General features: G+C 43.9%; 1 protein-coding gene across 1 annotated transcript; it reads left to right on the top strand.

The window, feature by feature from the left end:
* Window positions 1-47,950: 47,950 nt before the first annotated feature.
* On the top strand, window positions 47,951-122,258 carry LOC117346147 (vomeronasal type-2 receptor 26-like). The gene is made up of 4 exons (XM_033915550.1): window positions 47,951-48,784; window positions 54,214-54,441; window positions 81,136-81,262; window positions 121,345-122,258. The coding sequence occupies exons 1-4, from the start codon at window positions 47,951-47,953 to the stop codon at window positions 122,256-122,258; spliced, it is 2,103 nt and encodes a 700-aa protein (XP_033771441.1).
* The last annotated feature ends 21,921 nt before the right edge of the window (window positions 122,259-144,179 follow it).

The raw sequence follows: 144,179 nt of genomic DNA, 5'->3' as shown, positions 1-144,179 counted from the left end.
AACATCATCTCACTGTCTGACTCTATAGATCATCCCTTATTAGCCATGGGATTAGATGCCGAAAGGCATTCAGTAGGGTAGAGTGGCCTTACCTATTTCAAATTCTGAGGTGGTTTGGATTCTCTTCCCCTTCTATTGCAATGATCAAGGTTCTCTTCTCCTCTCCAACTAATAGAATCTATGTGAATGACATGTTTTTGGCTTCTTTCTCTCTCAGCAGAGGAACTAGTCAGGAACTTTGCACTAGAACCACTGTTGATTGCTATCCACTCTTCCTCGGATATCAAGGGTTTTTGTCATGCAGGAATAGAAATTAAACTCTCTGCCTATGCAGACAACATCACTAATAATAAAACCCTAAGCGCACATGCGCACTCCTACCTGCGTGATCTGTGATCCGTAGCTCTGTGGCCCAGCATGTGCAGTAGGAGTCAGCAGTGGTTTCTTCTGCGCATGCGGAGTCACTTTAAGCAAGGACGCATTGAGGCGACTCCCCCTTCCCGCCCTCACTCCGTCTAAAAGAACGGCTCCACACTTGCATCCCCTCAGGTACTTTTATGTGGCCCGCGGTCTGGCTGGCTCCCTTACAGTCCCTGACTGAAGTTATTTTTAAGTCCAAAACCTCCATGGCGATTCCTCTCACAGCCGCACCTGCGTCGGAAGCCTCTCTGATGTCACGTCAGAGAGAAGGCTTCCGACGCAGGCGGGGATTGTGAGAGAAGCTGCTGCCGCAGCTTTAAACTTAAAAATAACTCCGGCAAGGGACTAAGGGAGCCGGCCATAAACAGCCAGCTGCTGGGAAGGGAAGGGGCAGGGGAATGCCGCTGCAGTTGCACAGGGAAGTGGAGGGGGAGGAAAATACCACTGCTGCTGCTGTACAGGGAAGTGGAGGGGGAGTGAAATACCATTGCTGCTTCTACACAGGGAAGTGGAGGGGGAGGTAATGCTGCTGTTGCACAGGGAAGTGGGATGGGGAGGGAAATGCTGCTGCACAGGGAAATGGAGGGGGAGGAAATGCTGGTATGGCTGTTGCATAGGGATGTGGGGGAGAGAAATACTGCTGCTGCATAAGGAAGTGGAGGGGGAGGGGATGATGCTGCACAGGGAAGTGAGGTGGAGAGATGGAAATGCTGCTGCACAGGGAAATGGAGGGGGAGAGATGCTGCTGCGGCTGCTGTACAGGGAAGTGGGGGGAGGGAAATGCTGCTGCTGCTGCTGCTGCACAGGGGGCAGGGAGAGAGACATAAAGAAAGACAGACAGAGGGAGGGAAAGAGAAAGAAATAAAGATAGACAGCAGGAGGGAGAGAGACAGACAGAAAGAAAGACAGACAGACAGCAGGAGGGAGAGAGAGAGAAAGAAAGGGACAGGGGCAGGGAGAGAGACAGAAAGAAAGACAGACAGACAGACATATATTCTAGCACCCGTTAATGTAACAGGCTTAAACACTAGTTCTTTTATATATTATACCAGAATCCATACCTCCCCTATTGAAGCTGATTGACACTTATTTTCTTTGCTCTGGATACAAATTGAATGCTTCTAAGACAGAAGTCATGCCATTGAACTGTCCTGGTCTGGGTCCAGATATTCAACAACAACTGGGTCTACAGTGGTCATTGAACAACTTGAAATATTTGGGCCTTTATTTTGTGCCCTCCATTGCAGACACTCTAGATTACAACACCACTTATCTTCTTGATATTGCTCGATCCCTAACTAACAAATGGTCCCCTATGAAGCTCATATAGTGGGGACGTCTGAAAACCATCAAAATGATCTCTCCTGTGGTGACCTAAATTTTGAGCATGCTCCCTATCTACTTGAAACCTCAGACAAATAATCGAATTGATTAAATACTAACTGACTTTCTATGGAACAACAAACCACCTCAAATTAGTCTGAAAAAGCTGAAGAAAGATAAAGCAAATGGGGGAATCAATTTCCCAAACTTCAAAAATTATCACATTGCTTTCCTCTTGAGACAAGGTTCTAAGTGGCTTGGAAGAAAACAAGTCTCTTCAGTGCCTCATTGGCTTAGCCTGGAAAACTTGATCATGGAGACTTTTCCTCTAGACACCTTCCCATTTTTGGGCACCCTGGATAAGGTAAAAACAAATGAGATCATCATATCTACCAGCCTTACTGTGCAGGAACTAGATAACTTGCTCTGTCCGAGATGGAACAACACAACTTACATGCCAATCTGGGGTAACACCAGGATATGGATCCAGGATATGGCCTGATTTTAAGGCCAAATGGGATCGGCACATGGGATCTATTCACAGGGCAAAGGTAGGGGAGGGACATTAAGGTGGGCAGACTAGATGGGCCGTGGGCCCTTATCTGCCGTCTATTTCTATGTTTCTATGTTTAAACAAACCTGTCCTCAGACCGTCTTGGAGCATGACTGGTCTGTGGAGAATAAATCAACTATATTCAGAGGCTTCTTGGATTAGCTTCCAGCATCTAGTTGCCACCTATAACATACTCATAACCCACTTCTTTAAGTGGATACAAATCAAAGCGGCCATAGATGCCTATATGAAAAAACATAAGCTCTGTGATGAAACTCTGGCCTTAATTCAACTATGCAACAAACTGTCCTACTCAAAACACGAGTCATCTCATTGGTATAAAATACTACGGAAAAACAACACTTTTTTGTTGGGAGGTCTTCATTCGGTATGGGAACGAGACACTGGCATGCACATTGATAACCACATCTGGTCTCGGATCTGGTTGGAATTGTATCGAGCTCTATGTTCATCGGCCATGACACAATTGCTTTACTTCCTTCTGCATAAAACTTTCTGGACTCCGATGAAATTAGCTAAACTCTCGAACCAAGCGCATAAGGATGATGATAAATGCTGGTCTTGCCACACCTCAACAGGAACTTTGGACCACATGTTGTTCTCCTGTCCTACAGTTAATCATTTGTGATCACAATATGGAAAATGATCAGTGATATTCTACACATCTCTGAGCCTCTTACTCTAGCCACAGTGATTTATGGTAGCCATGGTCTAAATACCACCTTGAAGGAAACTTTGGCTCATCTGCTTAAAGCATTGATCTCCATTGCCATCAAATTAATACTAACCCATTGGAAAAGCTCATCTGCTCTGTCACACACAGCTTGGTGGAATATGGTCTGTCTGACAACTAAATACAAACTCTATGCAGCTGATATGAAAAGTATACTATCGAAAACCCAGTCCATCTGGCAACCCTTAACTGATTTCTGTGCTGTTTTATAACTTATGATGTATCTGTATTGTTGCCCTATTTCTGAAACACTGTGATAAGAATATAGATTATCCCAGGACAAGCAAGCAGCCTATTCTCACATATGGGTGATGTCATCGACGAAGCCCCGATGCGGAAGCCTTGCAAGCAGACTTGCTTGTAGAAACTAGAAGTTTCGAGTCAGCCGTACCACGCATGCGTGAGTGCCTTCCCGTCCTGCACAGGGCGCGTCTCCTCAGTTCTCAGTTTTCCGCGAAGCCAAGAAGTCCGTCTTTGACTTTCTGCGTTTAACTTTGTTACTTAGTGCCTTCTCTCACCGCGGTTTGTGTTCTTTTTCTTTACGAATCGCTGTATTTTTCTTTTATTCTTTTCTTTATTTTTTATTTTTTTAAAAATTTTCTTTCTTCCGTTCAGCTGCCAGGGCAGGCTGATCGGCCGCAGCCCAGAGGCTTCGACTTTGCGGCGGCTGTTTTTCCTCCTATGTCCCGGCCAACAACAGGCTTCAAGAAGTGTAACCAGTGTCAGTGTGCGATTTCTCTCACGAACCCACACAGTAGGTGCCTCAAGTGCCTTGGGCAAGACCATCATCCAAAGTCATGCGAGCGCTATGTTACTCTTCAACCCGAGCTCTTAAATGTCGTCTACTTTCAGTAGCGAAGCTCTTTGGGATGGATTCAACCTCGGACTCGCCTTTGACCTTGGGTCCTCCTGCCTCCACTGCTTTGACCTTGAGCCTCATCAGACCTTCTTCATTTGCAGCGGCTCTTTCCTTGACGATATCTGCTGTATCTTCCCCTGTATCCTCAGGTCAGATAGCTCAACAGAAAGTTCCAGCGGTGGTGCTTAAGATGCCTAAGACTTCCAAGTCGAAGCACATTTCCACTGCCTCTCTGGATCATCCTGCCAAAGCAGGTGGTCCGGTTTCAGACGCGGATCCATCCTTGCCAGCTTCTTTCCAGACCATGTTAAAGAAACAGTTCATTCAGTTCCTTACTAACATGGGACCGAAGCTTGTTACTCTAATCCAGCCTGGGCATTCTGCAGACTCCCGCGAGGTCAAGCCTCTTCCTATGTCTCAGTCTGAGCCTACATACTCTATGCAGGGAGCAGAATCTCTGCGAGTGTCTGATCTGGCATCTATGCACATAAAGCAAGGAGCAGATTCTTTGCAAGTGCCTTGACAGGAATCCTCACACTCTATACAAGGAGCAGTCTTTAGGAGTGCATCGAGGTTCCTCCATCAAGCCTCTGGAGCTTTGATCCACAGCTTCCAGCCCTATCCATTCCTTGGTGGCTTCGACTCCTTCTATCTCCAGGGCAAAGTCTCCTCGATCCTCGAGATCTGCTTCCAAGCATCATTCTCACAGATGATCGAGGCCTTCCTTGAGGCATACTTCCAGGCATACTTCTTCTTCCAAAGAGCGCCCTTCTTCGACTACGCCTCGATCTACACCTTCCAGTTCTACTAAACCAGTACTCCTCGATCGAGGTCCCCACTTCTACACCTTGAGGACTCAGCGGTTTCGATTGCTTCGTCCAAGTCTCCATGTTCTTTTGATGCCTTTTTTCATGCCGAAGCATCATCTTCGGTTGCCTCGACGACTTCGAGTCCTTCTCGAGGCAAGGCATTGGAGGATCAGCTATCTTTCTCATCTTTTCTTCGTCAGATGGCTGTTGACTTGGACCTTCAATTGGATGCTTGTTCCAAATACTCTAAGGAGTATCTCAAAGTCATGCATCTTCCTCAACCTCTGGCAGAGTCACTTAAGCTTCCTCTTCACAAGCTTTTGTCTCAGACTTTTACCAGATGCCTGGAAACTCCTTATGCAATTCCAGCTGTTTCAGGCAAATTGGACTCCAGATATAAAACTCTCTATTGAAAAGGATTTGATAATTCACAGTTATCTCACCAATCCCTATTTGTGGAGTCCTCCTTAAAAAGGTCCCATCTTTCCAAGGTTTATGCTACTGTTCCTCCTGGAAGGGAAGGGAAAACTATGGACAAGTTCGGACATCGCATCTATCAAAATGCCATGAAGTCCTCTAAAGTCCTTAATTACAATTTCCATTTTATTACTTATTTTGAGTTTCTCATTGCTCTTTTGCCTAAATTTCTCAGTTATTTAGACACTCAAAAGCACTGAATAGAAGTCATAGCTTCTCTATCACAGCTCAGATTACATCTATTTCAGTCTTCTTACGATGCCTTTGAGTTATCTGCCAGGGCGGCTGCTTGTTCTGTAGCAATGCGCCGCCTTGCCTGGCTTCGTACCATTGATATGGATCCTAATCTTCAGGACCGCTTAGCTAATGTTCTTTGTGCAGGCAATGACCTCTTTGATGAATCTATTGAGGCAGCCACCAAGAAATTGTCTGACCATGAAAAATCTTTTGCTTCTATTGTTAGACCTAAGCCAAAGCCAGCTCCTGCCAAGCCTGCACACCCTCCTCCTATTTACCAGAGGCGTTTTGCTCTGGGAGCAGCTCCTTATACTTGCCCTCCTCCCAAGAAACAGCAGAATCAGAACCTTCTGCTGCACCTAAGGCTACATAGCCTTTTTGACTGTTTTTTTTTTTTTAATAATCTTTTTATTAGGCAAAAACAGGAACAACAGTCTGCAATATCGACAACTGCAAGAACAAGTGAACACCAAAAAGTACAGAAAATGCAAATATGAGTGAAACAGGACAGTACAGAAAAATGCAGAGGAACACAAAGCACTCAATGCCTAATATATACAAACATTTTCTCTATAAAAAAAAAACCAAAAGCAGAAAGAAACAGAATACCCAGATCTGCACTCCAGGCTCCAGCCAGCACAGTAGCCTGACAGTCCGGAGTAAAGATCTGTAGAGCAGTAGTATAGTACCGTAAATGAGGAGCAGAGTCCTCCGACAGTGCCAGACACCTACCCAAACTAGTCGCCGTAGAGGCTAGCAAGCGGGTCTGATCCAGACTAAGAATATAGTTCTTAAGCTGTAAGTAACTGTACATATCCAAGGGGTCAATCACATAAAGCATAAGCATCCCCAATTCTACGGATCCCCCGGGCATGCCATAACTGAAAGGTCCGATTCTCCCTCCCTGGGCTGAAGTGGAGATTACCTATATGGGTAACAGAGGAATAACATTGTAAGAAATAAGTAAAGACTTACAAAGCATTTTCCATATGACTCTCATATAGGACCAGGCAACATGAAATTTCTGAGATGCGGACAGAAAAACAGAGGGCGCGTGGAGAAGAAAGAGCCCTGAAACCGGTGACAAGAAGTCCCATTCCACAGAAAAAGTCAAGAAAGAAGAGCTCTCCAAACACCAATCCCGGATATAACGCATACCACAAGCTAAATTGTAAGCTCTCAAATCCAAGAGTCCAAAACCACCTGCATCCTCAGGCAGCATCAAAACCCTAAAAGGAAGCCGAGGGCGCTTCCCATTCCACAGAAATATCCAAAGTTCCCGATACAACAGATCCAGATCTGACCGCCAAAGCCAAATGGGCAAAGTCTGCAAAAGATAGAGCCAGCGCGGCACCATCATATTGTACAGAAAAATATGCCCAGCTAAGGACACTGGGAGTGAGCCCCATAATCTCAAACAGGCAACATACTTTTTAAGCAAGGAGCCCACATTGTTATCATACAGGCGGAATAACTTAGAGGGAATACTTCACCTGTGCAGAAGCCTCTTTCAACGGGAAATCAGACCAAGTAAACAGTATACTAAGGTGCAATGGTAAAGCTTCAGCCTTAGATATATTCAATTTGAGACCAGAGAGATGACCGAAAGCCTGAAAGAGCTCCAACAGCAAGGAAAGAGTCCATTTTGGATTTGTGAGAACCACCATAATATTATCAGCAAATGCCATACAACGCAAGGAGGACCCCTCCACAGCGACCCCCATCAGCAGAGGGTGCCGCCTAATTTGTAGCAACAACGGTTCCAGAAATAAAACATAGAGAAGAGGAGAGAGGGAGCACCAATGACAGGTCCCATGCTGCAAAGAAAAAACTGGCAAGGGGAAGCCATTCACAGACACTGCAGCTGCAGGGTGAGCATAGAGAGTACGTATCGCCGGAAATAAAACCCAAAGAGCCCATAACATTGTAACAAGAGGAACAAATAAGCCCATTCGACCATATCAAAGGCTTTTTTGGAACCGAAGCTAATTACCAAGGCCGGCACCCTATGATAATCACAATGGGCAATTGTCAATAACAACTTGCGCATATTATGACCTGCCTGCCGTTCTTTAACAAAGATGGAACGAGAGGAGCAAGACGGTCTGCCAAGACCTTTGCCAAGATCTTGAGGTCATAGAAACATAGAAATATAGAAACATAGAAATAGACGGCAGATAAGGGCCAAGGCCCATCAAGTCTGCCCACCCCAGTGATCCTCACTATCTATCTTTGCGGATAGATCCCACATGTCTATCCCATCTGGCCTTAAAATCCGCCACACTAGTGGCCTCAATAACCCGAAGTGGAAGACTATTCCAGCGATCAACCACCCTTTCAGTGAAGAAGAACTTCCTAGTGTCACTGTGCAGTTTCCCGCCCCTGATTTTCCACGAATGCCCCCTTGTTGCCGCGGGACCCTTGAAGAAGAAGATGTCTTCTTCCACCTTGATGCGGCCCGTGAGATATTTGAATGTCTCGATCATGTCTCCCCTCTCTCGACGCTCCTCGAGTGAGTAGAGCTGCAAATTCCCCAACCGCTCCTCGTACGGGAGCTCCCTGAGTCCCGAGACCATCCTGGTGGCCATTCTCTGGACCGACTCCAGTCTCAGCACATCCTTGCGACATTAAGCAAGGAAATGGGCCGATATGATTCCACGAGCAAAGGATCCTTGCCTAGTTTAGGCAAAACAGTAATTAACGCTTGATTAGAGAGGGTCGGAAACTATCCGTCGGCTATAGCCTGCTGATAATAATGCAACAAAGGATCTGCCACCTGGCCCTGCAACAGCCGAGAAAACTCACCACTAAACCCATCAGGACCCGGGGATTTACATAAAGGTAATCGTTTAATAACCGCCACTACTTCCTCGCAAGTAATGGGAGAGTTAAAGCTCTGACAATCCGACTCTGGGAGAGTAGGCAAAGACAGGGAATCAAGAAAATCGCGTATCAAATGATCCCAGTTCACTACTTCCGCAGAATACAAGGACCAATAGTAATCAACAAAGACCTTTTCCAACTGAGATTGAGCAGTAACAACCTCACCCCCTTGGTCCTGCAAGGAGGTGATCATAGAAGGAGCCCAGATAAGAGCTTCCCCGGACGATTGCCAAAACGGTGGAGTCTATATTTGTGGTAAAAAATATATTTTGGAGCCCTCTCATGCAGCAATGAATTGAGTGCCAGGAGCGCAGTGTGCCAATCATTTTTATGTTGCTAGGTAGGACAGCAGGAAAATAAAAGGCTGCGCTCTTTCGCTCTCCATTCTAAAGCTAAGATCTTAGCTGCCAAAAGTTTCTTTTTACGAGCACTATAGGCAATAATAGCCCCACGAAGCACCACTTTCGCAGTTTCCCAGAACAAAATGCCATCAGTAGCATGAGCTCCATTAAATTCCATGTAATCCCTCCACTGCTGCAAGAGAAAAGGCCCAAATTCAGGGTCAGAGTAGAGAGCCACAGGAAAACGCCATCTCCTCCCACCCCCATGGGAGCAACCCCCAACATCCACATCCAACCATATCGGAGTATGGTCAGAAATAGCCAAGACCCCAATCTCTGCAGAAAGAACGACAGGGAAGGAGCATCTGGAAAGAAATACATAGTCAATCCGGGAGGAGGTGTTATGGACCCGGGACGTATGGGTGAAATCCCGCTCCCCCGGGTGAAGCGTCTGCCAAATATCCATAAGATTTAACGTACGGATCCAAGCATTCAACCCATGATCGGAGCGCCGGGGGAGTGAAGACCCACGAGAGCTGTCCAACTCAGAGTTCAAAATAGAGTTAAAGTCACCCAAAAAGATTTTATGAGCCACAGGGGCATCAGGTAAGGAAAGGACTACACCCAATAATTGTTGAAAGAAAACTGCCTGAGCACTATTAGAGGCATACACTGAGGTCAGGAGAACAGGGTGCTGATGTAACATAGCCAGAGCAATGACATATCTGCCCTCGGGGTCTGCAATGAGTTTAGTCAAGTGGAAAGGGACAGATTTATGAATGAGCAGGGCCATACCTGCTTTAGCAGTAGAAGAGGAAGCTGAAAAACACTGACCCACCCAAGACCACCCTAGCTTACCATGCTCCTGTTCATTCAATTTAGTCTCTTGGAGGCCACTATGTCGGCCTTATGCTGCGCTAAGCACTGTAGAACCTTCGTCCTCTTAGAGAGCCTATACCAGACACGTTCCAAGACACACAACATACACCTCGTTTAGGTGTCAGTCACAGATGGTAACACAGAATACCAGCAGCTCTCAGTACCAAACAGAAACTGCCAGGGGTCCCAGCCTACCCCCTGACAGCCAGACATCCAAAGATCCTGCACACATGCCCCATACACAACCACACAATACCAGGCACTCCCTCAAATCCCTCCTCCCAATCCACCTCCCCTCCACCCCCTCCCCAAAACCACCAACCACCATAACAAATGGAGAGAGTACTAACAGGCAAGTAGCCCTCCCTTCCCCTACCCTCAGAGAATGCAACCAAGTCACTGATAACAAAAACAGAATAAGCAAGAAAAAAAGCCCCAGCCTGAAAACACAGTAATCCAGATGCACACATAGACCATACTCAACCCCCTAGATGCAACAGCAACCAAAAGGGGGTGCACAATAGGGCTGAACATGAAACAGACCCAAAATAGCATAGAAACATAGCAGAATCTAAGTAATAAAAATGTAATCCAACAAGAAGAGTCCAGTTCAAAAATAGAGGAAAAAAAAGTTCAAACCGCTCCAGTCAGAAACAACCGCAGTCCCACAAAACCACCGAAATGGCCATCCAGGCAAACCCTGAGCCTCGGGCACAGAAGCAGGAAAAGTCAAGTGTTAGACGCCAGATCAGGGAACCATTGCAGCACTTGCTCCCGAGCACTAGAGCTGGTGTCAAATACAAAAGGCTGGCCGTTGTAGAGGACTCGAAGCTTAGCAGGAAACAACAATGTAAAGCGCAATTTTTTCTCATTAAGTTGTTTGCAAATGGCGGAGTAACTGCGACGGAGAGAAGCCACGTGGGCCGAGTAATCCTGGAACAGGAGGATGCGATGATTTTGGTAAGCAAGGTCCTTCTGCCGATAGGCTTTCAAGATCGAGTCTTTGATGGCAAAGTTGAGGATCCGAATAATGACCACCCGAAGTCTAGACATTCCCTCTTACTTCCGACCTAGATGGTGGGCGCGCTCAATATGCAACGAGACCAAGGCAGGAGTAATCAACAATTCACCCGCCAACCACTTTTACAGAGTAAGGAGCAGCTCCCCGAGTCTAACAAAGTCTCAGGGATTCCTACCAGATGAATATTGTTCTGGCGTGAGCGATTTTCCACATCTTCCAGTTTGTCCTCATAGCTAGCCAATTTACTTTGTAGGGTCTTAAGCTCCGCGTGCACCATCACAAGAGAATCTTCAGTAGAGCTAACACGCTGCTCCATCTCAGTAACCCAGGTATTAAAATCAGACACAATAGTAGATAGCGTAGTCAAAGAATCATTAACTTTGTCCAATTTAGTTCCCAGGACCCGAACCACTGCCTCCGTGAGACAAGTAACCAACTCCTTCCTCACCAACTCAGGCGTCTCCACAGGGCCCGCCATTTTTTCCATCACTCCAGCTGCTGATTTGATATGCCCTTGCTTCCCAGATTTAGAGCTCATATCATATCTTGTGCACAAACTTGTCCATGCAATCCGGAAAGGCTAAAGCAGTCTCTTGGGTTTGAAATTTGAAGCAGAAAATAGTTCAAAAAGGTAGGCGAAAGGGAGAACCATGGAGCTCAGGAAAAGCATGTCTTCCCTGTTCACTGCATGACCATGCCTCCTCCTTTTTGACTGTTTAAAACTGTTCTGTCTCTGAATTATCTTCCCCCTTATTGGAGGTCATCTCCATCTTTTTTTACCACCGATGGGAGACAATAACATCCAACCTCTGGGTGCTGTCAATCATCAGGGAAGGATACTCTCTTCATTTCAATCAGGTTCCACCAGAGCTTCCTCCAAGAGAGTATCCTTCCAAACCATCCCAGACCACCCTTCTTCTTCAGGAAACTCAAGCTCTGTTTCATCTCCATGCCATCGAGCCATTTCCTTTGGAACAGTAGAACAGGGAGTTTTACTCCCGTTACTTCCTTGTTCCGAAGAAGACGGGCGATCTGCGGCCCATTCTGGATCTGAGGGCTCTCAATAAATTTTTAGTCAAAGAATAATTTTGCATGTTATCCCTGGCATCCCTTTATCCCCGGCATCCCTTTATCCCCTCCTAGATCAGAATGACTCTCTGAATCTCAAGGAGGCTTATACTCATATTCTCATTTATCTGGCCTCCCGTCAATATCTCAGATTTCGGATGTGGAATCTGCATTATCAATACAGAGTGCTGCCCTTTGGCCTGGCTTCATCTCCCAGAGTGTTTACCAAGTGCCTGGTAGTGGTAGCCGCAACTCTCAGAAACCATGGTCTTCAGGTATTCCCCTACCTGGACGACTGGCTCATCAAAGATTCAACATCTCAAGGGGTTATTGTAGCGACCCGACGGACTACGTGGTTCCTACAGAGTTTGTGATTTGAAATTAACTTTCCCAAATCCCAACTTCAACCCTCTCAGAATCTACAATTCATCGGAGCTGTTCTGGATACTATCCAACTCAGAGTGTTCCTTCCACAACAACGTCTGGAAGCTCTCCTTCAACTCTGTCATACAGTGTCTTCCCGCTCCTCCATATCAGTGAAACACATGATGGTACTTCTGGGTCACATGGCCTCCACAGTACACATGACTCCTTTTGCCAGACTTTACCTCAAAATTCCTCAGTGGACTCTGGCATCTCAGTGGAAGCAGGTTTGCGACCCACTTTCTCGACACATTGCAGTCACTCCTTCATTGAGACAGTCTCTTCACTGGTGGATGCTCTCTTCCAATCTCTCCAGAGGCTTGCAGTTTCAAACACCCCCTCATCAGAAGGTCCTCACAACAGATTCCTTGACCTATGCTTGGGGCGCTCATCTCGATGGTTTCTGTACTCAAGGCCACTGGACCAGTACAGATCATCAGTGTCACATCAATCTGTTGGAATTCAGAGTGATTTTCAAGGCTCTCAAAGCTTTTCAACATCTTCTTCAAGACCAAGTAGTCCTCATTCGGATGGACAACAAAGTCGCCATGTACTATGTCAACAACCAGGGAGAGACGGGATCTTTCTCCCTTTGTCAAGAAGCTCTGAAGGTTTGGGTCTGGGCAATCCATCCACAACACCTTCCTCAAAGCTGTCTACATCCAAGGGGCGAAAAATTGCTTGGCAGACAACTTGAGTCATCTTCTGCAACCTCACAAATGGACACTCCATTCCTCGCCTCTTCATCACATTTTTTCACACTGGGGAACACCTCAGATAGATCTCTTTGCAGCTCCCCACAACCACAAACTGCCTCAGTTCTGCTCCAGGATCTATTCTCCTCATCACCTCGAGGCAGATGCTTTTCTTCTGGAATGGACAAATCTTTTGCTGTATGCATTCCCTCAATTCCCTCTCATTCTCAAGACTCTTGTCAAGTTGAAGAATGACCATGCCACCATGATTCTGATTGCTCCTCGGTGGTCGAGGCAACCTTGGTTCTCCCTTCTACTTCAACTCAGCAGCAGGGAGCCATACCTTCTACCAATTTTTCCATCTCTGCTCACACAAAGTCAGGGATCTCTGCTTCATCCCAACCTGCAGTCTCTGCACCTGACAGCTTGGTACCTCTCAACATAACTCCTCTTCAGTTTTCTCAATCTGTAAGAGACATTTTAGAGGCTTCTAGGAAGCCTACCACTAGACAATGCTATCACCAAAAATGGACTAGATTTTCTATGTGGTATTTTTCTCACGATAAGGAGCTTCAACATTCCTCCTTATCTTCTGTTTTAGACTACCTTTTGCATTTATTCACCTCTGGCCTCAAGTCTTCATTGATCCAAATTCATCTCAGTGCAATTGCTGCTTTCCATCAGCCTATTGAAGGGAAACCCATCTCTGCTCATCTGGTGGTTTCCAGATTCATGAAAGGATTTTTCAATGTCAAACCTCCTCTCAAACCGCCTCCAGTGGTTTGGGACCTCAAAGTTGTTCTTACTCAATTGATGAAGCCTCCATTTGAACCAATGTCTAAGGCTCATCTGAAGTATCTCACTTGGAAAGTGGTGTTTCTCATTGCCCTCACTTCTGCTTGAAGAATCAGTGAGCTTCAAGCTTTAGTTGCTGATCCACCTTTCACTCTGTTCTATCATGACAAGGTGGTTCTCCGTACTCATCCTAAATTCCTACCTAAAGTGGTTTCAGAATTTTATCTCAACTAATTCATTATTCTTCCAGTGTTCTTTCCAAAGCCTCATTCTCATCCTGGAGAATCAGCTCTTCATACTCTGGACTATAAACGTGCTTTGGCCTTCTATTTGGAACGCACCAAACCACACAGAACTGCTCCTCAACTTTTTGTCTCCTTCGATCCAAATAAATTGGGACATCCTAGATCTAAGCATACCATTTCCAACTGGATGGCTGCTTGTAACTCTTCCTGCTATGCCCAGGCTGGATTACCCCTACAATGTAGATTTCCTATTTTTAGTTTTACATATTTCCTTGATTTTCAGTAATGCACTTTCTGTAACTCGGCTATCCTGTTAGATGATAATCTGTTATTGCATTACTATTGCTCTTCTTGAACTTACCTTGTTGGTTGTGTTCCTTGCTTGCCGTACTACTTAAATGCCAATAAACAGTTTGAACTTTAGAAAAAGAAATTGGTTGATAAGGACTTTAGTAATCAAAAAAATCTTTTCAGTGAATTTTTTCCTAACGTCTATAGATACTGCACAGGGTGATGTCCAGTCAATCCCATTAGCACAGATACCAGCCAATTATTTTAAGGCTTAAATAAATAGGTTAAAATAAGTGATAGAACTTCATAAACCACAAAGGCAGGTTTTAGGACTGATTCAACAAACAAGTTATTTTACTCCTGTTCACAGATATTTGTTAGATTTTAAATCAATTTGTGGTGAGAACTTCCAATCTCTGTTTAAGTAACATAGGACCTCTTTTATAAAGCCATTTAATTTGGGCTGCTTTGGTAATAGCCCCAAAGCCCACAGCAATTTAAAGGGTTTTGGGGCCAATACCGCACAACAGCCATTAGTGTGGTTTCACAAAAGAGGGTTAGTTCTTCCTATTGTATGTTAGGTACTGTTAGGAAAGCTAGATAGTTTTGGTATTGAGCAAAAAAGTACTTTCTTGGTTTGTGGATTTTTAACATACTAATGTCTTCCCTTGGTTTAGTGTTGGATCCTGTAGGCTACAAAGTTCTAAGTTATGCAGATGATATTAAAATGTAAGAATAGCTTTACTGGGTCAGATCAATGTTCCATCAAACCCAGTAGCCCATTCCCATGATGGCCAATCCAGGTCACCGTAATCTGGCCAAAACCCAAGAGTAGCAACATTCCATGCTACCGATCCAGGGCAAGCAGTGGTCCCCCCCATGTCTTGCTCAATAACAGCTATGGACTTTTTCTCCAGGAAATTGTCCAACCTTTCTTAAAACCAGCTACGCTATCCACTCATACCACAACCTCTGGCAATGCATTCCAGAGTTTAACTATTTTCTGAGTGAAAAAAAATTTCTTCCTATTGGTTTTAAAAGTATTTCCCTGTAACCTCATCAAATGTCCCCTGGTCTTTGCAATTTTTGACAGAGTGAAAAATTGTTCCACTTGTACCCATTCTACTCCACTCAGGATTTTGTCAACTTCAGTCATATCTGCCCTCAGCAGTCTCTTTTCCAAGCTGAAGAACCCTAACCTTTTTAGTCTTTCCTCATATGAGAGGAGTTCCATCCCCTTTACCATCTTGGTCGCTCTTCTTTGAACCTTTTCTAGCACCACTATATCTTTCTTGTGAAAAGGAGACCAGAATTGAACACAATTTTCCAGATAAGGTTGTACAGGGGCATTATAACAGTACTGTTATGATATGGGTTTGCATTCAACTCCTTGTGAAATGGAATCCAACTTTCCAATTAAAATTAATAACTATGTTTTTATTATTAGGTACAGAAAACAAATTATTATAATGATGATATTCTATTATTATGAGGGGGAACTAATAAGTTTTCAACCCATCAAAGAAGAGAATAGTAACTTCATGATGGCTCAGAGTTCCAAACTTGAAAATTCTATATATTTTTCAATCATTAGTTCAATCTAAAGAAGATTAGAAAAAAAGCACAGTTACTTACCGTAACAGGTGTTATCCAGGGACAGCAGGCAGATATTCTCACATGTGGGTGACGTCATCCATGGAGTCCCGATGCAGACAGCTGCAAAAGCATTTTTGCTTGAAGAACTTTAGAAAGTTTGTGAATGACTGTACCGTGCATGCGTGAGTGCCTTCCTGCCCAATGTAGGGTGCGCGTCTCCTCAGTTTAGATAGCCAGCTAAGATGACAACCGGGGGGAGGTGGGTGGGTTGTGAGAATATCTGCCTGCTATCCCTGGATAATACCTGGGTAAGTAAATGTGCTTTATCCCAGGACAAGCAGGCAACATATTCTCACATGTGGGTGACCTCTAAGCTAACCAGAATTGGATGGTGGGAGTGTTGGTCTTGTAGAAAATCAAATTTGAAATACTGAGAGGCCGAAGGGCCCATCCCATCTGGACAAAAGTTCCAGACAATAATGAAATGTGAAAGATATGAACCGAGGAGAAAAATAGCAGCTTCATCTATTCTGTCAATCAAAATAGATTGAGAAAAATACAGAAGCTACCAAACTCGAACTTTTGAAAGCCTGTGACTCAACTCTCTAATTGCAGCCCAGCTTGAATATAACAAAACAAGATGCATGCAGCCAACTTGTTGGATATTAATCCCCTGGAAACAGGATGTCCCAACTTGTTAATGTCGAAAGAGACAAAAAGTTGTAAAGATGATCTATATGATTTAGTCTTCTGCAAATAAGCAGCTAATGCTCGTTTGCAGTTTATAGTCTTATTCTCCTATAGGAGAATTATTATCCTTATTATCCGTCTTATTCTCCTATAGGAGAATAAGACGGAATAAATACTGGTAGCACAACCGATTGATTTGAATAAAAATCAGTGATAATCTATGAGAAGAAGTTTGGATTCAGTGACACCCATTGATAAGAACTTTTAATGAGTGTGAAGCACAATGTTGGGTCCGCTACTTATGGTTCAAGTCCATTCACTCATCTGGAAGAAGTGCAAGAGAGATGAGAAAGGGAACTTTTCAAGGAAGAAAATGGAAGGCATTTATTCAAATGTAAACTTCCATACCACTTAGAACAGTGGTCTCAAACTCAAACCCTTAGTGGGGCCACATTTTGGATCTGTAGGTACTTGGAGGGCCGCAGAAAAAAATAGTTAATGTCTTATTAAAGAAATGACAACTTTGCATGAGGTAAAATTCTTTATAGTTTATAAATTTTTTCTTTAACAGTTAAAGGAAAGATTTATAAACTATAAAGAGTTTTACCTTAAGCAAAATTATCATTAACTATTTTTTTTGCGGCCCTCCAAGTACCCTATTTTATCTGCAGCCCTCACATTTAAAGTTTAATATCTTTCCTTTCTCAAAACTGACACATTTCAATCACTATATTTAAAATAAAATCATTTTCCCTACCTTTGTTGGCTGGTGACTTTATTTTTCTTTGCTTTTAACTATGTTTCCAGGGCCTTCTTGTCCTTTGACTGTTTTTCTTTCCATCTTCACTTTCTGCCTTGCATCCATCTTTTCCTTATGAAAAAGTCAGGGTTGAGATTGTCAAAACACCAAAAGAAGCCAGGCAAGGGCTATGGTTCTGGCTAGAAGACTGGCTTCAATAAAGACAATAACCCAAATGACTGTATGAAAGTAAGCTCAGAGAAACTCTGAAGAGAAGGCTGTTAAACCTCCCTATAAAGAGTTCGCCTTCCAGTCATTGCAGCTTCACAAGTCCAAGTTACACTTCAAGATTCAAATGTAGTAAGAAAATAAAGTTCTTATTTACTTGCAAAAAATATATAATTTTGTCTTCTCTGATTTAGCAAACACCTATATTCACTTATCTTTTCAATGTGGTTTAGCCACTTTAGTGCAGCTCATAGCTCACCTAAAGCAGGAGTCCCCAACATGCTTCCCTTCTCACTGCCCTCCCCCAAGTCACCGCCTTTGGGGAACAGGCCGCCACCACAGCCGGTGAATAGGCTACCCCCGCCACCATCGGGGAATAGGCTAACACCGCCACAATCAGGGAACAGGCTGGCACCGAGTTCTTAGCTCTCCCTGCTTATCTTCCCCAGCACGGGGTTGACCAATTCTCGCCACCTGGCGTCAATTCTAAATCAGAGAGGAAGTTCCGGGCCAGCCAGGCAGTGATTGGCTGTCCCAGAACTTCCTTTCCGACGTTAGAATTGACATCGGGTGGTGAGAACTGGTTGGCTTCGCGCTGGGGAAGATAAGTAGGGAGAGCTAAGAACTCGGTGCCAGCCTGTTCCCTGATTGTGGCGGTGTTAGCCTATTCCCCGATGGTGGCGGTTGTAGCCTATTCACCGGCTGTGGTGGCAGCCTGTTCCCCAATGGCGGTGACTTGGGGGAGGGCAGTGAGAAGGAAGCATGTTAGGGACTCCTGCTTTAGGTGAGCCGCGAGCCGCACTCAAGTGGCTAAATAGCCGCAGTTTGCCGACCACTGACATAGGCCAATGTGAAGAAACACCACCATAGGAGAAATCATAGGGGGGATCAAAATAATTTCTGTGTGACAGACAATTGTAATAAATCAAAGCCTATGTGAAGAAACACTACCACAGGAGAAATCATAGGGGGTTTAAAAAAAAAATTTCTGTGGGACAGATAATTGCAATTTCCAAACACATTTTTCACATACTTGCCAAAGGCCTACAGCCACCACAGCCTGGGATGCCTCGTTGCTTGGTTCCGGTGCTTGTGGGTGAGCTGCAGGGCAGAGTGAGCTGTGCTGCAGGGCAGAGTAAGCCGTGCACTCTGGATCCGGACTGAGAGGGAGCGGAGGGAGGCTGAGATCGCGAGATGCACAGCGCAACCCGGAAGCCGCTAATGCCGCCTAGAGACGCAAGCCAAAGCGGGCGGAGGGAGGCTGAGACTGGGAGAAGCACAGCGCCACCAGGAGGCCGTTTGCTGACATTCCCTCTGACGCAAGTCATTTACAGCACTTGCGGTCTGTACGCGATTGTCCTCTCCACAACCGGAAAACTTATGAAGTGGAGAGGACAGATTGCGAGCCACAAAATAGTCCCTGGGGGGCCGCATGCGGCCCATGGGCCACGTGTTTGAGACCGCTGACTTAGAGGTAGTTGTACATTGAAAAGACCTTTCATAAATCTAGGAATGAGAGGATGAGCAGAAATAGATGTACCATCCACTGGCCGATGAAAGGAAGTAATATTACTAAGACAGACTCTAATAGAAGTGATTTTGAGATCAGAATCTGACAAATGGAGGAGAGAAGTCAAAATCAGAGAAAAAACACAGAGATGACTTCAGATCCTAATGAGGAATAAGACACCTAGCAGAAAAAAGGTGTCCATTGTTATTGGGAACACTGCAAAATGGCTGGTGTTCTGGAAGCTGATAATTTCAATGCAATAAAGTCTGAGAGAAATGAGGAACAGCTGAATTCAGCCCAAATACCAAAATTATTAGGAGTAAAGCTGAAGATTGGAATGTAGACTTAACTGATCTGAACAGGTACGTTAGATAGATTGTGAGCCCACCGGGACAGAGAGGGAAAAATACTCGAGTACCTGATTGTAAAACCGCTTAGACAACCTTGATAGGCGGTATATAAAAACTTGAAACACTTGACTCTGCATAAGAATAGATGGAAAAATTAGCATCAACTAAGTTGAAAAAGAAGGAAAATTAAGGTCGTCTAAGCCAGTGTTCTTTAACCTTTTGATACCAGCAGAAATAAAATAATTATTTTGTGGACCGGCACCAGTCGGTGGACTAAGTCGTGGGCCAGACCCCACCCAATCTTTGTGATGTCAGAGAGAAGGCTTCTGGTTCAGGCGCAGGATGCGCATAGGAGCTTCAGCCCATGGCTTTGTGCACTGCAGCACTGAGGAAGAGGGAGCCGGCCCAAAGACAATGCCGCATCGATCACACCATGGATCGGTGACTGAAGAATACTGTCTCGGGCCCGATGCACATGCTGGCCTTGTGGACTGGCAGGAAATTTCTGTAGACCGGCACCGGTCCACGGACTGGTGGTTGAAGAACACTGGTCTAAGCCATTGAGGAGATACTCGAATCATGGTGGCAATCTCCCGCTTGAGCTGGACAAGTGTCTGAAGAGAAGAGGAAGACTGGATACATCTGAAACTTGTTCATCCAATTTAGCTGATCATCGAGGAGAGACACCAGGAAATCTACTTATGGAGTCTCCCATATAGAGGAGATGGAATGGAGAGTTGCTTAAACTAAAGTCCATTCATGAGGATGAAAAGTTGTTTCTGAGCATATTTATCAGAACAAAATTACACTCCCTTTGAATGTAAACAGCCTGAGAAAAGTGTTCTGAGGAAGTGCCTAATTCTGAATTTCTCAAGGCTTTTGTCTGGAATATGTTGCAAAAGAATGTGAATCACCTACTAACACAGATCTGCCTCATTGACTTTGGGGTAAAATTGCATTATTTGCCGATGACGCTAAATTATGCAATATAGTGGGCGGAGGTACCGTGCCCGACACTAAGACACAGGACATACTTTTACTGGAGCACTGGTCTACCATTTGGCAGCTGAATTTTAATGCCAAGAAGTGTAAAGTTATGCACCTTGGTAGCGGAAACCCAAGCAGAACCTACACTCTGAATGGTGAGACCTTAACTAGAACTGTTGCAGAACGGGACCTGGGAGTAATCATTTGTGAAGATATGAAGACAGCCAATCAAGTGAAAAAAGCCTCATCCAAGGCTAGACAAATGCTGGGTTGCATCCGGAGAAGTTTTGTCAGCCGAAAGCCCAAAGTGGTAATGCCGCTATACAGGTCCATGGTGAGACCACATCTGGAATACTGTGTACAATTTTGGAGGCCACATTATCAGAAGGATGTGCTGAGAATAGAATCAGTTCAACGGTTGGACATCAGGATGGTCTCAGGACTCAAGGATATCCCATATGAAGAACGTCTAGGTAAGTTGCAGCTATACTCTCTCGAGGAGCACAGAGAGAGGGGTGACATGATAGAGACGTTCAAATACGTTACTGGCCGTATTCAGGTGGAAGAAGATATCTTTTTCCTTACAGGACCTACGGCGACAAGAGGGCATCCACTAAAAATCAGGGGCGGGAGATTTCATGGTGACACTAGGAAGTTGGAATGGTGGTTGACCGTTGGAATGATCTTCCACTTCAGGTAGTTGAAGCCAATAATGTGACTGACTTTAAGAACAAATGGGATCAACATGTGGGTTCACTTCAAAGAAGAAGTTAGGGGGAGGGTTATTTGAGTGGGCAGACTTGTTGGGCCAAAGGCCCTTTTTTGTCATCATATTCTATGTTTCTATGTAACATTGTAAGGGCAGGGCCCATTAAGGTATTCATAGATGAATCCATACAAAGGAAGTCATGTGGACTATGGAAGATATGTGCTCTATGCTGAAAGTAGAAAAATAGGGCCAGAAAATGGCCAAATGGAAATAGGGTGTTCTGATATTTTTGAGCAAGGAACACTTTGAGTTAAATAGAGTCTGGAAGAGCTCCGATGAACTGGAGCTTCTGAGATGGATGAATTTGAAATTTTGAAAAAAAACCCTACTTTCAAGTGCGAAAATTAAAGGAATAGTGAAAGTCTGTTGTGTCCGTAAGAGCACATCCTGATACATAAGATTCTGAATGAGTCATTTGATCAGAGAAACCTGAAAAGGCCCTGCGATTTCCAGGTCACTGCCACCAAACCAGGTACTTGGTTAATGTTCTGAAATATGATAACAAGCTGGTAGAGAAAATAGGAATATGTAAAGCGGTACCTGAACCCCTGGGCCGTAGAAGATGGAAATAGTGGCTGTAACCATCAAACCACCGGAACTTCCCATGAGAGACTATCAGGAATCTAGATAAAAAGTAGAAGATAGGCAATCAGTGCAATCCAAGAAGGATAGATAATTGCCAGGGATAAGATGCAAAATCTCTCCTTGAGAAGAAAATTGTTAAGAACCTGTAAAGTACGAGTGGACAAGCCATCTCTTTAGTGAAGACAATAAGGCTGTTGGTACCCTGAAGAGGGAAGGCAAAACTGAGTCATAAGGGCAAAGGTAAATATATTTTGCAAAAGAATGTTCTATATGCAGGGTTCATGAGGAAAAAATAATTTCCTGAGTGAGAGTATAAACAGTAGATCAAAAAGGGAAGCAGAAGTTACACAGTGGAAATGTGTGTTATTTGTGAATGAAGAAAAAAGAAATAAGCCCTTGTCATCCAACTGTCAAAATTAGGGGAAAAAACATCCTGAAAAAGATGTAGTGGCCTCCACCTCCCCTATACCTACTGGGATATGAGAACCAGGATAAAGGATATAGGAGAAAAAAGTTGAGGTAATGGAACATCTGTTAGAAACACAGGTTAACATTGGTGATACAGTGGGAGGCATGAGTAAAGAATAAAACCCAGTTGATCCTGCTTGTAGCAATTTTCATTGCAATATCTAAAGTGGTAGAAAACTAATTTACAGGCTGTACACCCTTGTTAATTTCTGCCATAGTATGCTTGGAGTGTTTAAGAATCAACCCAACTGAAAGAGCTTATAAACATCTAGAAACACCTTACTGAAAATACACAGGCCATGAGTAGATTGGAAATGAAGAGCTGAAACCTCAGGCACGACGAACGTGCAGGAGAGATGCTTGGATTTAGTAGCATGTTTCCCAGATTTTGAGGATGGAGGATGTGGAGACGAATGTCTGGAATGACTAGACCTGTGCCAAGAACAACATTGATAATTTAATGGAAAGCATGATGAAGCAGCTTAACATTGGTAGTACAGTGGAAACATGATTTTGAAGTGATGGAAGACTAACTGATAGGTTCAACACCGATGTTAGTTCCCATTATATCATGTCTGAAAACACTTGCACCGATACCTGAGGTGTGGAAACTGGTCTCACTGATGTGAACAATTAGAAGCACCTGTACTGTAGAGGGGAAAAAAACCACAGACTAACATTGATGGTGCAGTGGCAGCCTGATCCTGAAGTGGCAATTTGAAATAGGCGAAATAATAGTTATAATTTAAGACTCTAGTGGTCAACATAGAGTTTCAGTATAACCGCCTTCCAAACAGGCTGTTGCCCTATGGCACTGGTGGTAAAGTGGCAGTATGATTCTGAAGTAGTCGAACCCATCTGACAGGCTGTACACCAATATTAGACTCTGCCATATCATGCCCAAAGACCATAACATGTCTTGAGTGTTCATGAAGTAATCATAACCGAAAGGAAACATGAACATACAGAAAGGCATGCTAGTCTCTTTATGGTCATAGACACATAAGAAGCTCTGGAAGTCACTACCCACACTATATCAGACCAATGTAAGTAATGAGACCAGCAATGTCCAGATAAGTATGGAGACAGTTCAGTGTTGAAGAAATTCTGAAACAAGACCAAGTTGGAAAGAGTCCATTCCAAAAAAGAAAACTTTAATGGAACAAAAAATAAAGGTCCATCTGGGATCACCAGTCAACACAATAACAAAGTGAAAAATTTTGGATGGATGTTGCACCAGGATTGAAAAAGAACTCAATATCATCGATGAACCTCGACGAACATCAGTGGTACTGGATAGATGAGTAGATGTGGTCGGTACCGATATTCCACCATCAGGGAAATAAAGTTATTCTCGAAGAGAAAAAATCCCACCGTACCATTGGTCATGCAGCTAGTACCCAGTATTGTTGACGGTACCTACTGCATTTCTTTGAGGGGATAAGTAAGCAATTGGACCAAGGTGATCCAGTAGACATTATATATCTAGATTTCCAAAAAGCCTTCGACAAGGTGCCCCATGAACGCTTACTGAAGAAACTGTGGAGTCACGGGGTGGAAGGGAACGTGTACAGATGGATCAAAAATTGGCTGGCGGACAGGAAACAGAGGGTAGGAGTAAAGGGGCACTACTCTGACTGGATAGGGGTCACAAGTGGTGTTCCGCAAGGGTCAGTGCTGGGACCATTGCTGTTCAATATATTTATTAATGATCTAGAAACGGGGACAAAGTGCGAAGTTATCAAGTTCGCGGATGACACAAAACTCTCCAGCAGGGCCAGAACTGTTGAGGAATGCAAAGAACTGCAGAGCGACCTGAACAAACTGAGTGAGTGGGCAAAAAAAATGGCAGATGAGCTTCAATGTGGAGAAATGTAAGGTATTGCACATAGGGAAGGGGAACTCCATGTACAGCTATACGATGGGAGGGAGGGTACTCGGGGGAAGCAGCCAAGAAAAAGATCTGGGGGTATTGGTGGATAACACAATGAAGCAGGCGGCACAATGTGCAGCGGCCTCAAAAAAAGCGAACAGAATGTTGGGCATTATCAAAAAAGGTATCACTACCAGAACAAAAGAAGTTATCCTGCCACTGTATCGAGCAATGGTGCGCCCACATCTGGAATACTGCGCCATACCTCAAGAAGGACATGGCAATACTCGAGAGGGTCCAGAGGAGGGCAACGAGGATGATAAAGGGTATGGAGAACCTTTCATATGCCGAACGGTTGGACAGGCTGGGGCTCTTTACCCTGGAGAAGCGGAGACTGAGAGGAGACATGATAGAAACTTATAAAATCATGAAAGGCATAGAGAAGGTGGAGAGGGACAGATTCTTTAGACTAGCAGGGACAACTAAAACAAGAGGTCATTCAGAAAAACTGAGAGGAGACAGATTCATAACGAATGCAAGGAGGTTCTTCTTCACTCAGAGGGTGGTGGACACCTGGAACGCGCTTCCCGGAGAGGTGATAGGACAGAGTACAATTCTGGGGTTCAAAAAGGGACTGGATGATTTCCTGGAAGCAAAGGGAATAACAGGGTACAGATAGAGGTTTACCTTACAGGACATTGAGCGAATAGGGTATGGATATTTTAGGTTAGGTAGGGAACACTTTCAGGTCATGGACCTGGGGGGCCGCCGCAGGAGCGGACTGCCGGGCACGATGGACCCCTGGTCTGACCCGGCAGAGGCAATGCTTATGTTCTTATGTTCTTATCATCAGTACCACACAACTTTTGATACCCTCTGTACCCTCGGTACCACATCAGATTATTAGTATTGTTGGAACATGTCCTATTCCGCCATATAGAGTTGATCTCAAAGAGAAAAAAATCTCACGGTACCATTGGTCATGCACCCAGTACCCAGTATTGTTGACCCAGTACCTTTGGCATCATCGGTACTACATAACTTCCAATACCCTTAGTACCCTCAGTACCACATCGGTTTACCAGTACCATTGGAACATGTCCCCAAGTCCAAGTTAAGAGATCTTCTCTTGGAAATCCTGCCCCATGACCTAGGGCATGGATGCCGGTATCACTGGTGCTGCAGTTAGTGCCTTCCATTTTACCAGTGTGTGAAAAAGCACTGGTACCATCGACACTCTGGGTATCCTCGGTGCTGGTGGCAGATGCAAGACACGGGTACCCTTGAGGCCTGTCCGCCAGTACCTTAAGTGTCATGACTCGCCCAAAGAGGGAGCTAAGATGCAACCCTCATTGAAGATAGGCAAGTCACAAGGTGGTCGCTGGAAAGTAGGCACAAATGAACTCAATGCCCTAATGACTTTCGACATAGTTGAGTGAAAATTCCCCAAAACAGGCAAAAAAACATCAGTGAGGAAACCGCCACAGCTAAGGTGATGTGAAGAGGCCCCATTGAGAAGAAGCCCAAGAGGGGAAAAAAAACTTGGGATTTTTTTTGAGACCTTTAATTAAAGGGTAAACTAAAATAAATAAATAGAATTAAAAAGAAAACTACATGTGAGTGGGAAGGCAAGGCACAAAAAATGAAGAGTATTTGAAAAGACGACTTAGCTCCATGGAAAACAGAAAACTGAGGAGACGCATGCCCTACGTCAGGAGGAAAGGCGCATGCATGGTGCAGTCAGTCACAAACTTTCTAAATTTCTTCAAGCAAAAATACTTTTGCAGCTGTCCGCATTGGGGCTCCATGGAAGATGTCACCCACATGTGAGAATATGCTGCCTGCTTGTCCTGGGATAATCCAGAATACTGTACTGAAGCCAAATTTAATGTTTTTAAGCTGGCAAGGCTTATATTAAGTTTAGAGTGTGTATAACAGTTTTCAAAATCCTGCATGAGTCAGTCCCTGTGTTTTTGTTAAATTGGATACAGACTGCATCTAAACAAATTCAACTTCATGATCAATGTATATTATATTTTCCCAACCCTATGAGATTAAAATGCAAGACTTTCTTATAATTAAGACAATGTTATAAACAACAATTAATTCAACTTTCATATTCATCATGCAGCATTCACACTGGATGCAGGAAACACTTTTCCAAGTAAATTTCAAACATGCCCCCCCCCTCCTTTTTACAAAACTGCAGAAGCAGTTTTTAGTGCTAAATGCTCTGTGCTATTCTGACACTCTTAGGAACTCTATGACCATTGGAACACTGCAGAACATTCAGTGCGCTAGATAGTGCTAAAAAAATGCTTGTGCGATTTTGTGAAAGGGGGAGATAGATATGTTATTGTGGCTCTCTACATATTTACCCCCTCCCCCTTTTATCAAGCTGTGCAAGAAGATTTTAGTGCGGGTGGTTAGATAAGTGCTCCAACACTTAGGAATTCTATGAGCACTGGAGCATTTACTGCACTGGCCCACACTAAAAATCTCTAATACAGTTTGATAAAAGGGAACTTTATTTAATGGATAGAGTTTTCTCAATAATCTCTATATAAGAAATGTTCAATTCATATGTTTTTGTCATGAGAGATCATTGTTACAAATATATATTATTCAGCATTGTTTTATATTGAATATTTTATATTCACAGTTCCATATGCAAACTTTCAGATCATCATTATCATCCAAGAATTGTTCATTGTAAACTTCTATACCACTACTAATGACTGGGAATCAATTCAGAGTGATTTACATGAGCTTTTGTAATGGTGTTACAATACATGAGCTTCTTTATAGGTGTTACAATGCAAAATTAGCATCATGCTTTTTTAAATATGTGTTTCATGCCACGTGAATAGCGTATTTCTTTCTGATATTTCCTAGATTTAATACTGCATATTAGTTGGCATATCATTTTCATCATTTCACACTCAGTAGCATTTATTCATGTTCACTCAACTCTGGCTTCCTTAGCCATGACAACAATTTTGGTGCAAAATCATCTTTCATTTCATGTAGTCTGTCTGTGTGAACCTCAATATATCTCATTGAATCCAAACTTGCATCTTTGAATGCTCTGCATTTTGGATTAGTTCTCATTTAAGTTTTATGTAATTAACACAATATTTTTCCAAGTTTGCATTACATATTTATGGATAACACTTGTGCAATGCTATAAATATTCTTTAAGCCCAACCATGGTAGAATTATTTGGACCTCAGAAATAACCCTTCCCACACAATTTGATTTTGTGGGCATATAACAATAGCTGAGGCTATGCAAGTGTGAAATGTGGAGGGGGTAGATCGGGTGGGGTTTGGTAGTAAATAAGAAGAGTGAGAGGGCAATGGGAATTGGAGGTCAGGGGCAGCAGGTAAGAAAGGATTGGTTGGGAGAGGTAGTGGATGATTGGTGCAGATTTTGTGAAAATTTTTGTTGGGTTGGAGGCAGTCGTGAGAGGGAGGGGGCATGGGAGGGTGAAGGTATTGTGAGAGGAAAAACGCGTTTTTCCTACTTCTCCCCTCATTTTGGAATGGGTGGGATAGTTTTCTGTCTGGATGATGGGGTTTCTTGGGCTGGTCACAAATTTTGTTGTGGAAAGTATAAGGGTTGGGGCAAATTTATTTGGCTCAGTGGCTTAGAAGGGATGTGTTAACCTGGCTGTTATAGGGGAAAAATCCCCCAGGGATTCAAGACAAAGTTAGACAAGCTCCTTCTGAACCGGAACGTATGCAGGTAGGGCTGGTCTCAGTTAGGGCACTGGTCTTTGACCTATGGGCCGCCGCGGGAGTGGTGGAAAATTGGAACGCTTTTCCGGAGGCTGTTATAGGGGAAAACACCCTTCAGGGATTCAAGACAAAGTTAGACAAGTTCCTGATGAACCAGAATGTACGCAGGTAGGGCTGGTCTCAGTTAGGGCACTGGTCTTTGACCTAGGGGCCGCCGCAGGAGCAGACTGCTGGGCACCATGGACCACTGGTCTGACCCAGCAGTGGCAATTCTTATGTTCTTATGTACTACTGATCTGTTCAGAATGTTGCATTTCAATTATTGTGCTTAATTGAGGTTAAATAAAGCTGTCGCCCATGTTTTGCCACTCAATAAATGTGTGATTTTATTGGTGAACATGAGTTTACAAATGCTAGTGTTATTCAATGCATGGCTCATATGAATTTAGTCCCACACCTTTAATGTATCATTAATTAGATTTGTACACAACAGGGTAAATATCGCTATTCTGTCATTTCTGTCTAAAATATCAGGTCTTTTTCCATTTTTTAGCACAAAGTAACTCAATCTCAAAATATCACAGCACAAAACAGTGCTTTTACAACTTTGAGGAAGGTTTTTTGCCAATGAGGTGACCGCTCAACCATAAGCCACTCTTGTGGAGGTGGGATGGCTCTTTTCTGAGGCTTTTTCCTTCCATTTAATGTGTTGCGGAACCTGTGATGTTCTGGCATTACACAATTTGACATCTTGCATTAATTTATGTAAAAGTGTTACCATTTATCATCATTGATTTTTTTTGTTTTTTACTGTATCTGAGTCATTTTGGTCACATTTAAAAGAAGACAGGACCTGAAATGGTCAGTGTTTTGAAAAACACTCCTTCTTTAGGGGTTTTCTGTCATCACAGATGGGTTACCGCTGATCAGCTGCCAATCATAAACATCAATCCCTTGATCATCCCAACTCTTGAAGCCACTCAGAGTCATAGACTTCAGGGGCTGCACTTGTATATCTGTACCAGCTCTGGGTATGAGAAGTTGAACACCTGCCTGAGTAAGAGATGAAAGAAGCAGGGAAATGGCTGGAAAAATTATTCTCTTGTTGCAGTGGCGTACCTAGCATATGTGACACCTGGAGCCCATCATTTTTTGGCACCCCCCCATCTGTACGAAAAACATGATTTTTAGTAACAAGCTACATGTCACACATGAGTACCTAGGAAAAGGCAGCATCTTACATATGCAGTGAGCAGTACAACATCAATACACCCATTGTAAAACTAAACAAGCCAGACTAGTACAGATCAATCCTACACCATCAATCCTAACAGAAAATCATGTCTTTCGAACACACAAAACACAGAAAACACCTTCGCCTAATATGGAATATGTCATCACAAACTAACCCCTCCTTCTTTTACAAAACAGTAGTGTGGATTTTAGCCAAGGTGGTAACAGCTCTGACGCTCATAGAATTCTGAGCATCAGAGCTGCTACCACACCGGCTGGTGCTAAAAACACTCCACAGTTTTGTAAAAGGGGGGATAAAATAGAAATACATAGACAAAGGTTAAATCGAACCAGCAAGAAGCTGGACTCTGCATACAATGCAACACCACAGAAACAGTGACACATGTCTCCTAAAGCAATAAATAAATAGAAAATGTTTTCTACCTTTGTCTTCTCTGGTTTCTGCTTTCATCTTCTTGTTACTCTCTTCCTTCCATCCACTGTCTGCCATCTCGCTGCCCCTATATGGCATCTTCTCTCCTTCAATGCCCCTTCCAGAAACTGTATGCCTCCCCCTTCCATCTCTCCTTTCACCCCCATTGGTCTGGCATCTCTCTCTCCTCCTTCCCTCTTCCACACCTCTCTTCTGCAATCCCTTTCTTTCCTCATTTTCCTTTTTCAATTTATTTTCTGCATCCATCTAGATTATGTTCTTACTACCCTCTCATCAATTTCCTTTTTTATTGTCTACCTACAGCTCCCCACCTCTTTCCCTCACCTCCTCCAGTATTTCCCTAACTCATTCCTTTTCCCCCATCATATGCCCTCCTTTTATTTATCCCCTCCTTCCATCATCTGCCCTCTTCTCTCTCCCCACTTCCATCATCTGCCCTCTTCTCTCTCCCCACTTCCATCATCTGCCTCTTCTCTTTCCCCTACTTCCATCATCTGCCCTCTTCTCTCTCCCCCTTCTCTCCACTTCCATCATCTGCTCCTTCTCTCTTCCCCCCTCCTTCCATCATCTGCCCTCTTCTCTCTCCCCACTTCCATCATCTGCCCCTTCTCTCTCTTTCCAACCACTTCCATCAGCATCTGCCCCCCTTTCTCTCCCTACAATCCAATTCCATGCAGTATCATTCCCCCTTATGTTTCTTTCCCTGCAATTCCATCAGCATCTGCCCCTTTCTCTCCCTCCACCATGCTTCCATACCACCCTGACCCCCTTTCTCACCCTTCACCATGATTTCATACCACCCTGACCCCCTTTCTCACCCTTCACCATGATTTCATACCACCCTGACCCCCTTTGTCACCCTTCACCATGATTCCATACCACCCTGACCCCCTTTATCATCCTTCATCATGATTCCCTACCACCCTGACCCCCCTTTGTCACCCTTCAGCATGATTCCATAGCACCCTGACCTCCCTTTGTTACCCTTCAGCATGATTCCATAGCACCCTGACCCCCCTTTGTCACCCTTCAGCATGATTCCCTACCACCTTGACCCCCTTTTATCACCCTTCAGCATGATTCCATAGCACCCTGACCTCCCTTTGTCACCCTTCAGCATGATTCCCTACCACCTTGACCCCCCTTTGTCACCCTTCAGCATGATTCCATAGCACCTTGACCCCCCTTTGTCACCCTTCAGCATGATTCCATAGCACCCTTACCCCCCTTTGACACCCTTCAGCATGATTCCATAGCACCCTGACCCCTCTTTGTCACCCTTCAGCATGATTCCATAGCACCCTGACCCCCCTTTGTCACCCTTCAGCATGACTCCATAGCACCCTGACCCTCCTTTGTCACCCTTCAGCATGATTCCCTACCACCTTGACCCTCCTCTGTCACCCTTCAGCATGATTCCATAGCACCCTGACCCCCTTTGTCACCCTTCAGCATGATTCCATAGCACCCTGACCCCCCTTTGACACCCTTCAGCATGATTCCATAGCACCCTGACCCCCCTTTGTCAACCTCCACACCCTTTCATGCCACCCTGACCTCCTTTCTGCCTCCATCCCAAAGATACTGCTATGACTGCTTCTGCTTCAATGGAAGAGGTAAGTGACATCGGAGGGGTCTGGGCCAGCAGACGCAGTTAGTTGCGGCAAGATCCCACAATGAATTCTGCTGCCAGTCCACATCCCCACCGACGTCACTTACCTCTTCAAAACAGAGGAGGGAAATGGCGCAATCATCGCGGGACTTTCTTCACTTCAGCGCGGCTGCCGACTGCTCTAAGTATGGCAGCCGCGCTGAAGTGCCGGTTGAAGTAGCGCGGGAGGTTCGGGATCCGGCCAGCTGTGCACCCCCTTGGAGCGTGCACCCGGGGCGGAGCACCCCCCCCCTTAGTACGCCACTGTCTTGTTGCAAAACCTGCAACAGGACAAAGGTCCCACCAAGTCCAATTAAAAGATAACTGAGCCACACACTAACCCTCTATTTTACTAAGGTATGCTAACCAATTAGCGTGTGCTAATCAAATTAGCATGCAGTAAACGCTAACATGTCCATAGACTAACCACGCGTTAGCGTTTAGCGCATGCTAATCGGTTAGTGCACCTTAGTAAAAGAGGGCCTAGATTTGACAGCAGTGGATGTTCTGTAGAAGAAATGGATGCTGGGCCATCTGTTGGGAAAGTCTGCTAGTATTTCAAATATTTTCATGTTTTAATGCAAGTATAAATGTTAGTTCCTAATTTATATTAATGCAAGATATGTGCATTTTAAATAAAGAACTCCTGTATGTCATGATATATAGGGTTACTGATTTTCCCAAAGGAAAATCCAGACCTATGGCCATGCCCCCAAGCATGCCCCATTCTGCCTGTGTGATGTACCTTTCTGCCCCCAGCCCCGCCCCCAGATGGCATCCATGCATGTGCAGACGTGATGCAATGATGCCATGCACACATGGACATGACATCACCGGATTGCATCCACACATGCACGAATGCCCCTTCTTGTCACGATTTTGACTGGAAGCTTTTCAAAACCTGGACAATGTGCTGGGTTTTGAAAAGCCATCCGGACCCCTGGACATATCCAGATGTCTGATAATCTTAATTATATATATTTTGCAAAAGCTCCTTGTTCAACAGAAACTTTAGTAAATACAGGGGGATCTGAATATGTCTTGAGCTGGATGTCTCAAAACTGAGGTCTACAGTCTATCTAAAATGACTACTTCAATATCATTTCAGTTTTATCACAGCAAACTACTATGACTTTCTGGCCTTTGTGTCTACAGTGGAGGAAATTAACAATAGCTCGGAGCTCTTACCCAACCTCACTCTGGGCTTTCAAATTTTTGACTCTTACAACAATCATCGCTTTATAATTCAAGCTGCCATGAATATTTTTTCAGGAATACATACCTTGATCCATAATTATAGATGTGAAACATTTGGTTTGCTTTCTGCTATAATTGAAGGCCTTCCAGCTCAGGAATCAAGTCATCTAGCCAATGTGTTCAAGATATACCACTACCCACAGGTAAGGTGTTTCTCTAGTATACTTACTCCATTATAAGATAATAACTTCTTATAGTATATAATCCTTAACCTGGAACCAAATTATCCAGAGACACTAAAGGCCTGTTTTACAAAGCTGCACTAGCGGCTACTGCGCGGTAATGGCCCCAAAGCTCATAGAGATTTAAAGGGCTTTGGGGCTGTTGCTGCGCGGCTTTGTAAAAAAGGCTGTAAAAATTAACAAATTGTGAAACTAAATAATCCTATATAATAAAAGGCTAACTCGCGCATGCGCAGTCCTATTTTCGTGTTCCGTGCGCTGTAGGTCTGTGGCCGAAGGAGTACGCATGCGCGCGAATACGTCACAACCAGATCGCCTCCACAAGCCGGACCGCAGCCAGACGACGTTCTCCGTTTCTCCTGTCGCCGCCGCCGATCTCCGTTTCTCCTTTGCCGCGCCGCTGTTCCCTCTAAGCTGAGCAGGTGTCCTCCAGCTGCATTGCTACCACTAGGGGGTGGAATATTTTCAGTCGCTAAGGACAGGTATGTTCCCTGGAGTCCTGCAGAACTTGCCTGTCCCTCACAATTGAAAAATGTGACAGTAAAACAGCACCCTCTATTGGTGAGACTGTGGGTGGAGGACTCCTGCTCAGCTTAGAGGGAACAGTGCCGCCCACCCCCTTCTCTTCCCGCGGGTCCGAATGGCGATTCAAGCAGCGCTTTTATCAGTCTCCACCAGTGTTCCCTCTAAGCGGGCGGGTGTTGTGAGCAAACTTTTTTCACCGTGAGCCAAAAATATCGGGCGCCAGCAAGTTATGAGCCAACTCGCCCGATTCTCCTCTCGCCGCCCTGCCATCTGCCGTACACCTCTTCCGATTGTGCGCTGTGACGAGAAACGTGTGCGCTGCGATGTAATATTTTGTGCGCCAGCGCAGCTTAGCGGGAACACTGGTTCAAATGGTTTTATTTATTTCCCCAAATTTATTTTTGTTATACGCATTGAAAATATTTGATATTGCGTTTAAATCAAAATCTCAATAAACTTGAAACGAGTGCCCGTGAGATTGTGGGAGGGTTAAATACTCAAAACTTAGAAGTTTTTGCTACGCCAGCTTTCTGGTATCTTTACATACAGTGGCGTACCTAGCATATGTAACATCCGGGGCCCATCATTTTTTGGCACCCCCCCCATCTGTAAGAAAAACATGATTTTTAGTAACAAACCACACGTCACACATGAGTACCTAGGAAAAGGCAGCATCTTACATATTGCAGTGAGCAGTACATCAATACACCCATTGTAAAACTAAACAAGCCAGACCAGCACAGATCAATCCTACACCGTCAATCCTAACAGAAAACACACAGAACACAGAAAACACCTTCGCCTAGTAAGGAATATGTAATCACAAACTAACCCCTCCCTCTTTTACAAAACTGTAGTGTGGATTTTAGCTACGGAGGTAACAGCTCTGATGCTCATAAAATTCTGAGCATCAGAGCTGCTACCACCAAGGCTGGTGCTAAAAACGCTTCACAGTTTTGTAAAAGGGGGGATAAAATAAAAATACATAGACAAAGGTTAAATTGAACCAGCAAGAAGCTGGACTCTGCATACAATGCTTCACAGAAACAGTGACACATGTCTCCTAAAGCAATAAATAAATAGAAATTTTTTTCTACCTTTGTCTTCTGTGGTTTCTCCTTTCCTCATCTTCTTGTAACTCTCTTCCTTCCATCCACTGTCTGCCGTCTCTCTTCCCCTATATGGCATCTTCTCTCCTTCTATGCCCCTTCCAGAAACTGTATGCCTCCCCCTTCCATCTCTCCTTTCACCCCATTGGTCTGGCATCTCTCTCCTCGCCTTCCCTCTCCCACACCTCTCCTCATAGTCTGGTATCTCCCCTTCCCTGATTCTCTGGCATCTCTCTCCTTTCCTTTTCTTCCATCTTTCGCTCCCCCTCCATGCTCTCACATCTCCCCCTTCCTTTTCCCTTAGACTGCCATACCTTCCTCCTACGCTCCAAGCCCTGGCATCTCCTTTAATTCCCTCCCTCATCTTCCTTCTCCCTCCAGCTGGGTACCGCAACACTCTTCCCTGCAGCTCTGCACTTCCCCACAATTGCCATGCTTCGGTTCCTCTTCTTCCTTCCTTCCTCCCCCCCCCCCCCGCGGGACCCTGCGGCACCATCAACTCTTACTCCCTCTAATGTCGACCCTGCAGCTCCAGACTTCCTCGCACCTTCTCCCCTCCCCCTTTGGATCGCTATTATTTTAAATGTTATAGCCGCGGAGCTGTATCCATCAGTGGAGATGTCTAACCTCGGCCTGCCCCGGAACTCTTACTGCAACAGTGACTTCCTGTTCCTGCCTAGACGGGCGGCTGCTGCAGTAAGAGTTCCGGGGCAGGCCGAGGTTAGACATCTCCACTGATGGATACAGCTCCGCGGCTATAACATTTAAAATAATAGCGATCCAAAGGGGGAGGGGAGAAGGTGCGAGGAAGTCTGGAGCTGCAGGGCCGACATTAGAGGGAGTAAGAGTTGATGGTGCCGCAGGGTCCCGCGGGGGGGGAGGAAGGAAGGAAGAAGAGGAACCGAAGCATGGCAATTGTGGGGAAGTGCAATCCCCCCAATGCGTCCCCTTACCTTACCTCCCCTTACCTTTGCGACGCGTGTGTGCGCTGTGAAGAGAAACTTGTGCGCTGCGATGTAATATTTTGTGCGTGAGCGCAGGCCAACGCAGCTTAGCGGGAACACTGGTCTCCACACGCTGCTTCGGGCCCTTCTACTGCCCTGATTTGCTCTGCCGCGTCTCTGATGATGTCATCAGGGACGTGCCAGAGTAAATCAGGGCAGAAGGGCCCGAAGCAGCGTGTGGAGACTGATAAAAGCGCTGCTGGAATCACCACCTTTGTAGTCCGGCCCGCGGGAAGGGGAAGGGGAAGGGACAGGGGCGGGTAGAGGAAACGCTAATGCTGCTGCACAGGGAACTGGTGGGGGGGGGGAGGGAAATGGAGGGGAAGGGAATGCTGCTTTGGACGGACAGACAGACAGAGAGAGGAAGGGAAACACAAATAAAATAAGAAATACACAGGGGCAGGTGCTCAGGGAACTGGTGTGGGGGGAGGGAAATGGAGGGGGATGGAATGCTGCTTTGGACAGACAGAGAGAGGAAGGGAAACACAAAGAAAATAAGAAAGACACAGGGGCAGGTGCACAGGGAACTGGTGTGGGGGGAGGGGGATGGAATGCTGCTTTGGACAGACAGACAGAGAGAGGAAGGGAGACAGAAAGGAAAGAAGAAAGACACAGGGTCAGGGAGATACACAGAAAGACAGACAGGCAAAGGGGGCCAGGGACAGAGACAGACAGAAAGGACAGTGGGAGCCGCGTCAGGAGGGGTGCGGGATGCGGCAGTGGGAACTTTTCCAATGGGTGCAACTGGGCAGCTGTCGGGAACCTCTGATCAGGGGCAGAGCAAGGTAAGAGTATCATAGGGATAAGAAGGAGGAGGGAGGATAAAAAAGGAAGGGATGCCTACTGCTGGACAGGGGGAGAAGGAAAGAGATGCTGATGGACAGGGGAGGTGAAGAAAAAAGAACGGAGGACTAATGTTGGACAGGGGGAGAAGGAAAGAGGTGCTGCTGGACAGGGGGGAGGTAAAACAAAGGGAGAAGGGCTGCTGCTGCATAAGGAGAGCAGTGAAGGGGTGGTGGTGGACACAGTGGAGGTAAAAGGAAGGGAAAATGGACAGGGGGAGCAGGCAAGGGGTGGTGATGGACAGCCAAGGAAAAAGAAAGGCAGAAAGAAAGAAAGCGGCTAAGGAGAGAGAGAGAAAAAAAGACAGACACATACACATATGTTCTAGCACCCGTTAATCTAACGGGCTTAAAGACTAGTGTTACATAAGAGACAAATAACGTTTAGGAATAAAATAAAATACTACTAGAGATTAATTAATACTAGAGATTAATTATGAAGAGAATGAGTATAAACCTTTAACATTTGGGTTTTAATATTAGCATTCCCATCCTGTCACCACCTTTCAATAACTTAAACTTAAACTCAATAAAACAACTTACAAAGTTTCTGTGGAATAAAACGTTTGGCCACAGCTTTATTCAATCAACAATCAATTCATACAATAACATCAATCTGTAAACATGTCCATCATATAAATGCAGCTAACCCCCATGACCCCCTTTTTCCCCCGCTCCCATGAACTATCTGGTAACAAAAGTAGCTCTTCTTTCTTCTCAACCCCATGCCCCTTCAACCCTCGTATGGCCCATGGTATTGTCAGGTCATACCCCACTCGTATAACTCATGGCAGTAACGCCCATGAGTGATCCAAATTGAATTTTCCCACCTCATGGCGGTATCACCCATGAGTGATTCATTTCCATTCTCCCATTACCATGTACATTAACTCTCCCCAGCTGTATTTTACAATAATTTCCCCCAACTTTGGCCTTTATACACCTCCAATAAAAACTGGGCCCGCCCCAACCCAACCCCCTCTGCACTTTTCCCATTACCCTTCATCTCCCCCACCCACAAAATTATCTTTTACCAACTTCCCTCCATCGGGAGGGTGGGAGGGAAACACTTTCACACTCTACCTCCCCAACTTTCACCTGCTTCAATCACCACCTGAAAATAAAGAATTGCCTGCCAAATTCCACACACCTTCTCAATCAATCACCATGCATGACATTCCACCAATCACTTATATACAACCGTTTTCAGCCTTTCCTCACCTAACAACCAAAACTTTACTCTATAACATCTCTCCTTTAATTTAAATCCTATCTTTTCCATTCCCCTCCCCCCCCAAAAAAATAACCCCAACACCTATCTAATGGTGACTGGCTCAGCTAATATTATGATCCCACCAGTCAAAACTGCTGGGTTCCTCTAATATTAGCAATCGTATCCTGTCACCACCTTTTACTAACTTAAACTTAAACTCAATAAAACAACTTACAAAATTTATATGGAATAAAACACAGCAGCTTTATTCTTTCAACAATCAAATCATACAATAACATCAATCTGTAGACAAGTCCATCATATAAATGCAGCTATTCCCCAAGACCCCCTTTTTCCCTCACTCCCATGAGCTATTTGGTAATGAGTGTAGCTCTTCCTTCTTCTCAACCCCATGCCCCTTCAACCCTCGCATGACCCACGGTATCTTCAGGTCATACCCCCCTCCTACAACTCATGGTAGTAATACTCATGAGTGATCCAAACTGAATTCCCCCACCTCATGGCGGTATCGCCCATGAGTGATTCATTTCCATTCCCTCTTTACCATGTACATTAACTCTCCCCAGCTGCATTTTACAATAATTTTCACCAACTTCGGCCACAAGCGGTGAAAGCCCACCTGCTTATCACCGCTCCCCTCCAGTCCTCAAGCTGCAGCCAAACCATCCTTTCAACACTCTTCCAATAACTCCTGCATATATAAGCCCATACAATCAGCAGTCAACAACTCTTGCACTAATACCAATCCACCAATCACTGACATAAATTTGGACACCTCTGCATTCACTCTGCATCTTAACTTTTCAATCGCCAACACATTCCGAACACCTTTCCACACTCTCCAAGGAATAATCTTAGACCATACTATATGAGCATTCGGGAAAAAACAACTCGCAGCACACAAATCTCTCTTTATACACTTGATCAACTCTGCACCTTTAACAGAACATAAATTGTTACTCCCCAAATGAATAACAATCAATACAGGGGAAGAGAGTCAGTAACAGCTGATCCCATAACATACCTCGAATGCCCAGCCATCAAATTTGAATCCCTTTTTCAACTAGTCCCAGATTAGATCCCCAAAGAGACTCTAATGCATGTTTCTGTGCCCAGAATATGTGAGTGTCCACAAAGCCACACACAAATGTCAGGAGGTTTCGGAGTCTGAATCCACTCATGAAGCACCACTGTAAGAAAAAGAATTAAAAATAAGAAGTTCCCCCATTGTCAGAACTAGGCACATAACTTCTGAAATGAGAAGATCTCCACCTCCCTATTTTACAAATCAATGCCTCTGACCCCCTTTACAAGCAGCAAAAGTGGCAGCCCCGATGCGAAATGAATGGGTACCGTACTCCATAAGGTTAAACTCTGCCTCAGGCAAAACTTTTTTAAACACAGCTATAAATTGATATCTGGTCAAGGGTGCCATATTAGTGTGTACCAAACAAAAAACCACCTCTTGGTTGAACTGATGCATACTCATGTGCCCAGCGTACAGGGCAAGCCTCAACTTTTAAACCCTTTTGCAACTGGACCCACACTCCTTTTCCTGCCTGATCCATTTTGGATCAACGTATACATTTCATTACATTAGAGATTTCTATTCCGCCATTACCTTGCGGTTCAAAGCGGATTACAAAAGATTAGTGTAACCCTTCCCTCTTTGATTTTCAATTCTCACTCTCTTCACCTTCTGTAGTCAGGTTACCTTATAAGTCAAAGTGAGAATGTTTCTAAAAAGAGGGAAAAGTTACCATAAAATATAAAATCTACCCTAAATAAAAGATACTGGGTGAACAATAAACGAAGCTGTGCTTGGGGACAATAGGACAGGCGATCATTTCCTGTCCCTACCTGTCACGCAAAAAAAAAAGCCTCCCTCCTTCCTTTCTCCAGGACGGCTGCTATCTTACCGCCCTGCTGCTGCTATTGCTAAAGCAGACAGGAAGTCTTCTTTCCGATGTCAATTCTGACGTTGGAAAGGACGTTTTGGGCCAGCCAATCACTGCCTGGCTGGCCTAGAATGTCCTCTCCAACGTCAGAATTGACGTAGGAAAGAAGACTTCCTGTCTGCTTTAGCAGTAGCAGCAGCAGGGCGGTAAGATAGCAGCCGACCTGGAGAAAGGAAGGAGGGAGGCTTTTTTTTTGCGCAGCAGGGAGGGAAGGAGGTAGGCAGGCAAGCAGGCTGGCTTTGGCCAGGGACGGAGGGAGAGAGGTAGAAAGGCAGGCAGGCTAGATTCGGGGGTGGGGGTGGGACAAAGTGTGGAAGGCAGTGAGAGGGACATAGGAAGGAGGCACTGGGGGCACTAATGACATGGGAAGGAAGCACTGGGGCACTAAAGACATGGGAAGGAGGCAGTGGGGGCCCTAAAGACAGGAAGGGGCACTAAGGATATGGGAAGGAAGCACTGGGGGCATTAAAAACATGGGAATGAGGCACTGGGGGCACTAACAACATGGGAAAGAGGCACTGGGGACACTAAAGACATAGGAAGGGGCACTAAGGACTTGGGAAGGAGGCACTAGGGCACTAAAGACATGGGAAGGAAGCACTGGGGGCACTAAAGATAGGAAGGGGCACTAAGAACATGGGAAGGAGGCACTGGGGGCACTAAGGACATAGGAAGGAAAGAGGGAGGGAATAGAAAGGGCCTGAATGCAGAAAGAAAGAAATGAAAGAAAGGATACACAGATAGAAGAAAACGCAACCAGAGACTCATGAAATCACCAGACAGCAAAGGTAGGAAAAATGATTTTCTTTTCAATTTAGTGATCAAAACGTGTTAGTTTTGAGAATTTATATCTGCTGTCTATAATTTGCACTATATTTGTCTAATTTTCTATAGTTACTGAGGTGACCTAGCTCGCGGAGATCTGGTGGAAACAGCGTTTTTAAATTTTAGTCCTAGTAGTTTGCTGGTCCACAAAATAATTCTTTTATTTCTGCCGGTCCACGGGTGTAAAAAGATTGAAAAACACTGATCTAAACCAAAATATTTTAGTGACAGAATTTACTCCAATTCACAACTGGTCTTTATAAATAACCAGAACTCATCAATAAATGTTTCCTCAGTACTACTTCTTACAACGTCAAAAAGATACTTTCTATCCTGTTTCTTAATTTTAACCAGGACAAAATTAATTTAACTGTTACTACATTCCATTTAAATACAAGAGCTCTGCATCTCTACACAAAAGTGACAGAAAATCATTGTATGACATAACCAAACACAGCCCTTGCCACAAAAATAGGCCAGACTTGAACTTAATTAACATTAGCCAAAAATCTTTTTCTTAAATCTTTTTCTATTCGCAGGCAACCAAGAACAACCTGTCTTCCAGACTGATAACTACCCAACTGCTCTCCCTGGAAGTTTTAGAATCCTCCACAGCACTACTGACTTCTACATGAGGTCATCAGACCTGTTGCAACAATCAGTCATGCAAACACAGCATTATCTTTGCTGGACAACAACAATAAAAAAAACTTTTAACTTTAAAATATTAGAGGAAAAAACCTCTGTCAGGTCTCTCCTGCCCTGGGTCAACTATAACATATTTATTTTGTAACCTATGGTTACATTAGATAAAGAATAGAACAGGTTGTCTCAGAGAGTCAGGAAAAAGGTGGGTATTTGTGATGTTAAGACTTTTTCAGGGATTTCTTGAAGAGTATGGTTTTTATTTCTTTTCTGAACAACTTGTAGTTGGTGATTGTTAGCAGAAGATTGGAGATTTGGTTATCCAGTTTTGCTGCTTGAGTGGCTAGGAGGCCGTCGTAAAGTTTTTTCCGTTTAACTTCTTTGATTGGAGGGTATGTGAATGGGGTGTGTATTTTTCTGTGTCTGGTTGAGGTAGTATAGGTAGGCTGGGCTGTCTTCATTCATAGTTTTAAATAGTATGCAGTAGAATTTGAATAATATTCTTTCCTGGATTGGGAGCCAGTGTGAGTTGATGAATGCTTCGGTAATGTGGTCGTGTTTCCTTAAAGAGTAGACAAGTCTTAGGGCTGTGTTTTGAATTGTTTGGTCATGGTTGCCGGGCAAGGGAGGTAGAGGATGTTGAAATAATCTAGTATACCTAGGATTAGGGATTGTACTATGAGCTGGAATTGTGTTCTTTCAAAGAATTTACGTACTTGTCTAAGGTTTCTCATAATGGTGAAGGATTTCTGTATTGTTTTATTTATTTATGGTTGAATGGTGCAGCATCTGTCTATTGTCATTCCTAGTAGTTTTAGAGTGGTTTGAATGGGGTAATTGATAGAGCTGATTTCTATGTTGGTTATAGTTGGGGCTTTATTATTTTCGGGGAGGATAAATTTTGATTTTTCTGGATTGAGTTTCAGTTTGTGGTCTTCCATCCAGGTCGCTACTGTTTCCAGTGTTCAATGTAGTATGTCTGTTCGGAGTAGTGTGTCTATGTTGCTCCAACAATATATCACTCAAAAACAAACCAGTTGCTCCCTGAGCCAAGTGCAATGGCGCCACCAATTCCCTGTTCTACATGCAGCAAAAACACCACCACAAAGGTTACTTTAACAATACCACTTCATAAGGTGAATTACACACAGCCAGTAAGACTGAAAACAATTTCACCAATTTGTTATAATCGAGTGGGAGACAACTAAATGTGGGTGATTCAAAGCCCTTTGTCTGAAATATCCCATCAATAGCTTGCACACATAAAATGTCACTGTAGGATCCTGCCAACCCCATAGTTTAGCTAGGAATCCAACGCTAGCTATCGACTGCACCACCATTCCATATGACCAGCCATTCTCCAATGTAAAGAATAAAAATTGAATTATACACTCTTCAGAGAAAGGAAAAACACACTGCCATTCACCTTCATCCATAAAATGTCTAAAACGAAGCCAGCCAGTACAATATGCCTTCCAAGTTGCTAGTGCGTGCTGTAACAACGATCCACCTCTTCTCGGAAGGTGCTCCATAAGGTCATTGGCATGTCTACTGGAAGTTGATCTGCCCGGAACCGAGCCCACTGGAAACGAGAAAGGGCATCAGCTAACTCATTATCCACCCCTGGCACATGCTGAGCTTTCAGAAACACATTCAGCTGAAGACAACGCAAGACCACCAAACGCAATAGGGTAAGCACCAGCAAACACTTAGAAGACTGCTGATTAATGGCAAGCACAACAGTAGTATTATCTGAAAATAAAATGCCCCTTCGGTTTTGCAAACGAGCACCCCAACTCCATAATGCCACCCACACTGGAAATAGCTCTAGCAAAGCAACATTTTTACACTATCCCTTTGCCCACCATCAATCTGGCCAAGCCTGTACACACCACTGTCCCCAAAATAAACTCCAAAACCACACACCCCAGAGGCATCCGTATATAATTTCAAATCCACTGAGGACACTGCTGATTGTTGCCAAATGGCCAAATCATCCTTCACTGCCCGAGTCAGACGAACTTTAAAATAAGGGCGCCGCAAACCCACAGATAATAAGGCTAACCTTCTTGAAAAAACTATTCCCATGGGAATGTCACATTGCAAAATTAAAATGCCCAACTAAAGATTGGATCTCTTTCGAACATAATTTCTTCCTCTGGCATGCCCCAGCTGAAGAGCTGATACTTTTTCCTCAGGAAAACGCGACTGCATACTACAAGAATCCAACTCAATTCCCAAAAATACCAAGGATGTAGTGGGACCCTCAGTTTTTTCACCAGCCAGCGGAATACCAAATTCCTCAACCACAAATTGAAAGGCCTTCATTAATGCACTATATTGATCTGTATTACCAACCCCCCAAAAATAAATCATCTAAGTAGTGCACAATACAATCCCCCCACTAACTTCCTGTATGACCCAATTAACAAAGGTAGCAAATGCCTCAAAATATACACATGAAATTGTGCACCCTATCGGCATGCATTTGTCAAAATAATATTCTTCTTCAACTGAAAACCTAGCAAGTGAAAGGCCGTATTGTGAACTGGTAACAAATGAAAGGCAGCTTCAATATCAGTCTTTCCCATCAAAACTCCAATTCCTAATCGCTGTAACAGCATAATTGCATCATCTATGGAAGCATATTGGAAGTCTATAAAGGAATTAACACTACCACCTTCAGGATAGGATAAGTTATGAATTAAATGAAATGAACCAGGAACTTTATTCGGAATCACCCCCAATGGTGAAATTACCAAATTGTTAAAAAATCGGGGAAGGAAACGGCACAGCAATACGACCGAGCCGTAATTCCTTCACAATTTTTTCCCGTACGACCTCTGGGTCTGATGACGCACTCTTTCCTTTATGACACAATGTAGGCCCCTCATAAGGAATTGGAAAACCCTCCGAAAATCCTACCCATAATAAATTTGCATCCCCTGATTAGGGTAACATCCTAACCAATTCCTTAATGCTTCTGACCTGATAGGTGAAGGGGCTTTACCATACAAATCCCCCACCATGTCCACCTGCCCCACGGAATTGGTTACCCCTACCTCCAGCACCAACTCCCGAGCAACAGAATGCCGGGTGACTTCTCGAGCACTGGCTACAGGCATGCCTGAAGTGGCAAGCTGGGCACACACACCGACCTGCATTGAACTGAAAACAGAAGTTATTAACAGGTATACCTCTAACAACTCCAGAGGGTACCTTGTATCCAGAGGCAATACCCGGTCACACTCCCCCCATTGACTGTTCAACATTGAACTGCCCTCCAACTACTGAAACTCCTGCAGCAGAGGTACCATAATGAAAGGACAGGCCACGAGAGAGAGTCATTTCCACTAGCCATAAATCAATATCCCTCACTCCCCACACAGCCAACTTATCCCAAGTTACACTCTTTTGAAACTGCTCATCATAATTGAGCCAAGAACACCCCCATGAATCCTGTAAGCTCGTAAAATTAAATCCGAGTATCGCATCAAACCAAGGTATAAGGATGGATTTGCTTCACCACTAGCAAAAACATTAAAACCAAGTAATTGAAAATTGTCTTAGGTACTCTATTAATCTTTTTCCCACTCTCTTTTTTCCTTTCAACACCATCATCATCACAAGCTAATAGCTCAAAAAAGTCAACATAACGCCCTTTTAAAATTTTCTGCCTCCATTTTTGAGAAATAATACAATCTAAAGGAGCAATAACACACAAAGTATGCCCCTGCTGAGAAACTGAAGGAATAGCCCCAAACACTGGAACTGATGCACCAATATATGCCGACTGAGACGGTCCCGCAACCACTCACACCTCAAACGAAGAAGAAGAAGACAAATCTGATGAATCCCAAGAATCTGAAGACTCCCAAACACTCAGAGGTCTCCTCCCGTCCCTCGACGCAGCTGTTTCTCAGTCCACAAACGCTTGACTACATACTGCAATCTATTTAAAAACTTCCGATCAAGCAACACCACACTAACCCGAAGACCCCTTCTGAGCTTCCCGTTCCCCGTTCCCCAACACAACCCCTAAAGCATTGACCATATCAGATAACCATCTGGAGCACGAGGTCTTGCACCTTGTGAACCACCAGCCACCAACTCAGGAACATTCAGATCCTCCTCAGCCACCATCTGGCGATAAGAAGACTCATCCTGCAAAACAAACTGTCCAGACTGCCTCCCATATGCTCAAGAAGCAGCTTTTGTAGCAACCCGCACCCCAGCTCTCCCTCTTGCAGATGCCTGACAGCCACCAATGTGACCCCAAGCTCCAGCTTGTGACTGACAGCCAACTTTTCTCTGCCCTCTCACAGACCCACACACTGCAGCTCTACCATACCCCCTGCTCTTTTCCCCTCCCTGCAACAGAGTCTTCCTAGGAGCCATCACAATACCCCCAACAACCCTTCACAAAAACACTTCTTTCCACAATATTACCACAAACAACTACCCAACCCCACCACCCTGTAACACCTCACCCCACTTCCTTATAATTCCAAAAAGCTTTGAGTCCCCACTACCCCTTTTGCAAAATTCAATTGCCTCACACACCACTCACAAATGTCCCCTAAAAAGATGCACACCACCTAAACAGTAAAGGACAATCCCATGCAGCAACACAACCCCCTAGCCACTAATAACCTCTGAAGCAAAACTGCTCGATTCTAGCAAGCCCCCTGACTCCCTCTTACCTCCTCCAAAGCAGCACCTTTGTATAAGCAGAGTTTCCAACCATGCCATCCCCAGACAAAACTGGCCCCACACAACTTGTAACAGAACTCAACTACATTTTTAATGTACAATGCTTTGTATTCCAGGAGAAGCGTTTTATCAAATTTTAATAAATTATGAAACTATGGAAGATCTACATGAAAAAAACCAAGTTACTCAAATATCTTTACCATGTGGCCTTTCTACTGATTGGTTATTTATTCTCCTCTACTTTTCCTAAGAGCTCAAAAGAGCTGTATTGTCACTCCCTGAATACTAGCTTTGCCTACTCACACTTTTGGCTCACAGAAGTTCTGGTTAAGATTCTCTTTTACATATGTAATTAAAGTAATGTTAGGCCCCTGTATACCAAGTCTTGCTGTACACCACTTTGAGTGAATTTCTTCATAAAGGTAATAAATAAATAATTAAATACTTTATTATTTCTGGGGGCTGCCAACTTGTGCAAATGTATTTTTTTAACTAACTACATTAACTGCTCTTAATATGTTCCAGAGCTTAATTATTCTCTAAGTAAAAATAATATTTCCTCCTATTGGTTTTTTTAAAGTATTACTGTGTAACTTCACTGAGTATCCCCTAGTCTTTGTAAATCTTGATGCAGTAAAAAATCAATTCTACACCACTCAGGAATTTGTAGTCTTCAATCATATCTCCTCTCAGCTGTCTCTTTTCTAAGAGCTCTAACTTCTTTAGTGTTTCCTCATACAAGAGGAGTTCCATCCCTTTTATCAACTCGGTTGCTGTTCTTTGAACCTTTTCTAGCGCAGCTATATCTTTCTTGAGATAAAGCAACCAGAATTGAACATAATACTCCAGATGAGGTCACACGATGGAGCGATACAGAGGCATTATAACATTCTTAGTCTTGTTTACATCTATTTTATAATAATTCCTAGTTTCTTGTTTGCTTTTTTGACCTTCACCGCACATTGGGTAGAAGGTTTCAGTGTATTGTATATGATGACATCAAGATCTTTTTCTTGAGCGCTAACCCCCAAGGTAGTCCCTAGCATCTTGTAACTATGATTTGGATTATTCTTCCCAATGTGCATTACTTTGCATTTGTCCACATAAATTTTATCTGGCATTTAGAAATCCAGTCTTCCAGTTTCCTAAGATCTTCCTGCAGTTTGTCACAGTCTGCATGAATTTTACAGTTCACATTTTAACAACTTTGAACAGTTTAGTGTCATCTACAAATTTAATCACCTCACCCGGAATTTCAATTTCCATATCATTTATAAGTTAAATAGCACCAGTCCCAGTAAAGATCCCTGTGGCACATCACTATTTATCCTCATCCATTGAGAAAAATGGTCTTTTAACCCTACGCTCTGTTTTCTGTTCTGTAGGAAGATTTATGGTACTAATACTAATCAGTTACATAAACACGTTACATCTGTTAGTTTTGTCTAGGGAAAACCATAAACTCTGATCCAGGTTCAAATATCTTGGTCTATTTACACGATACAAAACCCAGGCTAATGAGAAATATCTTTATTATGAAAATAGAAAAATATAATTCACAAGCCAGTTGCAATATCTAAATATTGTTCACAAAATATCTGATTACACAAATGAAACTCAGTAAATAATTATCACAATCTAATTGTTAGAAACTAAGTAAAACTAATTGTTGCACACACTAAACAATTCCTTATAATAATAATAATCCCTGATTAGCAAATGATCACCGTATCACTAGGGTAACTTTACAAACCTTGTCCTCTATCACAATTGGATCCTTATCTAATTCTCAAGCTAATAAGACAGTAATTTCCGTATGCTCACCCTTAATCAGGCCTCCTGCACAAATTAGGTGAAATGGAAACTTTTCTTGTCAGCTGTAGTAGATGGGAGAAGTCCTTTGTTAAAGGTACACGTTTTCGTCAGTCCTGGGTAAGACTATAATTCATCTGCTGACAAGTTGCTTTTAGTGTTGAATTCAGAGCTGTTTAAAAGTCCGAATCTCTCTTTCTTAGGCAGAGAGTCACACGAGGTAACTTACAGGTCTAATTATTAAAAGAAAAGGTTACGTGCAGAACACCTGTGGGAAGATGTGAGCTTCCCCCATCTCAACACAGACTAACTATTAATTAGCACCTTCTCACTTGGATCTCATCAGATGACTTCCTCCGACCAATCCAGAAACAGAACTTGGATGAATAGCCTTTCTGTGGAAAGTATCATATAGGCTGGAAGACCCAGGGCCGTTAGACAGATAAGAACAGGATATCTTCTCCAAGACTCACACAGTCCCATTATGAAGGCACAGATAGATGTTCTGAATAGTATAACATTCTGGTACATACCCATAATGCATCAGGCAGAAACAGCAAAGCTGTGTACTTCTTTCTTCTTGCAATTCATGCTGGAAAGATTTCTTATTCAGCAGAAAGATTTCTTGAGACAATGGTTCAGGCTTTGATGACATCAGAGAGGCCTAACCTTCAGGTGTGAATACGGAAATACCCCTACAGTTCTTTAACCAATTCTTAATCCACACTTGAACATTGCCCCCTATCTCATGACTAATTTTCTCTGGAACCTCTCGTGAGGAATTTTGTCAAAAGATTTCTAGAAATCTACTACTTGTGTGATGTTTTCAGAGCAGACCAGTAGTAGGGTTGTTGGCCACTGAATTCACCAGTCATCTTATTTAAAATTAAAACTCACTATGCCAGAGATACTGATGACATTGTGGTTTTTTTCTCAGCAGATCAGTTACAAATCACACAATATTTTAATGAGTGATAAATTTAAATTTCCTTATTCCTACTGGACTGTCCCCTCTGAGCTCCACCTCTGCACTGGGATCATCAGGTTACTAAAACATTTCAACTGGACCTGGGTCGGTATCCTTGCATCTGATGATGACAGCAGTGCTACATCTGTACAGATTCTGAAAGAAGGTATTGAACAGAATGGTGGTTGCACTGAATTCATAGAAACTTTCCCGCACACGGATGTCATACCACCAGATATGATAAAACAAATTAGTGGTAGCCTTCATTCATCATCAGCTAGTGTGATCATTGTGTATGGCAATAAAGAATATTTTATGAATTTACATAACTACATAGACATTATGCAGATACCTCGAAAAACATGGATCACCACAGCTGAATTAGATTTTCGATCAATCTATTCACTGGCACGTAATGTGACTAACTATACTTTAGCATTCACAATGGAAAAGAAGAATATTCCAAGCTTTTCAAAATTTGTCCGTGAGGTGAATTCCACCTTATTTCCAAGGAATAAGCAAATTCAGCAATGGTGGATTGACTTGTGTAGCAGCCGATGTTCCCAAAGCATCAGAAGATCCTGTAGAACTAAGAGATATCAGCTCATTCCACACTGTAACACCAAATACTTGGGAAGCAGCTATAACATATACAATGCTGTGTATGCCCTGGCTAATGCTTTGCATAGCATGGTCATGTCTGGCTCTGGAAAAAATATCTCATGGAGTGGAGAAAGTCAAGTTTCAGATTATTTGCCATGGAAGGTAAAATCATTTTTAGAGAAATACTGAGCCTAATTTTGAATAAACATCTAGGGCCTGATGTTTTGCCAGCCATTATTAGCATCTTGTTGATCATCACTGGTGTTAAATATCAAAATTCAATGCCAGTCTATGTCCAGACACCAGCATTGAATTTTCAGATTTCTGGAGCCAGCTACTAAGGTATGCTAACTGATTTAGCACCCACTAAATGCTAATGCACCCATTGAATATAATGGGTGCATTAGCATTTAGTGTGTGCTAATCTTTAGTGCATGCTAAATTGATTAACGTGCCTTAGTAAAAGGGCCCCTTGGTAAAGTGCAATATTCAGAACTTATCCAGCTATGTAGCACTGTATAGAAATAGGACTAACTTTTATCTGACCCTATTTATGTGGTAACCTTGGCTGGTTATTTGCTTATATTGAAGATATGTGGACATCATGGACATGCCCAGCTGTTAATAATTAAAACTGGAAAATAAAAGCATGCAAAGTGATGCAAGGAGATTAACTTTGAAATTATTTGGGGCAAATGAGACAGGTGAGTTGTGGAATTGTCTGTACAAGGTTATTTTAAGGGCTCCTTTTACTAAGTTGCGCTAGTGGTTTTAGCGCGCACTACAATGCCACGCACGCTAGACACTAATACCTGCATTGAGCTGACGTTAGTTTTTCTACGTAGCATGGGGGATAGCGCACGCTAATCTGTAGTGCGCGCTCAGGGCAGGATTAATTATTTGAGGGCCCCTAGGCACCCAAGTACACTGGGCCCCCCTGGCCCTGCCCCTACCCCACCTATGTCCCGCCCATGTCCCACCTCCATTTATCTGTTTTCTTATTTACTTCTTTATTTCCACTTATTTCTTCTTTTTTTTAATTCAAAACAAAGATTAGCATAACAGTACACAGTTTTTCTTCTATGCAACCCCCAAACATCTCTGAACAAATCCTCCTTTCTTCCCTTCCCTTCCCTTCTACTTACCCAGGGCTTTAATTCTGAACCCTTTCCATGCATATATATGTTAACTTGCAACGAAAAAAGTCAAGCAGTCCACCAAAGAATCCAATATGAAACAAAAGAAGATTGGGAGATAATAAGGAGATTCAAATCAGGTTAATTCAAGGTACTCCCAAGAACCATACCTGATGCATTTCGCCAAACAAGGCTAGTCAATGCTAACAAAAAACATGTCTTTCATACAAACAGAACACAGAAAACACCTTCACCTAGAATGGAATATGTAATCACAAACTAACCTCTCCCCCTTTTATAAAACTGTAGTATGGTTTTTAGCCACGGCCAGTGCTAAAAAAATGAACTACAGTTTTGTAAAAGGGGGGATAAAATAGAAATACGTAGACAAAGGTTAAATAAAACCATAAGAAGCTGGACTCTGCATACAATGCAGAAACAGCGATGCTCATGTCCCCTAAAGCAAAGCAATAAATAAATAGAAATTTTTTTCTACCTTTGTCTTCTCTGGTTTCTGCTCTCCTCATCTTCTTGTCACTATCTTCCTTTCATCTTCTGTCCTTCTGTGCCTCTTCCAGAAATTGACTGCCTCTCCCTTCCATCTCTTCTTCCTCCCCCCCATTTGTGTGGCATCCATCATCTTCTCTTCCCTCCTTCAATGGTCTGGCATCTCTCTCCTCTCCTTCCCTCTCTCACACCTCCATGGACGGGCATTTCACTCTCTCCTCTCACTTCCTCCCACTTCCATCAGCATTTGCCCCCTTTCTTTCCCTTCAACCCAATTTCATCCAGTATCCTTCCCCTTATATCTCTCCCCTTCCCCTGCACACCAATTCCATCAGCCCCTTTCTCTCCTTCCACCACCCTTCCATACCACTCTGCCCCCTTTCTCTCCCTCCTCCACCTTTCCATGCTCCTTTCTCTCTCCCCTCCAAACATTACAGCTACCAGCTCTGTCCGCTGCCGGCAACTGGTTACCCCCACAGCAACACCCCCCCCCCGCAGCAACAGCAACGCAGCTGAATCTGATACAGAAAAGTCCTGCGATAATTGATTCTGCCGGTTCATCCCCCTCCGATGTCACTTCTTCCAGAGCAATTAAGTGACGTCAGAGTGGGATGGACCGGCAGAAGCAGTCATCGTGGGATCTTACAGTAACAGATCCAGCCGCATTGCTGTTGCTTTGTGCGAGGGGGCGGTCTATTGATGTTGCTGCGGGGGGGGGAGGAGGGGCATTGCCGTTGCTGCAGGGGGGCCCGTTGTCATTGCAGGGCCATTGCTGTTTAAAAAAATAGCAAGGTTAGTCATCCTCCTTCAGCTGGCCCCCTCACAGTTTCGGGCCCTAGGCACGTGCCTACTAGGCCTTTTGATTAATCCGGCCCTCTGCGCGCTAAAAATGCTGCTGCAGCTTAGTAAAAGGAGCCCTAAATTGGCTATGATAGAATCAAACTGAATAAAAATAATAAAGTTTTTGTAAGTTGAAGTTCTTAGAAAGAAAAAATAGCCCAGTTAGTGAGGGAAAAGCATGCTAACATGCACAAAGTTAAAACAAAGGAAAAGCTTATGTTAAGAATGGTCAGAGATTAATTTGTGCTTGGTATATGGAGAGATTAAAAAAATAAGATCCCCATGAAATTTTTTGTGCAAAAACACGAAATTTCTTGATTACCGCTGATAGAAGTCAATGGGCGCTTCACAGGGAAAAATTTGCGTTTTTATATGATACTCATTTTTTGTATTAAATTGATAATAAAAATTACTTTTTTCTTTATTATACTATTGTTGTTGTGTATATACATAAACTTAGGTGGGTCTTTATAAGCTGTAAAGTACAAATAAACTTTAAATTATTCCTTACATGTGTTCAGAGAGAGAGTGACACTATTGAAATTCTGCTACCTTACAGGCCCAGCGTTGCAATTTTACAACATCCTCCCCAAAAGTTACTAAAATGTCAAAATAAAAAAAAACACTGATTTAGGGATCACAAGCCTCCTATAACAACATGTGAATGTTCGAAAAAAAATTTTTTACGTTTTTTTCTATATTTGGGTCTCTGGGGGTTAAAAAGAAAGTCTGTTCCTTATAAATTAACACACACAAGCTAATTAGGAAAGTTCATTCAGAAGTTATAAGGATAGGGTTTAAAATTGGGCTTTATGTAATGTATTCCTGAAAAGGAAGTCATGTGTTCAACTGTGCCATTGTATTCTAACGTATGGTAATTATTACAATGATGTCAGATTAGGTATAAAAAGTCTCTGTTTTGTAATCCTCCTTTGGAGAGGACCAAAAATAGGTAACATACATGCCTCTCCCTAGACATGAAAGGCATTAATAAACATGAATTTGATTGCACAGCTTTTTCTATATCTGTTTATTTGAATTTACAGAACAGAATCCCTTGCCCAGTCATATTGGGGGAGGGAGCCCATTCTAGTAATTCTTTTGGCCCCTCTGTTCAAGTCTCCCAGCCTGACTTGAACACTTAATAGTAGCACTTAACCAGTCAAGCCCTGGAATTCCCCTGGAATTCCCCTTAAATAAGTTGATTTTAATTATGGTGCTAAGAGGTTATTTTCAGCAGCACTAAAATTAGCAGTTAGCCCAAACAAGTGATTTAACCATCCAAGATATAATTCATGTTGGTTAAGTACTCTAGAAGATAATGTAAATGCAGTCAAAATCATGGCCAGATTTAGCTGCATACCTTGTTGGCCTTTATCTGTGTTGTAATAGCTGTTTAATTGTTGTTTTTTTATTGGGGGGGTGCTGAAGTTGTCTCAGAAAAGAATCTTACAGGTCAATGGAAGGCATGTTCACTGAAGTTTTACTGTTTTATGGAGCTGGATGTCACTCATCACCTGATGAGACATTTGATTACTTGAGAAAACATCTACACCTGATGCAAATTTTTGTAGTTAGCAAACAGTTATGCATACCTTTGAGCAGGTGTTGAGGAGAATTTTTTTTAAAGTGCACAGTATGTATATACCCATTGCAAAATATGAAATGCACAAATAATTTTACATTCTACCCAACTCATACCCATAACATAGCTTCTTCAAACTTGTGCATTGGTGTAAGCATTCATGTATAAGCAGCATACCTCTATTGAACTTGTTACTATAGATGTACCAGGGAAAACAGTGGGAACAGACAATGAGTAAGCCACAGGAGCCAGTGGGAAAAAACCAAGCCTTATTTCAATCCAGGACGTACAATTATATGGACCCAACACAGTACTGCATTTCGGCAAGCACAATCGCCTGCATCAGGGGTCACTGTGTCTTGGGCTCCACAGAGAAACACAAATGCCCTCGAAGATAATAAAACATATAGGAAGAAAGAGCAAGTGACCCCTGATGCAGGCAATTGTGCTCACCGAAATGCAGTACTGTGTTGGGTCCATATTATTGTACATCCTGGATTGAAATAAACAAGGCTTGATTTTATCCCATTGGCTCCTATGGATTGCTCATTGTCTGTTCCCACTGTTTTTCCTACTGTATTGTACCTGTGGGTTTGTGTCCTGTTGGACTATTGGTGGCATTTTGACCTATAGATCTATGCCAATTTACCCCCTTTTACAAAATCTCACAAGCAGTTTTTAGCTCCAGCCAGTGTGCTAAATACCCTGAACTGCACCAACAGTCATAGAATTCCTTTGACCATTGGAACAGCATAGAACATTCAGCATGCTGGCCAGTGCTAAAAAACCATTTGCACAATTTTGTAAAAAGGGGGTTAATTATGTAAATGGTGTCTTTTTCATTTGTAAATCTTCTGGAATGGCTTCCTTAATTTTTTTCCTTTGATCCTTCCCTATATCTTTTTTTAAATGAGTTTTATTTTTTTCTCAGACTATACAATCTATGCGTTATGCCACAATTTGATAACGGGTGCTGATATTGTGACTACCTTAAAAGTGGCCGCCAATCACATGTCAATCACGTTTTGACACCGGTTTCAGAATTGTGTCTTTGGTAAAGCTAGGCACTGGGAATATAGGCCAGGGTTTTCCAGGCCTATATTTATGTCACCTATTTTTTCCATGAATTGTGCCTGTTTAGGCACTGTAGGCTGTGTAATGCCACTTCTGGTGTTGGCCATTCCCACTTTGGCATTTTGCAGTCTAAAGTACCTACATAGGCACAATTCTGGTGCCTTTTATTTAGGTGCAGGTAGCAGCTTCAACCTCTTTGCCTTTTGCCATTTCTAATGGCATTTTTCAATTAACTTAGGTGCTGGTGGAGCACCTACTGGTGCCTAGGTTTAGGCAATGGTTTTAGAATTTCTCCTTTAATGTTATTCATAGATGAGTTATTCTTATACATTCCTTTCCATTTTTAATATTTCAAAAACTAAAAGAAAATCAGGTTGGTTTTGTATGAACTTGATATGAATAACCTGACATATAGGGACACTATTGAAAATCCATCCCTCATTCTTTAGCTTCATCACCATATGAAGAGTGTCCACTTCAAGAACATTCTGGATGAAGAGAGATTTTTTGATGAGAATGGTGATTTCTCCATTGGTTATGAAATTATAAATAGAGTCTATCTACCTAATGGGACACAGTTGAATGAAATTGTTGGAAGGTATAACCCTTATGCTCTCTCGGGACAGGACTTTGCCATCAATGAGAAGGCAATCGTGTGGGGGAGTGGTGTCTCTCAGGTCAGAATCAAGTAATATGTTATGAATGGAAGGCATCAAGCCAACCAAATATCATATATGCTGTGTATCAATTGTGCAAAAAAAAATCTGCAATGTTATACAACCTTATACAAATACAGCAGAACAGAAAACCTTGCAAATCAGGCTGAGTTCAGTAAGAGAGGCAATAGTTATAGTCTGATAATGCTGAGGAGTGAGAATTCCTCCGGAGGGTCAGAAAATATCAAGTGGAGAAAGTCAATAGTCAAACATTTCCTCAGTGAAGCCCAGAGCTTCACCCCATCATTTTTGCTTAGGAACAAACCTGCAGCTACTTTCATCTATAGTACAATAGTATCATGACCATTTTTTTAAATTAATATTGGTAATATGATTGCAAGTTTCTAAGCAGAATTCCATTCCTTCACATAATAAATGTCATTCAATAAATATTAGGGATGTTGATGGGATAGATTTCTATATTAGTAGAAGAGAGCCCACCCCCAAATTGTTGCAGGTGTTGTTGCTGAATTCATCTCTTTCCTTAGAGGTATGTCTACAATAGGGCATTAAACCATAATATGTGATTTGCATGCATTAAAACACATCACATGGTGCATTAAAGAATTTTACAGTAAGTTGCATGTATTTTGAATACACAGTATATGAAAATGTGGAAACAATTGTTAAAATAGAAAAATTTTAGCATGAGTGGATGGACAAAGTTATTGAGCATTTATTTATTTATTTAAAAATTTATATACCGCATAAAAACTATGCAGTTTACAAAATCACATGCATACATATTAAAAATGCTAAACATGTTTCAACAAGACAAACAATCTGGAATGTATGATGAGGGGCCGGGATGCCATGATGAGGAAAAATGGAACAACTATTAGTGGGTATTATTGGCAGTGGATGGGAGGGGTTCACATACATGTATGCAATAGATGACTGCAACACAGTGGACTCCAACTTGCACACACCCCAAAGTCCTCCATTGTGGCCCTCCAACAATAAGCTGAAGTGTTCCTCAGGTCCTGGAAATTCATTAAGTTCATTCTTGCCTGCTTGGATATTATATTAAATGTCTGAACAAAGGACTGCTGAAGACCTTAGGCCTTCACAGACAGACCACTCAACTCTCTTTATGCTGATACAAATAATATGAGTTTTAATAATCAAATAGCACTAGCTTACAGGAACAAATCACACAGCATACAGAGTGATAGAACATACACCATGCTGGCCAGACTGATGAAGAACTTCCGATGAGTTCTGACTCCTTGGTTCAAGGAGCTTTCTTTTATATGATTCTAACAGCTCTGGCCCACGTTAGTGCAGGTTACATTTCATACTTTCATTGGTTAATCATATTCATTATCTCATATATTAAGCTATGGATTGATTAATATAATTGAGTGATTCTATGTCACGCCTTTTTTCATCTGCTCCTCCCTCACTTCCCCGTAAATGTTCTTTTAATATACCAAGTTCCTCTTTTGAGCACCTGGGCCTAATGGTTTTCCGGCTCTGTGGTTAGCCTTCTTGTACACTTCTGTCCGTGGTTCGTCTTTCTTCTGGTGAAACTTTTATAAAGTTATCATGCTGCTTATATTTTTCATCAGAACTGTTTTTCTCTCTAACTACGCCCTCTGCTTCTAAGAAAAAGCAGAAGTGCCTTTCAGAGTTGACAGTGTCTTTCAGAGTTGACAGTTTCTAGTCAGAGAGCCTATTTTGCTTTTTCAGCAACCATTTTAGGTCTTAGCTGTATTGGCCTTGCTTTGGCCTGCTACTGCTGTGACAGGGAAATTCTCGGGGGTCTTCACCTGAGCTTACAGGACTTTTCTACCCCCTCCTCACTGCTGTAGACAAGACATTGACCAAGGTCAGAGCAGGGCAGATGTGGGAACATAGGACAAGTCAAAGGTTAAGATTCATATTTAGATTCACTTGTATTCTAGTAGTATGACAAAGCTAGAGAAACCATGAAATGCTCACATTCAATGAACCCATTCCACAGCTTTATATAAGAGTGCATAATGAAAACAAAATTTTCAATTATGTATTTAACTGGTATATGATTTGATCTTCTGTGTGTTTTGTCTCCAATATAGAAACTTCCTTTGCTGTATTATACTATAGCATTTTTGGAATACGGATGTTAGTCAGTTACTTGTGTAACTGCAAATTAGTGCCAATTAGTTCTAATGAAATCCAATTATTGATAAGTAGTGTCCATTTACTGTTTAAGTTATACAGTACATGTAGATAATGCTGTTTTATTATTGGGATTGCACACCTAAGTTTAAATACTCTATGGACCTGATATTCAGCACTAACCAGCCTTCAGCTAGCACATAAAGATAAGACATTTATGTGGTCTTATTTATGTGCTAACCTTAAGAACTTAATGGGTAAAACCAATAGTCCATCTAACCCAGTATCCCATCTTCACAGAGGCCAACCAAAGTCACAAGTACCTGGCAAAAGCCCAAATATAGTAGCAGCATTCCATGCCACCAATCCAGGGCAAGCAGTGGCTTCCCTATGCCTGTCTCAACAGCAGACTATGGACTTTTCCTCCAGAAACTTGTCCAAACCTTTTTAAAAATGAGATACATTAACCGCTCTTACCACATTATCCTATTGGTTTTATACTCTATAACTTTATCAAGTGTTTCCTATTCCTTGTAAATCTTGATGCAGTAAAATATTAATCCACTTGTACCCATTCTACACCACTCAGGAATTTGTAGTCTTCAATCACATCTCTTCTCAGCTGTCTCCTTTCCAAGAGCTCTAACTTCTTTAGTCTTTCCTCATACAAGAGGATTTCCATCCGTTTTATAATCTCAGTTGCTCTTTGAACCTTTTCTAGTGTCGCTATATCTTGTTTGAATTAAGGAGACCAGACTAAATGTAATACTCAAGATGAGGATGCACCATTGAGCAATACAAAGGCATTATAACATTCTTAGTCTTCTTTATCATCCCTTTTTAAATAATTCCTAGCATTTTGTTTGCTTTTTTTGGCCACCACTACACATTGGGTGGAAGGTTTCAATATATTGTCTATGATGACACCGAGATCTTTTTCTTGAGTGCTGACCCCCAAGGTGGACCCTAGCATCTGATAACTATGATTTGGATTATTCTTCCCAATGTGCATTACCTTGCATTTGTCCACATTAAATTTCATCTGGCATTTGGAAACCCAGTCTTCCAAATTCCTAAGATCTTCCTGCAGTTTTTCAGTCTGCATGTGTTTTAACAACTTTGAACAGTTTAGTGTCATCTGCAAATTTAATCATCGCACTTAATAGTGCCAGTTTCCAGATCATTTATAAATACAGATCCCTGTGGCACACCACTATTTACCCTCCTACATTGAGAAAAATTACCATTTAACCCTACCCTCTGTTTTCTGTCTGATAACCAATTCTTAATCCACAAGTGAACATTATCTCCTATCCCATGACTCTTTAATTTTCTCAGGGGCCTCTCATGAGAAACCTTGTCAAAAGCCTTCTGGAAATCTAGATATGCTACATAGACTGGCTCACCTTTATCCACATATTTATTCACACCTTCAAAGAAGTCAAGCAAAATGGTGAGGCAAGACCTATTTTGCCTGTCACTGAGGTCAAGCTTACTGGTCTGTAATTCCTCAGATCTCCATAAGAACCCTTTTTAAAAATCAGCATAACATTGTCTAAACTCCAGTCTTCAGGTGTTACAGATCAACAATTTCATGTTTGAGTTCTTTCAGTACCCTGTGATGTATACTATCCAGTCGAGTGATTTATCATTCTTTAACTTGTCAATTTGGCTTAGTACATCTTACAGGTTCACCAAGATATCTTAAGATTTCAATTCCTTTGCCTCATCACTCTTGAAAACCTTTTATGGTTCAGGTATATCTCTTATATCTTCGGAAAAGACCAAAGCAAATAATTCATTCAGTCTCTCTGCTATGGCTTTATCCTCCCTGAGCACACCTTTTATTCCTTGATCATACAACAGTCCCATGGATTTCCTCACAGGTTTTCTGCTTCTGATGTACCTAAACAAATTTTCTTTGAGTTTTTGCCTTTTTGGTAAGTTGCTCTTAATATTCTTGTTTAACTTTATTTAGTAATGCTTTATTTAATAATGCATCTAACTTTTTAGTGCTTATGTTTCTTCTTATTTTCTTCATTGGGATCCTTTTCCCATTATTTAAAGGATGTTTTCTTGGAAATAGCCTCTTTCATATCATTGATTGTCCTCCATCCACCAGGTCTTTGAGATGCCTATTATATTTACCTTATCATTCAGTGCTATATACCCTAACTCTCCTACTTTATTTTTTAGACTTCTAGCATTTGTATACACACATTTCAAATTGTGTTGTTGTTTTTTCCTTTTATCTACATGTGCTGAGAAAATGACAAGGATAACTTAACATCTTTACTCTGCTTCCTTCTTAAGCACTCTTGGCTTTCTTTTACCATTATTGAAACCTCTCTATTGGAACTCCCTATTTGTTCTAATTCAACAGTATCCTTCAAGGATACTCAACACCAAACTATTTACTCCTGGGAACTGTCAGCTTCCCCCCATGGGAGTAGCCTTAGGGAACTGGACAATTAGGCCCTGATTCTGCAAAGTGCGTCCCGATTTTAGGCAACTGTAGATGTCCTACAGCTGTCTAATCAGCCAATCGGGATGCACGTTTTTTAAAAATATGCTCCCCAGGCAGGCGGCCTATATTGAAGGCACCTCCAGGAGTCTAAAGAGGCCTACAAGATCACCTAGGCTTGCCTAAGGGCCTTAGGCAAACCTAGGTGGCCCTACGCTCATGTCCCCTAAAGCAAAGCAATAAATAAATAGAAATTTTTTTCTACCTTTGTCTTCTCTGGTTTCTGCTCTCCTCATCTTCTTGTCACTATCTTCCTTTCATCTTCTGTCCTTCTGTGCCTCTTCCAGAAATTGACTGCCTCTCCCTTCCATCTCTTCTTCCCCCCCCCCCATTTGTGTGGCATCCATCATCTTCTCTTCCCTCCTTCAATGGTCTGGCATCTCTCTCCTCTCCTTCCCTCTCTCACACCTTCATGGTCGGGCATTTCACTCTCTCCTCTCCCTTCCTCCCACTTCCATCAGCATCTGCCCCCTTTCTTTCCCTTCAACCCAATTTCATCCAGTATCCTTCCCCTTATATCTCTCCCCTTCCCTGCACACCAATTCCATCAGCCCCTTTCTCTCCTTCCACCACCCTTCCATACCACTCTGCCCCCTTTCTCTTCCTCCACCACCCTTCCATGCCATCCTTCTCATAACCCTTCCATACCACCCTGCCCCCTTTCTCTCCCTCCTCCACCTTTCCATGCTCCTTTCTCTCTCCCCCTCCAAACATTACAGCTACCAGCTCTGCCCGCTGCTGGCAACTGGTTACCCCCAAAAGCAACGCCCCCCCCGCACACAGCACCCCCACCCCCCCATTGTTTAGTAACAATCCACATATCGCACAACAAGAGTGTACCTAGGAAAAGGCAGCATCTTAAACACTGCAGTGAGAACTAGAACACCAACACATACATTGTAAAACTAAACAAGCCAGATCCCGCCCAGTCAATTGATCCTGTAGTCAATGCCAACTGAAAACTATGTTCTTTTCATACACACAGAACAGAGATATACCCTCGCCCAATATGGAATAATCACAAATTAAAAATAGAAATATGTAGACAAAAGTTAAACTGAACCGCCTAGAAACCAGACCCTGAATACAATGCAACACCACAAAAACAGTAACACATGTTCTCTAAAACAGTGCAAAATATAAAGACAGTAGATGTAAATTTGAAAAAACTGATACATAACAATCACCACTTTACAAATTAACAAATAAAATAAAACAAATAATGAGAAATAAGAAAATACCATTTTATTGGACTAATCCCCGTAAGCTCGGTCCCCATCCCCGCAAACCACCTGATTCCATCCACACAAGCCTTGAATTGTTTATATTAAAGTATAAAAAGAAACAATATTCTGTACAATTGTCAATTTATTAATCAGCGTCTTCTCCCCACTCTTCCCCATTTCCCTTCAGCATCCTCAGCCCACTCTCTCTCCACTTTCCTTCAGCGCACGCACATAAAAACAAGCAAGTAATTTTATATCATTTTTATTCTATTCATTCATAGAAATTAAAGTCTAGATAATGCCAGTCACATAACAAAACATGATTTTACAAAAATAATTCCCTGCACAGTCAAGCCTGCAAGGATTACTAGATGTCTTTCAGCAGCTCCCCTCCCCCTTACCTTTGGCCAAGTCAAAATGATCTACCAACAATAAAATTTTAAAAACACAAAGCACGCTGTACGCAGAGAAAATGTTAATTATCATTTATATTCCGCGGATTTTCAAAGAGGTCAAGGCAGATGACTTTATACAATGTCACCTCAGTAACAACTATACAAAAATAGACAAATATTCCCCCTCCCTTTTTACTAAACCGCGATAGCGGTTCTTAGCACAGGGAGCAGCGCTGAATGCCCCACGCTGCTCTCGATGCTCATAGGCTCCCTGCGCTAAAAAACGCTATTGCGGTTTAGTAAAAGGGGGCCATAGTGCAAAATATAGACAACAGATATAAATTCTCAAAACGGACATATTTTGATCACTAAGTTGAAAATAAAATCATTTTTCCTACCTTTTTGTCTGGTGATTTCATGAGTCTCTGGACCTTCTTCTTTCTTCTCCTGGCCCCACCTCTTTCTTTCTCTCTCCCCCTGGCTCCCCTCTTTATTTCTGCCTTTCTTTATCTCTCCCCCTGGCCCCCCTCTTTATTTCTGCCTTTCTTTCTCTCTCCCCCTGACACCCTCTTTATTTCTGCCTTTCTTTCTCTCTCCCCCTGGTCCCCCTCTTTCTTTCTGCCTTTCTTTCTCTCTCCCCCTGGCCCCCCTCTTTATTTTTGCCTTTCTTTCTCTCTCCCCCTAGCCCCCACAAAGCCATGGTGCCAATTTCTCCACTTCCACGATTCTTTCCCTACCCTCACTCCCAAGCCAGCAGCTGATTTCTCCCTGCTCCTTCCCCCATGTCCTGATGTCCTGAACTTCATCGGGCAGTAGCAGCATTCACAATTCACTGCTGTTGCCCGCTTCAGGCCTTCCTCTCTGTCGGGTCCTGTCTTCATGAAAACAGGAAGTAGGCAGGACCCGGCAGAGAGGAAGGCCTGAAGCCAGCAACAGCAGCGAAATGTAAAAGCTGCTGCTGCCCGAAGAAGGTAATGGATCACCGAGGCAGACCGCTTCTCACCCCTCCCAGCCGGACCGCCGCTGACTCTCCTATCTCCCCCACCCAGTGAATCTTTCCGACCCTCCAAGCGAGAGCAGCAAACCTCCTTCCAGTAGCGTCGGATGCTTCTCTGCTTTCTCCTCCCTCTGCCGCGTCACCGATGACATCATCAGTGATGCGGCAGAGGGAGGAGAAAGCAGAGAAGCAGCCGACGCTACTGGATGGAGGTTTCCTGCTTTCGCTGGGAGGGTTGGAAAGGTTCACTTGGGGGGGGTAGAGATAGGAGGGTCAGCGGGGGTTCGGCTGGGAGGGGGGGAAACGGTCTGCCTCGGTGCTCCAAGGCCTGGCACCATTACCTTTTTCGGTAATGGCGCCGATGCTGCTTTCGCTGGGAGGGTTGGAGCACGATAGGGACCGGGCCAGCTGTGCACCCCCCCTAAGGCTGCACCCGGGGTGGACCGCCCCCCCCCTTGGTAAGCTACTGCTACCAGATCGACAGTCTTAAAAGTGATAAATCCCCTGGACCTGATGGAATTCACCCGAGAGTCTTAAAAGAACTGAAAGTTGAAATTAGAGAGCTATTGCAAAAACTTGCCAACCCGTCAATTAGAACTGGACAGATACCGGTAGATTGGAAGATAGCGAATGTGACGCCAATTTTCAAAAAAGGATCAAGAGGAGAACTACAGATCTGAGTCTTATGTCTGTGCCTGGAAAGATGGTTGAAGCACTGATTAAAGATACCATAGTCTGGCACTTGGATACACACGACCTGATGAGAGCCAGTCAACATGGCTTCAGGAAAGGAAAATCATGTTTGATGAATTTACTTTAATTTTTTGAGACCATGAACAAACAAATTGATAGTGGAGAACCGGTGGACATAATATACTTGGACTTCCAGAAAGCGTTCGACAAGGTTCCGCATGAAAGACTTCTCACAAAACTACAAAGCCATGGAATAGAGGGAGATATACTAAGATGGATAGGCAAATGGCTGGAGAACAGAAAGCAGAGAGTGGACATAAATGGGAAGTTCTCAGACTGGGAGAAAGTGACTAGCGGTGTGCCCCAGGGCTCGATACTTGGGCCCTTCTTATTTAATATTTTCATTAATGACCTAGGAGAAGGAACATCCAGTGAGATCATCAAGTTTGCAGACAACCCAAAGCTATCAGATCGCAGAAGGATAGCGAGGAACTCCAGAGTGACTTGTGTCAGTTAGAGAAATGAGCGGAGAAATGGCAGATGAAGTTTAACGTGGAAAAGTGCAAAGTAATGCATTTAGGCAGAAAGAACAAGGAACACGAGTATAGAATGTCAGGTGCAACTCTGGGTAAGAGCAAACAAGAAAAGGACCTGGGTGTACTGATAGATAGGACCCTGAAACCGTCAAACAGAATGTTGGGCATTATCAAGAAAGGTATCGCTACCAGAAGTAAGGAAGTTATCCTCCCGCTGTATAGGGCGATGGTGCGACCGCATCTGGAGTACTGCATCTAGAGTTCAAAGCTGGTCACCGTACCTTAAGAAGGATATGGCGATACTGGAGAGGGTCCAGAGAAGAGCAACAAAAATGATAAAGGGCATGGAGAACCTTTTGTATGCTGAGAGATTGGAGAAGCTGGGGCTCTTTTTCCTGGAAAAGCACAGACTTAGAGGGGATATGATAGAAACTTACAAGATCATGAAGGATATAGAGAAGGTAGAGAGGGACAGATTCTTCAGACTGGCAGGGGCAACAAAAACTAGAGGGAATTCGGAAAAATTGAAGGGAGACAGATTCAGAACAAATGCCAGGAAGTTCTTCACTCAGAGGGTGGTGGACACCTGGAACGCGCTTCCAGAGGATGTGGTAGAGCAGATTACGATTTTGGGTTTCAAAATGGGACTGGACAAGTTCCTGAAGGAAAACGGGATTGAAGGGTACAATTAGAGAGGTACTATACAGTACAAATGCTTTAGAGTAATAGATCACTTACAGGTCATTGACCTGGGGGGCCGCCGCGGGAGCGGACTGCTGGGCATGATGGACCTATGGTCTGACTCAGCAGAGGCGATGCTTATATTCTTATGTTGGCATAATGCGCAGCAGCGGCAAAGAAAGCAAATAGAATGTTAGGCATGATAAAGAAAGGAATCACGAGTAGATCAGAGAAAGTTATAATGCCACTTTATAGAACAATGGTCTATACTTGGAATACTGTGTCCAACATTGGACTCCCAACCTAAAGAAGGATATAAAACTGCTGGAGAGGGTGCAGAGATGAGCAACGAAGCTAATAAAAGGTATGGAGAACTTGGAATACGAGGAATGACTTAAGAGACTGGGATTGTTCTCCCTTGAGAAAAGGAGAATGCGAGGGGATATATTTGAGACTCAAAATACTGAAAGGAATCAACATAATAGAGCAGGAAAAAAAAATTATTTACAATGTCCAATGTGACACGGACAAGAGGACATGGACTGAAGCTAAGGGGGGACAAGTCCAGGACAAATATCAGGAAGTTCTGCTTCACGCATCGCCGGACTTGATGGACCAAAGGTCTGATCCAGAGATGGCAGTTCTTATGGTGCTGGAGAGGTGTGATAGAACAGAAGGAGAAATGTTGAGCATGGGGGTGGTGGGCAGGCACGAAAGATGAGAAAGAGATAAATGCTGGACCATGTTAGGAGGAATCAATGGACAGCAACAAAAGAATTTACAGAAGATGGGAAAGTGGAAAAAAGAAACTGGGACCAACTTGATGGAAAAATAAGTTTCCAGACAACAAAGGTAAAAAACTGAATTTATTCACTAAAATGTTAGCTTTGGGAAATGTATATAGCAGATGTCTTTGTATTGTGTTCAAAAGAAAAGGAAATGCATTTCTGGTTTTATTTCTACAGTGTTGAAGTACTTGCTGACCCTTGCTGTGGCTGGTGGGGATCCCCAAGCACCGCCAGCAGAGGACCTCCTCTAGAGATGGCCAGAACTCTCCTCCACCAAGCGCAAAAGTCGCTGGCAGCATCCATGAGCCACTGAGGTGTCAGCATCTGTGACTGCCAACATCTGTGACTGCCTGCCAAGCTTGGCAAAAGGGACCCTCCGGCCTACTGCAGAGGAAGTCCTCAGCTGAAAGATTGGGGTTCCTCATCAGCTGAGAATTTCTATTTTATATTTACATTAGAAGCTCTGGTAGAAACCCATTTACAAAGTAAGTATTCTTCCCAATTAATATTTCCAAATATTTACAAATTAATAAAGTGTCCTTGTTTATTTGTAAATGGGTCTCTACAAGAGCCTTTAATTCAGTGGCATAATTAAATGAAATACTGTAACTATTTCTGAAGTTTATAGGGACGGGCGTGGACGGAGGGGATTCCTCACAGAGATGGTTGGGGAAGGGTGGGATTTTTTGGCGGGGACGGGTGGGATTTCTGTCCCCGTGCAACTGGAGTTTAATGAAAAGATCTTAACCATGTTGTTAAAGCATGTTACAGTTCAGGATTCTGAAGCATTTGAACAGAGCACTGTTTGTGGGGAAAGGGGGATGGAGAAGAGAGTTTTTCCTAGCATGATACAGGATGTTAGCAGTGTTTGTGGGGATTCAGACCCTCAGTTTTTAAATTCTGAGGGTTTTTTTGTTTCATTATCACTAGCTGGAGCAAGAGAGCTTTGCCTGCAGGATTTTGTGCTTAGGATATGGATTTTGAGTTTTTTTCAATTTTCAATAGCATGATCTTATGGCAAACCCAGGTTCTGGCAACTTTAGAAGTTGTGCACATTGTACTATGCACATTGAGTGTATGGTTTTGCTTCTACTGCTCCCCCCTCCCTTATTTTTAGTACATTGCTCCATGTGTTTGATACAGGGTCTGGGACTACAGTGTAGCTGTAGAATCCATGCAGCAGCAATCCAGAAGAAAGTGTATGCAGATTAGCAGGTATGCTGGAAAGAAATGTGTGTGTGCATGTGTATTGGGAGAGAACTTTCCTCTCCAAGATTTTCTGCAAGAGCTGGAACTCAGCTTTTTATCACAGCAGCATGGGGTACTTAGATTTAGTCATTTAACATTATTTATTGCTCAGAGCTGGAGCTCAGCCACTTTTCACAGCAGCATGGGCTGCTCAGAGCTTGAACTAGGAATTTCTATGTGTAGTGAAAAAAGCAAAACTAGTAGCATCTGGGGGAGGGGAAGCTAAATAATTGCTGCAGTAAGAGCAATCCCATTACATAGATACAGGCAGGCAGCTGAAGCTATTTAACATTGTTTATTGCTGTTAGCAGCCATAGTGGCCTGTGGACTTACCCCTGATCTACAGCAGTGTTTCTCAACTTCTTCAAGCCAAGTACCCTCTGTCTAACAAATATCAACCAAGTACCCCCACCCAAGCTCTGCAGCAGACTCACCAGGCTGACCCCACGCCCATAATAATTGTAATGCAATTTTTTCCATTCATTTTTCATTTACACAGTGGCGTACCTAGAGTATGTGGCACCTGGGGCCCATCATTTTTTGACACCCCCCCATGTAAAAAAATATTTTTTGTAATAACCAGGAAACGGAATAAATGGTCATAATAGAAACAGGCAGTGAAAATTTTATATGTAACCATTATTCCAAACATAACATAAATTATGTCTGAATTGTCATGATATCAGAAGTACATATGGAGTACCGTAGTTGCAGGTGATGCTTGGGACAGTTCTGATTGTGTTAGTTCGGTTTTATGTGTTTTTTGAATAGAAGGGTTTTTATTTCTTTTTTGAAGGTTTTGTAGTCTGTGGTCGAGGTCAATAGGTTGTAGAGTTGGGGGTTGAGTGTTAGGAGGTTGTTGAACAGTTTTTTTTTCTTTTGACGTTTTTGGTTGGAGGGTGTGTGAATGGTGCGTAAGTTCTCCTATGTTTGGTGAGGTGGATTGAATTATTTAGCTGAAGAAATTAGTTACCCCCCATTCCACACACATTTATTCTCTTCCATTTTTGTTCCCATTCCCAGAAAAAAAAATACATTAAAATAAGAAGTGAAAACAAAGGCCCCTACAGATGAGAACATAACATAAGAATAGCCTAACTGGGTCAGACCAAAGGTCCATCATGCCCAGTAGCCCATTCTCATGGTAACCAATCCAGGTCACTAGTACCTGGTCAAAACCCAAAGAGTAGCAACATTCTATGCTACCGATCCAGGGCAAGCAGACACTTCCCCCATGTCTTAATAACAGACTATGGACTTTTCCTCCAGGAATTTGTCCAAACCTTTCTTAAATTCAGCAACGCTAACTGCTTTTACCATAACTTCTGGCCACTTCATTTTTAAGCTTAGATCTTTCCTTCCAAATAGAGACCTTGCTAGATGTCAAATACAGAAAGAACAAGGTAACTTCACAAGGACTTAGCTGTGCAGGAAATGTGAATCTCCTCATACACCCACCATATAGTGCAAAAATGTACAAAGGTCTGTTTTTTTCTTTCAATCACTACATAGCCTAATGCCACACAAGCAGCGCTGTTACAAACATATTCTGAAGGTCAATGCTAAGGTTAACAAAGTTTCCTTCCTTGGACCACAAGGAGATATTGACAAACCACTGGAAGAGATCCCAAAACAACTACCCAGGCATAACACCCAAAGACCCACTCAGTGTGTGAACCAGTGGAAATGGGCCCAGAGTTTGCTCAGCAGAATTTCCCAGACTACCTCTTCCTCTCAACACATTGACACGCTGCCACTACCACCACCATTAGGAACAGCTCACCGGGTAGGCCAGCAATGCTATAAACTTTATAACACATTATTATATTTTCTTATAAAGCACATATTTTAACTGAACTCTCTGATATCCTCAGCCTTGCCATTCACAAAAATAGAAGGAAGTAAAGTTCCCATTTCCTGCTGTTTCATGTCCCTGGCTTATACAATATTTTTCTTCTGCAGACCCTTCAAAAGTCTGACCAAATCCTCATTTCACTTAGAACATAAGAACATAAGAAATGCCTTCACCGAATCAGACCTTTGGTCCATCCAGTCTGGTGACCCGCACACGCGGAGGCCAATCTAGGTGTTCCCTGATGAAGATCTTATTTTCCCGTATCCCTCAATGTGATTTGCAAGGAGGTGTGCATCCAACTTGTATTTGAATCCCATAATGGAGGTTTCCGTCACTACCTCCTCCGGGAGAGCATTCCAAGCGTCCACCACTCACTGTGTAAAACGGAACTTTCTGACATTTGTCCTGGGCCTGTCGCCCCTCAATTTCAGTCTATGACCTCTCGTCCTAGTCACATTTGACAATGTCAAAAATGATGCTTCTTGCTCTATTTTAGTATTTTAAAAGTCTCTATCATATCCCCTCTCAGTCTTCTCTTCTCAAGGGTGAACAAGCTTAGTTTTCTGAGGTGTTCTTTGTAGCTCAAATTTCCCATACCTTTTACTAGCTTTGTGGCTCGCCTCTGCACCCTCTCCAGCAGGGTTATATCCTTCTTTAGGTAAGGAGACCAGTGTTGGGCACAGTACTCCAGGTGTGGTCTTACCATTGCTCTGTAAAGCGGCATTATGACGTCCGCCAATCTACTCGTAATACCCTTCTTTATCATGCCTGTTCGCTTTCTTTGCCGCCACTGCGCATTGCGCCTATGGCTTCAGGGTCCTGCCTATCAGTACCCCCAGGTCCCTTTCTTGTTCACTCTTGCTCAATGTCATACCTAATATTTTATAATCATGTTCCTTGCATTATAAAGTACTGAGGATGCCATCTCTCCCCAATCCCAGGTCCTAAAGTCTAAGACAGTAGCGTAAACTAGTGCTGCCCGATTCAAGAAAAAAAAAAAAAATTTTTGATTCGATTCAGCCTATTGAATTGGTTTTTCGATTCAACTTTCCTGCCCAATTGGGTGTGTTTTTTTCAAACATCCTGGTGGGTTTATTTTATAGCTTTTTCACCCCCCTTTGGCTTCTCCTAACCACATTGGCGCTGTGGTGTAAATAAAATAAAGAAACAAAAAGTGTAGTTACTTACCTGTAACGTAGGTTCTCCGTGGACAGCAGGATAGTCAGCCACATATGGGTGTTGTCCCAACAGCTCCCAATTTGTGGATAAGCTCTCCAATAGCTCAGAGAGATTTTATTATTATTTTATTTCTCTGAGCACGTGCAGTGCCCGGGCCCCACTGGGCATGTCCGAGCCCTACCCATTTCCCCCTGCTTCCCTCTAATCCCCAGAATGTTCCTAGCTGTGGCTTGGTCGGCCGTATGGGGAGGCGGGTAGGTTGTGTGGCTGACTATCCTGCTGTCCACCGAGAACCTACGTTACAGGTAAGTAACTACACTTTCTCATAGGACAAGCAGGATGAGTCAGCCACATATGGGTGACTCCCTAGCCGAGGGATGTACCGACTGGACCTGCACCTTAGCGCTCTGGTGCATCCCTCGCCTGACTGTGGAGGCCGAGCCGGGCAGGGTAATCAGGCGAAGCAGGTGAAGTTGTGGAAACAAGGTTCTTGATAAAGTGCTGTGTTAACTGAGCAATAATACTCACAGAACAGTGAAACTGGTCAATAACAATCAATGAACAGTGAGAAACCAACTGGTCAACAGTGACAATTCGTTGAGCAATAATATTCACAGAACAGTGAAACTGGTCAATAACAATCAATGAACAGTGAGAAACCAACTGGTCAACAGTGACAATTCGTACTTGCCTGTGACAATTCATACTTGCATATTCCACATTCAGTCTAGACAGGATTGCTGGAAGACCTACTTAATCAATATCTATAACACCCTACTTGATCAGTGTTTATCAATATTTATAATAATAATAATATTTTTTTAAAATAATTTTATTTTTTATATACCGTTATACCATAAGTTCAAAGTGGTTTACAATGAGAATAATGCAGTGATTACAGCAAGAGACATATGTTTACAACAAAATACATATGTTTGGAACAGGATACATAAGATACATGTTTGGAACAGGGCAGCTTGCAAGAAGATACATGCAATGAGAATACAGGATGTTTGTGACATGAAGCAAAATGTTTTGGGTCAGGTTATAGTACGAAATGGGTTCAGAACATGGTACAAGAGATCAAAGCTGTTTACAGGAAGATATTTACAATGTGAATAAGAGGGGATTACAGCAATATACGTCGAAAGGGGAAGGGTATTGGTAAAGAGGGCTTTCAGGGAGGAAAAATTGTCAGAGGGGGATAACTCAGGTAGCGTTAAAGAGACGTGTCTTCAGTGATTTTCTGAAGTCAGCGTATGATGTGGCCTCGAGTCTTAGTTTTGCTAGCCATATGTTCAGTTTAGCTGCCTGGAATGATAGAACATAAGAACATAAGAACATAAGAAGTTGCCTCCACTGGGTCAGACCAGAGGTCCATCCCGCCCAGCGGTCCGCTCCCGCGGCGGCCCATCAGGTCCGCGACCTGTGAAGTGGTTACTGACCACTTCTATAACCTACCTCAAGTTCTATCTGTACCCCTCTATCCCCTTATCCTCCAGGAACCTATCCAAACCTTCCTTGAACCCCTGTACAGAGTTCTGGCTTATCACCTCCTCCGGAAGCTTGTTCCATGTGTCCACCACCCTCTGGGTAAAAAAGAACTTCCTAGCATTTGTTCTAAACCTGTCCCCTTTCAATTTCTCCGAGTGACCCCTAGTGCTTGTGGCTCCCCACAGTTTGAAGAATCTAGGTCAGGGGTGCCTAATACATCGATCGCGATTGACCGGTAGCTCAGGAAGGCAACGTGAGTCGATCGCGGAGCCAATCCCGGGCTCCGTGATAGACTCGTGTTGCCGTCCTGATCTACCGGGCCGATCAGCCTTCCTCTCCAGTGTTCTCCCTAGGGCCTTTTAGCTGGGCGGTCCGCCCAGCTGTCATCTGCTGCTGAACATTAAAAAAAAACAAAAAAACACAGCTTGGAGATTTCAGCCCATAGCGAACTTATGCTCCGGGCTCTAACGTGTACGTGCCGGCTTCCCTTCTCGTCCCTCCGAAACCGGAAGTTATGTCGGGGGGGGGGATGGGAAGCCTGCACGCACATGTTGAGAGCCCTGAAGCAAGCATTCACTACGGGCTAAGGCGGGAGACAGGTTAGTGAAGCATTTGCTCTTCTTGCTGCCGGGTCCTGCCTACTTTCTATTTCCGCGAAGGCAGGACCCAGCAGCATTTCCCCCAATAGGTCGATTGTGATCTTGAGCCGATCAGCCTTCCTCTCACCGATGGCAGAATTGACGTCGGGGAGAGGAAAGCTGGTCGGCCGAAGCAGGGAGAGCTTGGGGCGGCATCGGCTTTCGGGCCTGTTATTGGTGGCGGTTTGGGTCCTGGTCCCCGATGGCAGTGACAATGGCTTGGGGGAGGGCTGCGAGAAAGAAAGAAAAAGGGCAAGCAGGGAGACAGAAGGAAAGAAGAGAAACAGAAAAAAAAGAAAGTAAGGGCAGGGAGAGAGGAAGGAAAAGTTGGGGGAGTGAATGAGGTCTGGAGGAGAGGAAGCATACAGGCTAAAAGAAGGGAAGAAAGATTGGATGCACAGTCAAAAGAAGAAAGTGCAACCAGAGACTCATGAAATCACCAGACAAGGTAGGAAAAATGATTTTATTTTAAATTTAGTGATCAAAATGTGTCTGAATTTATATCTGCTGTCTATATTTTACACTAAGTTCCCCTTTTACTAAACCGCAATAGAGGTTTTTAGCGCAGGGAGCCTAGGGCATCGAGAGCAGCGCTGGGCATTCAGCGCAGCTCCCTGCGCTAAAAACTGCTATTGTGGTTTAGTAAAAAGGGAGGGGGGGTATATTTGTCTATTTTTGTATGGTTGTTACTGATGTGATAGTGCATAGAGTCATCTGCTTTGACCTCTTTGAAAAACCCTGGAATAGGAATGATAATTAACATTTTCTATGCGTACAGTGTGCTTTGTGTTTTTTTTTTAAATTTTATTGTTGGTAGATCATTTTGACTTGGTCATTTTAAAAGTAGCTCGCAAGCTCAAAAAGTGTGGGTACCCTTGGTCTAGGTACTTCTTGTAGTGACATGATTTCAGTGATGGGTAATTAAAGAGGGTTGCTCTGCGAGAGGTCATATTCGGGTAGTTGGTGAAGAATTGGGAGGCGAGGTAAGTTGGTAGCATCCTGAAGATCGTTTTGTAGCTGATGCAGGCAAACTTGAAGAGTATTCTGGATTCTACTGGCAACCAGTGGAGTATTTGGAAGTATGGGGTGATATGTTCCCATTTTTTTAATCCGAAGATGAGTCGGACTGCAGTGTTTTGGATTAGTGTTTGTCAAGGCTATTCTAGTGGTTGCTGTCCCTCCCGGAAGGAAGAGCCACTTCCAAGACTGTTCGGCCGAATTCATTTGGAGCGTGGAATACTATGTCGAGGCAGTAGTGCTTGGTGAAGATGTGAATGGAGGACCAAGTGGCTGCATCGCAGATGTCCCCTATTGGTGTGTGGTGTAGATGAGCCATTATGGTGGCTATGGCTCTGAGCTGGTGGGTGTGGGCTCCCACCTGCAGTTGACGCTGCGCTCTTCTATAGGTGAAGGGGATGCATTTGGATATCCAACGCGAGAGCCTGCGTTTGGTGGCCAGCAGTCCTAGTCTGATTTGGTCATAGGAGACGAACAATTGAGGCTTGTCTGGTCTGTTGCATAGTCAGGGCCCACACACAATCCAGGAGGTGTCGCTGAGGTGGCTGTGTGCCTCCCTATGGGGGGATATAGAGTGCAGGGAGGCACGCTGAAGCTACCTTTGGCAAGAATCGGGGGTGGGTTCTGGATACCACCCTGTTCTCATGGAGGAATGTGTCGGGGGGTGATGGATCAGGGCTTAGATCTCAACAATACATCTGGCCGACGCGATAGAAGTCAGGGTTTTCCCGGCAAGGAATACAGGATCTGCCTCCCCCGAAGGTTTGAAGGGGTCAAGGTGAGCTGATGCGGCACCAAGTTGAGGTCCCATCCAGGCGGTGGTGGTCTGACCGGTGGGTGCAGATTGGACAGTCCCTTCATGAAATTTTTGTGATTACTGGATGCCTCGACACTGGTTTGTTGTCTAGGCCAGTGTGGTATGCCGCGATCGCACTTAGGTGGACCTTGATGGAAGTGGGTTTTAGGTCCCCCTGAGATAAGTTCAGGAGGTACTGCAGGATGTCTGGTATGGGGGAGTTGAAGGGGTCTCGCTGCATGTCTGTGCACCAGTAGCGGAACCTTCTCCATTTCAACCCATAGCATTTTCTGGTTGAAGGTCTTCTGGCTGTCATAAGAATGTGCTCCACGTCTTGTGGTAGGTTCATCCCCTCACCATCCATGCGGTCAGGGCTAAGGAACGCAGGTCGTTGTGGAGGGTAAGGCTCCCGTGTTGTGTTATGAGAACTGCACTGATCGGGAGGCGGAGAGGTGGGTGAACCGCTCTTCTTCGTCGCCGCTGGGTTGAGACACCACTCATAGGGATCCAGCTGGCGGCTGAGGCTTTCTGCCAGGTCGTTCTGCTCCCCCGGGAGGTAAGTTGCCTGGATGGGGTATTTAATAAGAACATAACATAAGAACATAAGCAATGCCTCTGCTGGGTCAGACCTGAGGTCCATCGCGCCCAGCAGTCCGCTCACGCGGCGGCCCAACAGGTCCAGGACCTGTGTAGTAAACCTCTATCTATACCCTTCTATCCCCTTTTCCAGCAGGAAATTGTCCAATCCTTTCTTAAACCCCAAAACTGTTCTCTGCCCTATAACGTCCTCTGGAAGCGCGTTCCAGGTGTCGACCACATGTTGGGTAAAGAAGAACTTCCTAGCATTCGTTTTGAATCTGTCCCCTTTCAACTTTTCCGAATGCCCTCTTGTTTTTTTATTTTCTGAAAGTTTGAAGAATCTGTCCCTCTCTACTCTCTCTATGCCTTTCATGATCTTGTAAGTCTCTATCATATCCCCTCTAAGTCTCCTCTTCTCCAGGGAAAAGAGACCCAGGTTCTCCAATCTCTCAGCGTATGAAAGGTTTTCCATCCCCTTAATCAGTCGTGTCGCTCTCCTCTGAACTCTCTCGAGTAACGCCATATCCTTCTTAAGGTACGGCGACCAGTACTGGACGCAGAACTCAAGATGCGGACGCACCATTGCCCGGTACAGCGGCAGGATAACTTCTTTCGTTCTGGTTGTAATACCCTTCTTGATTATACCTAGAATTCTATTCGCTCTCTTAGCAGCCGCTGCACACTGTGCCGTTGGCTTCATTGTCATGTCCACCATTACCCCCAAGTCCCTTTCCTGGGTACTCTCAGTCACTAACATCCCTCCCATCGTATAATTGTGCCTCGGGTTTCTGTTTCCCACATGCAATACTTTACACTTCTCAACATTGAACTTCATCTGCCATCTCTCAGCCCATTCCCCTAGTTTGTCCAAGTCCCTTTGCAATTCTTCGCATTCCTCCTTCGTCCGAGCTCCATTAAATAGTTTGGTGTCGTCCGCAAATTTTATTATCTCACACTTCGTTCCTGTTTCTAGATCATTTATGAATATATTAAAAAGCAGCGGCCCGAGCACTGAGCCCTGCGGAACACCACTCGTGACCTTCCTCCAGTCCGAGTAGTGGCCCTTCACTCCTACCCTCTGTTTCCTTCCCTCTAACCAGTTTCTGATCCATCTATGCACGTCTCCGTCCACCCCATGGTTCTTCAGTTTCCGGAGTAGACGTTCATGAGGCACCTTGTCAAAGGCTTTCTGGAAATCTAGGTATATGATGTCTATGGGGTCTCCTCTGTCCATCTGTTTGTTAATTCCCTCGAAGAAGTGCAATAAGTTAGTCAGGCACGATCTTCCCCTGCAGAAACCATGTTGGCTGGATATCAGAAGTTCGTTTTTTTCAAAATGTTCATCGATGTTTTCTTTTATCAGTGCTTCCGCCATTTTCCCCGGAACCGAGGTCAGACTCACCGGTCTATAGTTCCCCGGGTCACCTCTTGATCCCTTTTTAAAGATGGGCGTAACGTTGGCTATCTTCCAATCCTCCGGGATCACACCTGTTTTCAGAGATAGGTTGCAAATTTGCTGTAGTAGCTCCGCTATTTCCTCCTTTAGTTCCTTCAGAACCCTTGGATGGATTCCATCCGGACCTGGGGATTTGTCAGTTTTTAGTTTTTCTATCTGCCTGTACACATCATCGAGGCTCACTTCCATGGATGTTAACTTTTGTGCTTGATTTCCATTGAAGATTTGTTCGGGTTCCGGTATGTTGGTTGTGTCTTCGCTTGTAAATACAGACGAAAAGAACATGTTAAGTCTTTCCGCGACCTCTTTCTCTTCCTTCACCGCTCCCTTCCGGTCTCCGTCGTCCAGCGGTCCCACCTCCTCCCTAGCCGGCTGTTAGCCTTTAACATATCTAAAGAATGGTTTGAAATTTCGTGCTTCCCTGGCTAGTCTCTCTTCATACTCTCTTTTGGCTTTTCGAACCACACGGTGACATTCTTTTTGATACTTCCTGTGCTCTTTCAAGTTTCCCTCAGATTTGTCTTTTTTCCATTTTCTGAATGAATTTTTCTTATTGCCTATCGCTTCCTTCACTATTTTAGTTATCCACGCCGGGTCTTTTGTTCGACTCTTGTTGCACCCTTTTCTGAATCTGGGAATATACAGATTTTGTGCCTCGTTCACCGTGTCCTTGAAAAAGGACCAGGCATGTTCCACCGTCTGCCATTTTTTGGAAGTGTTCCTAAGTTTCTTCTTTACCATTCCCCTCATTGCTTCGTAGTTTCCCTTCCTGAAGTTAAAAGTTGTCGCTATGATTCTCTTTCCTTTCAGTATTTCAGTTGGTAAACTCCCACATGCGGCAAGCTTCCTTGCATAGCGAGGCTGACCCTGTCACTCCCTGCTTGTTGATGTAGTACATGGCCACCTGGTTTTCTGTTTGGGTGAGGACTGCCCTGCCTGTCACCCATTGTTTGAAGGTTTCGAGGGCATTCCCTATGGCCCTGAGCTCCAGTGGGTAGATATGGAGTGAGGACGCCTCGGCAGACAATATGTCCCCTGTGCGAAGATGGAGAAGGTGTTTCTCCCATCCATGTTTGGAGGCATCCATGGTGGCCACCAGCTGGTGAGGTGGTGGTCTGGTTTCCCTTTCGCTAAGTTAGCTCGGGCCGTTCACCAGTGAAGCGTCTTGTGTATGGGCTGGCGAATGGGTATCTGGGTGGTCAGAGGTTGGGTATACTGGTCTCAGTGACGTCTGAGGTGCCCTTTCAGGGATCTCATGTGTAGTCTGGTGTGCTGGACAACAAAGACCGCAGCCGCCATGTGGTCCATGAGACATAGGAGGGAGCGTGCTGACTATGAGCTGCTGGCAGGGATGCACTGGGCCAGGGATGTCATGGCGTCGATCTGGTAGTCCAGTAGGAAGGCCTTGGTCTGTGTGGTGTCAATGACTTCCCCGATGAACGATATCCCCTGGGAGGGTATCAGGTGGGATTTCTTGAAGTTGATGAGGAACCCCAGTTCTTGGAGGAGGGTTATGGTGGTTGTCGGGGCTGCCTGTGCCTCCCTTGGAGGGTGGGCCACTATTAGCCAGCTGTCGAGATAAGATAGGACGCACACCCCTTGAAGGCGAGGATGTACCATTGCCACGCACTTTGTGAACACTCTTGAAGCTGTTGAGAATCCAAAGGGTAAGGCCTTGTACTGGAAGTGTCTGTCTTGGCTTTAGAAGCGACGATGCCTCCTGTGGGCTGGGTGCATGGGCACGTGAGTATATGCATCCTGTAAGTCCAGGGATACTAGCTAATACTCGGGCTGTAACAGGGGCAAGACTGTACCCAGAGAGTGCATCTGGAATCGTTCCTTGTGTATGCACCTGTTGAGCTTGCAGAGATCCAGGATTGAGCGTTTGTCCTTGTCCATGGGGACGCGGGAGTTCTTGGAGTAAAAACCCCTTGGTGATCTCCTCTGTTCGGCACCGCCTCTATTGATTCTGCCGAAGCAGGTCCTCTCCTTGCTGCAGGAAAATTGGGTTGGGAGTGGAGACGAATTCGGAATCCCTGCTTGATGATGCTGAGGACACACTGGTCAATGGTGATCCTGGGCCAAGCCTTCGCAGACAATCTGATCCTGCTGGGCCGGATGGTGGTCAAGGTTCTGTTTTTGTTTTGGGGAGCGGGCTGCCCTTGGATGCCCCTGCCCCTCGGACGATGCTTGTTTGCGTAGCAGTTATGTTACTGTTGCGAGCGCTGGGGCACAGACTGCTGCAGCCAGTGTGGACTGGCTTGGTGGTGAGCTGGAGTCCCTGTTTTATTTTATTTATTTATTTTCTCTCAATGGCCTCCTGATAAATCCGCATCTGGAACTGGAGCTCAGCAATTTGTGCGCTCAGCATTGCGCCCTCAAAGGTCTTTTTCCCTGTGGAATCCAGGGTTTTTCAGGTCCTTCCCTGATGGGGTGTTGGAGGGGGGGGGGGGTCGTGCTGCCCTGTTTCTCTTAAGCGCCAAGGCTACCGCAATGTCCATGTATGGCTGCTGCGGGTTGTTGAACCCCTGGGCCGGAAAGATCTGGTACTTCAGTCCCAGTCTCCTTGATGTTGGTTGCCCTGAAGAGGGAGTCTGCCAAATCTCGTCTCTACAGTCCAGGAGGTTCTTGTGGACTGGAATCGCCACCGCCTGCCTGAAGTAGTTCAGGCATTGTAGTAATCTGTCTTGGGTACTGGTGGTCCACCCACGTGGATCTTGAGAAAGGCTGTGAGTTTCTGGAGGAACTTGGGGTGAGTCCTCGTTTGTGGGGTTTTTTTTATATAGTTATTTATTTATTTATTTTTGTGGGTGGTGACTCGGGGCGTGGCTGGAGGCTGGTATGTTGCTTGTTCCTCCATTGCTTGGGTGCATGGCATGCCGCTTGAACGTGCCATGTTGTTGTGCATGGCTCCCTCTGAAGGGGGGCATTGGGGGGAGTATTGCCCGCTGAGAGAGGAGTTGGGTCAGCAGGAGGATTAACTATTGCTGCTGGTCCCACCCCTGGTGGTTCGCAGGTTCATGTGCTCCTCCCCTTGACTGGTTGGGTGGCTCCATGTACCCCGCCGACCTTCTCTGTCCTTCTTGAGAGGGGGGGAGAGCCTGCAGAGAGGGGGAAGGATGCACCCATTCATCTGTGCCAGTGCCAGTGCTCCTGGCTGCGTTTCCCACTGTGCCTGGAGGCAGAGAAAGAGGAGTGATGAAGCCTCCTGTGTGGGCTTCTCCTGCCTATTGTATATTAAACTGTACAGCATTGCATATGCCTTTCAGTGCTATAGAAATCATAAATAGTAGCAGAGTCCCTCTTGCTGGCTGTGAGCTGTGGAAAAACAGGTATCTGAAGTGCAGTGAACAGCTCTTTAGGCTGAGGAGTTTCAAACCCCCACCTTTTGGGAGGGGTGGTCTGACATGCTGCATCACTGATGACATCAGCACCACTCTTTGTGAAAAGTTTCCCGGGACTGCCTCTGTTGCTGGGGAGGAAGGAAAAGCCTGTGTTGAAATTGGTTGCCAGCGGTTTCCATCATGGCTGGTTGCTGAGACAGGGAGGAGAGACATTTCTAGGATAGCTTACCCAGTGCCCTGCCCAGTCCGAGTTTAATGAGCTTAATGTGAAAGGCTAATGTGAAAGGCAGACTCCTCGTTCCCGACATGAGGGGGGAGGGGGGAGAGGTCTGCACTGCAGACTCTGCAGGACCCCAAGAGGGAAAGAAGCATCGTGTTTATTTATTTATTTATTTATTTATTTTCAGAATGGGGGGAGATTGCAGGGAGGAGGGACACCCACTGCCCTGTACAAGCTGAACTCTGGAGCAGCATGTATCCTGCTGGTGGGAGAGGTCTGCAGGTCCCCCAGAGGGAAAGAAGCATGGGAGTTTCTTTCTCCTTATGTTCAGATTGGGAGAAGGGCGGGGCAGAGCCCTTGGGGCTGCAAAAGATTATCAGAAGTTTTCCCAAAAGCAAGCAGATAGGACTTACCTTTGGGGCTGGAGGGGGAACTCCGATCGGCTGCCTGCAGGGGCTGGCTGTACACGGCAGCATGCAGGGACTCCGGGAGAGATTTTTCAGTCTGGAGAGCGAAAACCCCGATCTGCTGCCTGCAGGGGCTGGCTTTACATGGCAGCATGCAGGGACTCCGATCTCTCAGTCTGAAGGGCGAAAACACCAATCTGCTGCCTGCAGGGGCAGGCTTTATGCGGCAGGATGCAGGGACTCCGGGAGAAATCTCTCAGTCTAGACGGCGAAAACCCCGATCTGCTGCCTACAGGGGCTGGCTTTACGCGGCAGCATGCAGGGACTCCGGGAGAGATTTCTCGGTCTGGCAAGACCCCTATCGGCTGCCTGCAGGGGCTGGCTATACGCGGCAGCATGCAGGGACTCCGGGAGAGATTTCTCTGCTGGGCCGAGTGCAGGCGGGAGGATTAGCTGAGCCAGGGCATCCTGGAGGCTCCTCACCGCTGTAGCTTGTAGATCCCCCCACTGCTGCATTCCGATGAGGATGGCTGCTGGAGGAAGATTCTCGGGCCTCACTTCTCTTCATGAAGTCTCTCAGTGCCCTCTTTCTTAGCTTGCGTGCACGTGGAGACAGGCGGGCACAATGCAAGCACCAAGCAGCGGACGCACAATTCATGAGGATCCAGTGTACTCATCCTTTTTCTGCATCCCGGACATTTCTTTGATGTTTCTGGCATCTTCAAGATGGTAAGTAGAAAAAGTCTTGATGGTAGAAAAGTTGTAATGGAGAGCTGTAGAAAATCTGACCAATAGGAACGGGCAGAGACTAAAGACTGGGGATTAGGGGGAAATGGGTAGGGCTCGGGCATGCCCAGTGGGGCCCGGGCACTGCACATGCTCAGAGAAAAAAAAAAAAAATCTCTCTGAGCTATTGGAGAGCTTATCCGCAAATTGGGAACTGTTGGGACAACAACCATATGTGGCTGACTTATCCTGCTTGTCCTAGGAGAAAGGACTTTTCCTCTCTCTGTTAAATCCTAGCTCATGTTTGCAGTCTAACACCAGCTCTGGCAGGATTCACATTTCAAATCTGACATATTGTAATCACAAAACAGAAAATAAAATTAGTTTTTCTACCTTTTGTTGTCTGGTTATTTTTCAAATCTTGTTGGTCCAAGGCTCTGGTTGTCTTCTGATAACTTGCTTGTCAGGGTCTCCTTCTTCCTTCTTTCTGCATGCTAACCATCCATCTGCCATTTCTGTCCTCCCCATTTCTCTTCCCTCCCCAGGAGGTCTGGCATCTTTCCTTTTTTCGTCTCCCTCCACAGATCTATCTTTTCTTAACTACCCTTTCATCCAGCATCTCTCCCTCCTTCCCCACCACCCCAGGGTCTACCATCTCTCCCTTTCTTTTCCCAACTGTCCTCCCTCCACACCATCCCTTGTGTCCAACTTCTCTCCCTTTCTGTTCCTTCCCTCCCTAAAAACCTCTTCTCTATTTTCAGACCCATTATTTCTTCCCATCCAAAGTCCGGCATATGTGCGTCTCTTTAAACCCCCCATTCCCTCCATGTACTTCTACACCAGGGCCCCCCTCCCTGAAGACCTGTCCCCCCTTAAAGGTCTGCATCTCACCCCTGAAAGCCTGTCCCCCCCGAAGGCCTGCACCCCCCCCCGAAGGCCTGTCCCCCCCTTGAAGGCCTGTCTCTCCTTTGAAGGCCTGCTTGCCTGTCCTCCCTTGAAGGCTTGCCTGTCCCCCCCCATTGAAGGCCTGTCCCTCCCTTGAAAGCCTGCCTCCTATGGATAAATGAGAAGCAACTCGCAGGTGATACTGTAACCAAGAACATTATCTGTGAGAAGGTAAAGGTCTTGCACACTGACCTTATAAGTAAACTGCCAGATACGTCAACAGAAAATGAAGAAGGCTTCAAGGTGAACAGGGGATCCACTCTTCTTCTTAGACATTTTATTGTGTTGATAGTATATATGAGATGAAAGAGTGCCAAGGTGCTGCCTGCCCAGTTTGACATTGTTTCAGTGCCATTATAATCCAAAATATTATATTGTTCAATAAAATCTAAGAGTTGATCATAAATAAGTCACAAACAAGCCAGTGAGATCCTCAAAGATCTTGCCATAGAGAGATTTATTAAAGTACCCAGTAGGCAGCTGATGCCAATATAAGGGGTAGCCAATTAACCAGTTTGTATTCATCTGGTGGTACTCTTGCATAAACCAGTCTCTCGAAGCTCAGATCAGTGAAATTATCAAAGATCTTACTGATTACTTGGGGTTTTCTCATAAGAGCCAATTTAGCAGTCATTCCTCTGGTTGTCCCCTACCACTAAGACAAACCCAGCTCAGTTCAGTAGCAACCTAATCTTTGGTAATGAGTTCATAAAGGTCAAATATCTCAATTGGTCTATAAGTGGATGGAGAAGAAACACTTCATTAAAAAAATATTATACAGATACTCACATTTATTTCTCATTGTTAGGTACCTCCAGAATCAAAATGCACCCAGAGCTGTCCTCCTGGCCTCAGGAAATCAACCAGTAAAGAGAAGCCTTTCTGCTGCTATGTCTGTATTCCATGTACAGATGGAGAGATCTCCAGCCAAAGCGGTGAGTGGTATGTAACATGTTAATAGCCTATGGATAGAAATACATATTGGGCCTGATTCTCAAAACGGTGTATACAACAGCAAAAAGGAAAATACAACTCCACGTATAATGGAACAGAAGTTTAAGTTTAAGTTTAAGTTTATTAGGATTTTATATACCGCCTATCAAGGTTATCTAAGCGGTTTTTACAATCAGGTACTCAAGAAGTGGGGAAGGGACTTTGCACATCAGCCTCCAGAACAATTCATTTATTAAAAATGCATTAACTCTTTGAACATATACATAAAATCATGTGAGCCAAATAAAGATTCTTTAGTCCTTTTTAGCTGGACCCCAGCACAGTCCATGTTTTGGCTTCTGAAAAAAGCCTTCCTCAGGGGTATGCTTGTAATCCAGTAGATGGTGCTGATGTACTGGAAATCTAAAAAGGAAGGCTCTTGGCTTGTGTAAAAGAGTCACAGAAAACAAAATATTCAGTTCCAAGCACTGCGGAGGAGTTCACATGTAGGTAGCTACCCACAGTCACATACATGCAGAGCAGATATATGGGTACTTACAGCATGGTGGATTTGAAAAGGAAAACCTGCCATGGACAGAGCTGAGTACCTTTTGATCTTTTGTGCTTGGTGCTATTTATATCCTTAGTGCTTGAGTTTTCTCCTAAATAGCCTGATTTTCAATAAGGAGCGGAGTTTTTCTAGTCCCATGAATTTCAACTGAGGTCTTTTTCTCCACTTCTTTTCTTTTGTCATTTTTTTCTGTTTTTGTGTTTGGCAGTAGGGCTATATTTTTGTAGCTTGAACTGAATATAGCTGGCTAACTGGTAGAATTTCAGGAACCAATTATCTTTAAAATAGCTAAGTGTGTATAGTTAATTGAGTGGGCGATTTCAATTACCCCAATACTAACTGGTTAAATGTTACATCAGTGAGTGCTAGGAGGTAAAATTCCTAGACATCATAAATGACTGCTTCTTGGAGCAACTGGTCCAGGAACAAACAAGAGGGGGAGCTATTTTAGATATGGTCATTAATGGAATGCAAGGCATAGTACAGGAGGTAACTATGTTGGAACCACTGGAAACAGTGATCATAGCGTGATCAAATTTGAGCTGATACTTGGAGTGACATCACAAAAGAAATCTACTGTAGAGACATTTAGGACTCCTTTTACTAAGGTGTGCTAGCGTTTTTAGCGTGCACTGCATTACCGTGCATACTAACCCCACACTACGCCAAAAACTAACACCAGCTCAATGCTGGCATTAGCGTCTAGCGCATGCAGTAATTTAGCGTGCGCTAAGCATGAGCTAAAACCGTTAGCGCAGCTTAGTAAAAGGAGCCCTTAATTTTTGAAACGGTGACTATGATAAAATTAGGAAACTGATTATAAAGAAGCCAAAATAATCAGTTGCAAAGATTATTACTGTAAACCAGGTGTGGATGTTATTTAAAAATACCTTCGTGGAAGCCCAGACCAGATGTATTCCATGTACATTAACAAAGGTGGAAAGAAGAGGAAATGAGATGTGAAAGAAGCTAATTGAGCCAAAAAAATATCCTTTAAAGAATGGAAAAAGGATCCTAATGAAGAAAATAAGAAGATACATAACCACTGGCAAGTTAGATGAAAAGCATTGATTAAGAAAGAATATGAAGAGAAACTTGCCAAAGAGGCTAAAACTCATAACAATTATTTTAAGTATGTCAGAAGCAGAATGCTTGTGAGGGAATCTATTGGACCATTGGATGATAAAGGAGTAATAGGGGCACTCAAGGAGGATAAGGCCATAGCAGAGAGATTGAATGAATGCTTTGCTTTGGTCTTTACAGAAGAAGATATAAGAGATCTACCTGAACCAGAAATAGTTTTTAAGGGTTATGATGTGGAATAACTGAAATAAATCTTGATGAATCTAGAAGATGTACTAAGCCAAATCAACAAGTTAAAAAGTCACCTGGACTGGATGGTATGCATCCCAGAGTATTAAAAGAAGTTAAACATAAAATTGCTGGCCTATTATTAGTGATCTGTAACCTGTTGTAGTACCTGATAGATGGGTACAATGATTGTTACAATAATAAAAAATAAAATTGTGGAACACATAGACAAGCGGCTCCGGCTGCAGGGGAGAGCGTTCGGCTGTGTTCTAGCCTGGTGAAGTACGCGTGCCACCAGTTTCCTTACCGGGGAGAGGCCAGTATGGGCGTTGCAAGGGTGAAGGCCCCGCCACCACCTTGCTCACAATACTGTGCCTTTAACGCTCGTCGCTTAGTACCTTACTGTAGTTGAAAAGATGGATGTGAAGGAGAGAAAAACAGCAAATAGATAAGGTGGCCCTGGATACATAGTTAAGAGCACAGACAGAAGGAAGTGCAACCAGAGACTGGGAAAAGATGGTTTGAAAACCAAAATCACCATACAACAAAAGAGAGCGGACCGGGAGGCAGAGGGGAGAAAGGAAGCCGGGCCTGCAAGGGAGAAGCAGAGAGGCAGAAGCCAGAAATGAGGGGCAGAAGCCTGATCTAGGTAGCGGCGAGAGGAAGCTCCGCCCACCCCCACCGCGTCAGAGTTTGTCTCGGCACCCAGGCTCCCCCTTAAAAGGAAGGGAGCCGGAGCACGAGGCAGACTGCGGCGGCGTTTCTACTTACTTTTTGGGCTTTTTTTCTTGCTGTAGGAGAGTGGACCGGGAAGCAGAGGGGAGAAAGGAAGCCGGGCCTGCAAGGGAGAAGAAGAGGGGCGGAAGCCAGAAAGGAGGGGCGGAAGCCTGATTGGGGTAGCGGCGAGAGGAAGCTCCGCCCACCCCCACTACATCAGAGGTCATCTCGGCGCCCGGGCTCCCCCTTAAAAGGAAGGGAGCCAACGGCGCGTGGCCATTTGGCGCACGGCGAAGGTGAGCGGCAAAGAAGCTCGCCTTAGCGAGAGCGCCTTTGCGAAGGAGTCTTGGAAGGAGCCAGGAACCCAGGCAGCCCAGCAGCAAATTCTAACTTCTAACTCAAAAAAAAAAAAGTTACTTTTCTTCTTTTCTCATTCTTCTCTTCTCTCTCTATTCTTTCAGCTAGCTGCACGCCGAGCACCACTCCTACACACCAAGGGACTTCAGGTACGAGAAAGGAGAAATGGAGGCTACAGGAACCCAGCATAGTTTTCCAGTATACTGCACCGGGTGTCATATATATGACTACTTCTCCTCCGGGAGGCAGACGTACATATGCGGTCGATGTCAGGAACTGGATAGCCTGAAGAAGGAGGTTGGGAGACTGCAGGTGAAGGTCCAGGAGCTGGAGGGACTCCGCACCGTAGAGGAACCAGGCTGGGCAACTGAGGATGCCACCAGAGAGTGCCACATCAATGAGCAGGTTAGAGAGTTCGAGAGATTCATTGAGGAGGCCTGCAGGATGGTGGAGGCACAGGATCACCAACAAATCGGAAGGGAACCAACAGTTGGAAGACGGAATCCACCAGATGCCGGGGAACAGGAACCAATATATGGAAGACACATTCTACCAGATTCCAGAAGGGAAGGACAGATTCTACCAGATTCTAGGAGGGAAGGACGGATTCCAACAGGGCCCTGCGGAGGAACTGAGCAGACAGAGGAGGCAGAGCCCCATCAGAATCCGGAGGAAGGATTGGCGGATCGAGTCACTGATATAGACCTGAGACCCAGGAGGAAACTTGAGAAAGAGGAAATCCGCAATCGTAGTGGGAGACTCAATCCTTAGAGAGGTGGACAGTCACATAGCAGGATGCAGAGATGACCGACTAGTGACATGTCTCCCAGGGGCGAGAACTAAGGACATCACAGACAGAATCGAGAGAATCCTGGAAGGAGCTGAGACAGAGGAAACAGCAGTGATAATCCACGTTGGAACCAACGACATCAGCAGAAGGAACTACAACAGGACAACACTGACCGAGCAGTTCAAGATACTGGGGAGGAAACTGAAGCTGAGGATAGCCTTCTCAGAGATCTTGCCAGTACCGAGGGCGGATGCAAGGAGGCAGACCGAGCTGCAAGCAATTAACGGTTGGTTGAGGAGGTGGTGCAAAGAGGAAGGTTTTCACTTTGTACAGAACTGGACAACTTTCCTGGGAAAGAACAAGCTCTACAGGAGGGACGGACTGCACTGAACACTGATGGGATGAGAAGGCTGGCACACAACATCCAGAACAACATAGACATGGCTTTAAACTGAGGAAAAGGGGAAAGCCGATAGTCAATCTGACATCGACATATCGGACTAATGTATCAAACAAGGATACTGGACCAGGAAAAGGCGATAGAGGGATCGAGACTGAGTGGACTTTTGTTGATAAAAAATCCAAGGACGCAAAGCAGGGGCCCAGGGAACTAATGAAACCAAAGAGCAGGAAATGGAGGAAACAGCCGGAAGGACATCCAAAAATGGGGAAGCAGGCTGAGGACGAGATAGACACACCACAGGAGGGAGATGAGGACGAAATAGACAAACCACAGGAGGAGGATCAACAAAGCGAGACCCGGGGACTTGCAGCCCATGAGGGGGTAGGCAGGAACATCAAACCACGAGGAAAACCAACAAGGAAGGTAAACAACCGGGACTTAAATTGCCTATACACTAATGCTAGGGGCCTAAGAGCCAAAATGGGAGAGCTAGAAGTCATAGCCAGAAAGAAGGACATAGACATAATTGGAGTCACTGAAAATGGTGGTCCGAGGACAACAAATGGGATGTGGTCATACCAGGGTACAAACATTACAGGAGAGACAGGACATACAAGAAGGGTGGAGGAATAGCGCTATACATAAAGGACTCCATTCCTTCAACCAGGATGGAAACAGCAATAGGGGCAGACAACTTGGAATCACTATGGGTTAAGCTACCAGGAGGAAATGGAGCAGACATAAAATTGGGACTGTACTATCGCCCACCAGGACAACCGGAAGCAAACGACCAGGACCTGGAGGCTGGATTAAGGCAGGTATGCAAAAGCGGAAGTGTGGTGGTGATGGGGGATTTCAACTACCCTGGCATAGACTGGAGTATTGGACACTCAAAGTGCACAAGAGAAACAAAATTCCTGGAGGCTATAAGGGACTTCTTCTTGGAACAGCTGGTCATGGAACCAACAAGAGGAGATGCCACTCTTGACCTAATCCTCAGCGGGCTAGGGGAACCCGCAAAGGAGGTGGTAGTATTAGCGCCATTAGGAAACAGCGATCACAACATGATCCAGTGCAAGCTAGAAATAGGAACACCAAAAGTGAAGAGAACCACAATGACAGCACTCAATTACAGAAAAGGGAACTACAAGGCCATGAGGAAAATGGTGGGAAAGAAACTCAGCAGCAGCTCAGGGAAGATGGAGACCGTAGAAAAAGCCTGGTCCCTGCTCAAGGGCACGGTGCACAAAGCACAGAACCTGTACGTCCCCAGGTTTAGGAAAGGGTGCAAAAAGAACCGAACAAAAAATCCGGTGTGGATAACAAATGCAGTGAAAAAGGCGATAAGTGACAAGAAAGCATCGTTCAGAAAATGGAAAAAGGACCAAACCAAGGATAACCAGAATGAGCACAAAAGGCACTAAAAGGAATGTCACCGAGTGGTAAGGAAAGCAAAAAGAGAATATGAGGAGAGACTGGCAGAGAAAGCAGGAAACTTCAAACCATTCTTCAAGTATGTGAAGGGGAGACAACCGTCCAGGGAGGAAGTGGGACCCTTGGATGATGGAGACAGGAAGGGAGTGGTAGAGGAGGAAAGAGAGATAGCTGATAGGTTAAACAAGTTCTTCTCATCAGTCTTCACGAGAGAGGACACATCCAATATTCCAGAACCCGAGGAGATCTTAAATGGAGACCGGGATGGGAAGCTGGTCAAACTAGAGGTAAGCCGGGAGGATGTCCTCCGTCAGATAGACAGACTAAAGAGCGACAAATTACCAGGTCCGGACGGCATCCACCCAAGAGTACTAAAAGAGCTGAGAAACGAAATAGCAGAAACATTTCGCCAAATATGTAACCTTTCCTTAGAAACAGGGGAGATCCCAGAGGACTGGAAAATAGCAAATGTCACACCCATCTTCAAGAAGGGTCAAGGGGTGACCCGGGAAACTACAGGCCGGTGAGTTTGACCTCGATTCCGGGAAAGATGATGGAAGCACTGATTAAGGATACCATCTGCGATCACATAGAAAAAAATGGGCAGCTGAAGGCAAGGGAAGGTCATGCCTCACGAACTTGATGTCCTTCTTTGAGGAAATAAACAGCCTAATGGATAAAGGGGAACCCATAGACATCATTTACCTTGACTTCCAAAAAGCCTTTGACAAGGTACCCCACAAATAGCTGCTTAAGAAGCTGTGGAACCATGGGTCAAACACTGGCTGGCAGGCAGGAAACAAAGGGTTGGAGTAAAGGACCATTACTCAGAATGGCAATGGGTCACGAGTGGAGTCCCACAGGGGTCAGTGCTGGGACTGCTCCTGTTCAATATATTTATTAACGACTTAGAGACAGGGACAAACTGTGAGGTTATTAAATTTGCGGACGACACCAAACTCTACAGCAGGGTTAGAACCACGGAAGACTGTGAAGACCTGCAAAGGGACTTAACGAGGTTGGAGGTCTGGGCAAGAAAATGGCAAATGAGTTTTAACATTGAGAAATGCACAGTCATGCATGTAGGGAAAAAGAACCCGATGTTCAACTATAAAATGGGGGGATCATTGCTATGGGTGAGCAACCTTGAAAGAGACCTGGGGGTGATGGTGGACACAACATTGAAAGCATCAGCACAGTGTGCGAGAGCCTCAAAGAAAGCGAACAGAATGTTGGGTATCATCAAAAAGGGTATCACGACAAGGATGAAGGAAGTCATTTTGCCGCTGTATCGGGCAATTGTGCGCCCACATCTGGAGTACTGTGTCCAGTACTGGTCGCCGTACCTCAAAAAGGACATGGCGGTACTTGAGGGAGTCCAGAGAAGAGCGACAAAACTGATAAAAGGTATGGAAAACTTCTCATACGCTGACAGATTGGAAATGCTGGGGCTATTCTCCCTGGAAAAATGGAGACTTAGAGGAGACATGATAGAAACCTTCAAAATCATGAAGGGCATAGAGAAGGTAGACAGGGACAAATTCTTCAGGCTGTGGGGAGCCACAAGTACAAGGGGCCACTCGGAGAAATTGAAAAAGGACAGGTTTAGAACAAATGCTAGAAAGTTCTTTTTCACTCAGAGGGTGGGGGACACATGGTACGCACTCCCGGAGGCTGTGATAGGCCAGAGCTCGCTACAGGGGTTCAAGGAGGGTCTAGATAGGTTCCTAAAAGAAAAGGGGATTGAGGGGTACAGATAGAAGTAGAGGTAGGTTATAAGAATAGTCAGAAACCACTTCACAGGTCATGAACCTGATGGGCTGCCGCGGGAGCGGACCGCTGGACACGATGGACCTCTGGTCTGACCCAGTGAAGGCAACTTCTTATGTTCTTAATGGGACAGGACCAGCATGGGTTCAGTCAAGGGAGATCATGCCTTACCAATTTGCTTGACTTTTTTGAAGTTATGAATAAACTTGTAAATAAAGGTGAGTTGGTTGATGTGGTGTATCTAGATTTTAAGAAAGTTTTTGACAAAGTTCCTCATGAGAAGCTCCTGAGAAAATTAAAGAGGCCTGGGATAGTTGGCAAAGTTCAGTTGTGGATTAGGAATCCTGAGTGATATAGAACAGGTATTAGTGGATTGATTTTTTTCACTGTCAAAAATTACAAAGACTAGTGGACACTTGAAGTTACAAGGAAATACTTTTAAAACCAATAGGAGGAAATATTTTTTCACTCAGAGAATAGTTAAGATCTGGAATGTGTTGTCAGAGGTTGTGTGACAAGAGCAGATAGCATAGCTGATATTAAGAAAGGTTTGGACAATTTCCTGGAGGAAAAGTCCATAGTCTGTTATTGAGACAGACATGGGGGAAGCCACTGCTTGCCCTGAATCATGAAGGCAGCTGCTCACCTTTACCGTCTTTTAATAATGATAACGCAACAACAACTCATATGCTATATCATATAAATGTTTAATTAAGAAATCAAAAAGTCAGCTAACATGATTGGCATCAATAAAATGAATATACAGCTATGTGACTAAGGAAGAAATCAGCCAGAGATTAGTAGTATGTGCCGACTCAGTTCCCTCTGAGTCCATTTCCTTATTCTTGGCCTTTTATCCCTTTAGTCTGGAATGTCAAGGTCTTATTCTGATTGAAGGTTACATTTTTAAATCAGTGATTGGTTGTTTTACAGGTAACTTTGGTTCAGTACATGACTTTCGGGTATATCTCTCAAGACAGAGCATCCTTGGTGCTACTCCCAGACCATCTGGACATGGGCCCCTCCCTTCTGTGTGACCTCTCGTTCTGCTTTTTGGATATTGTGGTTATCAGTACTTTCTGCATGCTGTGTGCTCAGGACATATGAGTTATTCAGTTATTCTTAGCCACTGCCCTGTGGTTATCTTTCCAGAACAGGTCATGCTGACCTGCTGTAGTTGTTTATTTTTGTGACCAGTGGTTCTTCTTGGAATTTTCCACAGCAGCTGTCTGCATGCTGTTAATAGTTCATGCAGTTTTGTGTGTCAGAGATGAAATCTTTAAAATCCATTTTGTACTTAGCAGTGGCATACCTAGCATATATGACACCCGAGGCCCATCATTTTTTGACCCCCCCATCTGTATGAAAAACATGATTTTTAGTAACAAGCCACACGTCACACATGAGTACCTAGGAAAAGGCGGCATCTTACATACTGCAGTGAGCAGTACATCCAAACACCCATTGTAAAACTAAACAAGCCAGACTAGTACAGATCAATCCTATACAGTCAATCCTAAAAGAAAACCATGTCTTTTCGAACACAGCAAACACCTCCGCCTATTATGTGATCACAAACTAACCTCTCCCCCTTTTACAAAACTGTAGTGTGGTTTTTAGCCATGGTGATAACAGCTCAGATGCAACGTTAAAAAACGCTCTACAGTTTTGTAAATGGGGAGATAGAATAAAAATATATAGACAAAGGTTAAACTGAAGCACCAAGAAGCTGGACTCTGCATACAATGCAACATCACAGAAACAGCGATGCATCTCCCCTAAAGCAAAAAAATAAATAAATAAATATAAATTTTTTCTACCTTGTCATCTCTGGTTTCTGCTTTCCTCATCTTTTTGTCACTCTCTTCCTTTCATCCACTGCCTACCCTCTCTCTGCCCCTTCTATATGGCATCTTCACTCTTTCTATTCCCTTTCCAGAAACTTTATGTATCCCCCCTTCCATTTCTCCCTTCACCCCCATTAGTCTGGCATCCATCTTCTTCCCTTCCCTCCTTCAATGGTCTGGCATCTCTCCTCTCCCACACCCCCAAGGTCTGGCATTTCACTCTCTCCTCTCCCTTCCCCCCACTTACATCAGCATCTTCTCCCTTTCTCTCCCTCCAATCCAATTCCATGGAGTATCCTTCCCCTTGTGTCTCTTTCCCTGCAATTCCATCAGCATTTACCACCTTTCTCTCCCTCCACCACGCTTCCATACCACCCTGACCCCCTTTCTCACCCTCCATACCCTTCCATACCACCCTGACCTCCTTTGCAATTTTTTTTGCTACTTCAGCTTGTCTGCGGTGTTCTTTGCTCACATGTTTAAAGACAATAGACTGTTTTCAGTCCAATTCTTTATATGTGAGTTTGGAAATCATTGGACAACTGAGGAAGGTGTATTCGCTGAAACATGGACTGTGTAGGGTCCGATTGAATTTTTATCACTGTATTTTTTATCACTGTACTTTTTTATTGAATTTTCATGTTTTTATATGAGTGTATAATAAATTATTTACAGAACATCTGTATCCACAGTTTTTGTTTTTGTTTAAATCTCTCCAATTCCCATTCATATTCTCTCTCTTCATCTCTCTCACCTTACTGTCTATCAGTCTCTCTCTATCTCTTTTTCTTCTTTCCCACCTCTAAATCTCTTAGCCAATCTACTTTATATCTTCTCCTCACTCTCCAGTCTCTCCTCTTTCATATCTCCTGCAGTGTTTCCATCTCTCTCATCTGTTCAGGAATTGGATCAGTGAGAAGCCCTAATGCTTCTTTGCCTATCACCCCCCCCCTCCCCTGGTTAGTGGCACACTCTGCTTTACCTGTGGGTAAACTTGTACTAGCTGCTGCCTCCTGTGCTCTGTACTCCTGTCTGCAGGTATCCTGCAATAAAATAACTACAGTAATATTCCCTACCAATAAGGAACTCACAGGATAGCCATGGCAACAAGCTCACACCCACCTCTCGACTCCCCGTCTGCGCTGAGTGGTCAGCTGCAGCCAACTGATAGCTGGAGCAGCCAATCTGTGATGAGAAGCTATTCCTGGAAGCCAGACTTGCCCAGCTTCCCCTCCTCCTGAGTCACTTGAAGAGCGTCGCATTGCAGACTGGGAGTTGTAGTCACTGGGGCGTGGTGCGAGGAGAACATGGTGGAAGCTGCCTGCGGTGAAGTGCCGGTAGGGAGGGCTCCCCGGCTCCGGTTTCCTTCAGTTTCAGTCGAACAGCGCGGCTGCCGACTCTGCTATGGAATAAGTACGGCAGCCGCGCTGAGGTGCCGTTTAAGGTAGCGCTGGAGGTTCCGGACCTGGCCAGCTGTGCACCCCCCTAGGGCTGGCACCCGGGGCGGACCTCCCCCCCTTGGTACGCCACTGGTACTTAGCCTGTTTTTTTCCAGTTAGGCCTAGTTTCTTAGTCCTATGCCTCAGGGGTCTCATGAGGGGTCCTCTCTCATTCAGTAGCATGGAATGCTGCTACTCTTTTAATTTTTTTCCAGTTACAAATAACCTGGATTGGACACTGTGAGGATGAGCTACTATTATTGACTATTGTTCTGACTCAGTAAGGCTATTCTTATGTTCTTATGATAATTCCATGATTCCAGGACACAATATGAGGAAAATTAAACAGATTGCCATTTCACAAACACAGAGGAGGAAAGTTAAACTGACAAAATCTTGATTTCAGCATACAACTTGAGTAAACTTAAACAAATAATGATGTTGGGTACTTTAAAAACACACAGAAGGGCATTTACACTGATAGAACCATGATTTCAGCACACAACCTGGGCAGTTCACAAACACAAAGATGTAAGTTAGGCTAATAAAATCATGATTTCAATATACAACCTGAGGAAAATCAATTAGATAATAATACAGCAGCATCATACAGCACATATGTGACCACACCATGGTTCTACAGGAACCAACAACAACTGCATCCTTTTTTCAGTTTAAAACCCCTCAACAACAGAACATAATCATTGTTCTATTAAACAAACTGTTGCCTAGCATCCAAGTAAATTTAATACAACACACTAAGAGAGAAAAATTGTTTGCCTTTGCTTTTATACACAGGCACATCCTACACAGAAGCACAATGAAAACTTAAACACTGTAGTGCAATAGCAACAATATGAAACTAAACCAAAAATACCAGCATCATCATTAACACTACTTCCCTGAGGAAAGCTCGGTCTTCTAGGTACTTCCATTAAAAATGAGGACTGGCTAGAAAGGTGTGATTTAGAGCTCAAGAAGCAAGTCAGTAAGACTCAGGGTTAGATTCTTAAAACTTTGTGGTAAAATCCAATGGGCTGCTATCGCAGCCATTATTGTAGTGATCTCAAAAAGGTGAGTCATTTTCCAAAAACCTCACATGCAAATGATGTTGGCAAATGCAAATGAGGTTGAGATTTACTAAATTTGCATGTGCCTATCACTGGTGATAGCGATGGGCACATGTGTAGAATAAACACAATTTTTTTTTTTAAACCCAAATTGAAGGGGGGTGCTAGAGGGCGCAGTGAGTAATGGAAGCTTGATCACTGTGCTCTGGCATTCATAGCTCAAAAATCAATATTTCCTAGTGATTTATATTTACAGTTTTTGTCTCAATTACAATCGGAATGAACTTCATCATGTTGACCAACAAGATCAACAAAAGGCATAAACCAGAACTGTCTTCACCAAACAAAAAATTGGAAGACAAAGATGAGGCCGACACCATACAAACAGTCCTCGTGGAGATTAGTGCCATGCACGATATGGTAAACGAGACCAAGGACAAAATATTAGAAATGAGATCCGATCTATCAGCTCTAAGGGCTGATTTCTCTCAACTGAAGCTAAGAATGGATATGTTAGAAGCACAGCATACTGGCACACAAGCTTCGGTAGCCACACTGCAGCATCAGATAAAAAGGGTGGCACATCTTGTAAAGGAGCTGGAGGATTCAAATTTGAGATCCAGACGAAATAACCTCCGATTTCTGGGGATACCAGAAGGTAAAGAAGGGTCTGATACAATCAAATATATGGAAGACCTCATTCCTAAACTCTTAGATATAAAATTTTCACGCGAGTTTGAATTGGATAGGGCCCATCGTGTTCCATTATTCAGGCCTGCTAACACCCGATATCCCAGATCCATCATCGTTCGTTTCTTGCGATATTCACAAATCACAGAAGTCATGCAAAAAGCCAAAACTAAAGCACCGCTCAAACTTGAATCCAGTAACATCTTAATCGTACTGGATCTAAGTAAGAACACAGCTCATCAGCGTAAACATAGTAACATAGTAGATGACGGCAGATAAAGACCCGAATGGTCCATCCAGTCTGCCCAACCTGATTCAATTTAAATTTTTTTTTTTTTTTCCTTCTTAGCTATTTCTGGGCGAGAATCCAAAGCTCTACCCGGTACTGTGCCTGAGTTCCAACTGCCAAAATCTCCGTCAAGACCCACTCCAGCCCATCTACACCCTCCCAGCCATTGAAGCCCTCCCCAGCCCATCCTCCACCAAACGGCCATACACAGACACAGACCGTGCAAGTCTGCCCAGTTACTGGCCTAGTTCAATATTTAATATTATTTTCTGATTCTAAATCCTCTGTGTTCATCCCACGCTTCTTTGAACTCAGTCACAGTTTTACTCTCCACCACCTCTCTCGGGAGCGCATTCCAGGCATCCACCACCCTCTCCGTAAAGTAGAATTTCCTAACATTGCCCCTGAATCTACCACCCCTCAACCTCAAATTATGTCCTCTGGTTTTACCATTTTCCTTTCTCTGGAAAAGATTTTGTTCTACGTTAATACCCTTTAAGTATTTGAACGTCTGAATCATATCTCCCCTGTCTCTCCTTTCCTCTAGGGTATACATATTCAGGTCTTCCAGTCTCTCCTCATACGTCTTCTGGCGCAAGCCTCCTATCATTTTCGTCGCCCTCCTCTGGACCGCCTCAAGTCTTCTTACGTCTTTCGCCAGATACGGTCTCCAAAACTGAACACAATACTCCAAGTGGGGCCTCACCAATGACCTGTACAGTGGCATCAACACCTTCTTCCTTCTACTGACTACGCCTCTCTTTATACAGCCCAGAATCCTTCTGGCAGCAGCCACTGCCTTATCACACTGTTTTTTCGCCTTTAGATCTTCGGACACTATCACCCCAAGGTCCCTCTCCCCGTCCGTGCATATCAGCTTCTCTCCTCCCAGCATATACGGTTCCTTCCTATTATTAATCCCCAAATGCATTACTCTGCATTTCTTTGCATTGAATTTTAGTTGCCAGGCATTAGACCATTCCTCTAACTTTTGCAGATCCTTTTTCATATTTTCCACTCCCTCTTCGGTGTCTACTCTGTTACAAATCTTGGTATCATCTGCAAAAAGGCACACTTTTCCTTCTAGCCCTTCAGCAATGTCACTTACATACATATTGAACAGGATTGGCCCCAGCACCGAACCCTGAGGGACTCCACTAGTCACCTTTCCTTCCTTCGAGCGACTTCCATTAACCACCACCCTCTGGCGTCTGTCCGATAGCCAGTTTCTGACCCAGTTCACCACTTTGGGTCCTAACTTCAGCCCTTCAAGTTTGTTCAACAGCCTCCTATGAGGAACTGTATCAAAGGCTTTGCTGAAATCCAAGTAAATTACATCTAGCATATGTCCTTGATCCAGCTCTCTGGTCACCCAATCAAAAAATTCAATCAGGTTCGTTTGGCACGATTTACCTTTTGTAAAGCCATGTTGCCTCGGATCCTGTAACCCATTAGATTCAAGGAAATACACTATCCTTTCTTTCAGCAACACTTCCATTATTTTTCCAACAACTGAAGTGAGGCTCACCGGCCTGTAGTTTCCTGCTTCATCCCTGTGACCACTTTTATGAATAGGGACCACATCCGCTCTCCTCCAATCCCCAGGAATCACTCCCGTCTCCAGAGATTTGTTGAACAAGTCTTTAATAGGACTCGCCAGAACCTCTCTGAGTTCCCTTAGTATCCTGGGATGGATCCCGTCTGGTCCCATCGCTTTGTCCACCTTCAGTTTTTCAAGTTGCTCATAAACACCCTCCTCCGTGAACGGCGCAGAATCTACTCCATTTTCTCGTGTAACTTTGCCGGACAATCTCGGTCCTTCTCCAGGATTTTCTTCTGTGAACACAGAACAGAAGTATTTGTTTAGCACATTTGCTTTCTCCTCATCACTCTCCACATATTTGTTCCCAGCATCTTTTAGCCTAGCAATTCCATTTTTTATCTTCCTCCTTTCACTAATATATCTGAAAAAATTTTTATCTCCCTTTTTTACATTTTTAGCCATTTGTTCTTCCGCCTGTGCCTTCGCTAAACGTATCTCTCTCTTGGCTTCTTTCAGTTTCACCCTGTAGTCCTTTCTGCTCTCCTCTTCTTGGGTTTTTTTATATTTCATGAACGCCAACTCTTTCGCCTTTATTTTCTCAGCCACTAGGTTGGAGAACCATATCGGCTTCCTTTTTCTCTTGTTTTTATTGATTTTCTTCACATAAAGGTCCGTAGCCATTTTTATCGCTCCTTTCAGCTTAGACCACTGTCTTTCCACTTCTCTTATGTCCTCCCATCCTAACAGCTCTTTCTTCAGGTACTTTCCCATTGCATTAAAGTCCGTACGTTTGAAATCTAGGACTTTAAGTATCGTGCGGCCGCTCTCCACTTTAGCCGTTATATCAAACCAAACCGTTTGATGATCGCTACTACCCAGGTGAGCACCCACTCGAACATTAGATATACTCTCTCCATTTGTGAGGACCAGATCCAATATCGCTTTTTCCCTTGTGGGTTCCGTCACCATTTGTCTGAGCAGAGCCTCTTGAAAGGCATCCACAATCTCCCTACTTCTTTCCGATTCCGCAGTCGGAACATTCCAGTCCGCATCCGGCAGGTTGAAATCTCCCAACAGCAGAACCTCCTCTTTCCTTCCAAACTTTTGGATATCCACAATCAGATCCTTATCAATTTGCTGCGATTGAGTCGGAGGTCTGTAGACTACACCCACGTAGATAGAAGTTCCATCTTCTCTTTTCAGAGCAATCCATATCGCTTCTTCCTCTCCCCAGGTCCCTTGCATTTCGGTCGCTTGGATATTGATCTTTACATAGAGAGCTACTCCTCCACCTTTATGACCATCTCTGTCCTTCCTAAAAAGATTATATCCCGGTATGTTTGCATCCCATCCATGTGATTCACTGAACCATGTCTCTGTGATAGCAACAATATCTAGATCTGCCTCTAATATTAGGGCTTGCAGATCATGAACTTTGTTGCTTAGACTGCGAGCATTTGTGGTCATCGCTTTCCAGCTATTTTTCAGCGATAATCTCCTTTTTCGTATGGATTTTTGTGTCGTTTCACTTTCCGCTGCAATACTAAGAAATGAGTTGCTGATATTGCTTTTGTTGCAGCCTTTACTACTATCACATCTTTTCTTTTGCCGGGGGTGGTCTCTACATACACCACCCCCACCTTCTAGTTTAAATGCCTAGAAAAATATTGTCTAAATTTCTCTGCAAGGTTTCTTTTTCCTGCTGTAGTAATATGTAGCCCATCAGTGCAATATAGCTTCTTGTCCTTCCATGTATTTCCCCATCCTCCTATGTACCTGAAGCCTTCTTGATGACACCAGGCTCTGAGCCATCTATTAAAGTCCTCTGTGTTTTTCATTCTTTGCTCTCCTTTTCCATATGCAGGCAGTATTTCAGAAAAAGCTAAAGTCTTTACAAAAGGTTTCACGCCCTCACCAAGCTCCCGAAAAGCTTTCTGTGCTGCAAGTGTGGAGTTGTTGGCCAGGTCATTTGTTCCCAGATGGATAACAACATCAGTGTTAAAATCCTTAGTTTCTTCCTTAATTATAGTCAGTATTTGCCTGGAACTCCTGGTAGCTGAGGATCCTGGAAGACATTTCACTATTTTGGACTCCTCGCCCTGTGTTCCAAGGTTAATGCCTCTGATGATGGAATCTCCCAACAGTAATAGTTTTCTGTTTTTGGCTTTTTTATTTGTACTTAGGGTGCTCTTGTTCTCTTGAGTTTCTTTCATTGGTTCCAGTCCCACCTCCCTTCTGTTTTCCTGAGTATCGCAGTGCACTAGTGGAGCGAAGGAATTCTGTAGAGGTAATATTAGTGAAGGTGGATGTTTCTGTGTTACATGTCGCAGTCTTCCTGAGCCTACTGTGACCCATTTATTCCTGGGCTGTTTTATTCTTTGAGGTAGAGGTGGTAAGTTGGTATGATTTTGTGGAGTGATGGAAGCTGCTTTAATTGTATTCAATTCCTGTTTAAGTTTACAGAGCTCCTCCTTAATACTGGCAAGTTGAAGACAGATGGGGCAAGCCTTAAGCCTCCAAATAGTATGTCTTGGAATTAAAGCACCACAGTGATTGCATAGAATAAAGGTCATCTTGATTGGTTGTGAAGTCCTGATTATATGGGTCTCTATATATGAATAGTGGTCCCTGGGGTTGGTGGGACTATAAGTAAGACTACTAGTAAGGCAGAAATATAGGCTCTATACCACCTAAAACACAGTATTCTAAACAAAAATGCAGGTTCTATCAGTGCTACCCTAAAACACAGGATTTATAACAGGATTTTCCCTACTTTAGTCACCTTGAGCCACAGGCACCAGAAATATAGGCTCTATACCACCTAAAACACAGTTTTTTAAACAAAACTGCAGGTTCTATCAGTGCTACCCTAAAACACAGGATTTATAACAGGATTTTCCCTACTTTAGTCACCTTGAGCCACAGGCACCAGAAATATAGGCTCTATACCACCTAAAACACAGTTTTTTAAACAAAACTGCAGGTTCTATCAGTGCTACCCTAAAACACAGGATTTATAACAGGATTTTCCCTACTTTAGTCACCCTGAGCCACAGGCACCAGAAATATAGGCTCTATACCACCTAAAACACAGTATTTTAAACAAAACTGCAGGAAGAGGAAATAAGATTTAACAGAGGAAAGAGAAGGATTTTTTTGTGCTTTTTTTATATTTTTTTTTTTTAGTAAGAAACAGGGAGGAGAAGAGAAATTAAGCAGATATAATGCTGAAAACCAGTGAAAAGCTGAAATATGAAATGCTGAAATATGAAAATCTGAGTAACTTAGCTTTTAGAAGTTCACAGGGCAGCCTTGTTTCAGCAATGTCCCAAAGATAATGCAATTAACCTTAGAAGTAAAACAGAGCCCCTCCCTTCTCCACCTAATCAGACACAATGTTTAAAAACTAGTGAGTCAGAAATATAGGCTCTATACCACCTAAAACACAGTATTCTAAACAAAAATGCAGGTTCTATCAGTGCTACCCTAAAACACAGGATTTATAACAGGATTTTCCCTACTTTAGTCACCTTGAGCCACAGGCACCAGAAATATAGGCTCTATACCACCTAAAACACAGTTTTTTAAACAAAACTGCAGGTTCTATCAGTGCTACCCTAAAACACAGGATTTATAACAGGATTTTCCCTACTTTAGTCACCTTGAGCCACAGGCACCAGAAATATAGGCTCTATACCACCTAAAACACAGTTTTTTAAACAAAACTGCAGGTTCTATCAGTGCTACCCTAAAACACAGGATTTATAACAGGATTTTCCCTACTTTAGTCACCCTGAGCCACAGGCACCAGAAATATAGGCTCTATACCACCTAAAACACAGTATTTTAAACAAAACTGCAGGAAGAGGAAATAAGATTTAACAGAGGAAAGAGAAGGATTTTTTTGTGCTTTTTTTATATTTTTTTTTTTTTTAGTAAGAAACAGGGAGGAGAAGAGAAATTAAGCAGATATAATGCTGAAAACCAGTGAAAAGCTGAAATATGAAATGCTGAAATATGAAAATCTGAGTAACTTAGCTTTTAGAAGTTCACAGGGCAGCCTTGTTTCAGCAACTTCTCGCCTTCTGTCCAAAGCTCAGGGAACTCAAGGCACAGTTTGGAATGATGTATCCAGCTACCATGAGGGTCACATATAACAACTTGACCAAAAACTTCACCAATCCACAACAACTAGCTGATTTCTTGGAGGAACACCGACCTACTAGCATCGATCAGGTGTGAATGCTCACAAGGCCATCATCAGGCACTTAAGGAGGTATTATTCACCAGCGCGCCATTGCCAAGTCCACGTGGCGGATCCACGTGGCGGATTCTTCACTACTACAGCAAACATCATCGCTACCGCAATCTATGACCTGTTCACACTGTGTTTCTCCTGATATGCTTTTCTTATTAACATGTACTACAAGAGCTGTCCTTGCTTTAAGATGTAGCAACCTCTCTCCTGAGTGAGTATTATTAATGTCTCGCTAACAACTTGCTGTTAAATCATACCTGCATCGATCTTACATCTGTATACTCGAGCTGGAATGTATTTGCACCGATCTACCAGCATCGATAGGGTGCAAATGCTCCCAAGACCATCATCAGGCACTCAAGGAGGTATTATTTACCAACGCGTCATTAACATGTCCTATAACACGTGTCGGATTCTTCACTACTACAGCAATTCATCATCGCTACTGCAATCTATGAATTGATCACATAGCATGGCTCCTGATGTGCTTCTATTATTAACATGTACTCTGGGAGTTTCCCTTGCTTTAAGATGCAGTAACGTCATTCCCGAGCGAGTGTTCTTAGTGTTTCACTAGAAAGACCTGCTGTTAAATCATACCTGCATTGCAATTATATCTGCAAACTCGAGCTGGGATGCATTTCTTATTGAGATTGTATGGTTCAGATGAGAGCTAACATGACTTGCACATTCTCCTCCTATAATTATTCCCTTATGACTCAATCTTTTACTTTTTTGAAAGTACCATCTTATTGTATGTTCATATTAATGATATGTCCTCTCATATTAGCCCCGATGTGATTATCTTCACTCATTCTCATATACTTACTTTATTTCTCTATTGCTATGAATTCATATTTCCACTAGGTCTCACTTGTTCCTGCTAGCATTTTATATTTGATCAAATTCAGTTAATGTAATATGATATGAACGAGTTAAGTTTTGACATGAATGTACCATATGAATTGGTTCAGTAATCAGGAAGAATACGAGACATGCAAATAATGCTAAAGGTGGCCTAGTTGCTATAGCAGGAATGTCCCCACTGAGACATAACAAACATACAACATGGAGGGCTATGTACGTCAACGCCCACAGTCTGGGAAACAAGATCCTGGAACTGGAAACAGAAATGATAAATGCCGACTTGGATGTGGTGGCGATATCTGAGACCTGGCTCACAGACTCCCACGGGTGGGACATGGTCATACCGGGTTACAACTTGCTTCGCCGGGACAGGGAGGGCAAAATGGGAGGAGGTGTAGCATTATATACTAAAGATGACATTAAAGTCACCAGAATCACAGATGTACGGTACACTGGAGAATCCCTATGGGTAAATTTGGCCAGAGGGAAGGACAAATGCTTGTATCTTGGCGTAGTATACAGACCCCCAAGACAACAGGATGACCAAGATATGGAATTAATCGGAGATATAGAGAATATCACCTTGCGTGGGGACACAGTATTGTTAGGTGACTTCAACATGCCTGATGTGGATTGGGTCATGCTTTCCTCTGCTTCATGCAGCAGCAGGAGGCTATTAAATTCCTTGAAGGGAGCAAGACTAAGGCAACTGGTGTTGGAACCAACAAGGGATCAGGCAATCCTAGACCTGATACTTACCAATGGAGAAAGTGTCACAGAGGTCTCGGTGGGCGACACATTGGCCTCCAGCGACCACAACATGGTATGGTTCAATCTCAGAAAAGGTTTCACTAAATCTACCACACTGACCAAGGTCCTTAAATTCAAGGACACAAACTTCAAAGAAATGGGAGACTTCGTTCACCAGGTGCTACAAAGCCAAACAGAAACCGATAACGTGGAAGAAATGTGGTCAACTATAAAAGCCACCATACAGGAAGCAACAAACCGCTATGTTAAATCGGTAAGTAAACGGAGTAGGAACAATAAGCCACAATGGTTCTCTACGGAGATCTCGGACCTCATCAAGGAGAAGAAAAAAGCATTCATCTCTTACAAACAATCAGGGAAACAGGACTCCAGGGAAATCTATCTGACCAAGTCAAAAACAGTCAAAACAGCAGTTAGGGAGGCCAAATTCCGCATGGAGGAGTCTTTAGCAAGGAACATAAAGAGAGGAGATAAATCCTTTTTCAGGTATATCAGTGACAGGAACAAGAACTCAGGTGGGATAGTACGCCTCAGGAAACCAGGGGGAGACTATGCAGAAACGGACTCGGAGAAAGCCCAACTGTTAAATGAATACTTCTGCTCAGTCTTCACCCGCGAGGCGCCGGGACTTGGTCCTCAGCTGCAGACAAGGGTTGACTCAGCTGATCCATTTAGTAATTTCGAGTTTACGCCCAGCAGTGTCTACTGCGAGCTGTCAAATCTCAAGGTTAACAAGGCAATGGGGCCTGACAACCTACACCCCAGGGTGCTCAGGGAGTTGTGTGATGTCTTGGCGGAACCGCTATCCGCACTCTTCAATCTCTCCCTTAGTACAGGTGACGTCCCGTTGGACTGGAAAATGGCTAACGTCATTCCACTTCATAAGAAAGGCTCCAAGATGGAAACAGCAAACTACAGACCGGTGAGTCTCACATCAATAGTGAGCAAACTAATGGAAACTCTAATCAAATGCCAATTGGATACGATCATGAACGAGGAGAATCTACGTGATCCCCGTCAACATGGATTTACTAAGGGGAGATCCTGCCAATCCAACCTGATCGGCTTCTTTGACTGGGTGACGAGAAAGCTGGATGTTGGGGAGTCCCTGGACATCGTATACCTGGACTTCAGCAAAGCATTCGATAGCGTACCACACCGCAGGTTGCTGAGCAAAATGAGTTCTATAGGATTGGGCGACACGCTGACGAAATGGATTGGGAACTGGCTTGAGGGTAGGCTTCAGAGGGTAATGGTGAATGGCACCCCCTCCGAAACGACGGAGGTGATCAGTGGAGTGCCACAGGGCTCCGTCCTGGGCCCGATCCTGTTCAACATCTACATAAGAGACTTGGCAGAAGGTCTCCGAGGTAAAATAACATTATTCGCTGATGACGCCAAACTAAGCAATGTAGTGGCCAAGAGTACAACAGACAAAAACTCAATGCCCGACAACATGATGCACGACCTACTACTACTGGAGCGCTGGTCTAGGTCCTGGCAACTCAGCTTCAATGCCAAAAAATGCAAAGTCATGCACCTGGGCAGCCATAATCCATGCAAGACTTACACCCTAAATGGCGAGATCCTAACAAGAACTGAAGCAGAGCGTGACCTAGGGGTGATCGTCAGTGAGGACATGAAGACTGCCAATCAAATGGAGCAAGCTTACTCCAAAGCAAGGCAAATCATAGGTTGCATACGCAGGAGTTTCGTCAGCCGTAAGCCTGAAGTCATTATGCCATTGTATAGATCCATGGTGAGACCACACCTGGAGTACTGTGTGCAATTTTGGAGGCCGCATTACCGAAAAGATGTGCTGAGACTAGAGTCGGTGCAGAGAATGGCAACCCGGATGATCGCTGGTTTCAAGGATCTCCCTTACGAGGAAAGGCTGGATAAGTTACAGCTCTACTCACTCGAGGAACGCAGAGAGAGGGGAGACATGATCGAGACGTTCAAGTATCTCACGGGTCGCATCGAAGTGGAAGAAGATATCTTCCTTCTCATGGGTCCCACGGCAACCAGGGGGCACCCGTGGAAAATCAGGGGAGGGAAACTGCACAGTGACACCAGGAAATTCTTTTTCACTGAGAGAGTGGTTGACCGCTGGAATAATCTTCCACTTCAGGTCACTGAGGCCAGCAGCGTGCCTGATTTTAAGGCCAAATGGGATAGATACGTGGGATCTATTCACTGAGTTAGGTGGGGAAGGGTCATTGCGGTGGGCAGACTGGATGGGCCGTGGCCCTTATCTGCCGTCTATTTCTATGTTTCTATGTTTCTATTCTTCCTTTCCTCTTCAGTTATGATGCTAGTAAATCTACTTTTTCTTCACTTTTCTTCACATTAATTCACTCTCAGCATGAGCTATTGATCAATTATGAATTCTGAAATCAATTTTTCAATTTATAATTGCTCTTGTTCAATATAGTTAGATATATAGAAATAGATAGTTTTCAGATACTAAATGAGCGACTATATATATATGACATACTACTTTTACTCCTTCCTTCCTTTTTATCTACAGAGTACTTTCTCTACCTACCTCTTCTCAATTTCTTACCATTTCATTATGAATTATACAATTAACTTATCTATTTGTACTCAATGTATTAAATGTTTGATCTGTAAGTTTTTATGCATTTTAATATTTTTATATAAGGAATCCTACTTTACCAATAGGTGGTTCATCATGATAAATTATGAATAATATGAGTTTATAGGATTTCAATTGTTTTACCGCACCTAGGCTACTCTCACCTTTTTACATATAGTTTACTGAAATTCATATTCTTATACTCAATAATTACAATCAATACCAGTTCAGATAGTTGATTTCAAGGGTTGGATCAATAATTTACCATCCCATCACCACCCAAACGCAAGGTTTACATATAGTATCCTTATGCTTCTGTGTAAAGCACACTGTAACTACTGTTTGTCTGACCCCTTTGTTATTGTGGGCCGGATTGGATTTTTGCTTGTTACTGGTTGTAGGGCTGGTTAATGGTTATATTATTGCCCTGAGTCTTTAGAAATTGTCAATTTATACAATTATTTTTACCAAGTATATAAGCTTGCAACTTATATGTCAGGTCTAAAAGACATATTTGATATATATTACCTATAGACAACACTGTTTAATTAACATTCCCTCTGATATGATATTATTAATACTATTATTAGTGACTGAATCACTAGTGAGATTCATATGAAAAGTTCTTTAATCAACTATTTATTTCTGCCAGAGTAGTGTTCAACCTGCACTCATACGCTCCCTACCCATGGGGTTCTTCTGTTCATGTTCCCTTATCTGGCCGAACAGTAGTTTAGCGTACCTGGATGTCATGTTCTTATACAATACCTTTGTTAAATACTTTCTGATTTCTTGTTCTCAAGCAGAGTCCTACATATATCATCAGGTCTAATCCTAAATATAAGATCTTTACCATTCAGCTGCTAAAAATTCTATCATTAAATGTCAAGGGATTTCACAATCCAATCAAAAGGAAAAAATACTGGACTATGTTTCAAAGGATCTCCAGATATAGTATGTTTCCAAGAAACACATTTAAATGCTATCGAATCAGCCAAGTTGAAAACTAATTGGTCTTTACCGGTCATTGCATCACCTGCTTTGTCTAAGAAAAATAGGACTGCTGTATTAAATTGGTATCTCAATCTAATGATGCAGAGGGTAGATGGATAAAGATCAACCTGTTAATAGGTCAAACTACCCTATCCTTGGTTAATATATATGCTCCTAATTTAGATAAATCTGAATTCTTCAATGATATTATGATGACGCTACTAGAAGATAAATCCCAAGCCCATATTGTAGTGGGAGACTTCAATCAAGTACTTGATACCATCAGTGACAGAAATTCAGTGGCATCGCATAAACCTTCTAACTCTTGGCACAGCTTGCACAATATGATCACAGTTGAAATTGGTAGATGCATGGAGATTAATGCATGGGGACAATCACCAGTACTCCTTCTATTCCCCTCCTCACAATTCCTATTCTAGAATTGACTATTTTTTGATAAGCAATAATCTCATTAACAACTTATCTCAATCAGATATCCATGAAATTGCAGTCTCTGATCATGCTTCTATTGAGTTGACATTATCCGATATTACAGTGAACACAAAGAGATCGACTTGGAGATTTAACAATTCTCTACTGTTAGATCCCAATTTCACGTCCTACCTTAGAACAGTAATAGAAGAATATTTTATGTTCAACAGACCTGCTGATTGAGGATGGCCTTGTCTCTGGGATGCCTTCAAAGCCTATCTAAGAGGTACTGTTATATCATATCAAGCACGTAAAAGAAAAGAATTGGATAAACAATTGTATGAGTATATCAAAATCATCAAGGATCTGGAATCATGTCATCAAACTAACCCCTCAGATATGCAAACACTCAGGAATTGACTATAACTTACTACTCGGTAGGAAGGCAGGAAATGCCATCTTCATGAAATCAGCAAACTATCACTGTGATAATAATAAGAATAGTCATGCTCTTGCAAATTATCTGAAAGTTAGGGAAGAAAGACTCAACATACACACTATCTTAGATTACACAGGTCAGATAACCTCAGAACCAGAGATGATTCCAAATAGTTTTCAGAAATTTTATGAAAAACTATATACCTCCGATAGAATGCCAACCTCTTCAGCAGAAATATTGAATGACAACATTCAGCACCCCACTCTTACAGAGGAAAATAATAGTCTACTGTCCAAAACTATAGTGGAGGAAGAGATAACGCTGGCGTTGAAAGGAATGGCGAAGAAGAAATCTCCAGGACCAGATGGTCTAACTTCAGAATTTTACAGTACTTTTCAGGATCTACAGATCCCTCATCTTCTAGCATTATTCAATCATTTTATTGACACTGGTAAAATATCGGGTACCTTTACTGAAGCAAGCATAAGAACATAAGAAGTGCCTCTGCTGGGTCAGACCAGAGGTCCATCATGCCCAGCAGTCCACTCATGCGGGGATCCACCAGGTCCAGGACCTGAATAGTAACCCTCTATCTATACCCTTCTATCCCCTTTTCCTTCAGAAAATTGTCCAAACCCTTCTTGAACTCCAATACCGTACCTTGTCCTATCACACCCTCTGGAAGCGCATTCCAGGTGTCCACCACCCGTTGGGTGAAGAACTTCCTAGCATTGGTTCTGAATCTGTCCCCTCTTAATTTTTCTGAATGGCCTCTCGTTCTTGTAGTTTTTGAAAGTTTGAAGAATCTGTCCCTCTGCCCTTCAAGATCTTGTAAGTCTCTATCATGTCCCCTCTATGTCTTCGCTTCTCGAGGGAAAATAGCCCCAGTTTCTCCAATCTTTCGGTATATGAAAGATTTTCCATACCTTTTATCAAACGTGTTGCCCTCTTCTGAACCCTCTCGAGTATCGCCATATCCTTCTTTAGGTACGGCGACCAATATTGGACGCAGTACTCCAGATGTGGGCGCAACATCGCCCGATACAGCAGCAGGATAACCTCTTTCGTTCTGGTTGTAATACCCTTCTTGATTATACCTAGCATTCTATTCTTAGCGGCCGCTGCGCACTGCACCGACGGCTTCATTGTGTTGTCTAGTATTACCCCCAAGTCCCTTTCTTGGGTACTCTCACTCAATGACAGCCCTCCCATCGTGTAGCTGTATCTCGGGTTTCTGTTTCCTACGTGCAAGACTTTACATTTCTCTACATTGAACTTCATCTGCCATCTCATCACCCACTCCCCTAGTTTGTTCAGGTCCCTTTGTAAACCTTCGCAGTCCTCTATAGTCCTAGCCCCACTAAATAGTTTGGTGTCTGCAAATTTTTTTTTTTAATATATTTATTGAATTTTGAAATACAGAGCAAGCAAAAACGCTTGTTTAAGTAAAACGAAAGGAAACAAAATACAAGGTAATACATCAAACAAATTGAAACATCAATATAAACTTCTTCTTAGACCCCAACAAAAGTGCAGTGTGGTGGCCCCAAATAAAAAGGACTTATTACCAAACAGGAAAATCATAGTAACTAATAGGCATTAACGTGAATACTCCTCTATATCAGCTTGATGACCAGTCTAACCCTTGGTGATCTTGAGGTCCAGAAATGTCCGCAAATGGTCTAGAACAAAGAAAGTGTACTTCAGTCCAACATATTTAATGAGGCATTTATATGGGTATGCTAGTTGAAAATTTGCCCCCAAATCCTTCACTTCTTGCCTCATATTTAGAAAAAGTTTTCTCCTCTCTTGGGTTTCTTTATTAACATCAGGGTAAATCCAAACGCATTGTCCCATGAAAGGAGTCTGTGCATTCCTGAAGTACATTTTCATTATAGCATTTAAGTCTTGTTGAAACACAAACGAGGCAAGTAGAGTTGCCCTCTCTACATTTTGCACTGTCGATGACTCCAACATCTCTGAAATATTACCTAAGTCCATTTGAGCCTGAAACTGAGGCTCTGTTACAGTTACTTCAACACCTTTTTTTTTTTAAGAGGATGGTAGGTAATAAATTTTATTTAACGGAGGAAACATTTCAGATGTGAAGTTTAAATTCTGTGAGAGGTAATTTCTAAATATTTCAACCGGTGACATATCAGCTGTTTTGGGGAAATTCAATAGCCTTAAATTTAGTCTCATGTTGTAATTTTCCAATTGTTCTATTTTCTTATATGTCATTAATTTATCTTTCATTAAAGTTTCATTGACAGATTTAAAAGGTGTAATGTCCTCATTGATTTGTGAAAACTTCAAGTCAGTATCTTTTTTATATCATCTACTATTTTTACTAGAGAGTTAACTTTGCCTACCAAGTTTGCAGTTTCTTCTGTGGATTTTCAAATTGTTCCTTCCATTCTCTGGAGCAGTCTCCAAACGTCCACAAGGGAGTTGTAATAATATCCTCAACTCCTTGCTGTTTACTTTCCACCGCGGCTCCATATCCGGCTGTGCTTCCCTCATGAAGTAATGCTCCTGCAACCACTACGGTATCAGGGCTTCCTTCCAGCTCAGGCGTCTCTGTCACGGGATACGGAGGAATAGAGAGGTCAGGAGGTGAGAGAGAAACTTCCGGCTCCAGCTTGCCCGCCAAGTCCTGGGGAGGCAACGCCATGGCCCCACGTGCTCCAACAAGAGGAGGACTAGTGGAGAAGTTGAGTAATGTCTGGCACATTGGCGTAGATGAATCCGAAGGTAAGGGTCCCCTTCGGATTATGCCTTTGCGCTTAGTGTGAGGCATATTGAGAAAGAAATATGGAAATCTCAGAGCTCAACTTCAACCTGCATAGCTCACCATCACCATCTTGAAAGCCACCGTCTGCAAATTTTATTACTTCGCACTTTGTCCCTATTTCTAGATCATTTATGAATACATTGAATAGCAGCAGTCCGAGCACCGACCCCTCTGGAACACCACTCGCGACCCTCCTCCAGTCCAAGTAGTGGCCCTTCACTCCTACCCTCTGTTTAATGCCTGGCAACCAATTCCTGATCCATCTGTGCACGTCTCCTTCCACCCCATGGTTCTTCAGTTTCCGAAGTAGGCGTTCATGAGGTATCTTGTCAAAGGCTTTTTGGAAGTCTAAGTATACCATGTCAATGGGGTCCCCTTTGTCTATCCATTTGTTAATTCCTTTAAAGAAGTACAATAAGTTCGTTAGGCATGATCTTCACTTGGAGAAGCCATGTTGGCTTGTTTTCATAAGTTTATTCCTTTCTAGATGCTCCTTGATGGTATCTTTTATCAGCGTTTCCGCCATTTTCTCCGGAACTGAGGTCAGACTTACCAGTCAGTAGTTCCCCTTTTTAAAAATGGGCGTAATGTTGGCTACCTTCCAATCCTCCGGGATCACGTCTGTTTTCAGGGATAGATTACAAACTTGCTGTAGGAGTTCCGCTATTTCCTCCTTAAGCTCTTTCAGCATCTAGGGTGGATTCCGTCTGGGCCTGGTAATTTGTCAGTTTTTAATTTTTCTATCTGCCTGTGTATGTCTTCAAGGTTTACTTCCATGGATGTTAATTTTTCTTCTTGTTCTCCTTTGAAGATTTGTTCAGGTTTCGGTATGTTGGATGTGTCCTCATTTGTAAATACTGACGAAAAGAACGTATCTAGTCTTTCTGCCACTTCTCCTTTACCACACCCTTCCTATCTCTGTCATCCAACGGTCCCACCTCATCCCTAGCTGGCTGCTTCCCTTTAACGTATCTAAAGAACGGTTTGAAATTTTGTGCTTCCCTGGCTAGCCTCTCTTTTTGCTTTTCTAACCACAAGATGACATTCTTTTTGATACTTCCTGTGTTCTTTCCAGTTCTCCTTGGTTTTACCCTTTTTCCATTTCTTGAATGAATTCTTCTTATCACCTATCGCTTTCTTCACTTCTTTAGTTATCCATGCCGGGTCTTTTGTTCGGCTCTTTTTGCACCCCTTTCTGGGGATAATACAGATTTTGCGCCATGCTCACCGTATCCTTGAATAAAGACCAGGCTTGCTCTACAGTCTGCCATTTCTTTGAGCTGTACCTAAGTTTCTTCCTTACCATTACCCTCATTGCTTCGTAGTTTCCTTTCTTGAAGTTGAAAGTTGTCGCTGTGGTTCTGTTTCCCTTCGGTATTCCTACTTCAACTTTGAACTTGATTATACTGTGAACGCTGTTTCCCAACGGTCCCACTTCTTCCACTTCCTTTGCAGGTCCTCTTAGCCCATTGAGGATTAGATCCTGAGTGCCATTCCCTCTCGTTGGTTCTCTGACAAGCTGATCCATAAAGCAGTCCTGTATAGCTTCCAGGAATCCGGTCTTCCTGGCGCATTTTGAGTTTCCAAGACTCTAGTCTATCCAGGGATAGTAGAAGTCTCCCATAATAATCGTGTTACCGCTTTTGCATTCTCGTTTCATCTCGGCTTCCATTTATTCATCGGCAGCCCAGGTGGACGATAGTACAGGCCCATCTTTATCTCGTTCCCTTTCCTTCCCGGTATTTTAACCCATAGCGATTCCAATTTGTTGGTCGTCACTGCCTTGTCCACTCTGTTCGAGTGTATGCTTTCTTTTACATATAGGGCCTCATCCTTTATGACCTGACCTGTCTTCGCGATAGAGTTTGTACCCCGGCAGTGCTATGTCCCATTTGTTTTCTTCATTCCACCATGTTTCGGATACTCCAATGATGTCTAGGTTCTCAGTTTTGGCCATGACTTCTAATTCTCCCATTTTGTTCCTTAGGCTTCTTGCATTAGTATATTTGCAATTTAAGTCCTGATATTTTTTTGTCTTCATTTCCTTTCCCTGTGCTTCGATCCTTATTTTCTTCTCCTGTGCTGTGATCCTCTTATCCTCCTCTTCTAGATCAGTCAACTCCTGTGTTTTGCCCGTTGTTTCTTCCCAGCATTTTACCTACTTAGTATCTTCATGGGATACCTTCTTCCGAATCGTTGACACTTGGTCGACTGTCGGCTTTCCCCTTCTTCTTAGTTTAAAGCCTGCTCCATTCCTCTCCTGACATTGTTTGCTAGAAGTCTAGTTCCCGCGGTGCTCAGGTGTAGTCCATCTCTCCTGAAGAGCTTGCTCTTGTCCCAAAACGTTGTCCAGTTCCTCATAAAGTGGAACCCCTCTTCCTCGCACCATCTCCTCATCCATGCGTTCATTGATTGTAGTTCCGTCTGCCTCTTCACATCTGCCCTTGGTACTGGTAGGATCTCCAAAAATGCAATCTTCTGAGTCCTCATCTTCAACTTCCTTCCCAGAATCTTGAACTGTTCTATCAATGCACTTCTACTGTAGTCTCTCCTGCTGACATCATTTGTCTCGATGTGGATCATTACTGTAGTGTCTTCCGTCTCTGTTCCGTCTAGGATCTTTCCGATTTTGTCAACAATGTCCTTTGTTCTCGCTCCTGGGAGGCAGGTTACCAGTTGATCCTCTCTCCCACCTGCTATGTGACTGTCTACCTGCCTTAGGATTGAGTCTTCCACTAGGATTGCAGACTTTCCCTTCTTCAGTTTTCGCTCCGGTCGCAGGTCTGTGTCCTTGGAGTGCTTCGCTGCTTCTTCTTCTGGGCATCGACTAGACCTTTCCTCCCCTTCATATGGGATTCCTCTGCAGTTTCTTCCTTGGAGTCATCTTCCCCTTGTTCTCCCTTCCACATTGGTATGTCTTCATCTTTCCTCTGATGTTCGTGTGCTTCCACCCTCCTCCTGTAGGCCTCCTCAATGAATTCCTCAAGTTCTCTGACTTCATCCTCAATGTGTCTGTCTCTCGCGAAGTCCTCCGCTGGGTCTTCTGTGATGTAGAGTCCCTCCAATTCTTGTATCCTGTCCTTCAGCTGCCTGACTTCCCTCTTCAAGCTTTTCAGCTCCTGACTCTGTCCGCATACATATGACTGCCTCCCCGAGGGGAGGTAGTCATATATGTGACAGACTGTGCAGAACACTTGAAAACTCATCTTCTGGATTCCCTCTGCTTCCATTGCTGTCTGCTTCTTTGAAGTACTCTCTTTTATTTTACTGGTTCCTTTTTGTTTGTGTGAGTGTGTTATCTTCTGTGCCTGTTACTTGCTACTTCCCTATTCCCTAGAGAATGTTTTTCCCTGTATCCACTTTTAGTGTGCCGTGTTTGTTCTAGTGTTGTGGTGCTCTGTGTTGGTTGGATTTCCTAACTTTAGGATAGCAGTTTGTGTCCTGCTGCTGTTACGTATGTATGTGCCCTCTGTGACTGCTTTGTTTTTGCTTCTATGTACTTGTTTGGGTATTTAGATGTGCTAGTTGGTTTCCTTACCTTGTTGCTCTTCCTAGGTGTCCTTGGGTGTGGTGAATCTGCCCTTCTTGAGGCCTTTCACAAAGGCGCTACCTTTGCCGAGCGCCAAACGGCTGCTCGCAGTTAGCTCCTCCCATTTTATGGAGGAGTTCGGCCCCGGTGTGCTGACATCAGAGGGGTGAGTGGAGCTATCTTTTGCCTCTGCCCCTCTCTGTGCCCTGCCTGCTTTTTATTCTGCTCCTGCCTGCCTCCTCCGCTGCTCAAAGAGGTCTCCGCGCCGTTGGCTCCTCCCCTTTTATGGAGGAGTTCGGCCCCGGTGTGCTGCTGATGTCGGAGAGGTGGGCGGAGCTATCTCTCGCCTCTGCCCCTCTCTGTGTCCTGCCTGTCTCTCTTCTCCTTTCCACGTGCTTTTTTCTGCTCCTGCCTGCCTGCGTCTTGCTCCGCTCTCCTCAGCCACCTCCCAACTTTCTCCGGCTGCCTCCTCCACTGCTCACAGAGGTCTCCGCGCCATTGGATCCTCCCCTTTTATGGAGGAGTTCAGCCCCAGTGTGCTGCTGATGTCAGAGGGGTGGGCAGAGCTATCTCTCGCCTCTGCCCCTCTCTGTGTCCTACCTGCCTCTCTATTCCCCTTTCCATGTGTTTTTTTTATGCTACTGTTTGCCTGCCTCTTGCTCCGCTCTCCTCAGCTGCCTCCTGACTCTCTCCGGCTGCCTCCTCCGCTGCTCACAGAAGTCTCTGCGCCATTGGCTCCTCCCCTTTTAAGCATCATTGTATTGTCTAAACCAAGTAAAGATCCACTACTCATATCCAACTATAGACCACTGTCATTCATAAATGTTAATGCAAAAGTGTACGCAAAGATCCTTGCAACACGTCTACAGAAGATTTTGCCAAAGTTGATTGGATTTGAGCAAAATGGTTTCATGTTGGGCAGATTGTCCAGCAATAACGCTAGAATGTTGGCTAATGTGATCCAATATGCAAATCAAGATACTGTACCATTGTTAGTTCTGGCGTTGGATGTGGAGAAAGCCTTTGATCGAGTGGAATGGGGATTCCTATTTGACACGTTACACTGGTTTGGTTTTGGGCAAGAATTCATTAAAATGATTAAAGTGCTTTACACCGCCCCCACCACTAATGTTCGCATTAATGGCTCAACTTCCTCTTCTTTTCATCCTACCAGGGGCACAAGACAGGGATGCCCACTGTCACCACTGATATTCAATCTGGCTCTTGATCCTCTCCTCCTCTCCATTCGCCATAATCCCCAAATTCAAAGTGTCAAAAGTGGAAGTATGGAGGTTAAATTTTCAGCCTATGCTGACAATGTCCTCATCTATACAACACCAGACTCATTGAAACCTCTGTTAACAACTATTGCAACGTATGCTCAGGTATCGGGCTATAAGCTCAACACAAACAAAACGGAGCTAATGCCACTGAATAATCTTGTACGGAAGGCTGATTTGGAAGACCTCAACTTTCAATGGTCACCTGACAAACTAAAATACTTAGGTATAAACTTTGGATCTACAATTGACCGAACAATTGAGTTATCTACCAAACATATCTACCAGCTTATCAACTCATTGATCCTTCAATGGTCACCGCTAAAACTGTCGTGCTGGGGAAGACTGGAATCCATCAAGATGATCATAATGCCCAAAATAAACTATACATTGAGCATGCGCCCCTTCTTTCTGCCTCAAGCAGTCTACAAAAAGATAGATTCTACTTTAACTCCCGAGGATTGCTTCGAAGAAATTAAAGGCTGCCAGACTTCTTTGACTACCACTGTGCTTTCTAAACTAAACTAAACTAAACCTTAAGTTTATATACCGCATCATCTCCACGGATGTGGAGCTCGGCACGGTTTACAAGAACTTAAAATATAGGAAAAGGAAAAAAAAGGTTTACATGAACTTATATATAGAAGAGAAGAGTAAGGGGGAATAGAATTACATTTTAGTAAAAAGCCAGATTTTCAGTTGCTTGCAGAATAATTGGAGGGAGCCCAGGTTCTGCAGTGGGGGTAGTAAGGTCGTTCCAAAGACCTGTGATTCTGAAGAGAAGGGATTTTTCCAGTTTGCCTGCATAGCGAATACCGTGTAGAGAGGGGAAGGATAGTTTATACCTTTGGGCAGGTTTGGTAGATTCAGGACTCGAGGAGTTATAAGATAGTAGGATTAAGGGAGGAAGGATGCCGTGAATGATCTTAAAAGCCAGGCAAAGGGGCCCGTTGGTTGCACAGTGATGAAGTATATAGCTCAAATAGTATCTGGCTCAATTTTGAAGAAGAGAAATATGGCAAGTCCTCACTTATATATCTAACTTTCGCGGTGACCCCTAAATCAAATAAATCTAATGATCATATACTTGCTTCGATGACAAAAGCTTTTCAAGAAATGGAATCTCTATTGAAAATACCATGGTCATCCACTCTATACACTCCATTGTGGTGTAATGTCAACATCAAGATCCAAAATAACATTGTAAACTGGAAAAACTGGCAGCTTGCTGGCATTTGGAGAGTGAATCAATTGAGAGATGGTAATAAATGGATCCTGTTCAGTACACTTGCTGATCAATACAACCTACCGCCCAGTTGTCACCAATGGCTTTAACTCAAACACTCAAAACAAGCATTATTCAAAACTAAGAACTTAATGAATAATATTCCTGACATTATCACTATTTGCTTTACTATAACACACAATAAAAAAGAAGCATCGCAATGGTACAAATTTATTAGAATAAAGAAGACTCTGAGATTAACAGATTTGGAACATAAATGGAATCAGGAATTGAAATTAGATATCCCAGAAGAAACACGGCAGTTCATATGGTTCAGACCCTCTAAATTATGTCGCTCTGCGGCTTTTCATCAGACTTCTTTCTTTTTATTACATAATGCTTATTGTACTCCCCAACAATTATCTAAATTAAATCCTAGCTCCAATGATAACTGCTGGTCTTGTGGTGGAATAGGCGGCTCTTTACAGCACATGCTCTTTGTCTGCTCCTTGCTTCATGATTACTGGAACAGAATATGGTCAGATATACAATCTATATTTAAAATAAAACACTCTTATTTCCTATCATACTCTCATAGTGGGAGACTATGAACAGACCAGCATAGATCAGGCGGAGAATGATCTCTTATATCTACTCATATTAATTGCTATCAAGACAGTACTATCGAATTGGAAGAACCTAGCAGCAGCAAACTACAATACTTGGTGGAACTCGGTAGGCCTTATAGCCAAGTATGAACGTATAGCTGCCGAGAGATCACAATCACTGTGCAGATTTGATAAACTCTGGGCTCCTCTTTTAGAATACACCTCCTCTCCCTATTGCTCGGCTGAATAAATTTGACATCTGTTCCTTTATATAAATTTATTTTAGACACTTGACTGACAGTTGGCACTGCTTGAAGGATATCACGTGCAATTATATTAACTCCTTTGACATCCAGGTTAATCTATTTATATCTTTAACTCATGGTTAGTGTTCAGTTGATCTGCTTGAAGTATGTTTGTGATATTACCATGTTGATATATACACAAGGTTTCATCTTTTTATTTCTTTATTGCTTAGACTAGCATAGTCCTTAATTTATACATTTTCATTTATTTATTTTATCTTTATTATTATTTATGCTTATTATTATATTTTCACGTATCACTGGACGCTTTATTTCATGGATGTAAACATATCTGCATTATAACTGTGTTCTTCATTGACTGAGACAGAGGATACAGCAGTGATAATCCACGTCGGAACAAATGACGTCAGCAGAAGGAATTTCAACATGACTACACTGACCGAGCAGTTTAAGATCCTGGGGAGGAAGCTGAAGCTGAGAACAGGGAGGATAGCCTTTTCAGAGATCCTGCCAGTACCAAGAGCAGATGTGAAGAGGCAGACCGAGCTGCAAGCAACAAATGGATGACTGAGGCGATGGTGTGACGAGGAAGGTTTCCTCTTTGTACGGAACTGGTCAACCTTCCTGGGGAAAAACAAGCTCTACAGGAGAGACGGACTGCATTTGAGCACGGCTGGGACGAGGATGCTGGCACGTAACATCCAGACCTGCTTTATGGATCAGCTTGTCAGAGAACCAACGAGAGGGAATGGCACTCTGGATCTAATCCTCAATGGGCTAAGAGGACCATGACTTTAAACTGATAACAAGGGGAAAGCCGATAGTCGATCTGACCTCGACACATCGGACCACAGTATCAAGCAAGGATACTGAAACAGGAAATGGCGATAGTGGATTAGAGACAAAATGGACACTTTATGGACATAAACCCAAAGATGCAGCACAGGGACCCGAGAGGCAACTAGAAATAAAGAGCAAGACAAGGAGGAAACAGCAGGACCCAGAAGGCTATCAAAGAACAAAAAAGCGGGCAGAGGACGGGATAGACACACCACAGGAGGCAACACGTGAGGAGACCAGCAAGAGCAACAAATCAAGAGTAGATCCAAAAGAAAAGGTAACAAACTGGGACTTAAATTGCCTATATACAAATGCTAGGAGCCTAAGGACTAAAATGGGGGAGCTAGAAGTTATAGCCGGAAATAAGGACATAGACATAATAGGAATCACAGAGACATGGTGGACAGAGGACAACAAATGGGATGTGGCCCTTCCAGGGTATAAACTCTACAGGAAGGACAGAGCACACAAAAAGGGGGGAGGAATAGCACTGTATATAAAGGACTCCATTCCTTCATCCAGAACAGAAACAACAACAAGGGCAGACAGTCTGGAGTCACTATGGGTTAAGTTAACAGGAGGGGAAGGAGCTGACATCAAATTGGGATTGTACTATCACCCACCAGGACAGTCAGAAGCAAACGACCTGGAACTGGAGGCCGAACTGAGGCAGGTGTGCAAAAGTGGAAGGGTGGTAGTTATGGGGGATTTCAACTATCCGGGAATAGACTGGGACATTGGGCACTCAAACTGCACGAGAGAAACTAAATTCCTAGAGGCGATAAGGGACTGTTTCATGGAGCAGCTGGTCACAGAACCAATGCGAGGGGATGCCACTCTAGACCTAATCCTCAACGGGCTAGAAGGACCCGCAAAGGAAGTGGTGGTAATAGTACCATTAGGGAACAGTGATCACAACATGATCCAGTACAAATTAAACATGGGAACATCAAAGGTGAAAAGAACCAAAACGACAGCACTCAACTTCAGAAAGGGAAACTACAAGGACATGAGGAAAATGGTAGGAAAAAAGCTCAGCAGCAACTCAGGGAAGGTGAAGACCGTAAAGGAAGCCTGGACACTGCTTAAAGGCATAGTGCTCAAGGCACAAGACCTGTGCGTCCCAAGGTTTAGGAAAGGGTGCAAAAAAAATCGAACTAGAAACCCAGCATGGATAACATCTGCAGTTAAAAAGGCGATAAGCGACAAGAAATCATCCTTCAAGAAATGGAAAAAGGATCCAACAAAGGAAAACCAGGAAGAGCACAAAAGACACCAGAAAGAATGTCATAGAGAGGTCAGGAAGGCAAAGAGAGAATATGAGGAAAGACTGGCAGGAGAAGCAAGAAACTTCAAATCCTTCTTCAGGTATGTGAAAGGGAAACAACCAGCCAGAGAGGAAGTGGGACCACTGGACGACGGAGACAGGAAAGGAGCGATAAAGGAGGAAAAAGAGATAGCTGAAAGGTTAAACAAATTCTTCTCGTCGGTCTTCACCAGAGAGGACACATCCAATATCCCAGAACCCGAGGTGATTATAAACGGAGAACACAACGAAAGGCTGGTACAACTAGAGGTAAGCATAGAGGATGTCCTCAGACAGATAGACAGACTAAAGAGCGACAAATCACCAGGCCCGGACGGCATCCACCCAAGGGTACTAAAAGAACTGAGAAACGAAATAGCAGAGACACTTCGCCAAATATGTAACCTCTCCCTAAAAACTGGGGAGATCCCAGAGGACTGGAAAATAGCAAATGTCACGCCCATCTTTAAGAAGGGATCAAGGGGTGACCCGGGAAACTACAGGCCTGTGAGCTTGACCTCGGTTCCTGGAAAGATGATGGAAGCAATGGTAAAGGACACAATCTGCGAACACATAGAAAACAATGGACAACTGAAGGCGAGCCAGCATGACTTCTGCAAGGGAAGGTCGTGCCTCACGAACTTGCTGTACTTCTTTGAGGGAATAAACAGTCAGATGGATAAGGGTGAATCCATAGACATCATTTACCTTGACTTCCAAAAAGCCTTCGACAAGGTACCTCACGAACGGCTACTTAAAAAACTGTGGAACCACAGGGTGCAAGGGGATATCTACCGATGGATCAAACACTGGCTAGCGGGCAGGAAACAGAGGGTTGGAGTCAAGGGCCAATACTCAGATTGGCAATGGGTCACGAGCGGAGTTCCGCAGGGGTCGGTGCTGGGACCTCTACTATTCAATATATTTATTAACGATCTGGAGACGGGGACAAAATGTGAGGTTATCAAATTTGCTGATGACACCAAACTCTGCAGCAGGGTTAGAAACACGGAAGACTGCGAAGACCTACAAAGGGACCTAACGAGACTGGAAGACTGGGCAAAAAAGTGGCAAATGAGTTTTAACGTAGAGAAATGCAAGGTCATGCATGTAGGGAAAAAGAACCCGATGTTCAACTACAAAACGGGGGGAACACTGCTAGGGGTGAGTAACCTGGAAAAGGACCTGGGGGTGATGGTCGACTCATCACTGAAACCATCGGTGCAATGTGCAACAGCCTCAAAGAAAGCAAACAGAATGCTGGGCATCATCAAAAAGGGTATCACAACCCGGACGAAGGAAGTCATCATGCCGCTGTATCGCGCAATGGTGCGCCCGCACCTGGAGTACTGTGTTCAATACTGGTCGCCGTACCTCAAGAAGGACATGGCGGTACTCGAGGGAGTGCAGAGGAGGGCGACTAAGCTGATAAAAGGTATGGAAAATTTTCCATACGTTGACAGGTTAAAAATGCTGGGGCTGTTCTCCCTGGAGAAGAGGAGACTTAGAGGGGACATGATAGAAACCTTCAAAATCCTTAAGGGCATAGAGAGAGTAAATAAGGACAGATTCTTCAAACTGAGAGGAGCCACAAGCACTAGGGGTCACTCGGAGAAATTGAAAGGGGACAGGTTTAGAACAAATGCTAGAAAATTCTTTTTTACTCAGAGGGTGGTAGACACATGGAACGCGCTTCCGGAGGAAGTGATAGGCCAGAACTCTGTACAGGGATTCAAGAAGGGTTTGGATAGGTTCCTGGAGGATAAAGGGATAGAGGGGTACAGATAGAACTTGAGGTAGGTTATAGAAGTGGTCAGAAACCACTTCACAGGTCGCAGACCTGATGGGCCGCCGCGGGAGTGGACCGCTGGGCGAGATGGACCTCGGTCTGACCCAGTGGAGGCAACTTCTTATGTTCTTATGACTGAAATTGTCATATTCAATGAGTTAATCTTGTGTATACTTTTCTGTATAATTTGGAAATTCAATAAACATTTCATGAACTTAAAAAAAACCCAAATTGAAGATCGGCAGGAGGGATGCCCACACACTCCCACTGCCAAAGTCAAGCACCCCCTCCCATACACACATAGCAGCAGGAGAGATGCCTACTCCCTATCACTGATGAAGTAAAGCATACCCCCCTTGGCAGCAGGATAGATACCCACTCCCTCCCATTGCTGAAGTCAAGAATCCCTGCCATAGCAGTAGGAAAGATTACCACTCCCTCCCGCCACCAAGCAATGCCCCAACACCTCTTTGCCTCTGATGACCCCCTGCTCCCTCCCACTTACCTTATTTATGATGGCTGGCTGGAAGGATTCTTAATCCCTCCAGCCAGCAGGCCAACCCCTTCAGAATGGCAGACTTTCCCCTCCCTGGTGCATGCTTGGGAGGGGCTTAATGCTCTGATTGGCCCAGGTTGTTTAAGGCCCCTCCTTAACAAAGACCATGCCTCTTGAATAGTTTTATGTGGTGATGATTTACATGTACAAATATGTAATTTCTTAAATAGGGTTTAATGCCTGTTTACAATACACATGTGTAAATTCCAGTGTTTATATATGTAAATCACAAATAAGTCTTCTAAAATAAGGATGTTGATGGCACAAATATTATAACATACTAGTGATTAAGCCTGTTACATTAATGGATGCTAGAATAGATGTGTAGAATTTTAGCGCAATGGGGTGCTGAGGCCTTTCTTTCATTCTGTCTCTCTCCCTGCCCCCTGCCTGTCTGCCTTTCTTTCTATCTCTCTGCCTGGCCCCCTGTCTGTCTTTCTTTCTATCTCTCTGCCTGGCTCCCTTTCTGACTTTCTTTCTGTCTCTCTCCCCCTATCTGTCTTTCTTTCTTTCTGTCTCTCTCCCTGCCCCCTGTCTGCCTATCTTTCTTTCTTTTTGTCTCTCTCCCCCCTATCTGTCCTTCTTTCTGTCTCTCTCCCTGCCCCCTGTCTGTCTGTCTTTCTTTCTGTCTCTCTCCCCATGTCTGTCTATCTTTCTTTCTATCTCTCTCCCCATGTCTGTCTGTCTTTCTTTCTGTCTCTCTCCCTGCCCCCCTGTTTGCCTATCTGTCTATCTTTCTTTCTTTTTGTCTCTCTCCCCCTGCCTGTCTGTATTTCTTTCTGTCTCTCTTCCTGGCCCCTGTCTGTCTTTCTTTCTCCCTGGCCCTCTAGCCACTGCCACTGATTTAAGACATTGCCCCTGCCGATGTTGATATCGTGCACTGAGATGCTTTTATGTTTGGTGTATGCATAGTGAAGGCGGCCGGGGACAGGGGAGATGTGCTGAGCTAGAGGTGCGGGGCAGATACTGCAAGTGCGGCTAAGGGTTTTATTATTATTGATACTTTACTTTGTTCAATCAGAACCCTGTTCTTTAATAATGAGAAAAATAAATTCCTAATGGAATGAGTTTCCTATTTTCCTTTGATGTTTTACTCATTTCTAGACATGAGACAAATCAACAAGTGAAGTGTACCTTTATACCAATCATGCTTGTTTCCAAGTAACTAGTTGACGTGTCAAAGAATGACTCTATGTGCAAGTTATAAACAATGATATCCCTAATTATAAGAGAACTATTGTTCAATGTCCTTCTCTGTTGCAGTTTGAGAAAAAAATGAGATAATCTTCTTTTTTTCTCAGATATGGATACCTGTACAAAGTGCCCAGAAGACCAATGGTCCAATCAGAAGAGAGATGCTTGCATCCCAAAAGTGATAACCTTCCTATCCTATGAGGAGCCTTTGGGGATATCTTTGACTCTTATCAGCACATTCTTCTGTTTTCTCAGTGTTCTCATTTTGGGAATCTTCATTAAATACCGACAAACTCCCATAGTCAAAGCAAACAACCGTAGCCTGAGCTATATTCTCCTAATCTCCCTCATGCTCTGCTTCCTCTGTTCATTAATATTCATCGGTCATCCTGGTAATTTGAACTGTATTCTCCGGCAGATTACCTTTGGGATCATATTCTCAATCTCCCTTTCGTCAGTACTTGCAAAAACCATCACTGTGGTCATTGCCTTCCAAGCCACAAAGCCCAAAAGTAAGCTCCGGAACTGGATAAGTTCCAGAGTGTCAAATTCTATAGTTCTTTGCTGTTTTCTTCTTCAAGTTCTTCTGTGCATTATCTGGTTGTGTACTTCTCCCCCATTTCCATATTATAACACTGAATCAGAAATTGGAACAATACTAATTGAATGTAATGAAGGATCAATGATTGCATATTATTGTGTTATGGGTTACCTGGGATTTCTAGCTAGTATCAGCATTGTTGTTGCTTTCCTTGCAAGAAATCTACCTGACACTTTTAATGAGGCCAAACACATCACCTTCAGTATGGTGGTTTTCTGTAGTGTCTGGGTGTCTTTCATCCCAACATATCTGAGCACCAAAGGCAAGTACATGGTGGCAGTGGAGATATTTGCTATCCTGGCTTCCTGTGCAGGGCTTCTTGGTTGTATTTTTATCCCCAAATGCTACATAGTCTTATTGAGGCCTGAAAATAATAATAAAAAGTACCTAACAAGATACATAAAAACTTACAAAGATTAACAACATATTGGAATCATCAATTCCACTGACTTATGAGGCGGTCATATGTGGAATATTACTACATGTTAAGCCCCCTATCGATCAATATAAATGCCGTCTTTTCCTTATCATGATTGGGATAGCCATGCAGATGGTTACCCAAAATTGAAAGAATTCTGATCTTCGAAATTTCCCTTTCTGGTGGGCAAATCTGTGCTCCAGCTATAGGTGTGAAAAAATGAATGCCAATAGTTTGGGGCACAGTAATTTATTTAAATTGGTTTGGGGCACGTTGACATCTTATATTACTTCACTATAGTGGGTCTTTGATTATGAGTCAATTTTTGTTCATTTTCTTACACATCCAGGGAAGGGGGGAGGGGGGCTATTTCTGTCCTAATTTTGACCTTTGAGTATTTAACCTTGGGGTGGGCGGGAGGATGGGAGGATATTACTAATTTGAATTGGGTAAGGTTATTGGGAAAATCTACGTTTCTGTGTTTATTTGAATAATCATTGGGTGGGTGGGTGGGCGAAAATGGTTGGTTATCTATATTTGTAAGTTGAATGTTCTTTTATTGACTTATTATATGTTAAATATTTGTGTATTGCACTATTGTAGTTTGGGAAGATCAATAAAGAATTAAAAAAAACAACAACTCACAAAGCCTGAAAATGATAGCATTATTTTCATAAAAGAAAAGTGGAGCATCCAAAATTAAATAAAAGTTGTTTTACTATTCCAGTAATTTGTTGTGTTCTTTTTTTGTTTTTTGTTTTACCATTACTTTCAATTTCATAGACAGTAGATTCATATTTGAAGGTGATTATATTGCTATGTGTATTCTGTGAGTACAAAAAGAATTTAGCTGGGGGAAGAAATATAGCTATTGCTATTATGTATAGTGAACAACTACAATATGAAAAAGGCTCCTGAATTATGGCTTAGGAGACTCTGGGTTTGGAGATCAATGTGTTTTTTTTGTCAAATAGAGGAAACATATGATATATCAGGACTTACATCTACCTAATCATGCAAGAAGATCTCCAGTTTACATGGCCATTTAAATATTTTTCTCTGGTCAAAGAAGTTACGATATATATTAGAGAATGACACGGTGACGGTTTACCCGCGGCCACCGCATTTAAGCCGCGGGTCACCGCCGAAAACGGGGAAGAAAACTAGCAGTCGCTGCGGTGACGGGGACAAGGCCATTCACTGACCGCGGAAACGGTGAACAGGTTTGTCCCCGCGGGCCAATGTACCCCCTTCTAGGAACCGCTATTTACCTGTGTTTCACCGTGCTCCTCATTTGTCAGATCAACCCTTCCTGCCAATCGCAGCAGAAGGGTACCCAACCCCTCCTGCCGGTCCTCCCAATGGCCTCCCCTAAGATCGCCGGCAGGAGGGTACCCAACCCCTCCTGCTGGACCCCCCCCAACGAACCCTCCCACCCCGGAACCCCCTTAGTCTTACTTTCCAAGTTGGACCGGACAGCTCCTCGCTCGTCTGGCCAGCAGGCCTGCCTCCGTCCAAATGAGGCGGGCCCGCCCCTCCCCTCCCCTGCCTAACCCACAGGATCCTAGGGCCTGATTGGCCCCAGCACCTAAGGCCCCTCCTATAGCGGGAGTGGCTTTAGGTGCCTAGACCAATCAGGCCCCAGGATCCTGTGGGTTGGGCAGGATAGGGGCGGGCCCGCCTCATTTGGACGGAGGCAAGCCTGCTGGCCATACGTGTGAGGAGCCGTCCGGTCCAACTTGGAAAGTAAGACTAAGGGGGTTCCGGGGTGGGAGGGTTCGTTTGGGGGGGGGGGTCCAGCAGGAGGGGTTGGGTACCCTCCTGCCGGCGATCTTAGGGGAGGCCATTGGGAGGACCGGCAGGAGGGGTTGGGTACCCTTCTGCTGCGATTGTCGGGAGGGCCGTTGGGGGGGTCTACAGGAGGGGTTGGGTGCCCTCCTGCCGTGATCGCTGGGGGGAGGGGAGACTTGCAGCCGTAGCCGCGGTCACTATGCTAATCACGGCAGGGAGATCTTTGCCGCGATTAGGTACAGCGGCCGCGTCTAATTACCATATAGGCTAACATTGTAAGCATTTAAAGTACATGTCGTGTTTGTTTTTGCATTGCTAGCCCCAGGGGTGGTGGAAGATTAGTGATTGAAAAACTGTATGAAAAATAACTATTTTAAATTTAGTGATCAAAATGTGTCAGTTTTGAGAATTTATATTAATTAATTTTTTCTCTGCGTGTTTTGTTTTTGTATAGTTATTAACTAATATTTAACTAAGTTTTAAAGTTTTAAAGTTTTAAAGAATGTTTCCTTTATACGTAAATAAAGAAAAGTGAATGGGATTGCAGTGGCGGTGACGGGGCGGTGAATGGGGTGGCAGTGGCGGTGACGGGGCGGTGAAGAGGATGGTGAGACGGGGACGGGGCGGTGACGGGGATGGTGAGACGGGGACGGGGCGGTGACGGGGATGGTGAGACGGGGACGGGGCGGTGACGGGGACCAATTTTTTCACCGTGTCATTCTCTAATATATATATCTAAAATAACATGCATACCATGATTTATTAAATCATTTTATAATAGAAACAATCAATTAAATGGTTCTACTTCCCTGTTTTATTGCACTTCGTTGTGAGGCAGTGGGAGAAATTCCTAAGTGGAAACTTATAGGAGCTAAACAATGGATGCAAACTACTGTTTCATTCTGGCAAAGAGATAATTTTAGCTGGAATTTACTAGAGAAAACTGCCTCACTCTTGTCTCTTGCAGTTGTTAAAAATGGCCACTGTGAATTCTCTCAGTAGTTTCATGTTGTGTACCCAACTATACATATCAGTAGCCATTATTTATTTATTTATTTTTATTCATTTAGTCATTTATTTAGCCCATCCTCCCAAAGGAGCCCAGATGCCTACAGGTGTCATCTATCTATCTATAGGTATAGTAAATTTGGGTGGGTTTTAAAGGAATTACATATTCTATCAAAGGTATGCTAGTTAGAGTAGGATATGAACCTGGTTCTCCTTCTCAATAGTCCTCAGCACTAACAGCTAGGCTACGTTATAGACCTGTTTTCTGCTCTACCAGAACTGTCTATAACACAGGTGTCAAAGTCGGTCCTCGAGGGCCAGAATCCAGTCGGGTTTTCAGGATTTCCCCAATGAATCTGCATGAGATCTATTTGCATGCACTGCTTTCAATGCATATTCATTGGGGAAATCCTGAAAACCCGACTGGATTCCGGCCCTCGAGGAGGGACTTTGACACCCCTGGTCTATAACATCTGAAGTTGTCATACAGACTGGTATGCACTGTTTCTTTCACATCTGTGGCGGTTGGGAGGGGGCAGTGACCATTTGAGGAGTAAGGATTTCATACCTTAGGGCTCCTTTTATCAAGCCGCGCTAGTGGTTTAATGCGTGTAATAGCGTGCATTAAACTGCCGGCCGCGCTAGCCGCTACCACCTCCTCTTGAGCAGGCGGTAGTTTTTGGCCAGCGCAGGGGTTAGTGCGTGATGAAACGTCGCATGCGTTAACCCCACTAGCGCGGCTTGATAAAAGGAGCCCTTAATCTTTCCCATGGTCATCTGGCTAGTTTGGGCACATTTTTGTAAACTGTTCTTGCTGACCTGCTGACCTACAGGTGTGTCTGCCCTATGGCCCCTCGTTGTCTCTTCTCAATTTTCTCCTCCTGTGCTCCCTCCCATGAACTCCATTCATTGGGTAGGTTCCTCCTATCTATACCTTTCTCCTCCATTCAATAGATGGAGTCCATCCTCCATCTATTGAATGTTAAAATGTACAGTGCTGCATAAACCTTTCAGTGCTGTAGAAATGATAAATAGTAGTAGTAAACTTGCTATACCACCTTTCCAAAGGTCAAAGCAGTTTACAGGCTAAAAATTATATAGAAAGGACTATAGAAAGGAACTTCATATTTAAAAAAAAAGGTTTTTAAAGGAAAAGATGTCTGTCTCACAGATTTGTAATTCACTCACTAAGAATTGCTTTGAAGAACTCTCCATCACAGGACCCATTAGGCCACCCCAATGAGAATAATACAGTATACTGTATAAGCTAATATAAAGAAGTATGTTTTTAATTCCTTTTGAATGCTGGAAAAATCATTAGACTTCTGAGTGATTGCTGAAGATTGTTCCATAGTTAGGAGATAAAAAGAAAAATTCTGAATTCCGAGTTGATTCTTAATATGCTTTGGAGGGAGGATAGCCAGATGATGGAAATCCAAGGAATGGAAGAATCTCACAGGAGTATATGCTGAAATAAGATTTGAGAGACATGGAGGAATGGTAGAATGTGAAATCAGAAGAGCAAACTGTCCAGTTTCAAGAATGGAATGAATGTCATTCAAAAAAACTGTGATAATAGTTTCCATATTATGCCCCTTGTGGAAGCCATATTGTCTTGGATGGAGAACATGCATTTGGTCAGCAAATCAGGTCAAATGATCAAAAATTTTATTAAGTTAGTTTAGAGAAAAAACAAAGGTGAGAAATTGGTCTGTAATTCTTGGGCTGGGACTGGTCACAAAAGCTTTGTTTCAGAACTGGCAGTTTTTCAAGTAGATGGGACGTTCCCAATAGATAAACTAACAATGATCAAATTCAGTGCTAGTGGGAACAGATCATGTATTGTGAGTTTCAGCAAGGTAAAAGGGACTGGATCTAAAGAACAAAGTAGTGCATTGCATTGATGAAAGAGACTTTGATAACTGATCTAATGATGGAAATGACAAGGTTGACCATTTTGAGAAAGGTAATGTTGAAGGGAGGAAACCATAGAGTCTTCAATGGAGAAAGAGAGACTAACTTGTCTAAACTAAGTAATTTTGTCATAAGAACATAAGAATTGCCACTGCTGGGTCAGAGCAGTGGTCCATCATGCCTAGCAATCCGCTCATGAAGCAGCCCTCTGGTCTAAGACCAGTGCCATAGCCAAGACTAGCCCTATCAGCGTGTGTCCTTGTTCAGCAGGAACTTGTCTAACTTTGTCTTGAATCCCTGGAGGGTGTTTTCCCCTATAACAGACTCCGGAAGATTGTTCCAGCTTTCTATCACTCTCTGGGTGAAGAACTTCCTTACGTTTGTACGGAATCTATCCCCTTTCAACTTTAGAGAGTGTCCTTTCATTCTCCCAACCTTGGAGAGAGTAAACAACCTGTCATTATCTACCAAGTCTATTCCCTTTAGTACCTTGAATGTTTTGATCATGTCCCCTCTCAATCTCCTCTGTTTGAGGGAGAAGAGGCCCAGTTTCTCTAATCTTTCGCTGTACGTCAGTTCCTCCAACCCCTTAACCATCCTAGTCGCTCTTCTCTGGACCCTTTCGAGTAGTACCGTGTCCTTTTTCATATACAGCGACCAGTGCTGGATGCAGTACTCCAGGTGAGGGCGCACCATGGCCCGGTACAGCAGCATGATAACCTTCTCCGATCTGTTTGTGAATCCATTCTTTATCATTCCTAGCATTCTGTTTGCCATTTTCACAGCCACCGCACATTGCGTGGATGGCTTCATTGATTTGTCGATCAGAACTCCCAAGTCCCTTTCCTGGGAGGTCTCTCCAAGTACTGTCCCGGACATCCTGTATTCGTGCATGAGATTTTTGTTACAGACATGCATCACCTTACACTTATCCATGTTAAACTTCATTTGCCATGTTGATGCCCATTTCTCGAGCCTTATTATGTCACGTTGCAGATCTTCGTAGTCACCCTGCGTCTTCACTACTTTGAATAACTTCGTATTATCTGCAAATTTAATCATCTCGCTCATCGTTCCTATGTCCAGATCTTTGTAAAGATGTTGAAGAGCACGGGTCCAAGCACCGAGCCCTGAGGCACCCAACAGGTAAATCTCTTCCAGTCCAAGAATTGTCCATTTACCCCACTCTCTTTCCTGTGCTCCAGCCAGTTTCTAATCCACGTGAGTATTTCACCCTCGATTCCATGGTTCGCAATTTTCCGATGTAGTCGTTCATGCAGAACCTTGTCAAACGCCTTGTGGAAATCCAGATATACAATGTCGACCGGGTCGCCCTTGTCTATCTGCCTGTTCACTCCCTCGAAGAAGTGCAGCAAGTTTGTCAGACAAGATCTGCCTTAGTTGAAACCGTACTGGCTAGTCCTCATCAGACTGTGTCCGTCAAGATGATCAATGATGCGGTCCTTTATCAGCGCTTCTACCATATTTCCCAGTCCTGAGGTCAGACTGTAGTTTCCCGGATTTCCCCTCGAACCTTTTTTGCCACCTTCCAGTCCTCTGGAATCTTTCCCATTTTGATTGACAGATTGGCTATTAGTTGAAGCAGTTTGGCTATGGCCCCTTTCAGTTCCTTGATGACCTTCGGATGGATGCCATCCTGTCCTGGGGATTTATTGCTCTTGAGCCTATCAATCTGCCTGCATACATCTTCTAAACTGACCGTTAACCCTGTCAGTTTCCCGATGTCACTTCCAGCATATAGCCTGATGGGTTCCAGTATGCTGTGTATATCCTCTTCGGTAAATACAGACGCAAAAAACGTGTTCAGTCTGTCTGCGATTGCTTTGTCTTCCTTTAGCGCTCCCTTTGTTCCTTGGTCATCCAACGGTCCCACCGCTTCCTTCACAGGTCGTTTCCCTTTAATATATTGAAAGAATGGCTTGAAGTTTTTTGCCTCCTTGGTTATTTTTTCCTCGTAGTCTCTTTTGGCCCCTTTTACCGCCTTATAGCACCTGCGTTGATGTTGTTTGTGCTTATTCCTGTTTTTGTCTGTTTTTGATCTTTTCATTATAGCAGGGATCATTATGAACTAAAGAGGAAGTAATTGTCTCAATAGGAGCAATACCATTCAGAGCCTCCTGTAGGGTTTTGTTCCAACTAATTGCTTGCTCCCCAACAGTGAGTGATAAGATATATGGTGCAGTTTGAGGCCCAAATTTTGCACTTTCCTTCCCCATCCAACTACAGGTCCTGTTTCTTATCTCCCTCCATTGGTCATGTATCACTCCCCCTTTCTTTTTTTTTAAATTATTTATTTATATACTTTCAAATATAATCAATCAAGTGAAACTTGTACAGAAAGCAAGGTCCAAGAAATAAAGAAAAACATCCAACATGATACATACATTCCAATAGCAAAAAAAAAAATTATTCCATCTTAGATCTCGCTCAAGTCCTCATATAAGATCCAAGATAAAATTAAACGGAATTTAAGGTAATCAATTAAAAAGGAAAGAACAATTATAGGTGAGACTATGATAAGGCAGTCATCTATTTATCATGAGCTTTCTCCAGCCGTGACAGAGACAGGAATGTTGTCAATTGTGAAGGTTCAAAGAAAACAATTTATGCAATTTATGCAATTTATGCAATTTATAATGAACGATACATTTACAAGGATATCAGAGAAAAAAGGTAGCACCCAGGGCAGTAATTGCAGGTCTTAACAATAAAAATTATTTTCTATGCCTCTGTGTGTCCCTGGCCAAATCAGGAAACATTTGAACTTTTAGTCCCAAAAAGTCTTTGTGTTTATTTTTAAAGTATAACTTCAGTAACCATGTTTTATCCAGTTAGAGCCACTGAAAGAAGCAAAGTAGCCGGAGTGGCTATTTCCTATTTGAGGACTCTAATAAAGCGGTTATATCCAAAGATTGTTTAATCACTTCTTGATTCGCTTCTTGAGGATTCTTTTGATCACTAAATTCTTTAACAGGCAAGTAATAAGCCTGTGTAAATGGTGGAATAGACGAATCAGGAATTTCAAGTATTTCCACTAAGTAACGTTGAGCATATCTCTAGGAGTAATTGTAGAAATCTTGGGAAAGTTAATTAATCTAAGATTATTATTTCTTGAAAAATTTTCAAGTGATTCAAGCTTTCTCTTCAAGTTAGTATTATCTTTGATTAAAGCCTCCTGTATTAGTTTAAAGGATTTAGTATCTTGGTGTTTAATTTCAAATTGTGATTTAAAGTCACTGGCAATTTTCTGTAATCCTGAAATTTCTTTATCATGCTCTTTAAGCCTTTCTTCCACTTGGTTAAATTGAGAGGTTATAGTTTTAGGTATAGTAGCTACAAAGTCCCACAGGGCGTCCAACGTTACTTCCTGGGGTTTTGTAAGTTGAGGAAATTTTAAATGTAAAGTCTTATGCTCACCCACTGGCAAGTCTTCCTGCTGCTGTTCAGGCTGAGCCAAACCAACTCCCACCGACGTTGAAGCCTCAAACTCCATGTTCAAGCTCCCCAGTAAAAACTGAGAGCCTGAATCACCATTCCCCGGGTTGGTCTCTGCTGCCTCTGGTAGGGGAAGCTCTCCAGCTCCCGGAAGCTCCCCCTCCCTTGGGGTACTGGCTGTTTGAGGATGCGGGGGCGGTGCTCGCGTTTCAGGGCTGAAAGTTGTTTCAAGCCCCAAGGAGGACTGCTGCACGCCGTTCCCTTGCAGCATCTCCAGTGGAGAAAGCCCTGTTTCTGCTGACATGCCCTGCATGCGCCGGATAAGCTCCTCGATGCCGCCGGCCACGGGAGTCCCGAGTCATCGCGAGGCGCCAGCGACACTTTTCCCTCTCCGCTTGGGCATCCTCGATAAGAAATGGTAAATTACAAGAAAGAAATTCGCTAATACGAGGAGGTTGTCAGGAGCAGACTCATGTCCAACCTATGCAGTCGCCATCTTGGATCAGGCAGCCATCTCTCCCCCTTTCTACCAAATACCTAAGTTTGGCTTTCTCTCCCCCAGTAATAGCAGCAGTAACAATGAAGACAGACTTTCACTATCTCTCTTCACAATATGATCCATTTTGACCTCAACACAGGGGCGAAACATTGATCCAGAACGACAGCCACAGCACTGAACTTTCGAAAAGGGAATTACGAAGAGATGAGACTCATGGTCGATAAGAAGATAAGCACTGTAAAAATGCTAGAGCAAGCATGGTCCCTTTCAGGGCCGCCATCAGAAATTTCTGGGCCCCTTACTGAGCAATCCTATTGGGCCCCCCACGCAGCCCTTCCCCCCCTTGACCCCCCCCCTTCTTCCATGGGCCAAATACACACACATACTTTTCTCTGTCGCCGCACTCTTTGACCAAAAGATTTGTAAGCCTGCAACCACGTCAAGGTAGACTTTTTCAGCAGCTCCCCTCTCTCCCCCTTACCTTTGTGGCCAAGTCAAAATGATCTATCAACAATAAAATTTTAAAAACACAAAGCAAGCTGTACGCAGAGAAAATGTTAATTATCATTTATATTCCGCGGGTTTTCAAAGAGGTCAAGGCAGATGATTTTATGCAATGTCAACTCAGTAACAACTATACAAAAATAAACAAATATTCCCCCTCCCTTTTTACTAAACCGCAATAGCGGTTTTTAGCGCAGGGACATGCGCTGAATGCCCCACGCTGCTCTTGAAGCTCATAGGCTCCCTGCGCTAAAAAACGCTATTGCGGTTTAGTAAAAGGGGGCCATAGTGCAAAATATAGACAGCATATATAAATTCTCAAAACGGACACATTTTGATCACTAAATTGAAAATAAATTCATTTTCCTACCTTTGGTAATTTCATCAGTCTCTGGTTGCACTTTATTCTTCTGACTGTGCATCCAATATTTCTTCCCTTCTTTCAGCCTCCTGTATGCTTCCTCTCCTCCAGACCTCATTCCCTCCCCAAACTTTTTCTTTGTTTCACCCTGCCCCCTTCTTTCTTTTTCTCTCTCTCCATACCCCCTTTCATTCTGTATGTCTGTCTTTCTCTCTCTCTCCATGCCCCATTTTTCTTTGTTTCACCCAGCCCCCTTTCTTTTTTTTTTTTCCTGGCTCCCTGTCCCCCCCTTTCTTTCTTTCTCCTTGCCCTCCCCTATGCCATCACCATTGGGAAAATGCTGCCACTGCCACTGGGGAATAGGCTGCCACTGCCACTATCGAGAACAGGCCGGCGCCCTGCTTCTCTTCCCCGCGGGGCCGACCAACTCTCGCCACTCGACGTCAATTCTAACGTCGGAGAGGACTTTCTGGGCCAGCCAGGCAGCGATTGGCTGGCCCAGAACGTCCTCTCCGACGTCAGAATTGACGCGGGTGGCGATAGTTGGTTGGCCCCACAGGGAAAAGCAGGGAGAACTTGGCACCGGCCTGTTCCCAATGGCGGCGGTGGCACTCAAGTGGCTAAAGAGACGCAGTTTGCTGGCCTAGGGAGAACACTGGAGGGTGGCCAGCTGTGCACCCCCTTGGGACGTAAACCCGGGGCGGGGCGGACCGCCCCCCCCTCACCCTCCCCCACCTTGGTATGCCACTATCTGTTCCTCACTCCCTCCCTATGACCAAAAATTCTCCTTTCTTCTATTCCCCGTGTACACAACCATCTCTTTCCCTTCCTTCCTCTCTCCCAAGTCCTTGCCTTCTGTGTCCAAAAACACATTCCCTCCCCCACCTCAGCATCTCTTTCCCTCCCTTCCTCTCTCCCAAGTCCATACCTTCTGTGTCCAAAAATGCATTCCCTCCCCCACCTCTGCATCTCTTTCCCTCCCTTCATCTCTCCCAAGTCCATGCCTTCTGTGTCCAAAAACCCATTCCCTCCCCCACCTCAGCATCTCTTTCCCTCCCTTCCTTTCTCCCAAGTCTATGCCTTGTGTCCAAAACGCACTCCCTCCCCGTTTTGTGTTCCCCGTTTGCCTCCCAGCCCATCTTAGCAACTTTCTCAGCAAAATGTAGCTCGAGCCGCGTAGGCTTGTCTTCTATTTCCTGCCTGTCCCGCCACGCACACATAGCCGACCAGAAGTCTTCCCCGACTTCAGCGCTGACGTCGGAGTTATATTTAACCCCGTGGGTCCCCCATCGTCCCCGTTCAGCTCTCTCTGCTGTGTACCCCCTTGGGGCGTGCACCCGGGGTGCACCGCCCCCCCTAGGTACGCTACTGGCCCGGGCCCCCTGTCAGCTCCGAGCCCCTGACTGCAGGACTGGTAGTACTGCCCTGATGGCGGCCCTGGTCCCTTTTTAAGGACACAGTCACCGAGGTGCATAATCTATATACACCACGTATCAACAAGGGATCCAAAAGGAAAAAGAACAAGGAACCGGCATGGCTCACTATAGCGATGAAGGAAGCGATCAGAGACAAGAAGACTTTGTTTAAGAAATAGAAAAGGTCAAAAACGGATGAAAACTGGAAAATGGACAAACAGCATCAAAGCAGGTACCATAAGGCATTAAGAGGGGCTAAAAGAAACTACGAGGAAAAAAATAGCCAAAGAGACGAAAAACTTCAAGCCGTTCTTTTGAAATATTAAGAGAAAACAATCCGCGAAGAAAGTGGTGGGCCGAAGGATGACCATGGAATAAAGGGAGTGCTAAAGGAGGACAAAGCCATCGCTGACAAACTGAACACATTTTTTGCGTCTGAATTTACCGAAGAGGATATACACAGCATACAAGAACCCATCAGGCTATATGCTGGAAGTGAAAACGGGAAACTGACAGGGTGGATAGTCTTAAAAATGATAAATCCCCGGGACCAGATGGCATCAAGGAACTGAAAGAGGCTATAGATTAAAAAATGCTTCAATAATAGCCAATGTGTCGATCAAATCAGGAAGGATTCTGGAAGATTGGAAAGTGGCAAATGTTCGCCGATCTTCAAGAAAGGTTCGAGGGGAGATCTGGGAAACTACAGACCAGTGAGTCTGACCTCGGTACCGGGAAAAATGGTAGAAGCATTGATAAAGGACCGCATCATTGAACACCTTGATGGATACAATCTGATGAGGACCAGCCAGCACAGCTTCATCAAGGGAAGATCTTGCTTGACGAACTTACTGCACTTCTTCGAGGGAGTAAACAGGCAGATAGACAAGGGTGAGCCAGTCGACATTTTATTTCAGGACTTTCAGAAGGCATTTGACAAGGTCCTGCATGAACGACTACTTTGAAAAATTGCAAGCCATGGAATCGAGGGTGAAATACTCATGTGGATAAAAAACTAGTTGGCGGATAGGAAACAGAGTGGGGGTAAATGGACAATACTCAGACTAGAAAAGCATCACAAGTGGAGTGCCGCAGGGTTCAGTGCTTGGACCCGTGCTCTTCAACATATTTATAAACAACCTGGAAATTGGTACGACGAGCGAGGTGATTAAATTTGCGGACAATACGAAGCTATTCAGAGTAGTGAAGACACAGAAGGATTGCGAAGACCTGCAACGGGACATAAACACGCTCAAGAAATGGGCAGCAACAGGGAAAATGAGGTTTAATGTGGATAAGTGTAAGGTGATGCATGTCAGTAACAAAAATATTATACACGAATACAGGATGTCTGGTGCGGTACTCGGAGAGATCCCCCCCAGGACAGAGACTTGGGAGTATTGGTTGACAAGCCAATGAAAACGTCTGCGCAATGTATGGTGGCTGCGAACATGGCAATACAGCAATAAAAATTATTACTAATTCAAAAAAATATGATCACGTTACACCACTTCTACAAGCAGCACATTGGTTACCAATCACACCTAGAATAATTTTTAAAATTATACTGTTAACTTTTAAAATTCAACAATCACACGCTCCGATATTTTCGGATCATCTCTTGATACCGTATTCTCCACTTAAATCAACACAACAACATTTACTGACTATCCCTTATTTAAAAGTAATAGGGACCAGGAGATCTACCATTTTCTCAATTATATCACCACAGCTTTGGAACAATTTACCAATATACTTACGAAATGAACCTTCGTTAGAAAAATTCAAGCGTTCCTTAAAAAGCTTCATGTACAAGGATGCATTTGAAATATAGATAGTTTAACTTACCAATCACTAAATCTTTTAGATCTGAATTAGACCTACGAGTAGGCCGTAAATTTATCTTCTTTTTTCTATGATCATTTCTGCCTTTATATCCCTTTTTTCTTTGTTTTTCTCTTTTGTGTTCCCACCATATGTGTTCTTCCCTAAATGTTTCTTCTCTTTCTTTAAAGATTATAGTTCTTCCCCCTCGCCCTCTGCATCAGTTATGTATTAGAATGTATATAATTTGTATTCAATTGTATAAAAATGTTTTATTTTGTCACCTATTTTTTAAAAAACTTGAACTTTTTAAAAACTTGAACTTGAAACAAACAGAATGCTAGGAATGATTAAGAAGGGGACCATGAACAGATCGGAGAAAGTTATCATGCTGCTGTATCGGACCATAGTATGCCCCCACCTGGAATACTGTATCCAGCACTGGTCACCATATATGAAGAAAGGCACGGTATTACTCAAAAGGGTCCAGAGAAGAGCGACTAAAATGCTAAAGGGGCTGGAGAAGTTGCCATACTGCGAGAGGTTAGAGAAACTAGGTCTCTTCTCCCTTGAAAAGAGGAGACTAAGAGGGGGCATGATCGAAACATTCAAGATAATGAAGGGAATAGACTTAGTACATAAAGAGAAGTTGTTCACCTTCTCCAAGGTAGGAAGAACGAGAGGGCAATCTCTAAAGTTAAAAGGGGATAGATTCCGTACAAACATAAGGAAGTTCTTCTTCACCCAGAGAATGGTAAAAAACTGGAATGCTCTTCCGGAAGCTGTTATAGGGGAAAACACCCTCCAGGGATTCAAGACAAAGTTAGACAAGTTCCTGTTGAACCGGAACATACGCAGGTAGGGCTGGTCTCAGTTTGGGCACTGGACTTTGACCTAGGGGTCACCGCGACAGCAGACTGCTGGGCACGATGGACCTCTGTTCTGACTCTGCAGCAACAATTCTTATGTTCTCCCCTATGTCCCTCCTCCCCGTGAGCTCAATTTAGCTAGTAAGTGCTTCCTTTCTGTGCCCTTCTCTTCAACTCCAGACTCCTTCCCTTCTCCCTTGCTGCACCTTATGCTTGGAAGAAGCTGCCCAAATCCCTACAGTGGGCTCTGTCTCAGGCAGTGTTCAAGGCCCAGTTAAAAGCCCACCTCTTCGAGAGTGCTTTTGACTCCTTACTCCTCTCACCTTGGGTTCTGCATCCCCAACTCTATATGTCATGTCTGTCTGTCCAAGTTAGATTATAAGCTTTTTGGAGCAGGGACTGTCTATAAATGTTATCTATGCCATTCTGCTTCATTTTTTCAATCAAGTTCCTTATATTCAACTTGATGTAATTTATCTGTTGTATGTATTACTTCTTTCCCTGCCATGCCGGTATTTTCTGCATTATATTGTAAATGCTTTCTGTCTTTATCTATTTTTAAGTCCATTATTCTAATTTGTATTTTATCTGTATCCTATGTATTAGCTCACCTTGTTGTGAACCGCCTAGAACTTTTTTGGTATGGCGGTATATAAGAATAAAATTATTATTATTATACGTGATAAGTAGTAGTAGTAATCTCCAGCTAGCTCCTTAGCCTTCCATTTGCTACATTTCACATCCTCTTATACAATATCCTACCCCACCTCTTTCCCAAACAGCAGAGCCCAGACCACCTATAAAGCTAATTTCCCCGCTTACTAATTAGCTATAGAATTACCAGAAGTTGCCAAAGGCATGGAGGGGCATAATTTAAAGGGACGTCTAAGTCCGTTTACATCCTTCTCGCAAGTCGTCCAAAGTAAAAAACAGCTTAAGACACATTTTTGAAAAATACGTCCAACTTTTTTTTTCATTTCGAAAATCGTCTAATTATACATCCTGCCGATCTGATCGTCCAAGCTGCTAAATTGTCTATACCACATTTTCATCCAAGTCCCAAACACCTAGAACAAGCCCTGTTGGACGCGGGAGGGGTCTGCAAAGTTTCAAGTTTATTAATTTTTAATATACCGCCCATCAACTGGTATCTAGCTGGTTTACAATATAATGATAAAATAGGAATAGGAAAAATGCTTATAAATAGTAATACTTATAAGAAAGAGGGGATGTGTACATGAAGGACATTCAACAGTAACAAACATGATGGTGAGGTTAGAACAGAGGGGAGGGGAGTAAAAGTACATCATTAGTGGAGAAAAAAAAAGGGTAGAAGGGAAAAGGAAAGAAAAAAAGGGGGAAAACATTAGGGATAGGATCGCTTCTTAAAAGCGGTTGGCTAATTTAATGATGAAGGGTTCAAGAGCCATGAAATGCATCTTGAAATAGGAAAGTTTTTAGTTTTGTCTTAAATTTATTGATTAGTTTTTCATGATGAAGTTGGGATGGTAGAGTGTTCCATACAGTTGGAGTGACTACAGAGAAATTAGATTTCCTGGTATAGAAGAATACCTTGATTGAGGGGATGGAAAGTAGATTCTGGTCAGTGGATCTGAGAGTCCGAGAAGAGCAAAAAGGGATAAGAAGTTTGTCTAGGAAAGGTGGTTGACAGGAAGATTTGATTTTTAAGACCAACATAAGCGTTTTGTAGGTAATGCGGTGAGTGGGACCCCTGGATGAGGGAAATGGGAAGGGAGTGGTAAAAGAGGAAAAGGAGGTGGTGGACAGATTAAACAAGTTCTTCTCGTCAGTCTTCACAAAAGAGGACACATCCAACGTGCCGAATCCAGAAAAAACCTTCAAAGGGGACCAAGAGGAAAAACTATTGTCAATAGAGGTGAGCCTCGAAGACGTATTTAAACAGATAGATAGATTAAAAACAGACAAATCGCCGGGACCGGATGGAATTCACCCGAGAATACTGAAGGAGCTCAGAGATGAAATAGCGGAGTTACTACTAAAGATCTGCAACCTATCTTTGAAAACAGGGATAATCCTGGAGGACTGGAGGAGAGCGAATGTTACACCTATCTTCAAAAAGGGATCCAGAGGCGACCCGGGGAACTACAGATCAGTGAGCTTAACCTCAGTTCCAGGGAAGAATGCTGAATCATTAATCAAAGACAGCATCAATGAGCATATAGAGAGAAATAATCTGATGAGAACCAGCCAGCATGGTTTCTGTAAAGGAAGATCTTGCCAAACGAGGGGATAAACAAACAATTGGACCATGGTGACCCCATAGACATCATATATCTGGACTTCCAAAAAGCCTTTGACAAGGTACTCCATGAACGCCTGCTAAGAAAACTGTGGAACCACGGAATGCAAGGAGACGTTCACAGATGGATCTGTAATTGGCTGGAGGACAGGAGGCAGAGGGTGGGAGTAAAGGGACACTACTCGGAATGGGAAGCAGTTACGAGCGGTGTCCCGCAGGGGTCAGTGCTGGGACCACTGCTGTTCAATATATTCATTAATGACCTAGAAGCAGGGATGAAGTGCGAGGTTATAAAATTTGCGGACAATACAGAACTCTCCAGCAGGGTTAGAACTGTTGAGGAATGTAAAGAGCTACAAAGGGACCTGAACAAACTGAGTGAATGGGCGAATAAATGGCAAATGTGCTTCAATGTAGAGAAATGCAAAGTCTTGCACATAGGGAAAGGAAACCCGATGTACAACTATAGCATGAGGGGGATGGTATTGGGGAAAAGCAACCTAGAAAAAGACTTGGGGGTTCTGGTGGACCAAACAATGAAGCCGGGGGCACAATGCGCAGTGGCCTCAAAGAAGGCAAACAGAATGCTGGGCATTATCAAAAAAGGAATCACTACCAGAACCAAAGAAGTTATCTTGCCGCTATATCAGGCGATGGTGCGCCCGCATCTGGAGTACTGTGTTCAATACTGATCGCCGTACCTTAAGAAGGATATGGTGACACTCGAGAGAGTCCAAAGAAGAGCAACGAAAATGATAAAGGGCTTGGAAAACCTTCCATATGCTGAGAGCTGGAGAAACTGGGGCTCTTTTCCCTGGAAAAACGGAGACTTAGAGGGGACATGATAGAAACTTACAAGATTATAAAAGGTATAGAGAGGGTAGAGAGGGACAGATTCTTCAGACTGGCCGGGGAAACAAGAACAAGAGGGCACTCAAGAAAATTGAAGGGAGACAGATTCAGAACGAATGCTAGGAAGTTCTTCTTCACTCAGAGGGTGGTGGATGCCTGGAATGCACTTCCAGAGGAGGTGGAGGAGCAGAGTACGATTTCGGGTTTCAAGAAGGGATTGGACAGGTTCCTGAAGGAAAAGGGGATTGAGGGATATAGATAGAGGGGGTACTATACAGGACAAAATGTCTTCAGTAGAGGATCACTTGCAGGTCACTGACCTGGGGGGCCGCCACGAGAGCAGACTGCTGGGCACGATGGACCTGTGGTCTGACTCGGCAGAGGCGATGCTTATGTTCTTATGATAGGGAGCCAATGGGCTGAACACCCAGACATGCCACCTAAATAGTGGGGTACTTCACAAAAAGGGTGCCATGGCTTCTCCTCCCAATAGCTCCCTTATAGGTCATGGTGAGCCCCCCAAAACACCTCCAGAATCCCCTAGACCCACTTATCTACCACCCCAATAGCCCTTATGGCTGCAGGAGCCACTTATATGCCAGTACAAAAGGGTTTTCAGGGTGTATAGGGGAGTGCACATTTCAGTATCAATGCAGTTTTTACAGGGGCTTATGGGCATGGGTCCTCCTCTCCATGAGTCCCTACCCACTCCTAAGATGACTTAAGCTGCCTCTGCGCTGGACGACTAGGCTTTCCTATGCCAGGCTGCCAGGTGATGATGGTCTGGAGGCTGAATTTTAAAGGTGTGATTAATATTTTTATGGGGGGTCAGGGATCACTGGGGTAGTGTGTGGGGGGTCTGTTTTATGTGTTTGCAGTGCTTATCTGGTGATTTTAGGTGGGTTTTTGTGACTTAGACCATGTTTTACATGGTCTAAGTCACAACGTCTAAATTCTGTCGATTGTCAGCTGTATAACTTTCGGTTATTCAAGTTGTACGACAAAGTCTAAGCCGGCCCACGTTCCGCCCAACTCTTGCCCTCGACACTCCTCCTGAAATGTCCCATTTAGCTTTGGTCGTTCAGCGGCAATATGTAGATCTAGGTCATTTAGAATTACGTCCAAACCCATTTTTGTTATCGGTACTTGGACGTATTCGGGAAATGTTCATCCAAGTGCCGACTTAGGCCAGTTTTTGGATGTTTTTCTCTTTTGATTATGATCCCCCTAGTGTCATTGTAAGAAGAGATAGATGTGGCACTCCAGCAAATTTGGATGTAGGGTGTTAGTCGCCCATAGTTGGCAGTTGCAAAATGTCCATTCTCAAAAAGTATATCCAAAATATTTTTTACCGAAAATCATCTCCCTGTCTATCCAGGCGTTGATTGTATGTCTATGTTTATACCACATTCTGAACCAAAAATTTGCCCAAGTCCCAAATGCCCAGACCAAGACCTTTAGGACATGGGAAAGGTAAGCATTGTGATGGACTGGCCACCCAGACATGACAGCAGAGCAGTGGGGCACCTTAAAGGGCACTATTGTGAACATCACAAAAAGGGTGACACATAAACATCTCACAACTCACTTATAGGTCATGGTGAGCCCCTCCAACACCCCTAAATCCCCCCCAAACCCACTATACCTACCTGTCTTCAATCCTAATAGCCCTTATGGCTGCAGGCATCACCTATATGGCAGTAACATAAGAACATAAGAATTGCCACTGCTTAGTCAGACCAGTGGTCCATCATGCCCAGCAGTCCGCTCACGCGGCGGTCCTCTGATCTAAGACCAGCATCCTAACTGAGACTAGCCCTACCAGCGCACGTTCTTGTTTAACAGAAACTTGTCTAACTTTGTCTTGAATCCTTGGAGGGTGTTTTCCCCCTATAACAGCCTCTGGAAGAGCGTTCCAGTTTTCCACCACTCTCTAGGTGAAGAAGAACTTCCTTACGTTTGTACGGAATCTATCCCCTTTCAACTTTAGAGAGTGCCCTCTTGTTCTCCCTACCTTGGAGAGGGTGAACAACCTGTCCTTATCTACTAAGTCTATCCCCTTCAGTACCTTGAATGTTTCGATCATGTCCCCTCTCAATCTCCTCTGTTTGAGAGAGAAGAGGCCTAGTTTCTCTAATCTTTCACTGTACGGCAGCTCCTTCAGCCCCTTAACCATCTTAGTCGCTCTTCTCTGGACCCTTTCGAGTAGTACCGTGTCCTTCTTCAGGTACGGCGACCAGTGCTGGGCGCAGTACTCCAGGTGAGGGCGTACCATGGCCCGGTACAGCGGCATGATAACCTTCTCTGATCTGTTCATGATCCCCTTCTTTATCATTCCTAGCATTCTGTTTGCCCTTTTTGCTGCCGCCGCACATTGTGTGGATGGCTTCATCGACTTATCGATCAGAACTCCCAAGTCCCTTTCCTGGGAGATCTCTCTAAGTACCGCCCCGGACATCCTGTATTCATGCATGAGATTTTTGTTACCGACATGCATCACTTTACACTTATCCACGTTGAACCTCATCTGCCATGTCGATGCCCATTCCTCGAGCTTGATTATGTCACGTTGCAGTAGAATAGCCCACCCCCCAGACTACTTAAGACACATCTGTGCAGCTCTACTAGGCTTTCCTATGCCAGGTGCTGATATTCTGGAGGTATATATGTACATTTTTATTCTGAACTTTGTAGGGGTGTGAGGAGTCAGTGAACACAGGGTGTGTGTGTGAGGGGAGTTCTTTACTTTGTCTCTGCAGTGGCTATCTGGTCATTTTGGATACCTTTAAGGCACATGGAGGGGCATAATCAATAGGTCGTATAAAAGCTCTATGCGTCGGCGGCGTAAGATGTCCAGGGAAATGTGTCGATAATGGAAAGATGTCCAAGTCAATCGATTATCGGCACAAATGATGACCAAAATAGACACGTCCACATGCACTATACCGAAGTGTCCAAGTTTACCTACCAAAATGATGACCGTCCAGACAAGACGTACATCTATTTTCGCCACGATCCACTGGACGACTTGCTAGTCGTATAGCGCTCCTTATCTATTAGTTGTCCTGGCACATGTCCTACTGATGTCACACTGTCCCCAATAATAATAATAATAACTTTATTCTTGTATACCGCATTACCATGGAAGTTCTATGCGGTTAACAGATGAAGAGACTGTACATTTACAGTGAAGTTACAATTTCGTTAATGTTACATTTACATTTTAGACGATACATATTCGGTCAAGTTACCTTTACATTTTAGACGATAAATATACGGTGAAGTTATTTTAGCAGCTAGGTTATATGTCCTGCAATAACGTCCTGCATGTCCATATATAAACCTCCACGTGGAAGTGCGACCCTTGTGGGTGTAGTAGGCATTGTGTGAGGAGTAAGGAGAGTGGGTGGAGGATAGGATAGTTTATATTGATTACTGAGTGGGATTGAGTGATTAGAGAGTATTTCTGTGAGTGTGTATGTGAGAGCAAGTGAGAGAGAGTGCAAGGGTGACAAACAAGAGAGACTGTGAGTGATTGTGGGAGTGAGAGATCGTGTAGTGAGGAAAGGCATGCTAGGAAGAGTGTGTGGCCACTAGGGTGAGTGTGGGAGAGGGTGTGTAAGTGTGTGTGTGTGAGAGCTTGTGTGAGTATGTGTGGGTGTGATGGTGGAGCGAAGGGAGCCAAACTACTCCCTAGGGGAGACCGAGTCCCTGGTGGAGCTCTGCCTCCAGTATGAGGCACGGGTGTTTGGCCACAATGGCAGAAGACCACCCTGCAATGTCGCCATGAATGCCTGGTCCAGAATATGTGACACCCTGCATAGGTGAGTACCCCCCCCCCCCCCGTACCTATCATTATGTAGCCAGTATGTCCTAGTCTCTAAACCTGTCACCTATTGCTCTCACCCCCATCTTTCAAGGAACTGCTTGCTTATTTTGTGTTCCATAAAATATATATATATATATATATATATATATATATATAGGAAACATAGATAGATAGATAGACAGACAGATAGATAGATAGATAAAGAAGGATAACAATATCTTGGAAGGCAGATGTTTCATTTCTGGATATGTCCCTAAATCATCAGAATATACATGACAGATGTGATTTGCTCAGTGCCCTCATAACCCTGCATATGTGTAAAAAGGGGGACGCAAAGGACTGTCACCTGACCCTATTCTCCATCTCTTTCTTGCAGGCGATATGGTGTGTACTGGGACCTCGAGTCCCTGAGGCGCAGGTGGTGCAGGGTCCACCGGGAAAATCCAGCCCTCATCCAGCGCACCAGACATCACCTCAGAGCTGGACGTAAGTGGCAGCCCCCCCCAACATAGTCAATAGCACAGGTATGGCAGCTGCCCATGTAAGACATACCAGAAACCCTGAAACGTGTGGGTGACTATCAGATGCTAAAAAGCTATAATGGAGGAACGGGAGGTAATTGTCACATCAATGAATATCTCTGCAGTTGATATCGGTGCTGGCAGCATACTGAGTACTCATTCTCTCAACCCCTGCTCTGCAATGAACTGCATTGTCAAGGAGGCATAACTGAACAAGGGATATACGCCTCAGAAGCTGCTGGCCACGTGTTGGTCTGGAGGTCACCTTCATAGCTCCAGACCAATGTCAGGCCTGCTGTTGTGGAGGCATATATCCCTTATTCAGTTATGCCTCCTTGACAATGCAGTTCATTGCAGAGCAGGGGTTCAGAGAGACACTATCTGATTCTAAGCATAATGTGTGAATCATAGTTGCACCTGTCACCCTCTATCCTGTCATATCATGTCTGCTACCTCTCAAAGCTCACCTTCTTGTGAACGTGCTCTTCCTTGGCAGCTGTTCTGGTATGCAACCTATTGCCACCCTCCGATCTATCTCTCAAGATCTATTATCAGTCCCTTCTTTAAAAACAGTAGGCACAAGAAGAAACGAAATGTTCTCTGTTTTAGGACCTCACACTTGGAACTCCTTGCCCCTCTACATAAGAAAAGAAAAAGACCTCAATTCTTTTAAAAAATCTTTGAAAACTTTTTTATTTAAAGATGCTTTTACTATTTAATTTTATACTCTGTTTATATATTCCTTGTTTTTCAAGCTCATTTTTAATCTCTTAATTTTATTTTCGCCCCTTCCTTATGT

This window comes from Geotrypetes seraphini, chromosome 12 (genome assembly GCF_902459505.1).
Source record: "Geotrypetes seraphini chromosome 12, aGeoSer1.1, whole genome shotgun sequence".
NCBI lineage: Eukaryota > Metazoa > Chordata > Amphibia > Gymnophiona > Dermophiidae > Geotrypetes > Geotrypetes seraphini.
The sequence above is the reverse complement of the archived record's forward strand: the minus strand, read 5'-3'. Positions and strand labels throughout refer to the sequence as shown.

Coding starts and splice junctions, on each gene's coding strand:
- LOC117346147 (XM_033915550.1), top strand. CDS start 47,951: ATGCCAGAGATACTGATGACATTGTGGTTTTTTTCTCAGCAGATCAGT. Junction 54,442..81,135: donor GGGGGAGTGGTGTCTCTCAG/GTCAGAATCAAG, acceptor TCTCATTGTTAG/GTACCTCCAGAATCAAAATG. Junction 81,263..121,344: donor AGAGATCTCCAGCCAAAGCG/GTGAGTGGTATG, acceptor TTTTTTTCTCAG/ATATGGATACCTGTACAAAG.